This window comes from Streptopelia decaocto (genome assembly GCF_964273445.1).
Source record: "Streptopelia decaocto genome assembly, chromosome: 3".
Lineage (NCBI taxonomy): Eukaryota > Metazoa > Chordata > Aves > Columbiformes > Columbidae > Streptopelia > Streptopelia decaocto.
Window position 1 is genome coordinate 19,171,809 of NC_138656.1, and position 143,021 is coordinate 19,314,829.

General features: G+C 42.1%; 5 protein-coding genes across 12 annotated transcripts; 2 read left to right on the forward strand and 3 right to left on the reverse strand.

The window, feature by feature from the left end:
* The first annotated feature begins 4,511 nt into the window (after window positions 1–4,511).
* Window positions 4,512–16,280, forward strand: SDE2 (SDE2 telomere maintenance homolog). The gene is made up of 7 exons (XM_082049973.1): window positions 4,512–4,687; window positions 5,591–5,708; window positions 7,837–7,948; window positions 8,516–8,685; window positions 9,398–9,509; window positions 12,017–12,425; window positions 15,084–16,280. Exons 1-7 carry the CDS (start codon window positions 4,577–4,579, stop codon window positions 15,297–15,299), a joined length of 1,248 nt encoding a protein of 415 aa, XP_081906099.1. The 5' UTR covers window positions 4,512–4,576; the 3' UTR covers window positions 15,300–16,280.
* A 9,028-nt stretch (window positions 16,281–25,308) lies between these two features.
* On the reverse strand, window positions 25,309–28,841 carry LOC309437576 (left-right determination factor 2-like; the record flags this gene model as incomplete). Its single annotated transcript, XM_082048119.1, has 4 exons — window positions 25,309–25,648; window positions 26,359–26,598; window positions 27,445–27,691; window positions 28,577–28,841. The coding sequence occupies 4 exons, from the start codon at window positions 28,839–28,841 to the stop codon at window positions 25,309–25,311; spliced, it is 1,092 nt and encodes a 363-aa protein (XP_081904245.1).
* Window positions 28,842–44,020: 15,179 nt separating this feature from the next.
* TMEM63A (transmembrane protein 63A) lies at window positions 44,021–78,580 on the forward strand. 6 transcript variants are annotated; one of them, XR_014183568.1, is made up of 24 exons: window positions 44,311–44,378; window positions 46,339–46,535; window positions 48,811–48,890; window positions 50,417–50,480; window positions 51,858–51,895; window positions 53,065–53,207; window positions 56,456–56,507; window positions 57,648–57,756; window positions 58,153–58,223; window positions 58,667–58,747; window positions 59,333–59,456; window positions 59,816–59,949; window positions 62,314–62,451; window positions 64,357–64,510; window positions 65,247–65,353; window positions 67,067–67,153; window positions 67,719–67,781; window positions 68,857–69,019; window positions 70,122–70,227; window positions 71,891–72,058; window positions 75,432–75,547; window positions 75,900–75,962; window positions 76,540–78,124; window positions 78,305–78,580. XR_014183568.1 is itself a non-coding variant. In XM_082048033.1 (23 exons), exons 2-23 carry the CDS (start codon window positions 46,350–46,352, stop codon window positions 76,705–76,707), a joined length of 2,415 nt encoding a protein of 804 aa, XP_081904159.1. In that variant the 5' UTR covers window positions 44,021–44,127; window positions 46,339–46,349; the 3' UTR covers window positions 76,708–78,580. The 6 variants fall into 6 exon arrangements, 4 of the variants coding, with proteins under 4 accessions (XP_081904159.1, XP_081904158.1, XP_081904161.1 ...); XR_014183569.1 differs by having other exon boundaries at window positions 78,315–78,580; XM_082048033.1 differs by lacking the exon at window positions 44,311–44,378 and adding an exon at window positions 44,021–44,127 and having other exon boundaries at window positions 76,540–78,580.
* An 11,076-nt stretch (window positions 78,581–89,656) lies between these two features.
* EPHX1 (epoxide hydrolase 1) lies at window positions 89,657–113,352 on the reverse strand. Of its 3 annotated transcripts, none has more exons than XM_082047944.1 (9): window positions 113,197–113,352; window positions 102,162–102,346; window positions 100,176–100,356; window positions 97,865–98,092; window positions 96,576–96,705; window positions 95,887–96,101; window positions 93,383–93,491; window positions 92,280–92,405; window positions 89,657–90,771 (listed from the first exon to the last, which is right to left on the reverse strand). In XM_082047944.1, the coding sequence occupies exons 2-9, from the start codon at window positions 102,339–102,341 to the stop codon at window positions 90,546–90,548; spliced, it is 1,395 nt and encodes a 464-aa protein (XP_081904070.1). In that variant the 5' UTR covers window positions 102,342–102,346; window positions 113,197–113,352; the 3' UTR covers window positions 89,657–90,545. The 3 variants fall into 3 exon arrangements, with proteins under 3 accessions (XP_081904070.1, XP_081904068.1, XP_081904069.1); XM_082047942.1 differs by lacking the exon at window positions 113,197–113,352 and adding an exon at window positions 103,247–103,355; XM_082047943.1 differs by lacking the exon at window positions 113,197–113,352 and having other exon boundaries at window positions 100,205–100,356; window positions 102,162–102,301.
* An 8,063-nt stretch (window positions 113,353–121,415) lies between these two features.
* On the reverse strand, window positions 121,416–128,657 carry SRP9 (signal recognition particle 9). Its single transcript, XM_082049413.1, has 3 exons — window positions 128,499–128,657; window positions 125,971–126,039; window positions 121,416–123,955 (listed from the first exon to the last, which is right to left on the reverse strand). Exons 1-3 carry the CDS (start codon window positions 128,568–128,570, stop codon window positions 123,836–123,838), a joined length of 261 nt encoding a protein of 86 aa, XP_081905539.1. The 5' UTR covers window positions 128,571–128,657; the 3' UTR covers window positions 121,416–123,835.
* Between the last annotated feature and the right edge of the window lie 14,364 nt (window positions 128,658–143,021).

The window sequence follows — 143,021 nt, forward strand, 5'->3', positions numbered from 1 at the left end:
AAGTAACTTCAAGAATTTGAAAACATGTCTTTTAAGAGTGGGTTTTCCATCTGCTAGACAGTTGTTCATGTACTATCATATATATGGAGACTGGCTCATCTGGAAATATTTTCTTTTACATCTTAATAGTATCTCAACGTGTAAGTTGCAGATAAAGGACTCATAGTTCATCCATCCATAGAATGAAGACAAAGATATTAAGCACAACAAAGGGATTAATGTGAGGGCAAAACCAGTTTTACAGCATTTTAAAATCTTGATTATGTCTAAGTATCTGCATTATTGCCAACAGTTGGCTATAAGAAGAATAAAATACATTTATTCATCACAGACTTGTTAGGAGATTGATATCTATCCATTCACTGTGAGACAATAAGTATATTTAACAGTAGCTAGGGTATTAATACAAGGGTAATATAAGTAACGTAACATTTGTATTTCCGCTCCCCCTGCTCCCAGCCCAGTATCGGGTATCTTACCACACTGCCTCTACTCATTGCACTGATGACACAGAAACTGAAGCAGATGACTATTGACATTTGGCAGGAAGCTGCACTTGCAAATATCAACTTAGATTCATTACGGCTAATTACATTTTTGTCAAACAGTATGATGTCATAGTCTCTGAAGTAAAAAATGTTCCCTCATGTCATACAATATCTTAATTATTCTCCTAAAAACATACACACAAAGGTTTCTTTTCATCTTCTCCTGATCCTCCACGCAAAAATAATATGAAAGTGTGCAATACATTTAAGTCTTGCAAATATATTATCTACAACTTACACGTTGGGATACCATTAAGATGCAAAAGAAAACATTTCCAGATGAGCCAGTCTCCATATCTATGACAGCACATGAATGACTGTCTAGCAGACAGAAAAGCCACTCTTAAAAGACATGTTTCCAAATTCTTGAAGTTACTTCAGTGGACAAAATTTACCTTTGTTAATATCTCTACACACTTTGAATATGCTAAAAGGAACATACACAACTGTTTCATATTTTAAGTGGTATCTTTCATCCCTTCTCTTGCCTATGTCTAGGAAGATTTTTAGAAGTGAGGAACATTGAATTTTTATCGGAGCAACTTTTGACCCATCCTTTGTTAACCTGGGTACCTTGTGAACAGCTGGGTTTGTGTTCCTCACTCCCAGAGGCATCTTTCATGTGCAGATTAGAACTCCAGGGCCAATGAGTATCTTACGCCTCCTCTCAGTACAGAGTCTTGCATAATGTGATCTTGCTCTTGACAGACCGTTATTGAGCACTGTAAAGCACTCCTACTAGTATTAAAACGGAATATACTGGAGGAAACAATAAGGATGAATGAATGAATGAATGAATGAGTGAATTAACAAATAACAGCATTATGACAGTTACACATCTGATTGTTCCAGATATTGTAAAAACTCTGTTCTATGTTAAATCAAATAACAGATTTTAAGCAGAAAATAGTCTAGTCTGACACACTGCATATTATAGGCCACAGAACCACACCCAATAACTCAGGCATCACATGCACGGATATCATAATGAAATAATAAAAGAATGGTTAGTCTCTTCTCTTAAATTACGTCAAGATACCAAGAAGTTTTAAATTCCAGTCTTGGTCCTTCCAAAAGTGGTATAACCAGTTTGCCCGAGTGTCACTATTTAAAAAGTCAGAGTACTTACTTATCCCGCAAGGATGCGGTCAGGTCTAATTATGTCCTTAAAATAATTTCTAAATGAAAAGTGGCAATCATGATTTATTAATTAAGCCTAAAACACCACTGCAGAATCAGCGACTGATCATTGTTTTATCAAGAGAATAATATTTCTAATAGAACAAATTTCAAATGGCAAATTATAATAGCCTTTTTGACTTTAGAGTTTTTTGTGAGGGGCAAGGCAGTAGACTTTTGATGAGTTCTAGGAAGAGAAATGTAACCAAGAACAAGGGACAGAGGAACGCTCACCCACTGACATTAACGTGGCACCAGCTAAACAGCATTGCATAAATCATGAGGATGGGGACTATCTATCTAGCACTGCTGCAGGACCAAGCTGAAAGAAAACTACTCCTCTAGGCTATTAGGTGTCACCTGCTTGTAGCCTGACTATGCACAAGGATCTGCATAAGTCACCTAGATACAGCCACCCAGATACGGCCACCCAGAACCGGACAGAGTGTGGCATTCGTAGTCCAAAACTAAGGTGGCAATGTATGATCTGCAAAGGGCCTGATTTATGTCAGAATGACTCCACTGCTCTCAGCTCTCCTCCTCAGAGGTGTATCGCAGCTTTGGCCTGTATGTGCAGGCAGAATCCAGGTGTCAGAGTCATGACAGGGGACACACCTCCTCTCAGGGTGCACTGCGCCCTCTTTTTTGGTCCACTTTCCCTGTGATGTGTTAGCTAAGATACTCCCCACTGGGAAATTTTAATTCCATTGGTGCTCACCAGGGCCAGGAATTCATCAGCGCAGATATAAGAGTAGTTCAAAACATTCGGAAAATAATTACACTGACTCAGGCCATTCACTGGACAGTCCTGCGGCCCAACTCTTCCCTGGACAACTCCGCCCGTACTGACAAGCTCCACACCCTCAGTGCCAATGGCAGGAGCTTCAGAGGAGGAAATGAATCATGCCCTCAGAATGCAACTGAAATCCCACAAACCTAAGAAAATACTCATTCATCTGCATATGTATATGTGCATGCTTCGTATATTCCAATTACGTTTCGATCAGATACTGCAGATGAATAAAAATACCCCAAATCTAGTGGAATTTAACAGCAGGTAGCATTCCGCAGATACGGCATGTGATTATAAATTAAACAAGCAGTACCACGTGACTTAAAATACAACCGAATTTGGGCCTGATCCAGCACAAAATAACCACAGCTTTTCCAAGCTACACAGACATCAATCAGGTTTGAATGGTTGCACTGCAGCATCATGATACATAATTCAGAAACATCAACTTGTTATAGAAAGTAAAGTCAATAAGGGACTGTCTAAACTGGGTCAAAATGTTTTGTGAAAATATTTTAGCTAAAATTAATATAGCACAAGAAAGGGTGAGCAAAGTTTGATTTGTGAGTTGGCCAAGACAAGCCCATGGGGAGATCCCCGTAATTAAATTATTACTAATTTGTTTACATTTGCAAGTGAAGTCCGCACTTCTGGGTCAAGTCACCTCTATGCCCCTTTGTTTCCCTGCTTCCTTCTTGTTTACCACATTGACTTAAGATGGCCAGGCATGAGGGCTACTGCTCCATGCTCACACCGGCCTGGCCAAGCAGCACAGCAATTCTGCAAGCAAAAAGGGTGGAACAGCCACAGCACCAAACTTTCCAGAACAGTCAAGCAGCTAAGACATGAGCCCCATCTTTTTAAAGCAGCGTTGATACCTAAGGCCTGAATTTAGCCACATGCTCTGATATATGTGTCTATCTCGCTTGCTAACGTGGTATTTTCAGGGTGCCACGGGCCACCCTGGCAGGGGAGCTCCCCTTGGGTGGGGGCAGATTATGCCATGAGCAACAGATCTCGTCCATGCTGCTGCTAAACAAAAAGGCACCACAGGTAACACTGTGATTTGGAAATACAGTGACGGGTGTATTGCACCGCAGATCTCAGGGAGGGTGCAGCCCAACCATGTCTTCACTGGTGTTTGCAGAAGTTCCCAGCAGAGACAGCTGGTAGCGACCCACAGAATCACAGAATTTTAGGGACTGGAATGAACCTGGAAAGATCATCCAGTCCAATCCCCCTGCTGGAGCAGGAACACCCAGATGACGTTACACAGGAAGGTGTCCAGGCGGGTTTTGAATGTCTGCAGAGAAGGAGACTCCACAACCCCCCTGGGCAGCCTGTTCCAGTGCTCTGTCATCCTCACTGTGAAGAAGTTTCTTCTCATATTTAAGTGGAACCTCCTGTGTTACAGTTTATAGCCATTACCCCTTGTCCTATCATTGGTTGTCACTGAGAAGAGCCTGGCTCCATCCTTGTGACACTCAACCTTTGCACCCTTTCAATGCCCTCAGCTGGATGGTTATGTTGAAGACATGGAGGGGATTTGAAGCCACCGCTATTGAATGCAATAGTTACAGTGTCTGGGTCACCACCAAACCTCTGTGTGTGCCCTTTTCTGGAGAGGCAGAGGTGTACGTTTTCTCCTAACCAGTGCTCCAGTCCCTGAAGAAAATCTTTCCTTTGAGGGTGCCAGAGCCCTGGAACAGGCTGCCCAGAGAGGTTGTGGAGTCTCCTTCTCTGGAGACATTCAAAACCAGCCTGGACAAGTTCCTGTGTGATCTGCTCTGGGTGAACCTGCTTTAGCAGGTGGGTTGGACTGTATGATCTCCAGAGGTCCTTACAGGAAAATGGCGCCATGTTTGATCGGACAATTTAACAGCCGCACGTTTCCGGGGGGGCGGAGGGCGGGGGGGAGGCCGCTGCGGCCTTCGGCCTCAGCGGCCTCCCCCCCGCCCTCCGCCCCCTGCTCCTCCTCCCCCCTCCCGGCCGTTATTGGCTCGCTGTCGTCACAGGCGCGTGCGCGGCGGCCATTGGCAGCGTCTGAGGGGAGACGATGGCGCTGCTGGTGCGCGACCCGCTGGATTCCCGGGCGCGGCTCTTGCCGCTCCCCTCCGGCGGCGACGGCTCGGTGCGCGGCCTTCTCCGCGATCGCGCCCGGGCGCTGGTGAGTGGAGGGTGAGAGGGGGGGAAGCGGTTGCGGGGCTGCGGTGGCCGGGTGAGGTTGCCGGTACCGACTGGCAGGCCGCGGGGCTGCCCGGGCCCGCTCCCCGGCCTCCCCGCGGTGCTGAGGCGGCTGGCGGGATGTCGCGACGGCGGGCCTGCTTCTTCGCATTGCGGTCGCTTAGCTGAGCAGGAGGGTTTGTCCTGAGTGTCCTATAGTCTCTCAGATATACGTATAAATACGTAAAGGGTGAGTGTCGTGAGGATGGAGCCAGGCTCTTCTCAGCGGCAGCCCAGTGACAGTGCAAGGGGCAATGGGTGCCAACTGGAACACAGGAGGTTCCACTTAAATATGAGAAGAAACTTCTTCTCAGTGAGGGTGCCAGAGCACTGGAACAGGCTGCCCAGGGAGGTTGTGGAGTCTCCTTCTCTGCAGACATTCAAAACCTGCCTGAACACCTTCCTGTGTAACGTCATCTGGGTGTTCGTGCTCCAGCAGGGGGATTGGACTGGATGATCTTTCTGGGTCCATTCCAATCCTTAACATTCTGTGATTCTGTGATATATATTGAAGAGATCAATCTTGAATTCTTTACAGTCCAAAAATGTGGGTTTGTTTTTGCTCTTTTTTATTTTTTTTTAACTTAGAGTGTTTGAACACCTAGTGTAGATTTTCTCGCAGCACGGCTTTTCCCCATTCGTGTTTACCAACTGGTTTTAGTCTGTGTTTAATCCTTCACTAAACAAGAATTTAAGTACCACAGAGAATGCTTATGCTTTTAACATCATCTGGTTTGCTTCTCCTCTGTCCCTACAGTAAGGAAGGAAACGCTGCTCCTTAATGATTTGTTCTGTCAGAATGCTGCTTTTTCAGTGAATCATATGATTCAATTTTGCTGTTTTTTAGAATATTCCTGAAGAGAGTTTGTATGTGAAATGTAATGGACGACTGGTTAATGATGAAGATGTATTGCAGAATGGAGCTGTTTATAGTCTGGAACCAAGGCTTTGTGGTGGAAAAGGAGGTTTGTTGCTTAACTGCTTGTTATTGATTAGATTCTTAGATTAAAAAACTTTTAATATACCATAGTCTATACTGATAGCAGCAGTGCTAATCTATTAGCAGATCTCTTGTAATGTGGATGGCTGTGATATAATGTCTGAGAGCTGAAACCAAAGTTTATGTGCAAAGGTAAGAATTGGCTAGGGAAGCAGCAGTTCAGGTAACAGCTTTGCTGTCAGAGCCCTTCTGTGCATCCTTGGTCAGCTTAGTTCTACTAGTAGAAATCTATATCATGCATCAAAGTGACTTCAGAGTTGAAATTGTGTTTAAAAGCACCAAGCTTCAAGGCCTCCTCAGTTTCATTCATGGTCATGTAGGACAAATATTCCAGGTACAAATAGTCTGCTATTTGAGTGTGTTATATGACCTAATTGATTTTGTCTTGTCTTACTTGAAAAAGCATATAAATGCCACAACCTCAGTGGCCTAAGAACTAAATAATTTGATTTAAACTAGACTCCTTATGTTGACAAAATATTTTAACCATGTTATGGAAGATGTATATTAACTATATAAAGCGATACAGCCACTGCCAACGTGGGCATTCCCTAAAATGGCACGTAATGGATGAAGCAAGTTCAGCAGGGTGTTTGAGTGTAATTGGAGTCAGTATATTTGCTTTTTGAATCCAGTTCTCAGAATTTTCCAGCTGTTGAGCTGAAGTGCTGAATAATTGTGCAGCCTTGTGTCAGACTGCAGCAACTTACTTTGCCTTTTTCAGTTGTAGACACAACTGGAAATAATTACTGTTGCTATGGCTTATGAGGTATTGAGGTTTTTTCTGGTGTCCTATAAGTAGTGTATATGGTGTAAATTCATAGTATAGGATGCTTCTTTCTCAGCTATTGTCTATCAGCTTCAGTTATCCTGGGATGACACAGGTTGTGTGTTCTGTGACTGAGTTACTGATGTGCTATTGGGGTCAGTTTAAAATTGTTCTTTAGCAGTTCTGTCTGCTTTCTAAAGTCTGGCTTTTGTTTTGACTTTATAACTTTGTTTGCCTGTTTTTATCATGCATTTAACACAGGTCAGAACTATTAAGACATACTGTATGATCTTGAAGGGATGCAGACTTACAAGAGACTTGAACATTTTATTATCAGACCTAATTCAGCATCTGCGACCTTAGTGAACCTATTGCTGTTAATTTTGGGGACTGTGCCTGGCTAGGTGTAGCAGCAAGGTCTGCATTTTTCAGAAAGTAAAATTCAGTAGCATGTTTCACGAGCTACAGAAATTCTCCTCTCCAATGGGAGCAATTGGTTTTATTAGTTGAACATAGTATGTGTTCTGCCTCATGTTATAGCAGGCTGTCTGGATTTGTTACTGTTTGTATCATTCCTTAAAGATTTGTTCAGCTTCCAGTTAAAAACCAGTGTTTGGCACTTTCAAATTGCTTGAAGGATTATATTAATATTAAATCACATTGTGTTTCTTTGAGGTAGTTAAAAAGTCTCTTTTCTCTGTAGACAACACAAGGTAGGACTGAATGAAAGAAATTAGTGGTCTTGCCTATGACTAATTAGTGCTGAGTATATAGAAATCTGTTTTGGGGTGCTTTCCAGCATAACCTTATACATCATTATCATCTTGGTGAGGTGGCTAAGGCTGTCTCCTAAAAAAATTATTTTCTTTGTCTTGTCAGATTTTTAAAAGGGGATTTGAGTTTGGTAGGGGCTTAAGGGGGAGGTGTATATATCTTGGCTAAATTAGAAAGGACCCAAAGTGTTATCTTGAGATGAAAAAGGTTTCAAACCATTTTGCTGAGGAATCCAGAAACAGACTTCCATGTGAGAAGCACTGTGCAATTTCTAGTAAATTGAGTCCATCTGGTGTGATATCAGGAGTACAAAAATGAGATGAGTGGTAAACACTGAATACCTTTTTTTCACTCAGTGTTTCAGCATTTCACTCCATTACAGTTCTCCGACATGTTGCAACTTTTAACTTGCCCTTTATTTCAGTTGCATTGAGGGAGAAGAAAGTGTTGAATTAACCATATTAATTTTCCCTAACTGATTCTTTTGTTGTGTATTAGCTCATCTCCATTTGTTTCTGTTTAGCTAATTCCCTATTACTTTTTTTCTCAGGGTTTGGCTCTATGCTGCGAGCACTTGGTGCTCAGATTGAAAAGACGACAAACAGAGAGGCCTGCCGAGATCTCAGTGGAAGGAGACTTCGAGATGTCAATCATGAAAAAGCGTAAAGCATTTTCTTCAAAGCTAGAATTACAAAATAAACTGACTGTGTAGTTTACTGTTAACAAAAGAGGTCAAATGACAGGCAGTTGTACCAATGAAATTTTATTTTGCATACTAGAAAGAGCAAAAGTGAGATCTTAAGCACAGACTGGAGGTCTTCTGACTATAATTATGTTACTGCAAAATAGATGTGATTGTGTTTCTGCCTACTTCTGAGAGACTGTTCAGCACATCTTGGTTTTCTAATCTGAAATTATTGGGGATGTGCAATCTCACTGCTGTTCCTGGCTTCCAAACCAAACTTTACTCTCTTTGCTCTAGCAGAATCTCTGTGTATTCCTTCAGTAATTCCCCTGTGTGTTATGCTTCCAAACCAAACTTAACTCTCCTTGCTCTGGCAGAATCTCTGTATATTCCTTCAGTAATTCCCCTGTGTGTTATTAGTTGTCTTTTCCCATTGTCTCCTATCCGAACAGGTGGTAGAAGCATTCAGTAGTTGCAAAGCAGCAAACTGATATTACGTGAAATGCTGGCAGTGCTCTCATTTTCATGGTTCTGTCACCTGCAGGATGGCTGAATGGGTGAAGCAGCAAGCAGAACGGGAAGCAGAAAAAGAGCAGAGGCGCTTGGAAAGGCTACAGCGGAAACTTGCGGAGCCAAAGCACAGTTTCACAAATCCAGACTACCTGCAGCAGTGTCATGAAATGGCTGAGCGAGTAGAGGATTCAGTCCTTAAAGGTATTGCAGTTTAACCTAACTTTCTGTCCTCCAAAAATAAGGCAAACTATAAGTCCCTTTAGCCTCACTCCAGTAGGAAAATATAAATTAAAAAAAAAAATGCTGACAGGAACTTAGTTGAATGAAATTCTGAATTCTGGTAATATTTGTTGGACTTAATTTTTCCTCTTTGGCTGCTGTTTCTCTTAAATTCTATTGAACAGCGTAACCCAGATAACTTCATCTTTCTGTGCTATAGTGTCATCTCATAATAAAAGCAAAATTCTGTGAAGATAGTGTTGCTAGTTCAGCTATAAGAATAGAATTACATAATTTTCAGTGAAATAATAAAATATGAACAGGTCTTATGTAAAAACTAGAAATTTAAGCCAACTACAAAATACTCACTGTTCTTTGTAGTTATTTTATTTATCCACAGATTGTTTCCTTGCTGGCAGCTTGGTGGTGAAACTTGAAGCTGGGTGGGATGTAGAATCTGAGAGTTCAGTTTAGGAATCCAATTTTTATTAACTCTGTGCCTTATTAAAGCAGTGTAGGAGAGCTTTTGCTGCTTCTGAGTTTATTTTGAAACTTTGAGTTTACATAAATGTGCAACAATAGTAACTATTTTCAGTTAGTGTTTTAAATTGCATCTGAAATTAAAAGATAAGTAGAATTTACAACATGTATGAATTATGTACTGATGAAGTAGACTTCTAACTTTGTTTTGAAGGATTGCAGGCTACTTCAAGCAAAATAGTGTCACCAGAAAGTGACGATAGTCGGAAGCGTCCAGGTGAATCTGGAAAGAATGGAACAAAACCTCGAAAAAGAAAGTGTTTTTGGTAAGCATTATGCCTTGTTTTTATACTCAAGTATTAAGCCTTGAACAGGATGAAATGTTAAGTACATACAAGTAATCAACATCTTATCTGTGATGTAGACTTAAATAGGAATAAGTACATGGAACTGAATAAATTGGAGAACTGGAAGTAAATGTTGCTGTGTCACACAGTATCACAGTATGTTTGGGATTGGAAGGGACCTCAAAAGATCATCTAGTCCAATCCCCCTGCCGGAGCAGGAACGCCTAGGTGAGGTTGCGCAGGAACATGTCCAGGCGGGTTTTGAATGTCTCCAGAGAAGGAGACTCCACAACCTCCCTGGGCAGCCTGTTCCAGTGTTCTGTCACCCTCACTGAGAAGAAGTTTCTTCTCATATTTAAGTGGAACCTCTTGTGTTCCAGCTTGATCCCATTACCCCTTGTCCTATCATTGTTTGCCACCGAGAAGAGCCTGGCTCCATCCTCGTGGCACTCACCCTTTATATATTTATAAGCATTAATAAGGTCACCCCTCAGTCTCCTCCAAACTAAAGAGACCCAGCTCCCTCAGCCTTTCCTCGTAAGGGAGGTGCTCCACTCCCTTAATCATCTTTGTTGCCCTACGCTGGACCCTCTCCAGCAGTCCTTCTGGAACTGAGGGGCCCAGAACTGGACACAATATTCCGGATGTGGTCTCACCAGGGCGGAGTAGAGGGGAAGGAGGACCTCTCTCGATCTACTAACCACCCCCCTTCTAATACACCCCAGGATGCCATTGGCCTTCCTGGCCACAAGGGCACAGTGCTGGCTCATGGTCATCCTCTTGTCCACCAGGACCCCCAGGTCCCTTTCCCCTACACTGCTCTCTAATATGTAATTTCCCAACCTATACTGGAACCTGGGGTTATTCCTGCCCAGATGCAGGACTCTACACTTTCCCTTGTTAAATTTCATCAGGTTATTCCCCGTCCAACTCTCCAGCCTCTCCAGGTCCCGCTGGATGGCAGCACAGCCTTCTGGCGTGTCAGCCACTCCTCCCAGCTTAGTGTCATCAGCGAACTTGCTGATAGTACACTCAATTCCCTTGTCCAAATCGTTAATGAATATATTGAATAGTATTGGCCCCAGTACTGACCCCTGAGGCACTCCACTAGATACTGGCCTCCAACTAGACTCCGCACCATTGACTACCACTCTCTGGCTTCTCTCCCTAAGCCAGTTTGCAACCCACCTCACTACTCTATTGTCTAGACCACACCTCCTCAACTTAGCTGTGAGGATGCTGTGGGAGACTGTGTCAAAGGCTTTACTGAAGTCAAGGTAGACCACATCCACCTCTCTGCCATCACGCCATTGTTACATTCTCATAAAAGGCTATGAGGTTGGTCAAGCGTGACTTACCCTTGGTAAAGCCATGCTGACTGCCCCTAATAACCCTCTTATCCTTGATATGCCTTGAGATGGCACCAAGGATAAGCTGTTCCATTACTTTCCCAGGGACAGAGGTGAGGCTGACCTCCGGGTCCTCCTTCTTGCCCTTTTTGAAGGCTGGAGTGACATTTGCTTTCCTCCAATCCTTGGGCACCTCTCCTGTTTCCCAAGACTTGGCAAAGATGATGGAGAGCGGTCCAGCAATGACTTCAGCCAGCTTCCTCAGCATCCACAGATGCATCCCATCTGGACCCATGGATTTATGGATGTCCAGACTATGTAATTGCTCCCTAACCCAGTCCTCATCGACTAAAGCAAACTCTTCCATTGACCTGGCTTCATCCGGGTTCTCAGGGGTACAGGGCTCCCCAGGACAGCCTCTAGCAGAGTAAACAGAGACAAAGAAGGCATTCAGTAATTCTGCCTTCTCTGTATCTTCTACCACCAGGGCACCCACTCCATTCATCAGTGGCCCTACATTGCCTCTGGTATTAGTTTTATCTGCTATGTATTTGAAAACGTTCTTTTTGCTGTCCTTGACCCCTCTTGCCAGCTGTAATTCTAAGGAGGCCTTGGCTATCCTAGCTGCCTTCCTACATCCTCTAACAGCAGCCTTATATTCCTCCCAAGTGGCCAGGAATATATCTGTCCCAGCTGGAGCAGATATACTTTATTTACAGAACTAGGTACTGTCCCACCCTGAACTTTCTAATATGGTTATATTCTATTATCTCTCATTGTCCTTTTTTTGTTAATGATTTAAACCTACATTGAACTTTAAAAAAAAAAAAAATCCTGGCATTTTTCAGCTAACGTAACATGAAATAGAAGCCTTAATGATTCCAGTGGTGTTTGGAGTAGCAATAGGTAGCACACATTCCGGTACTGGGAATGCTTCAGAAAGATACCTGTTTGGGGCAGAATGTTCAATATTACCAGCTTTTCCATGTACTAAACTATCCTAAATAGCTGCTATAGTGGTTCACTGCAGCTCTCTGAAGTGAGTTTTGGAAAGAGAAGTGTGATAATAAAAATATATATTTTTTTTTTTAAGTGAAAGTATATGAATATTCATTAGTAATGTACTGATTGTGCCAGGCTGGGACTGGAAGGATTGGATGATCGTGACAGTTCCGATTGTGAGGATGACAGTGAAAATGACTCCCCTCATAAAACTGATGGAAGTTGTCCATCAGGCAGCAAATCTAATGAAAATGCTGGAAATCCAAATGAATGCTCAAGTAGCTCTGTGGATTCCGTAGAGGATGGTCCAGCTACCAGTGCAAATGAGAAACCACCAGAGCAGCCAGAAGGTACTGGAAGAAATGTGCAAGGAGAAACACACGCAGGTGGGAAAACTGAAATATCAGCTGATGAAAACAGTGAAGTGACAAAGCCCTTGAAGGAAGAGGCCCAAGGAAAGAGTGAGGTAACCCAGGCTCTGAAAGAAGAGGAACAAGAAAGTGTTTCTTCTAAAGCACAAGAAACAAACCAGTTACAAAGCACAGTAAGTATGAAGCAGTACAAAATGTGATATATCTTTTCTGCTGCTTTTACTCAATCACTTTTGCCTTTGTGGATTGCAGAAAAGAGGAGGGGATTTATATCCTATGACTTCAATGCATTAGATGTAAATGCTTGAATTAGAATCATAGTCTCCATAACAAGCTAATAGAATCTCTGGAGTTTGATTCAGAGCACAAAAAATCCCAAGGTTAAAAGGAAAAGCAGCTTAACTAAAGATGCATTGTACAACTTAGGAAAATGGAATGTAGCAAGTTAATAGAAACTGCAGCCAAAGAAGGCTCTTGGTTGACAGTGTCTCCATGCAGAAAGTTGAATTATGGTACAGTAGCATTGTCTTGAAAGGTGCTAAGTAGAATGGGTCAAGGAAAAACTTTAGAAGGTTAAGATTTTAATAGTGCAGAGTTTCTAATAAGATGCAGTTGCCCTTCTCTGTCTTTCCTGAGATCCATGGTTCCCCTTGGGGTTTTTTGGTTGTGGGTTTGGTTTGGTTTTTTTCCCCCCTTGTACATAAATAGATACATTCTGGATCCAAAATTCTTTACTGGGGGGGTGAGGGGAAGGAAAATAAAACCCTTTTGTAGAAAGATGCTTCCCAATACTTTTAGAGACATTACCAAACACTGTCTGATTTTTACTAATCTTATTTATAACATAATTTGACCGTAATATTTATAATTGATGTCAACATTTAAATTATAAAAGTTGTTCCAAGTAGACGTCCCCTAAGCCATTCAGCTGCTTTGTCTTTCTTAGTCTCTATTATAAAAAGACTTGAGTCTAATTCACAGAGAGCCCTCTGTGCAGTAGTCAGGTGCAAACTCCAGTTCTTCTCCCACTGAAGTGATGAAAGCCTAACTAATATTTGACAGTAAAAGGTGCCAATACTTGTGCTTCATTGCCCCTTGTATAATATTACTTTTAAATTTGGGGGGCTTTAATGGATCTAGGCTTAATTCTAGCAGTGAAACAAAATGTGGAGCTTTTTTGGGGCCAGGGAGTTGCTTGGCTTTTTCTGTCTTGTTTCAGCTTGAGCAGAAAGTCTACCATCGGTTGCCACTGCCAATGACTGAATTCTTATCAAAAAGTTTAATACAGTCAAATGGAAAAAAGACCAAGGATGTAATCTGATAAACTAGAACTTTTTCATCTACTATACTATTAGAGCTGGCAAATTTTAAACAGGATGTTTACCATTCTTCACTGTTTACCTTTTGCTCTATTCCTAGAACAGGAAACTCCACCAATGCTGTGGCAGATTGTTATTGCAGGTGGAAATATTTTTATATTAATAATAGTCCTTCATGGATTTTTTTTTTTTAAGTAGGATGAGAATAATGAAGCAACCGGTCTGTTTTTATATGCTTAGTGGGACAAAGGTTATAATTCTGCTAGCATTAATTGTATTTGCGGAGTTCATAATGAAGCCGTCTCATTCCTAGTGGTGGTTATTACTTGCTCTGAAGTCCCTTTAACTCCAGCATGATACAACTGATGTGTGTGTTAAGTATTGAATGAAACAGGCTTGGATTTTTGTGTCCTTTTTAGTGTGTTAATGTTTGATGTTAGTGTTTAGTGTGTTAGTAAATTCCAGCGTTTGAATTATCCAGTCTTTGTCCATGTTCTTTTGTGGACAAGACCCTGGGCTTGGACTAGACAATATATAGAGGTCCCTTTCATGCTCAGTTATGCTCCAAATGTACTAATTTCCTTTTAAGATGAAATTTTAATCCATTTTCTTGTGACAGGATGAGATGTGAACTTGTTTTTTTTGTTAATCTTACTAAAAGACAGTGCTTTTATATCTGTTTCTGTAATTACAGTGTAACTACCTTAGAAATAACTATTCATGCGCCTTCCTGCTCCCGCTGGGGGCATATTGGCTATATTCTACATTTGGCTAAAAAGGGGCTGTTAGATTTGCTGTGCCTCTGGAAGCAAAGGCTAAGCTACTGAACTGCTAGGTGAGATGATGGGCTGTTGTTTTTAATTTCACTTTCTTGAAAGTACTTAACTTCCCCGGGGCTGAAACAAATGCCGTCTGTTTTGTTTCTAGAGGAATAGGATTAAGTACTTCTTTTTTTTTTTTTAACTTTATTGGCATTCGTCTATTGCAAGTAGAATGTGTTCATTCTAGTGGAATGATTTTTAAAGTTCAGCAGTGTTTATATCATTTAAAATGACCGGTGCTTCTGTCTTGGGGGCTGTGTACATTGCAAGTCTAAGCACATCTGCAGCTTGTCTGGACATGTTAGAGCAAGCCTTTAACTAGCAGAGGCACTGCAAGGAGTAGAATTGTGGTGGCAGAGTTGGACACTGGGTACAAAGCTCACCTGGGCATGCACACCCCACTCTTGGATGTGTTATATCTGCTAAGATTTGCATGTTTTACAATTAGGCTGCCAGCTAGCTTCAATTTGCTTGTACATGATGCAATAATACTTTACCTGGGTAGCATAAGTACTGCTAATAATGAGAATATCCAACATATACACAGACATTTATTAACTTTATTAAGTAATTAGGAGTTTAAGATAATCCTAATTAAAGGTCTTCTGTAAAGTGAAACATTCTGTCTATACTTGTTCCTCCCCAGTCAGGAAGCAAATAATAGTCTGATGGGATGTTTTTCTCTTTGCAGGAGGTGGAACCAATAGACCTGCTGGCATTCAACTCTGCTGCTGAAATGGAAGCCCTGGGTTTAGACAGGCTGAAGATGGAATTGATGTCATTAGGACTGAAATGTGGAGGAACTTTGAAGGAAAGAGCAGCAAGGCTTTTTTCAGTGAGAGGTCTATCTAAAGACCAGATTGATCCTGCCTTATTTGCTAAGCCTGCTAAAGGAAAAAAAAAGTGACATTTTAAACAGAATTTTTTAATCTGTTTCAATTTTTCTTATTCTGTTGTTATTCTGTACAGCCACATAGAGTTCTTTGGCACCTCTGGATGGTCTCTTGTTTCTGTTTTAAGGAAGTTTGATTAACATAGCACAGAGTAAGTCACTAGATAGCGAGTTAGTTACGTATTCAATATTAAAGGAATGAAACTGCTATTTTGATAAACTTTACAAATAGTTATAACTCTTGATACAATGGGTAGAAGAAACTTCCTGTTTATGAAAAGAAATAGCCTGAATGTTTTCTGGAAAATGGTTGTGACACTGTCATGTTTTTTAAGAAAAATAGCAATCCTTTCTCAGTTTTATGTTGAATCTCCTTAATTGTGTGTTCCAGTTAGCACAGTTACAACTGTCAAATGAGAAACACTGAACTATGATCCAGGCTTAAAAGCTGTGAGTTTCTGTGAGATGTCAGGTGTCAGTATGATACAAATTATGAATGTGTGTAAGTATTTCTTTTAGAAGAAATTAAATAGGGATATTTACTTATTTGACTCTGGAAAATTATCTGAGGGAAAAGACAAATCAAATCTTTAAGAAATTAAGAATGAAGTATGCTTGCTGGTTCCTGAAGGCTAGTAAGATACAGAGTGGTCATCTGAAGCTGAATGGGAAACTTAGGATTTTTTGTTGTTGTTTTTTCCATGGTAAAAGTAATGACTTTAAATATCTGCAGTGCTGGTGCTTTATGCTAGCACAGTGTTTGTAGCTTCTGTGCCAGGTGTTACCCCTGTGGGGTGCTGAGGGCACCTTGCTGGAAGGGCAGCCTGTTTGCTTGACTGCAGGCGCAGCTGCCACGTCTCTGGTCTGAGAGGCTTTTAAAAAGTGTGTTGGACTTCAGATTTTACCACTGTATGCTGGAGAATATTATGTTTATGGTCTGCTTATCATTTTTTCTTGGAGAGATGCTTGAAAAATTAAAAATCACATCTCCTGTTCTGACGTGGTACCAGCAATTTTTTAAAATTGTCTCAGAAAGTAAAGTTTTGCACTGCAATATGATAGGAAATGTGCTTCAAATGCTAGGAAATAAGTTCATTCCTGTAGTAGCTAATGTTTCTGACATGAGCAGTTTGTTCTGGTCATATCAGTCAGTTTTGCAGTCTTATAGCCTCTCTGAGAAGCTGTTTTGTTTCTGCTTGGAGGTTTGGGGTTGAGAGAGGGTGTTAAATCTTAGGGATTTATTCTTGACAAGCTGTGAAATCAGGTGTGCTGGTGCAGCTGCTCCCAAGTGCTGGTTCACCTGACAGCTTGCCCTTCTCTTGCCCACCCGACCTTCCCAGGCTTGCTTTATTATCAAATGAGGTTGAATGCTCACTGCCCCCCAGGTTTTTGTGTCTGTCCATCCATCCCCACGTCCCTGTGTGGGGGTGGTGGGAGCCCCTTGCCAGCAGGTGTCGCTGCGGACCTGGGCTTCGACCCATCCCCCATCCCTCCCACCACCACCCAAAGTGTATTGGATGTGGTTAAATAGAAGTCCTAGGTATCTTTTCAGCTGCGTGTCCCCAACTTATAAAATCACAGCTGCAAGATAAGCCTCATTAGCATCCCAAGGCATTATGAAAAGGATAGGCAGGTATTTGCAGTGGTGGTAATTACACCATGAAGCAGCACTTATTGGTCTGTTTGACATAGTGTTCTGAAAACATAAGTCATGGCACTTGAGGGCTAAATTGTTAAAGCACGTTTAAGCCATTCTTTGTTTACCTACATATGGGATCTAAAAGTAATGAACTTGATATTTTGCAGCTTATCATTAGTGAAATCTGGTTTATATGATAAGCAGTGACTTAAATGCAGCATATGATACAGTAGGTAAGAAGATGTTTGGTGGCAGTAAAGCACTTGACATGTCTAACATTTTAATCTGTAAGGGAGACTTGGAAAATCTGGAGAGGGGAAAAAAGAGGAGGAGCTGAGAGGAGAGAGATGTTGAGGCTCTGCAAATCACATCTCATGGGGGTTGTGACATGACAAGTGGACCTTGCGTAGAGAGGAAATGGCTTTTACTGATTATGTTTCATTAGGAAACTGGAATGGAAGAAACCTGGAAGGTCACTTCAGCATAATGAAGCTTTGCTGGTGTAAATGTTGTCTGAGAATGTTGCAAACCAGCAACTTGAGTGGCAAGCCTTGGGTGTGCTGACAGCTGGCTCTCATCAACACCTTTGGATCAGTTGGGACAGGAGAGCCTTTGGCTTTATGGATGCACTTGAGCTCCTCTGTAGTACAGCAAGGATGGCATGGGCCAAAAGTGAATGGGCCAGTTTAATTATGTGTTTTGGCAACAACTCTTACCTAGTTTATTTCCCCTCACTGCAATTGCACGCTTGCTTCAGTTGTGCTGATGCAGCCATTTCCAAGTCTACCCCATGTGTCACCTGTTTGCCGTTGTTGTTGTGAGTTCCTTGTTAAACCAAATCAGTTCTGTGATGGGGGGTATGATGTGGCTGTAACAAATCTGTGCCAGCACAACTGATGTAGCATTACATAGGGTAGGGAATAACCACTGCTTGGTGAAAGGGAACTGGAATATTTGAAACCAGCAGTGGTGCCAAACACTTCATTGATCAACTGTGGCTTCAGTAGTGCTGGAATTAAAAGAAATACCCTACATCTCTGTTAGAGGACAATAGCTTATGTGTAGCTTGAACCAGCTCTGTGCTTTGGCACATTTATTTGGGAATTGTTCAACTCCTGCTGATGAGCTAAACAGGAACAAACACTTGCTCTGGGATATGTCCATGTAATAGGTTAGCCTAGAGCAATACTGTGTGTGGAGAGCTGTATCTATGGGCACTCACTGGCAATGCTGGGTAACAAACAGGACTTAGAATGATCCTTCAACATAACACAGACAAATAGGTGAAGTGCTTGAAGCTTTCTTAAAAAAATTGGGCAAGAAAACAAAGAAGTCAACAAGTATCAATGAAAAAAGAATCTAAATTGAAAACGTTCCCGTGTACGGTGGGCCATTTCCATGGGACATAATGGCCTCAGAATAGAGGTGATCTTTCTAGTCCAGGACCAGAGGATAATGCAGGCTTTGCCTTACCCTGCCTGCATATTTCTTTTCCTGAGGATTAATGCAGCTTTAGATTTCTCAAGTGCTTCTGGTTGTAAATTCACCAGAACTGTGAACATCTTTCCAGAGAAAAGGTTCATGCTCCCACACAAACACTTCCCCAACAAGCAAGTGGTGTGACTTGCAGAATTCTTCTGAAGTGTCATTTTAAATGCATTTAATTAAAACATCTAGAAGATCTAGAGCACTGCCTTTTGTTTCTCTTGCATTTCAGAGTTACTGACTGAAAAAAAAAAAATAATTAGCGAAAACACTGTCACAAACCTGAGGGAGGGCTTTTCTTTACCTCATACAGATTTGTCTACACCCTGGAAAAGAAGTACGTTTAGTACACAGAAAATGGCAAGGAATAGGGCAGGTTAGCACCCAGGCAAAATATTGAAATTTTTCTAAGAAATTGCTTCTGGCTGGCAAGTTCAGAATTAGAACATACTGTTTCTTTCTGTGCTGCTTTGTAATAGGCCTTTGGTCAACCGTTTGCTCAGTGCATCAGTGCCAAAAAGCAGCACTCTGGATCATCCAGCATCACCAAACAGGAGCATTCATAGCCAAACCTGAGCAATTTTTTTCTGGCTTCTTTCTGTGACACAAAGGACCAGAAACTTGCTGCTGTTTAGTGAAAATTGAAACTTTCATCCCAGACCAGGAGAAAAAAAACCTTTAGAGAAATCAAATATCACAAAAGCCCACCTGGCTTGGCTTTACAGTGGTTTGGATTTCCACTAATGAATTGCATCTGGTGATCTCCCTGCAGTGTAAGAAGGACTGAAGGGTTCATATTCATGAGTGCAGTGTAAGATTAGGACTAATTGCCTGTTTTCTGTACTGAGCTACAGAGAAGTGACTTGTTGAATGTTAGCAAGACCACCACCAGCAGACACAGCAACAGCTGCCAGCATTCTACCAAAAGGCTCCTTTTGCAGTTTCTTTGCCTATGCAGTCCTCTGCAACATGGACAAAGAAATGAGTTATTAATAATAAAAAGCCACTTCAATCATTTGACCTAAACAGCACTTTGCTGGATCCTGGCAGGAATTTCTTCCTTGGGCTTTCTGAGTGTGACCAACTTCCACGCTTGCTGCTCTAGGTGGCACTGAACTAAGGGCAGAGGGAGCATGTGTCCAGGTCCAGTAGCAGATGGAACTCTCAGCGCTTTGAACAAAATACCTGACCCGAAGCCCTGTCTCGCCTGTGGTGCACACGCATACGGTGCTGCTGCAGAGTGGGGATATTAGGTCATGTTTATGTCATTCTCCCTGTTCCAGAAACAACCCAAATTAATCATTTTGATCCACCTGAAATTCATTCTTATCCAAGATTTTGCTTCCTGGAGAGCATTCACATTTTAAAGGTTTGTTTGTAGTGATGTCTTTTCTCAGGAAGATGCTATATTTGAATCTTAAATGTTTCTCCAAAACATTTAACCGGAGTTGTTAACACAGCCACCTCACAGCCAGCTTTGCTTTCAATTATAGCTGAGCGATTTGGGTGGCTTTGCGGATTAACACACCTGATGGCACCTGAATGTAGGGAGGTGACAACTGCCCTGACCTCCTCCAGCTGCCGAGGAGGGGCTGGGCAGGCACCCCTGCTCTCCAGCGCTGCTAGAGCCTGGGTAGGGCCTGACTCTTGAAAGGCCTGCGATGTATGGAGAGAAGAGTGGCGTTTATAAGGAGCCAGCCAGCTGGTGAAACATCTGGAAATACAACACAGTGAAAACATCCCTGGATGTCTGGTGCTTGTAGATGATACCTATGGCATGTGTGATTGTATCCAGCAAAAGTAACTAGCTGAGACCTAAGGGTGACAAAGTCTCGTTGATCACTGGGTTGGAAGTTGGCAGTCATCTTCAAAGTAGCGATTATGAAGAGATTGCGTTAATTTTCAGCAAACGGAAAACAAACTTTTTAAGAGGATACAGGTACTTGGACTTTCAAAGGAACAGATTTATTATTGAGAACAGTAAAAGCAGGAAAAGTGTAAGCAGAAAAACACAAACATTAGGGCTACCTTTAAAACAAAATGACTAAATAACTAAAAATAAAAGCCCCTGATTAAGCAATTGTCAAAAAGGATACGCAGAGCTGTGGACTGATGACAAGACTTTGCAGTGACTGGTACCACCAGATAACTTAATTCCTGCCATGGTTAAAAGCTTTCTTGGCTGTTCTGGACTAGCTGGTTTAGCTGTTGGAAATCCCAGCACCCATGCAGCTCTGGTGGGCCCGTGTACCCCTGCAGGCCAGAAGGCGACACTTTTGAATAGCTTTTTATTCTGTTTTCTTCTGAAACGTGCTGAGGTTGCACATGCTGCTCTCCTGCACCTGCTCCAGGAATGGACAGAGGAGCTTGGTCCTGGCTGTGAATCCAGCACTTTGCACAGGAGTGAATTTCACATTAATGGCGAAAACTAGGAGATGTTGAGACTGTTCAAGAGGCTCCTCTAAAAATATCAAAGCCCTGTGGGATCTCCGCCTCCCTCCCCTTGTGTTTGTCCCGGGTTCCCCTTTCCCAGACTCCAGCTGTTCCCAGCCAAAGCCAAGGAGCTCCCCTGATTATCACCTTTGCCGGGATGTGGATTGGGCATCTGACTTTCCACTGACACCGGCAATTAGAAGGCTGCCCCAAAGGCAAAGTGCCAGACGCTCTCGGCAGGAGTTTGTGAAATGCAAAGGGAAAAAAAAGAGAGGGAGAGGAAATAAGGTCTCACCAGCAGGGTAAGGCTGCAACTTTCGGATTTTGAAAGAAAACTGGAGAGCAGCCTTGGTTCAAATGAAACTGTAGAAGGATCAGACAAGGCAGCAATGGCATTTAGTATGGCTTGAAACTTTTGTTATCGCACCTAAAATGTGATGATAATGCAGAGAGGAAGTGCTGCTGTCCTGCCCAAGGCTCTGGTAAGAATAGCTTTTGGGAGATCAACAGATTTCCCTGGGTCTGGCACCACTAAATATTGCAGGACCTGACTGATCATCTTGCGAGCAGCACCGTGAAGGCAGGTCAGAGCTCACAATAAGCTTTGACCCAGACGTGCTGCCGCTGTGAACACTTAAACCAGAGCTTAGCTTTAAGCATGGGACTGCCAGGGCTGTTGAAGCCCTTAATGTGAACAGCACACATCTCCTCCTTGAGCACCACCCCGGTGCTTTGTGCTTTCAGCCTTTGTGCAGGAGGATGCCCGATGTTTTAAAGCTTTGCTTTAAAATGCCTTTACATTTTTGGAAATAGTTTCTGCTTATATTGGATTCATTATGCTGCTGCACTGCTCGTTTGGTGTTTGTTTTGGTTTATGTGGGAGCTTTTTGTTGTTTTTTTTACAGCACAGCATAAATGTTAATACTGAACCACACTCCTACCAGGCACTTAAGATGTTCTGCCTTTCCTCAGAGACTGTGGTGCCACTCAGACGGAAAGGATAACATGACAGCTTGACAGCCTTTGTACGTGTTACAAGTTGTACCGATATAAAAGCAGGGAGGTAGCACGCAGAAGGTATCACAAGAAATGCAGCCAGGATTGAAGATGACAAGCCAGGAGATAATTTCCCACAGCACGGGAGGATGACTGGAAAAGCCCCAGGTGTAGCCATATTTCATCCACAGCCTGCCGTCTAGGAGTCTACGCTGCAGAGATCTCTGGAGCCTTCCCCACACCAGCCTGAACTCCAAGCCTGCTGCTTTTTCACTGCAAAGCCAGCTGGAGTTTGAGGAGTAATGTAGTCTCCCCAAAAGCAAAGACTTTCAATCCAAATGTGGCTTAAAAACCAGCCACAGCATCCATCATACTGATAAAATAGCACAACTGGTTCATTTTTAATTAAGAAGCTTAAGTTTTCAGCCATTTTAACAGCTGATGGTCGTGCTGTATACAGAGTGAGGGTAGGGGGGTCTGAGTAGTGCTGGAGGTGCCCAGGAGGCCCCACATGCAGCTGCTGGGATGGGAGGTGGGTACAGACCATGGGCCTGAAGAGATGGGGACACGAGGTGCCAGACATGGGTGTCAGCGATGCCACCAGGCTCTCTGCACTTACAGCCTTCTATAAATCAGCTCTTCCCCAGGCCTCTGCTCTGTGCTGTGTCCCTGGATGGGACCACACACTGGGTGTGAGGGCTGTGGGGGCAGAGGGGTGGTGGGACTGAGGAGGGAGATGCTGTGGCATCTGTGCAGCTCCCATAGCCATAAATAAGTACCCATGGAGGTGGCAGGGCTGGCATGGCTTGATTGCTCATGGATTCATGCCCTTTCCCTGCACTGTGGTACCCACAGTTCTCCGCACAGCAACACCAGGTCTTCCCAGCCACCGCCTCCCCATCTCCCCCAGCTGTCACACACGTCCACAGACCCCCCACTTGCTGTTATTAATATGTACCTTGTGTCCTCAGGAAACAAGAGCAAGAGGAGCTGGACACGGTATGGGATCCTGGCAGAGGGGAGCAGAAGAGGGGTCGGCCCTTGTCCACCCTGCTGGTCGCAGCCCTCCATCCCTGCTGTGATGCTCTGCTCACCGCTTCCCACAGCCCCGCTTGCATGGGACAGGATTTCTCCCAAGCCTGGGGGATGATGTCCAGTGTCCAAGGGCTGGGGCTGGAGGGAAGGCAGGGTTAATGCTCTTCATTCTCAGGCAGGAACCAGTTCAGCTTTCTTCCCCAGGAGTGTGTGGATAAATCACCCGGCTTTGTTCTTCCTGGTGGTGGCTGAGCTCATGGCCTTGAGGCTATGGGTGGAGAGGAACTGGGGCTGAAGGCCAATGCCATTGAGACAGATGCTGCATAGTCATGAGAAGGAAATGGCCAGAGATCAGTCTGGCTCATCCAATTCTGATTCCAGTAATCCATGCTGCTGTAGCCCAGCGCTGGTGACTGCTGAGTCTGTGTGTCTGCCTTTTTTTCTCCCCTGAAGTCTCTTCTTTTGCCACACAAATGAAAGGTGCCAGCCAAGGTGACAGCAGGGGTGCCTGGGTGACCTCAGTCCTGGGGTCCTGCAGAGTCGCAGGGACACCTGACGTCTCAGCCTTCTGGATGAATGATCCAAAGCCACCACAGAGCCCAATGGGTCCCTCTTTTCACCTAGCCCACAGCCCATGGCCAACCTGGCTAGCCAGACAAAGTAATTTCAGAGTCCTCTCACCTCCAGCGGGTTCAGCCAGGGCCTCGGAGATTGACAGCAGTGACCACCTCATCCCCAGAGCCAGCAGTATCTCAGTAAATTATGAACCGAGGAGTCTGACACGAAGCGTGGAAATCATCATGGGGGACACCCTGGCCAACAGTTCACTACAGTTTAAAAAGGGATTAAACCACATCATCCTTGTGTTTCTCTGAGGGATGTCTTGATCAGGTGTCCATAAGGAAGGGTCAGGGTTAAAACACTTCACCTGGGAAGGGTGGGAAGCAGCTCATCTCTTTTCCCCACACAGCACCAGTTGATTCCCTGCAAGTCTTGTCACTGCACTGCTGTGGCACACGCAGAGCATCCCCTGTGGCCTCTCAGACATGTTTCTAGGTTTTCTCTTTAAGAAAGTGCTGGCTTAAGCTCCACAGCAGCTCAGGGAGCCGATTCGGCCCAGCCCCAGTCCCCGCCTGAGTAGATAAGCTCTACCAGAAGCAGGCAGGATCGCACAGGTAGCTGGGAAGAGCTGTTACTGTGTGTGTGTTCACTGGAGCTGAGCACTGGGGTACATTCAGAAATATGACAGATTTTTTTTCCCTCCACTTTTAGACCTAAAAATAAATATAAGCAAACACATGGTTACTATAATAATAATATTTTATTGTTTCCTTGAGTTTGAAAGCACGTAAGCTGAGGAAAATATCTCTAAATTGGAATAACTGTAATAGACAACCAGAAAAATAAGGGCCTGATTCTACAAAGCGCTACTCATGTGAGCAAACCTAAGTCCTAATATTCACATTTACTTCAGGACTCTAAATTCTTCCTAAAACTGTGTCAAACCCATGGTGCAGGGGCCAAAAATACAAACCTTTGAGTTCCAGATTCTATTTTATGTACATGTGTATGTATATATGCATATGATACATATGCACATATATATGTTTCTTCGAGCTCTAGAAAATATTTTCTGTACATATATGTATGTAGACAATATGTATATACCCAATATGTACATATACAATACATACATATATTCATATACTATATAGATGTTCATGTGTGTGTGTGTGTGTGTGTATACAATATATACATGTAAGTGCTTCTGCTCTACATTTCCCCATAAACATGACTTGGGTAGACAAAGATCGAAACTTAAGAAATGCCAGGAGTCTAAGGATGAAAAGCTGAACCCACACATCACTCCTTCCTCTGGCCACAATCCCTCCTCCTTTGCCTGTAGCTCTTTGCAATACTCTGGGCTGGGAACTGAAATAAATTTGCTGCAGCTGCATCAAATTCAATGAGATTTGACCACCGTCAAAGGGGCCCTAAGAAGCATTAGGCTCCATAGGTACCCCTCACATAGGGTTCCAGAGCACTGGAACAGGCTGCTCAGAGTGGTTGTGGAGTCTCCTTCTCTGGAGATATTCAAGACTCGCCTGGACACATTCCTGTGTGATCTGCTCTGGGTGAACCTGCTGTAGCAGGTGGGTTGGACTGGATGATCACCAGAGGTGCCTTCCAACCCAAACCATTCTGTGATTCTGTGAGATGTGAAGATGGATGCTCCCCTGAGCCCACCTTTAAGTGCACCCTCTCTGCAGGTAGTGGGGTGTATGGGAGAGCTGCAACCCCTGCTGCTGTGGACCCTTGCTGTCAGGCATCTGGGGGTCCCCACAGACCTTCATCACTGTTCCCAGGGCTGGAGACCAAGGTGGCTCTGAGCAGGGCTGTGGGACTGGGTGACATCCCCATCTGGCCACCCACATCTCACACCAGTGCCATGCCATCCGTGACGCAGCTGCATTTCTCGACGATCATGTTGGGAAACTCAGCAGCTTCGATCTCGGTGCGGTTGCCCCTCTGGACAAGGTACATCATGGGGAGCGGGGAGCTCTCTGCCACGGCGCAGGTGCGCTCCCCATAGCCGAAGTGCCGCAGCGGGTTGGGGGGCTGCAGGCACCCCCCTGAGCAGCGGTAAGCCTGGTACCCTGCTGGCTCGATGATCCAGTACTGTGCCCAGGAGAGCTCGCGGAAGTTGACATAGTGTTTCTGCCGACAGCAGGTGGACTTCCCCGTCACCGCCTCCTTCTTGCAGTCCCCAGGGCCCCTGCACGCCAAGGGAGAAACAAGAACTGATGCCATAACTGGGAACTGTGAAGGTGGGAGAAATAATATATGAGGAGCAACTAAGGGAACTGGGGCTCTGTAGCCTGGAGTAAAGGAGGCTGAGGGGAGACCTTATCGCTGTCTACAGCTACCTGAAAGGAGGTTGTAGCATGGAGGAGCTTGGTCTCCCCAGTAGCAAGTGATAGGACAAGAGGAAATGGCTTCAAGTTGTGCCAGTGCAGGTTCAGGTTGGATATTAGGAAAAAAAACCCAGAAAGGGTTGTGAAGCACTAGAACAGGCTGCCCAGAGAAGTGGTGGAGTCACCATCTCTGGAGGTGTTTAAAAGGTGTTTAGATGAGGTTCCTAGGGACATCGCTTAGTGCTAGAGTTAGGTTATGGTTGGATTAAATGACCTCGAGGGTGTCTTTCAACCAAAATGATTCTATGATTCTATAATCCCCCCTCTTAATAGCACAGGTAGCTCCCAAGACACGAAATTTGGGCCACACTTGAGTTTTCTTTGAATATTCGGGCAACAAATACAGGAAAAGAGAGATGTGATTCAGCAGCAACTTTCGAACTCCTCCATTCACAGTGGTTTCTTGCGAGGACAAGAGCTGCACGCCCTGGGTTGGCACACACAGTGCAATAATTCAGGGGCAAAGCTACACCAGAGACAGCACAGATCTATTAATAGGTGTCATACATACTCATAGTCTTCCAAGTCGAGGGTGTAAAGCACCAGTTCAGGTTTGCCAAGGGCTTTATCCTTGGGGTCCTGTGAGGTGAAACGCACAGCTTTGGCCATTTCCGAGGCATGGCTGCCAACCCGCTCTCCTTCAATCCACACCTCCAGGAACATCGGCTCGTGCCTCTTGTTTCGCAGCCAGTAATGCACGGCCTGTGTCACGTCAAAGTTCTTCCAGCCCGACTCACGTATGGGAACCAGCCTGTGAGACAGTGGCTCGGTGTTAGAGAAAAGCCCATCAGATAAAGCCTGGGCTTGCAGCCCTGTTATTGCAGCAGCAAAGTTTCCTTCCTGTAGATTGCCATGTGCCTTGATTACATGATAATTTTGGTAAGCGCTGTGGGCAAGCACCCACGGCAATTAACTCACGCCTCAAAAAGAAGCATGCAGATCTAACAGACACTGAAGCGCTAAATAAAACCCTTTGTGCATGCTCATGTCAAGGTATTCATTCATGCTCATACAGAAATATGGTGGTGCAGGGTTATATGCAGCCTCAGTGTTCATTACAACTGCCTGGTGAACACCTCTGCTCCCACCTGCTCCTGTCCCAGTGGCATTAGGACCAGAAGTTTCTACCCACCCAGCAAATTTGGTTTGATGTCTAATTCTGCCTCCAAGGGTTCTGAAACTCCCACAGAGCTCAAGGCTATAGAATCAGGATGCTTTTAGCATATTTTACTTATTTAAATGAGCTAATGAAATGGCCAATAGAAAGAATACCAGCAGTCAGTAACCCATGCGAGTTAGAGAGTGAGAGAGGAGTGAACCAGGTGGAAGGTTTTAGAAGGGAACACCCAGCAGCACGTGGCATCAGCACATGACACAGAAATAGTTTATTTCAATTAATCATCATATATTGTAGTCTTGATGTATTATCTACTCTGACACACTCATTCTGGGTTGAGAGGCTATATAGCCTGATTCTACAGACGTGACCTCACCAGACTGACGGGAGGCACAAACACATGACACCCAAACCCATCCCAGAGGACGCACACCCAGCCCGTAACTAGAGCCCTGCCTTGAGGAGAGGTCCCTTTCTTACCGGGAGTCTACCAGGGAGGTCCTGTTGGTACCATCGTGCTGCCGTTGCACCCAGTACACGCTGACCCTGGCATTGGAGACGGGCCGGTGCGGATGCTTGGCAGGCAGGTTTGCTCTGTCCAGAGGCTTCTTGAAGAGTTTCAGCTCAGCCATTGTCACTTCACTGTTTTTAGGTATTCTGCCCTCCATGTCAAAGATCAGGTTCTGACGTGTGGTGGTGTCGGAGCGGAGGAATTCTCCCGCTGTGCCTGTGTACATTGGGAAAAAAACAGACAGCCTGTCATTGCCAGACTGGTGAGCAAAGCCCCCACACTTTGTCCACAATTATCATCACAACACGGTCCTTCCACGCTCCCACATCCAGCCCTTGTGGCAGGGACAGCCACTAAACACACCTTTTCTAATGCATACTTGAATCAGTGTCTTGCAAATGCCCTGATTCTTATCCTATGTCTGAGACTCTGCAACCTGGAGGCAATAGAAAGAAATCTCCTATATCAGTTGCCCCCAAATTGAGTGGACATCTCTCTGTGCCAGGGCTGGGCACCAAAGCAGGAAACTGCACCACTTGCAATGAAAACGTGTTTTCATTTGCTGCCCAGGGTGTTGTGTACATCTTTTGAAAGCGAAACAAGCTCTAAATGTCCTTGCACAGACACCATTGTGCCTGTACAGCTGATTTCCTCCTTTGTGTTTTTCCCAGACAAAAAAAACAAAAAAAAAGACCAGGGACAGTGAAACATCCTCAAAGGTGTGTGATTCCTATTAGAGGACTTATTTCTGGAGTTTTGACCCAATACCTGCAGAATCTGGACTTTCTACTGATTTTTTTCTTTACAGTGTTTTTCCACCTGCCCAAATTGGTGCCTGGCTATCAAGGCTTTTCCATCAAGCTCCAGCAGCAACCTGCCCTTTGCGAGGACCGTGGGACCCCCCCTAGGTGCAAGGAGTTATAAGCGCATCTTAATCTTTTAAGATGCTGTTACATGCACCTCTCCTACCCGCCTGAGGTTTGGGGGCAGACCCAAACCTCGTTCCCCCAATGGGTTTGCCTCTGCCGGGCGAGCGTGGGCAGCTGCCCCTGTGTGCACCCAGCGCTGCGTGAGCTCCCGACCGTGACGGGTAAACGTTACCTGCGTTGCCAGGGATGCCCCTGAGGATGCCGCCCAGGCTGGGCAAAGCTCGGCGCTTCACCCTCTGGCGCTTCAGCATGGAGACGTATTTGTTCTTGACGTGGTCTGGGATAACCAGATCCGCCAAATCTCTCTTAGGAAGTTTAGGGACCTCAGAGAGCCCCATCTGCTTCAGCAACACCTCCTTGAACCCTTCCTGGGTAACCGCTCGGACTGCGATGACCAGGCAGAGCATGCAGAGCATCTGGGTGAACCTCGCGTCCATCCTCCCCCGTGGGCAAAGCAGCCCCCGACCCGGCAGAGGTGAAGGGGGGGATGTGGGGCTAGTCTCAGCAGAGACGTGGTGGCAGGCTGCCTGAGTGGGACAGAGTCCCCTGCGCCGGGGTTTTATAGCCAGCTTTGTCCCACTGGCACAACAAATTCCACAAGTGGGGACGAAGGAGAGGACTTAAAAGGATCACTCCCCTGTTGGTAGACACATGCCAGTTTAACACCTTCATCTACCGCAAAGTTAATACAAGGAGGTTTAGGGGAGCTTCCAGATTCCTTCACGGGGAAGAAGTTGCCATTCTTTTTTCATTCCCTGTAAACTTTTGCCCAGAAAAGGCCTGGGTGATGAGTGTCTCATGTTCAGCATAGGTCAGGGAGGAAACACATTTGCAAAGTGCACTGCTTTATGTACCACACCACACGATTCTTAAAGCAAGCGTCAATCTTTACCATGGGGGACTTGCTACCTAAAACAGCCAATATCAATCAGGAGAATAATGCCTTACCTGGAAGTCGATCTTTATGGCAAGCATTAAAAAATCGTTTAAAACCTTTTGGGGGGGTAGTTATTGCTTGGATCTCTGAATATTTGTACCAAGCGTGTGAACCAGGGCAGTGAATCACAGCAGTTGAATGGTTTATGGCCTTTTATGCTGCTTCTGAATCACAGAAGTGGAAGATGTACAGGCCTGACATTTTAGAAAAAATGTCCCATCACTCTTTATGGATTCCTGTGGGTTTATTAATACTTGTGCTTAAAAGAAAGCTTTATATAAAGGCAGATCACCTTCTGTGAACATGAGAAACCACTCTGCTTTTCCACAGCATGGATGAAGAATATTGGTATTTCTAACATTATCAACAACCACAATAGAGAACTGTCTCTGGAGAGCAAAGCTGACCTGGAGGCTGAGGTGGGGGGGGGGGCTGCTTGTTTGCCTTGAAGTCAACCTTTAAACTTGAATCTCACATCCTTGGCTTCCCTGGCCTTTGCTGGCATGAGGTGCGAAAGTCTATTTTTGAAACCAATCCTGGGAGAAGTGAATTGGAAAAATAAATTGTGATCGATGAAAGTGTGAAGGAGCATGGCACTTGGGGCAGATTCTCATCCTCTCCAGCAGTAATAGAAGGGCCTGAGCATACATACAAATGTCTTCAGCGTCAAAAGATCTTTGGATTTTATATGTGTCTGTCAACATGTCAAAACTGGTCCAGTTTCCTCTAATGTCCAGGCTGAATGATGTGCCCTGAGAAAAGTGTGGCTGAAAGGACCCGATGGAATGAGCTTGTACAAAAGCACTCTGTTGTGGTTCATCCCTCATTAAAACAAGTGTCAGCCAAGGCAGCTTGTTTTGTACACAGAGGAAAGCAACAAAGACTTCTGAAACGGCCTAACTAAACACCTCTGTTACTGCTCATTTTGTCTTTATAACCTTTGAAGTAACTTGTCTCCTTAAACATGATAAAGTCTCCATTAGATGTTAAAGGGGCACCTTATTTAGTTGAATTGAATTTTAAGGCTAAAATGGAAAATGGATTATAAACTAAGAGCTTGTGCATGGCCCAGGGCCATACATTCTTTAATCTTTCTCTTCATGTAGCATCTTTCTCCGGACGAATCAATATTTTCTGTTATATTAATTCCCAAGACACAAATAGCAGAGAAAAATACCTACATCATTTGACTACCTCAACTTCAGCTCATACCAAAAACTCTTGCTCTTGCAAATAAGAGGAGGTGAGGGTTTTTTTCTGAAATCTCTGTGCCTCTCTCAGCCACATAGAAAGGCTCTGTATGCCCGGCTGTTCCCTCCAGGCTGCCTCCCGAGCTAAGTTACTGATTCTCATGGGATCGTGGGATACAGTCACACGATTAATCACTTTGGAGGCTTCAGTCACAACCTGCATCTAAGCAATGCTGGGGGGCTGACAAAGTTTCCTTCAGATACGCTCTGTACATGTTGGATAACTCAGTTCCAGCAGTGAAATTTGTTATGTTTGTATAGTGAGAGTCACCTGGATAAAACTGCAGTTCACACTTTTGTAATAGTCTCTCTTTAAACATGTCAGAAGAGTTGATCCTGCAAACCTTTATCCATCCAATTTGTTGTCGCTCTGGACAGTTGTCCTACCGTGTAGTGAGGGGTCTTCAAAAAAACATAACTGCATGAAATGAATGTGCTGGATCTCTCCAGCAGCACCCGGCTTTCCTGGATAGAGATGAGACTTCTCCTGTGGCTGATGTCTAATCTACCAGGACTCTTCACTGTCCAGTGTGTATTGGAGGGTGATTTATGGGCTTCACACATAAAATAAAATTATTGACCAAACAGAGTTGAAGCTCAGCTAAGAAGAAAACAGAGGATGTGGATTGTAGGCTTTTCACAGGAGAGTGATTATCTGGTCCAATTGGAGGATTTGCCATTCCCCCTTTGTCATGCAAACAAGAAAAACTCAGGAATTTTATAATAGCTCTTTTTGTGTAATGTGTATTAGAAGCGGAATGGCACATTCAAAACCCTCAAACAGAGGATTTAAAGAAGCTGCAAGGGTTGAAGTATAAGCAACTCACAGGTTTAATAAAAGCCAGTACTCAGTGAAGAGAGAATCTCTATATTTAAGCTTTTAATTTAGTTACAAACAGCTCTCTAAGATATTTGCTGGGCATACCTATGGAATGATTTTTGGTAAATAAATCCAATGGGTTCAAAGAGAAAGTGTGAAAGGCTTAGCCTAATTATTTAGTTATTATCCTGGGAAACAAGAATGTTTCAAATGTATTTGCAGTATGTCATTGAGGACCTGAATATTTAATTTTTCAAGATCTGAATTTCCATGGAGGTAATTATTTTGTATTACAATCGGGAGCATATTAGAACAGCCTTTGCTTGGGTGATATGAAAGGCAACAATTTTCGTGTGCTTCAAGAAATGCTCTGATTTGTTCAACAGGTTCTTTGTACAGAGATGGGAGCACATGTCTGTGTAGATTTTGTTCTGGTTTTGGTCAAGGGTCTTTGGAATCTGGGAATGTGGATGTAAAAATAGTAGTAGTTAAGATGCAGGTGTAAGCTTGGCAAGGTAAAAAATAATTCACGTAGAAGTTCTGTTTCATATTCTTTTTCAGTCGTAAGCACACCAAGTTTTACATAGCTAACAAAGAGCCGCAGAATAGGCTGGTCCCGTGAAGTGCTGGGTTAGAGGTTTCAAAAGTGGAAATAAACTGCAGGCTGTGGGTGCAAGCTATGGATGAAGGCATGTCCTCTTGGGCTGTCTCACCACCCCACCAGCCACAAGACAGCACTTCAAACTTCACTGTCCCACCAGCATTTCAAACCCAGCCTACACACCTCTAAGTGGGATTTCACAGGCATCTTTGGCTTCCTTCTTGACAGGCACAGTCTGTGCTGGTGGCAGGAACCCTTGTTTCTCTGCTGAGACCCGTTCCTGTGCCAAACAGGTACAGACAGCGAGCCTGGAGCTCACCAAGCCCACCGCTGGACAGCCGTGCTGCTGCCAGCAGACAGCAGCTACCTTTCGCTCTAATCTGGGTTTTTATGCTGAATTTCTAGTGACCAAGGCAAAAAATACTTCCCATCTCTCAGGCTGTGCAGCATCTGCAGCACAGGACCAGGCGAGGTGTCAGCAGGAGCGGGAGGCAGCCTTGGCCGGGCTCCTGGCTGAGCCTGCCCTTGCTGCAGGCATAGCTTGGGGTGCAGCATGGTGAAACGCTCACCCCCCTTGGAAAGGCAGCCCCGTGTGTGGATTCTGCACTTATGCAAGGAGAGAAGGGCAATGTAAGCCTCACTCCATCCAACCTGTGCACCTCCGGGGATGATGCAAAATGATGAGTGGTAGTTCTTCAATAAGACTCTGTTGTTCCACAGGGGCAAGGCCTTTGGGAAGTTTGAGAAATTCCTCTGGCACAAGAGCATGTAAGAAGTCCACAGGGTTATTATCACATTTCTTTGCCACTTTATCTCCAAACACCACCAGCCATCAGCCTGGACTAGAAATGCTCTGACTTGTACCTTGTTTCTTGACAATGGCAAATGCCTGCCGAAAGGTACTGGGAAACTCCCTTATCAGGGCACCGGCTTTCTGTCCTGCTCTACCTCTAGAGATGGCTGCTCTTTCATTAGGGCATAAGTAACTCGCTCAGTGTACAAAGCCAGAACAACAGCACCCAGGACTTCTGTGGGCCAGTATAGCTCATTGGTGTTTGCATGTGTGCTCCCCACAGCCTCAGTCTCAGCTTCAGACTGCTGTGCAAGAACCTGGCATTGAAAAGTTTCATAAGATATGGCCTGACACAAGACACCCAGCTTTTATCTGGCTGCCAGGGCCAGACTGGAAACAGCAGAGCCAATGCAGAGAGTTAATCTGCCCTAAATCCTTTCTGCTGGTTTTGATTTGTTAAAAAAATTTGGCCCTGTTAATTTTTGTGCCTAAATGTTTTTTACTCAAACAGGTATTGCCTGACTTACCTGTCTTTACATATGTATGTCCATGCATTCTCCCCCAGTAAGCATAAAATCATAAAATGGACTTTATACCCATATTGTGAACTCTGGCTTATACAACTCTGGGAAATACAACTTTGCGCCCCATGTCTGAGCCAAACCGTGTTTATTTTGACCTGAGAGCACACAGATCTCATACCAAAGGCACTGCAGCCACAGCCTCCGTCCCTAATATTTGCTCTGCCTGCCAGCTGAGGAGCCAGTTTCAGCAGCAAGTTTTGTGGTACAACCACCTGCTTCAGCTATATAGAAATTATCCAACTCATTTAATCCAGGCAAGGACACGAGCCTGCTTTTCCCCATCACCCGTCTAGGCCAGACTGAACTGGCCATGTCCAGTTAAAGTATCTTACAGATCACATGTCTTGTTGGGTTCCTCCCTCAAATGCTGGTGGTGAAGCCACCAGGCAGCAGTGGGAATAATGTTCCCATATGCATTTATCCCACAACATATCCAGTATAGTAAAACCACCATTTTATTTGAGAGAGACATTGCAAACTTGTCTGATCTTGAGCTCAGTTCTACAATTCATGTAACTTAGGCGCTGTGTGTCTTAGATTCCAGTGAATTAAGCACACCTTCCATAGACAGGCTTCTGCTTTATGGGCTTGCTTTGTTCGAATGGCCCAGACAAAAGGCTGCCTGTTTGAAGATAATGGACAAAATGTGCACAGAACCATCATGTCCTTGGTCAGCAGACGTCAGCTGCCTCACTCGCAGGGTTTGCGTTGGCAGCAATGGCAAAGTGGCAGTGCTCTCGCTGAAAAGAGATCTCCAAGATTTTTTTTTTTTTTTTCCACAGACGAGCAAACACAACTGTTTAAATACAGCTTTTTCTGTCCTGTCAGCAGTCTCCTCCCCAGTGCCCTAGTGTGGGCCTTGTTTGTAGCTGGGGAAGCAGGATTTGTTACCACCCCAAATCTGCCTAGTTAAAATGCTTTTTTTTAATTATTATTATTTTTTTCCCTCTGGCTGTGTGTTTACACTGTAAAAGTTCATATCAGTTTTTCTTAGGAGTGTGTTTTTCCTGCTGTAGTGATGCAGGTAAAAACCCACCTCCTGGCCAGGCCCCAAGGGGCTGCACAGGCCCTGTCTGCCCTTGGTGATGCTTAATGGTGACCTGGGCTTCAACCAACGTGCTCCGCCAAATGTCACCGTGAGGGCTCAGTGTGTGACCCCCTCAGCTCCCTGTCTCTGAGCACGTCCCTCTGGCAGAAGGGAATGTGAGTGCAAGGGAGGCATCAGCCACACTGGAGCAAAATGTGGCAGCTGAGGGTTTTAATGCATGTGGTGCTGTTGGGCTCCATGTTGACACAGCTTTTGGGCTGAACTTCTGAAAGTTTGGTGCATGTCTTCTGCCCCACCCAGATTCTGTGCCAGGTTTGTGTAGCAAGTGGCCTTCCAATAATTGAAAAATGCCCCCATTTTCCTGTCATGCTAATACACTTGGAATACTATTCATATTGCATCTGTGGCAGTGAGCAGCCTGGCTTAATTATGGATTGTATTTCCTCCAGTTAAACTATAATAACTTTTGCTTCACTGAACAGACTTTCCCCTTTTGCTACGAAAAGAGAAAATGAATCACTTTTTCCCAATTCAGATAGACAAAGAGTAACACTATATTCTAGTAGTTGTAATTTATTTCTATTACCAGGAGAAGCTGCAAAGACAGAAAGATTATGAACTACAAGATAATGAAAGTTGAATAATTTGCATTACTAACTTCGCTGGAAGATTATTTTTTTTCTGTGGACCAAAAAGAAAGATGAAAGGCCAAGATCAGTGACACCTAAAAGGAACCTCTTCTGCTAATCATTGTGAGCTGTCACGTGAAATAGTAATTTGTTAGTTTAGTGCAAAAAAAGAAAAAGGGCTGTTGCTTGCACAGCAAATGACAAAAAACAGTGCAAGGTTGTAGAAGACAAAATTAGGTCGTAACATGCACAGAGAAGACAAGATAGTATCAATAAATATTTTAGACTTCTCTAATTTGGTACATCTGATAGAGTAGCTGCCCAAAGGCTTCAATTATCCTCACTGAGATATTTTAAATTAACTTGGGCAGTGCCTTAGCAAATATATTGACTGAAAAAAAAGATACCTGCAACAGCAGGAAAATGATCTCAACTGTTTATGTAGTTGTTTTCCATCTGTAACATCTGCTGCTGAAGCAACTTTGGGGCTATTGCATGTCAGTAGGTTTTACATTGTGGAACCCAGATGTATTCAGTTTCAAAATAATTACTTGCATGTGGCTTTTTGTCTTGATGTTCATGGCGCTCTAGTGCCATGATCAAAAGGATGATGAAGTGGAATTCTGAACAGGTCCAGCAACACCATGGGACCTGCCTGCCTGAGCTCTGGGTGGGCTGGGTTGATATTGGGGGTGGATGTCTGGGAGAGGGATAGGAGGTTCAAGAGGTACAAAACAATCTTGGAAACAGAAGTCTGGATCAGACTATAATCCCTCATATTGATGCTTAATGTTCATTCTTTCTAAACACAAAGAGCCAGGCTTAACTGGCTGGAAATGTTGCACTGAACTTTGACGGCATCTTTTCTTTGTCTTCAGAGTTCTGCCGTCTCTTCTGAGAATGGTCTTAAAGGGCTATAGAGTATTTGAAATGTGTTTTAAAAGATTTAAAATCTGTTCATAAAATGATCAAATCATTAACATTAACTCATTTTTGAAAACTTAGTGAGCTGTTTACTATTTATGCTGGTTTATTACTTAGCCTGTTCATTCCATTCCCTCTCTGTCTAGTTTGGGTACCTTGTTACACCTTTGAGAATTGCATAATAACAAATATCAGAATAGCCCCCCAATTTACTTTTGCCTTCAAACAATGCTGTGAGGTTCAGAAAGGAGAGTGTGTGGATAGACTGCTTCTACTCAAACTGTCACCACAAAGCTGTTTTCACTTAAATATTTATATTATTGTTGTATTGCTTTGGTAACTTTTGTGGTATGTTATTACTTTTTAATGAAAAAGACTTCAGTAGGAAAGAACTGCAGAAAATACAGTTCCTTGTGTATCTGATGCCAAAACAGAACACAAAGGGGTATTTTACTTCACGGCACCAGTTAAATTATGTAATTTCCTGCCATGTACCCATATCTATGTAAACAAAGGGTATAAAGTCTCAGATTTAACATGGCCCTTGTAAAGAGTAAAATAAAGCTGTGTGACCTAAGCAGTTTTAATCCTTTTAGCATTCATACTACAGGACCCTGGGAGATGCATCATGGTCATTTGATTTTAAAAGGGAAGCTAGCCACACTTGGCCAGGTCATGTGAAGTGTGAAACACAAACTTCTGTTGGTTTTGTGTGTGTGGTTTTTTTTCTTACCTAGCCATTTGCTTTCTTAAAAGCATTAATCCAGGAATGGCCAACATTTCCACATAGCAAACAATGCATTTCCGAACCTTAATTTTGGATTCAACACCAGATTCTACAGGAAATGCCATGCATTTGAAGCTGGTATCTGTCAGATTTCTGGGTGGAATAACTATAGTAAAGACATGGTGACTAAAATTTGCTTTATTTATGTAGCATGGCTGTTAGCTTCAGCAGTTGGCAGTACAGAATCCAGGATATTTTGACAAATCATACGCACAGAGATGATTTTCAAAGGCAAAAAATAATTGAGAGTCCATTTTTTAATTTATTTGAGAAAAACTTGGGTGCCTAGTCCCTCTTCTCTGCATTGATTCTAAAACAGAGTGAGGAGTATTTTACCCCTGTGACAGCAAAACTAGAAATAAATTACCACAATCACAGCAGAGACATAGATGACCCAGGAATTAATTTGAGATACTTACTCAATTTGACCAGATCTATTAGAGCACCTCAAAGGCAGACTACAGGAAAATGGTGTTCGCAATAAAGTTCAGGTTCTGCAAATCCAGTGGAAGGGATTTGAAAATCACGATGTGCAGCAGACTTGGGAGACCGGCTCTCTAAACTCTTCAGAGGCTGCACTGCTTGTTTTTTTCACAGTCCCTTGTGGTAGGAAAGCTTACCTCAGGACTTCACTGTGTTCCCAGGCTGGTAAACTCTTAAATGCATGCTGTCCTAAATAAGAAAAACATGAAAACGCACTATTGCCTGGGCTTGCCTTCAAACTGATCCAGAAACCGCAGCAATACAGAACACACTTGTCTTGTTTCCTAAGGGAAGAGGATGGGAACCGGTTTCTTAACATATTTTCATGTTCTCTAAGGACTGCTCTCACTGTGACAATTTGAATAATAAGCTCAAGGTCTTACACTGACATGTGAAACCCTTCTAATCTTCACAGGAACTGTGGTGCAAAGCAGCTATGATCAACCTGGCTCGCTGTTCCCCAGAGCGGTTGGTAATTTGGGGCCTTAAACCTCAGGTCTGCTCATCTCAGGGCTCCACATGCAGCAATGCCAGCTCACACCTGCTCTCTCAGCCATCTATACAGTCCCAGGAATTCATCCAGAAACAGAAAAATAAAAGGTGCACCGTGCTGTGAAGGCAACAGTGGTTTGCCCCTGTGCTGCCATGCAAAAATGGACCCTTTCTCCTGCCCTGGCTCTGTCTCACTGCAGAAACTCCCACAAAGTGGCCATGCCACTTTACAGGACCTGCTTTTAACTCCTCCCAAATTAATTCTGATCACTCACCTTATTATATTCTGCCACATACTCTGACTGCATAAACGTCTGCTTTACTGAAACTGCACGGAATATCAATAGGAAGGGAGAGCTGAAAAGATTTGGGCTCTCATCCCAGTTCAATCCCTGAGTCAGCGTAACAACCTTGAGCAAACTGCCTTGGCCAAAATTTTCCAGTCCATACTTAGACACCTAAATAAATAACCTAATTTTCAGAGGCACCAGCCAACCACAGCTTCTATCAACAAAACTCTTATCACCAATAGAGTCTAACAATTGCTGTACATAAAATATCTTAGTGAAACAAGAGATATCCCTCTTGCCATCTGTTACTGCTTATTTAGAGGGATGAAAGTTCTCCATTCATCCATAGATCACCCACATATTTAACCTCAGCTTGCAGTGACTACCTTACTTTCCCTTTTTAGACAGATCAAGCCACACTCTTACTCATGAGGCAAAGTCAAACTTGCGGAGTACCACTGGAAGAGATACAGGAGAATATCTTTATACCCTTGGCATACGTTTGAAAGGAGAAAGATGGAACAGGAAGAAAGTGATTCAGAGAAAATAAAAGGATCACAACAAAAGGAGATATGGAAAAGGATGAATGGGAGGAGGAAACAAACTACTACAGAAAGAGGAAAGAAAGTGGAATGAGAACAGGAAGGTCAGAAGGTGTGGTGAAAGTACATCCAACAGGTGACCAGTATTTGGGCAATTCTTCTGCTTCCCTAAAGCGGAGGTGCCAGAAAGCACACAGCGATGGCCCCCACACCCGCAGCATGCCTCCAGTGGCCATCATGCCCTTGGCACGGGTTGGACCCCGCTGCACCCCACCATTTCCAGTGACGCCCAGGCCCTGGGCACAGGCTCCTTCTCGATGGAGAAAGCCGCGCTGCCCTTGGTCACGGCTGTTTGCCGTGGCGATAGCTCTTCACGACAGCTCTCCGTGACTTCCTGCTTAAGCCACTTTGCATCCTGCCACCAATTCACCTGGACACTTGCGCCTGGTGCAGCCGGCACCTGACCCCCTGCTTCGGCTCACCAGGGTCACCCTGCTGGCACCGCTGGTCCCCGCACTCACCCGCCATGGCGTGTGGTGGCAGAGGAGACAAGTCGCTGCTGCGGCGGGAAATGTAACAGCCTCATCTCTTTGCAAAGCCAAAAGCTGAATTTAACAGATGAAGCCTAATTCTAAAGGCTGAGACACAAACCTAGAGAGATTATTATTGGTGCAAGCTCCTAGCTAGAACACAGAAGCTAATAAAGTGTAACACTTAATTCTGCTGCTTCTGGTTTGCTTTGAGTTAACCTGAGACTAAAATGAAATCAAAGCTCTTTGAAATCCTCACAGTCTATACTCTGGGTTTTTTTCATCTGTAAACCTGGGAATGGGAAGGGGGAATTCTTGCCCAAGGGAAAAAAAAAGATCATTCATTTAAAAGGTCCTTTAAAAATTATTTAATCCAGATTTCTATTAAAATATATTCCTATTTTTAAAAATATATTTATTTAAATTATAACCACCTATATTAAGGCTTAAGCTTTTGACACTTTAAAAATACCATAAATTATATTCATAAATGTTCAAGCAGTGCATTTGATGCTGACATTTTAAGGGGAGTCAAGCCAGTGAAGCAGGAAGGGTCATGACCAAGGCCTTGGAACACAGTTGTTAAGTCTAGAAGTCTAAAAGCTCCCTGGTGTCTTTGCAGATAGAGAGTGGATCAAGCAGATTAACCAGTTTAATGACTAAGTTGCTCAAAGTTGGCAAACTGAGTAGTATTTGGGGGAAAAAAAAAAAAAAAAAAAAAAAAAGGAAAAACTAATTAACTAATTTTCCCATTCTGATCTAATCTTATTAAAACACAGATTTGAGACGCTGGTTAACAAAAAATTACTTTCAATCCATCCTGGTGATGCAGGTTCCAGCAAACCCTGCTGACTTCACCCTCCAGTGGTTCAGACTGCAAGATCTCCTGGAGCGTTTTGTGGGTCCTGCACAAGCATCACCCAGCTTTCTGCTCCAGGGAAAGCAGAACCTGAGGCAAGGATGCTCTTGTCTGTCCAGGTCTCACCCCAGAACTGTTGCAACAAGTGTTAGTATCTACGGTCAGGACAGCTGTGGAGCACAAAGGCTCTTGAAGACACTAGAGCTCTTCATTAAAGCTAATGTATATTGTACCCAAGCAGAGGAAAACATTACAAGCTGTAAGTGGTTTGATATTTTACACTGGTGACAAATGCACCTGCTCCCTGGTTCACCTAAATCAAATGGGTCCTGTGGCCAGGTGCTGTCCTCTTCAGTGGGAGACACCAGGCTGTGACAGATGGTTTCTCCATCCCACTCTCTCTCTGAGGGACCTGCCTTAATTATAGTTAGTGCTATGCCACCTATGCATTAACTCCCTCCAGCTTTTATACACACAGGGTTAACGTGTGGATAGGCATTAAGATAATATATATATTCATAAAACAATGACGTCATCCATGTTTCAGGTCACCTTGTCCTAGTTTTGTACCAAAGTGTGTCACATCAACAGCAGTTGCATTTCAACAAGCTAGTAATAAACCTAAAAATCTTATGTATCAATCAGAGATTCTCCATGGCTGCAATTATCCACAAAACAGAGGGTTAAAACCTCTTGATAATGAGGAATTCCATGCACTGCCCCGGGGTAAGGCACAGGCCTGTCTCAGGCCAGGCAGGCCTATGGCAAGGCTCGTCAGTCATGGCCAAAATGTAAAAGAAAAGCATGGCAAATTTCTGTCATATATCACTAGCTACATTTGGTTAAATATTTTGTAAAATAGCCAATCCTCTTGATCAATTGAAATCCATTCTAACTTTAATGCAAGGCTATTTCTACCTTGAAAATCAACAGATTATCTGTGAATGAGAAGCAGCACTACAAAAATAATTTAAAAGTATAGAGAGAAACCAAGTGCAAATTGTTAATTTAAATCAACACTTGCTGCTTGTGTATTTGTATTATGATTAAGAGTTCATTTAAATCTATCTATCTAGATTTTTCTATTAGTTTGGTTTTATTATACACATATTAGTGCTCGGGCCTTTCAAAGGAAGACTCCATAATGCCCATGCTAAGTCTTTGGTATACTGAGGCTTGTAAACACATTGCTAGATGAAGGCAAGGATTAAAAGATAGCAAAGGGCTGTGAGGCTCGAAGCCTGAATTAAATCCATTAAGATAGACTTGACTAGGCAGATAAGCAGGGAGCAGCAAGCTGGGCTGATGGGTTTCTTCAGAGAGAGGGAACCACGGCGAGAGTTGCCACACATGGTAAAGCATCAGGCCACCTGCTCCTCACCTCCAGGGACTATTGATGTCCTGTTGGGAGCTCACCCATCAAGGGAAGTCCTGCTGTGATAAATCAAACTAAAGTGACAGGGCAGTTCTCCAGCCATAAGGTCATTTAGTAAAGTAAGGGAAGAGTCACACATGTAGGTGTGAACACCCCGCACGCTTGTTCGGCTTGGTGCTAAGGAGCTGTTGAAGTGGGTATGGAGCATGCAAAACACAAGAAAGATGGAAGAATTTTCAATTCTGTTGACCTGCTCCCTAGGTCCTGAGGCTGGATTTCCATCTGCTCTGGCAACATAATTAAACGTTTGCTAACTAATGACAGTATGTGGCTTTTGTCACCAAAAGAGCAGACAGTGGTAAACAAAACCCTATTTACAAGAGGTAGGGAGGAGGGAAATGTGACTCTGCTGTTGAAATTAGAGATAAACAAAATCACACCACTTAGCTAAAGAGCCTGTCTAGACAGAGGAAGGAAAAAAAAACAAAACAACAACAAATTACAAAAGCTTGATGTTATTCTTGTGAGAAAGAGAGGGAAAAATTATTCTGCAGCTGGCCAAAAGTCTTCAGAACCAAGAATGTCAAGACTACAATGTCAAGATCACTGAACATCACCTATTTTACACTACAGAATAAGATTGTCTAGCCAGAGCAAGGCCTTCTTAATTTTGAAAAGCAAGCCAAGAATCGAAAGTACAAACAGCTTAGGAAATCAGTGAGAAAGTAAACCAAACAGATTTTGGTCCTAGAAGTGTAAGAGCTGCAGGTATACACTGAGGCCTCACCTACATGGTAGGTCTACTTCGCTGTAGCTACATCAGTAAAATTTAATTTAAAAGAAACCGATCACAAGTATTCCATTTTGAATTCCTATTTTGAAATAAGCTGTCCACATGTAGAGTTGTTCCAGAAAAGCCAGAAAAGAGTATTTACTCTAGTATAACCTGCCAACTTAGCCCTAAGAGAGTGCATTTTAAAGCTAAAATCATTAACATCATACAATGATGGTGGAATTTCTTTATTCCAGCTGTGAACCTGAACTACTCTGCTTTGAGATGAGAACTTCTATGCCATTTTCTAACTAACATAACTGCTTACGGCCAATTTAAAATCCCATATTATCTATAATGCAGCCACATGATGAATTATGAAATTGTATCCTGAAGTGTCTCTCTTGGTTACTGCAGATAAATTGGACTTTTACCCCTTTTGCAGGATGGAGTGGGGGAAGGTACATCGCACATGTACGGCCACACGCCTCTCTCTGGTGCACAAGCATTCCTGAAAAGAGAGGCAAGGATTTGATAGAGCAAAGCAATTCTTCCCGCAGGGGTTAATAAAATGGCAGGGATCAGGGCAGCAGGTGTGCATGCAGGGCCCTAAGTAGTACACATGGTTTGAAAACACGGGGACATCAGGAGTTGAAGGGGGAGAGGCAGGAGCAGGACTGTCAGCTGGAGGAGATGGGGGCTTTGTGGCGGCTCGGATGCTCATTTCTTTCACATCTGAAAATCAACAGATAACAGACATTTTTATGATTGTAACATCAGATTGAACCCTGCAATGCCCAGGTGATTTGGTTGTTTTTACAGTGGACTGCTGTTCTGAAACATCACTGCTTCTTCATCTACAAGACCGAAGGTAGGGTGCTAATCTTCGAAGGCAAGCAGACTCCCTGCTTCCCTCTGAACAGTTATATCTTCATCATTATCATCATCATCATCATCTTCCTCAGATGCTTGCTGCTTGTTGAAGTCAATCACATCAATCAAAGCCAAAGGACGAAGACACAGGAGGATGATGATAGCTGGCAACGCTGGGTATCAAATGGTTGTTGAGGGAGCATTAAATAAAGGGTAAAGGTGGATGGCAGGGCCTTACTGTATCACATTTCTGGCCTCTTGGCTGGAAGGAATTAACTCCTGTAAAGGAGAGGACATACCTGTGCATGGCCTGGAAGCAGTCTCACCCCAGCCCTGCCATAGACACGGTAAGTTAAACTCCCTAGGTCTCATTTTTTCCAATATACAACATTTGAATGCTATTTCTTTATAGGTATGCAGAGAGAAGGGGCTTTGAATATTTCATGTAACATTTATATCACATTCATATTACTACTATTATTCAATTTATTTCAGAGTTACCTATGCATATGGCCTGCATGCTTGCCCACTTTATCAAACTGTGAAATCTCCCTTGGAATCTCACATATCTTCTTCCTTTTCTGCTATAAAAGCTCATTTTTTCACATCTGTTTTTTTAGGAGGTTAATGGCTAGTGCGAGTCGTAGAGCCACAGAAGGATTTCCTCCAAAACAGAGCACTGTGGTACATATTAAAATTTAGAAATCAGGAGGTAATCACGAGGCCCTTCATTCTTCAACCAGAGGTTTTGTCTTTAGGATCCAGCATACAATTTTCATAGATAAGCCACGAACTCCTAATGTAACTGTTGTAAACCATTGTAGACATATTTTCAACATGGAAAACTTGACTTTAGATGCTTTAAAGGCAGCTCTGGCATACACAGGCCTCTGCCTCAGCAGCTCTTGCTGACCCGGCCAGGCAGGGCTGACACCAGCTCCCAGCACAGCCCCCAGTGCCTCCTGTGCTGAAACTGAATAAACCCGGGTGACTGCACCTCCCGGCCGCCATGTCATATCGGCCAAACAGGCGCAGTAGTGCGGGGGAAATGACAGGAGTTTTGTCCAGTTATTTTACCCCGGGTTGCCTCCCCTGAGGGAAGCACTTCAGGGTGTGGAAAAGAAGACTGGAGAGGTAAGGGGCAGCAATGTCCCCTCTGAAAAAGCCGCCTGTGGGGCTGCGCTTCCCGGTGAGGGACAGAAGGAGGCGGAGGACCTACAGCCACCCCCTCAGCCTGCGATCGCTGGGCACAGCCGGGTACGGCCCGGCACAGCCCGGCCCGGCCACGCATGCGCGGCTGCCGGGGCTTGTTGCCGGGGCTTGTAACTTGTGGGCCGGGTCCCGCGTGGTGACGGGACGAGACGGGGGAGGCCGTCCTGGTGCAGGTGAGGGAGGGCGGGAGCGGCGCTGCCGGTGTGAGCAGCAGCTGCAGTCCTGGTCGGAGGTGCCGTGTGGGGACGGGACGGGGCTGCGTGAGGCGGCCTCGGGGCAGGTCCGGCCGCGGGGAGGGGAGAGGGCGAGGTGAGTCCGTTCGCCTCCAGCTCCCACTGCCCGGCCCTCCTGAGGGGCAGCAGCCGTTTCCTCTGGGCCTCCTCCCCGCTCGCCCGTCAGCGGCTGCAGCGGGAGCCCGGCGGGCTCGGGGCGGGTAGCGGGCGGCCGGGGCAGCCCTGGGGGGCGTCCCCTCCTCGCCGAGAGGCGCCTCAGGGCGGGGGGGCACGGGTAACCCCCTGACGCCCTCCTTGCCCCGAGCAAAGGGGCCGGCTGCCTGCGGGAGTTACGAGCCTTGGGGTTTGCTGTGCCGCTGGGGAAGCCGGCCGGCCCGCCCCATTTCACGGCCCTCCCAGGGCCGGGGCCGCTGTCGGGGTCCCAGACAAAATAAGGAGAGAGTTTTGTCGTTTCCAGAGCCCGTCCCGGGGCTCAGTCCCTGGAAAGGTGGCGTTGCTGCAGCGCGACTGCCCCGCCGGAGGTCCGGCCGGTCGCTTATCTCCTGACAGCCGCCTCGTTTGAAAACGATAGTTTTCGAAAGCTGGAAACCCTGCCTGATAAGATCCAGTGTGCTGTTTCGAATTTAGTATGAGGTCTCTGCAGTTGCTGTGAGGAAGGTTTTCCATGTGTGTTCAAAAATACTCTGTCAGTGCTAATTTTAAATCCTTAGAAAGCAGGGGCAGATTCACTGCACAAATTTTGCTTGTGTGAATTGTGTTTTACTTTTGCTTTTTTTTTTTCTTTTTTTTTTCCTGTGATGGAAGCTATCAGCTGGGACAAAATTTCTTCCCCACCACGTCACACAGTACAACATGTAGTAAATGCTCTTTTGAGAGGAGTATTCTCCATGCCATTTATCTGCTGTTTAAAGGGAGAGCTTGTAGTTGTTCATATTCTTGTTGTGGTTTCATTTTCTTTTCAGCATCCAGAATAGTGCTGTCGTCACAGACATGTGCAGCCCTTGTTTAGAGACATCTCAAAAGTAGTGTCTCTGGACCTGTATGATGAGGATCTACAATATTGGTTTTCAAAGGATAGAGTTTTTGGGGGTATGCTTGCTTTATGAATTTATCAATCAGAAGTATTTTCTGCATGAAGCATGCTTTTATCCCAAGTAGGTGGGAACCATCAAGTTAATAATATCCAAGAACAGAAATATTTGAATTGGAAAGCCCCAAAATAAGTGAGCAATTGTCTGCCTGATAAAAATACCTTTGTATCAACAGCCAAACAGGTCAGTTGACTAAAATGAGGTAGATGGCTGTTCTCCTAGAAAATTAGAAATAGTCTTTGTTCTTTCTTGTTCATGATATACCATAATTACTTTACTCTTCTTTCAGTTGAATTATTTTATTAAAAAAGGAAAATAACACAGAATTAGTGGTGAATTTGTAAATAATCTCAAGGTCTTGACATTTGAATACAAAGTTCACAATCCAGTAGGTTCACACATGTTCATCAACTGCGAGCAAAATCTTCAAACTGCTGTTGTTGGAATATTTAATGCCCTGTGTTGCTCCTAGAATCAGAATCCAGGCTGGAATAAGTAGTTTAATGTTATAGGTTAGAAAATAGAGACATCTGTTTTGTGGGGATTTTCTGTTGTCTTCCTCAGATGTCTGTAGAGGACATGGTTGGTTGGGTGTCTTGAACTCTTGCACTGCTACTAACTAAGCCTGTTGGTTATTGTGAAATATTTTACAGGGAAAGATTGTCAAGTATGACTTCACTTCTGAAGTAGTTTCCTTGTTGAATCTTCCCTGCACTTTTTGTTCTTGCAAATGTTAGTACATCTCACAAATACCAGGCAGGCTTTTCACATGGTTGTTTCACTTTTTCTTTTCTTTGTTTTTTTTTAAGGGAAAGACAAAATGAACCCTTTCTTTTTTCTGAGTTTTGGACGTTCTCATCTAGTCTACTTCTGGAATAGAACTCTACCTTTCAACTCAACAAATGAGACATATTGCTACAGCACTGCCCAGGGCAGCACGGTGCTCCAAGGAGTAACTTTTGGTGGAATCCCAACTGTCCTGCTGCTTGATGTAGCCTCCTTTTTTGTAAGTTCAGCTTCTGTTTATTGTATTGAAAATCCTTCTGACCTTCTCAAAGGTTAGACTGTTCAGAATTTTCTTATTTATCAGGTAGGAATTTGTTTCTGAGAATCTTCAGTATAGTAAATGTGCTAAGGCCATCATGGGAACATCGAAGCACTTTTCAAGTGTTGATAAAAGATCACATTCATGTGGGATGACAGCATCACTGAATATTGGGTGTGTAGATGTAGAGAGAGTGCAAATCATGGGGTCTGCATGTGGAGTCATGGTGGACTTTGTAGTGGTAACTCAAATTTCTGTGATATGTCTTAACTGCAAGAACATTTTTTCCTTACTCTGGGTTTAAGTACTGGATATCTTTTCAGGAAGGGAACTGGGTTGCTAATTTGATTATTTTTCAAAAAGAAATAAAATTCAGAAAACTGTAATTTCACAAACTTAAAATTAAATTCCATGAAGCTGCTGAGAAATAATGTACTGATCAGCTCAGTCCTGACAAACAGGATTAGTTTCTGGTCTGGAGGCTCCAGGACAGGCCTGAAACTCCAATAAAACTTACAGTTGTTCCTATAAGTTTGGTCTAAGTGGTCTTAACCCACTGGAAAAAAGAGCTTTAGACCTACAAATGGGCCTGATAAGTGAGGTTTGTGTTAGTAAAATGAGACTTACGGGATAGCGTATTTCCTGAGTTCTGTAAAGCCACTGTGGAGAAACTTAAAATTACCTGTGTAATCTCTGAGCTGGTATTCTGTAGGAACTAGGAGGATGTTCCTAAAAGTTTTGTAGTGGCATTCTTTGCTATCAGTTTGGTGTGTGAACCATGCTGCCCTGTTTCCTCGAAAATAAACCCTAGCATGATTTTTCAGGATTGCTCGAAATATAAGCCTTACTCCAAAAATAACCCTAGTTACAGTTCATTAAAAACTCAATTAAAATATTGTCCAGTCGGCTGTACATGTAAAAAAGTAAGCAACTTTTGGAGCAAAAGTTGTGTAAGACCCTGTCTTATTTTCAGGGAAACAGGATACCATAAATCTATTTTCTACAAGTGTGCAGTATTTACTCCTCTGTGCAACACCTGGCACAGCATGTAATAAGATTTAGTTGGGGTGTTTGGGGAAACCTCTTTTTTTAAAGCTGTGGTTGAATTTTAAGTCTCTGCATGTGAGTTCCTTGCTGTGGAACCCTCTTCTGAAACAGCTTTAGGTAGGTAGATAGAGGCAATGTAGAAGGCTTGTCTCTTCTTCAGGTACTGAGTAATGCAATTTATTTAGCAATTCCTGTATTCCTGTGTTCACGACATATTTACTGCAGATCCCTTTAGTAACCGTCAGTTGATGGGTTTCCGAATATTACTTCTAGACTGGTTTACTAAGGAAGTAAGGTTTATATATTGCATTGCCTTCCCATTTTTGTCTGGCAGTTCATCCTAATAGCCATAGAATACATTAGCCAGTTTCAGCCAAAGTTGTCAGAGAGTCTAGAGAACTTGATACCTTGAAATTCCTGCTTTTATGAAGTTTAATGTCTAGATGAAGCAGCAAGATCTAAAGTAAATTTCCCTGTTGGGAGGAAGGCTCTTTCTTAGAAAGTTTTATTCATTGTGAAATGTGGAAATGAGCTGTATAATCTTGAAATGTAGATGATCTTGACATGTATCCTGGCTGGCCAGCTGGAGTTTGCATAGATCCAAATAAGTTACATCAGTAACACCACTTTCTAGCCAAACAGGTATAAGGTGTGGGAGAGGTGAGGGTGTATGCTACATATGCATAGAAAACAGGCTTTGTTACTTCTGCTTCATTGCTTTGTACAGAGAAACTTATTTCTTAAAAAAAAAAAAACAAAACACCTATGAAATAGCATGTTTTTTTTCCCTGTTTTCTTAGCCTCTTTCAAAAAGTGGAAATACAGGGAGGAGATAAAAGATACATTGCAGAGATCAAATATAAGCATCTGGGTTTTCTGAGTTATCATAAAATATTACTTTTATTGAGGATAAAAGTAATTAGCATACTTGAGAAAGTACTTTTTGCCTCCTCTGAAGTGCTACTTTTCCTGTCGCAAACCTTCATGGACTTGCAGTTTGGAAGTATTTTTGCACGCAGTTCTCCTTCCCAATGAATTAAAACAGGAAAGTAGATGTTTTGGTACTTTGGTCCCAGGCAGGTTGGCTTAGGAGCTAGGACAGCATTTTTTGACAGTTTCTGTACACTTAAGAATAATTCTTATGAAATTGAAAAATAAATATTCAAATATCTTTGTTTTTATTTTCTAGATTTTAATATTAGTGTTTTCCTTTATAAGAAAGAGATTCTGGGACTACGGTCGTGTTGCTCTGGTGTCAGAAGCTGAAAGGTAAAAAAGATACACAATCAGACTGATTTCTTAAAACCATCTGGGGAATGTGGAAGTAGGTACAGTAAATAGGGTTTAAATTAAGTGCATTTATATCAATTAGATATGTTTGTAATCGCATGCACGTATTTGTTGAAAATGTCCTTGTGCTGCTCTGTGTGATGTACATCCCACTCACAGAGTTACTGTTCGTGGTTTCAGTAATAAAGTTGTGTGTTGGGCGCTGTCATGAATTTCATTCTACAGTTGCGGGTTAAGGAAGTGGAGGTAAGAAAATAGGCTGCTTGTCTGCTAACGTGTCACATATGTACACTTTCTGTGATAGAAGGGTATTAACTCTTTCATTTATCTTGGCTCAAGCCCAGGATCTTCCCAGAGCTCCCTATGCAGCCTGTGCTGTAATATTTCTTAAGGATTTAAAAGTAAAAAAAGAAATGTATCATTGTAGATTTATGAAATTCTTCACTGATTTTTAGTAATCCTACAATTGAGCTTTTAATTTTTAACATTATTTCTACAGGATGATATCTTGGGATGTTTGAAAGCCAGCTGTGTATTTATGAAGTGGGTAAACTTTAACAGCGGGCCTCTTGGTAGTGTTAGTGGTGTAAATTCACAACTAAGTAGCAGGAAAGGGCTCAATGTGTTTTTTGAAGTGTAATCCTCATACAATTGTGAAAAGTAGACAGAAAAAAAAAGAAAGATGGGTAGTAACTGAGACAGCTAGCTCAGGCAGCAGAATGAAGATGCTCTGGTACAGGCTTCCATATGGGCTGTATGGGCCTACATGAGACAAACACGTCCTTGAGCAGTTGGACACCTGGGAGCCTCTGGTGTTGTCCCTACAGGCCTGTGGCCTGAGCCAGCCAGGTCAAAATTATCATAGATACACCTATAAGCATGCCCTATTTTAACGTGTGTTGGCCTGTAATTATGGGATCATCACCATTGCAAAATCTCTTTCTAGCAATTAACTAAAACCAGGTAGTTTGTTATATGTGAGGGCTACAGAGTCACTAACTGTTTCTAGCCTTGCTACAGGGCTGAACTTGTGTGGGGAGGTGGCCCTGCAGGTAAAGGATTAAACTGGGCAGAGAAATTCTGAGTAGAGGCTGTAAGATGAAAGAAGAGAGGTGGAGGGAAAAGAGGTGATGTATTGTAGTGAGGAATATCTGGACAGGAAGCTACCTTGCAAATCTGATCCTTGCTAGGCTTCCAAACATGTCTTGCGTGCATTCTCCTATGTTTCTGTGGTTTAATATCCCAATAAAACATTGTTTTCTTTCTAGTTCACTTAAATGCTCTGACATCAGGAATTCACATCCTCCTTTTTCAACATGAGACACAGCAAAAGTTTCAGTAACTAAGCATATGCTACAAGAAGCATATGCCGCAGCTTTCATAAGTGAAAAAGTGATTAAGGGAAGTAGTACAAAAGCACTTCAGGACTGTTAAAGTTGAAATAATTCTGTGGAATTCCATAATGTTATTCAAGATACTTAGAAGTGTCATTTAATGTATTTTAGTGAATCAAGATACAACCGATTGTCAACATCTTCATCAGTACCTGAAGATCCTGAATATGATAGTGTAAGTACTTCAGAGTTTTGATATTTATTTTAATGTAAACTATTTAATGGAATCTGTTGTAATTTACCATTCCACCTAGCCCAATGAACCAGTCATTAAACTGGAAGACCATCTGTATGCAAAAATTAGTGATGTGCTTTGTTTTTATAGAACCATACATAATCTTTCTCAGTTTCCTGACAAACTATTGCCATATCGCAAACCAGTTTTTTTTAGTTAGGAGGGGGACTACAATTTAGAGTTTCAAAGAGGTGGTGGGGAAGAAAAAAGACTACTAAATAATTTGTGCTTAAATAACAGTTCAAAAAGTTACATTATTTTCATATTGCAAGTCATACCCAGGTGGTCTTTATAGTACATTCTCTTCCTCACGAAAATGAGAAAACTGAATGCAAGTGTGAAGCTAGTAATAATGCCATGTGCTCTTAATATTGAAATTGGTTTGGAGCAGAAGATAATTTTTTGGCTGAACTTTTTAATGGGTTCCATCCATGGTCTTTCTAGAGTCTTCAATTTCACACTTGTCTATCTTTCGTGTTGCAGCTTCAGAACGAAGCACACAAGATTTGTCCAATAGTGGCAGCCTACATTTTAATGTTTGTGTCAACTTAATATCTAGCCTTGCAACTAAATAATTGTGTGAGCATCAAAAGCCTACTGGTGTTTGATGAGGGTTGCTCTGCTATTTGTGTACTTTCCTTCATCTTTTTAAAAGCCCTAAAGCAACTTCATAGCTGAAACTGTTGAATAAAAATGTTTCTTTAGCTTAATACTATTCACTTGAAAGAAGAGGTCTTTTGAGAGACAAGATTTTTTTGAACCATGCTGGAACATTCAGTAAGAGAAGATTTCTAGATCCTAGAAGCCTTTCTGTTAACGTAATCACAGCGTTGTTTTTAACTACCATTTAACTGATTGGCTTGTATTAGACTCTCGTGGAACTTATCCTTGAAATCGGAGAATCTCTGGAAACGGCTTTGGTTCTGCTCTGAAACAACCTTTTAAAAAAAAATTCCTTAGAAGCCTCAAACTTGACTTCTGTTCGTTGGGGATGGGATTAGGACACACTTGTATAAATTGAAGAAGCCCAAGCACTAAATGTGCAAGTAATAAAAAACAAACAAGAACAAAAAAACACACACACAAAAACCAAAACCTTAAATATTCTCTGAAGACAGACACATGAAGTACCTTGTAAAAAGTATGTAGACTAGGAGGTATTTTTCTGTATGTTTCTAAATTATGATTTCAGAGCAACAACTGACAGCTTTTTACCTAGGAGTTTGGCTTAATAGGAACACTTATCTTAACTGTACAGATTAGAGACTGGTTTTTTTTTGGATGTTAGCTCCTAAAAACTTTCTTCTTTATTTGTAGGGATTTTGTTCTTGGATGGCAGCTGCTTTTCGGATGCAGTAAGTATACGAAACAGAAATAATGAGCTGTGGTTTGCTTTGCTCTTTTTTAATTAAAAAGGTGCGTTGTGTTCAATTTTTTTTTTTTTTTTTCTCCTTGAGTTGATAGCATTTAATACAAACAGTGATACAGGTGCCTCTGGTGGGGTGGAAAAAGAATATGAAAACAAGGCCAGCTTGTGGGAATGCTTCTTCAGGGTACAGTCGTCCTTCTGCTGGCAGCCCAGGAGCTTGTTGATCTTGGGACAGTGTGTGAACCTAAGTGAATCTATGGCATTTATATGGATTCTGAGCTAATAACTAGGCTCTAGGCTTTTACCCTTCAAAGAGTCCTGTGTGGGTGTTCCCCTGTTTGAAGCCAGTAGGGCCCCAGGCAGAAAACAGGGTTTCCCTGCAGGGGTTTCTGTGGAGAACTGGTGGTGTAGTTGGGGATGGAACTGACTAACTAGGAGAAGCCCATCCCACTGCTTCCCAGAAACTGCGTGTTAGACATGTGATGTTCATTCTTTGTATCTCTTGGGGCTTAGGAAATTATGATTTTTTAAAAATAGATTTCCAGCTTGAGTATGTTGAAGCAAAAAAGGGGTGGGGATTGAGCTTGTCTTTCTCCATTTTTTGCTAGTTCCTTCCTTTTCCAAGAACTCCTATTTTAATGACCTGTCTTGCTGACAATAGATAGATGATGGGGGTTCATTCCAAAACTTATTAATTGGATGTCATAAGTGTAAGGTGATTCTGTTGTCATTTTCCTCATGGGGAGTCTCTATGGAGATGAGTGAATACTGTCACAGTGCGATCCTAAGGTCTGAGAGCTAGATTTGACACCTTGTGCCTGTCATAAAGCAGGAGGTCCCAACAAATAACTTTGCCCTCTTTTCAGGCTGATAAAAAAGAACTTGGATTTGTATTTGCTCTTCAGATTACTTGTTCCTGTCTTAAGTTCCATCATGTTAATTTTTGTATATTGATACTACACAAGAAAAAGACACTTTGGGAACTTATCTATAAATTTATGGATGAAAGAACACAACTGTGGTGTAAATGGGTAGGGATTAAGGAAGATGTCACTGGGTAGACTGAGAAATTAGTGTATGTTCAAAAAACACCCCCCCCAAAACACCAGGGATATTAAATAGACTGGCCATGTGCTTCTTCTGTCTGTGATGCAGGAATGATGAGATTCACGAGAAATGTGGTGAAGATGCCATACATTATCTTGCCTTCCAGCGTCACATCATCTGCTTGTTGATTACTGTCAGCATTTTGTCTGTGTGTGTCATATTGCCTGTCAACCTATCAGGTGATCTACTTGGTAAGAAATTTTTTTGTATTCTGAGAAGAATTTTGTGTTTTATATAACTGCAAAAGCTTTTAGAATTTTTTTTTTTTAATTTTTATAAACTTTGTAAGATTTGGTTCCCCCCCTCCGCAGTCTGATATGTGTGTAATTTTGTGTGAAATTTATATGAGTGTAGAGGTTCTTTAAATGTCTGTCAAAGGCTGTTATTGGAAACAAGGTGGTAGATAATATGCAGGCATAGATGGCTAAACCCAGAAGGCTCAAGGCAAGATTAACTTGAGCTGTGCCCTCTTAGCTGGTGTTTATCTAGGCACTCTTTGTGATTTTTTTTTTTTTTTTTTTTTGATTGGGGGCATTGCTAACGGAAACTGTCTTTACAGTTGAGAAATCTTTTTCTGGTGTCCAGTCTGAATCTCTTTTGCTTCTATTTAAGATGACTGGGGAGAACAGATTCTTTTCCTTTTTGCAGTATCCCTTTAGTTGCTTGGCATGAATTATTTATTATGATTATCAATTCATCTGTGCTTTTTCCTCTTTTTTAACAAGCTAGACCCGTTAATTCAGTCATTAATGAGGGGTGTTTTCCATTTGGCTGATAACAAAATCATCAGCCGTCTTCTGAACTTTTTTTATCTAGCTAGACTGTCTGCCTTTGTTCCCTTCTGTCTTGGTTTGCAGCTCAAAACTGGACCAATCTTCCTGTGGAGACTTTGTCAGTGCTGACTAGACAAAGAATTATTTCATGTTTCTTGCAGTCTAGTCCTGCTTATGGAATCGTAGAATGTCCTGAGTTGGAAGGGACCCACAAAGATCATCGAGTCCAACTCCTGTCCCTGCATATGACAACCCCACAGTTCACACCATGTGTCTGAGGGTGTTGTCCAGTCTCTTCTTGAACACTGTCAGGCCTGGGGCTGTGACACCTCCCTGGGGAGCCTGTTCCAGTGCTCCAGCACCCTCTGGGTGAAGAACCTTTTCCTAATGTCCAACCTAAACCTCCCCTGGCACATCTTCCTGCCATTCCCTTGGGTTCTGTCATTGGTCACCAGAGAGAAGAGATCAGTGCCTGCCCCTCCTTCTCCCCATTAATGTACACAGTAACGTTTTCATATAATGTACACATGAAAGTTTTTATGCACATAGACCCTTCTTCAGGCAGTCACAGATTTGCATGTCTGGAGGAAACCTTCAGTACTGATGGCCAGAGAATTACTGAATAAATAGTTCTCTCCTAACAGTAAATTGAAACTTTCAGGGCCCTCTGATTTCTTGCTGAAAATGAAAATACAATGAGGGGAGAACTGCTCTTCAGCAGGCAGAAAAGAAAAATCTTGGGACATGCTATATGAAATACAGAGGATCTATTTGATACAGTCTTTTTTGATAAAAAGGGGGGGGGGGGAGGAAAAAACAAACAACAAAACTGTGTCAGAGTAAGTGAGCAGAAGTCCCCAATAAATGAATCGATGAAATGTGTTACTCAGATGGAGGAGTCTTACTTCTCTGGCCTTCTTAATAACACCGTTTAGGCGAACAGGAGAAAACATTCTTTCCATTGAGTTATCTTAATTTCCCGGTGCTGCCAGTGTGACATCTACCTATTTTCATTATTAACTCACACTCAACAAATACAATAAGTGTGTCCTCTAGTCTGCCATTCAGGTTGCTAATGAGAATACTGGTGGACAGAACTGTGTTAAATCCCATTTAAACATTCTTCCATGTTTGATAATGAGACTTTATAAGCTCATTTTATACCTGACTTTGCATCAGTCTTGTCAAGATCATGTTTACAGAGTTGTTCACTGTTGATCGTCTTGGTGAATAGTGAACTTGCATTTGTTTTGTTTGTTCTTATGCCACAACAATTGCATCTTATTTTGTGTACTGACCTTGCTGATCTTTGTCCCTATAATTTATCCTTTTCTATTGTCTTTAATAATGTGGCCTAGTTTTGGTTTTCAGTTTACTACTACCTGCGTTTTAAAAAGCCCTGTGATGAGCCCTTGTCTCTAATGGTATACATGTTATACATTGTACCTGTGCCTTCAGGACTGTTTCTTTGTGGAACTGCCATCTCTGACCTCCCATTTATCAGCTCTTTCTTATAAATTCTCTGTTTATATTAATATCTGCTTTCTTAAAGACCATTGCTGTTCTTTTTTCCTTCTTTGCACTTCTTTTTTTGTTCTTTTGAAGGACCCTTTATCACCTCACAGTCACTTCTTTCTTGCTTTCCATCTGTGTGTTCTCAGCCAGCATCACTCATTTTACAGACTTGAATCCAACACAACAAGTGCCCTAGTTGCTGTCTTCATCTCCTTCATAAAGTAAAGAGAGATGCTGGTGCCTTCAAAGAACTTAGAGAATGTAGTTCCCTCTTTTGGTGTAGTTACTATCTGTGTATTTATACCAAAATGGATTTTGTAATGCGCATCCATCTGTCTGCACTGTCCTTCTCTAACTATAATTTTATAAAAGTCCTATACAGCTTCTTTTTTCCTACATGAATTTATGTGATGTTAGGAAATAACCTTCATATTTGTTTTTCAGCTTTTAGTGTTTCTCCCCTTCTTCCTTCCACCATATGTTGATTTTGTGCCTTTGCAGTTCTTTCTGTTATGATGACTTAACTTGCAATGTGGTTTAACAGTCTATGCTGGAAGACTGTTTGGTTTTCCAGATACACTTAGCTCTTTTTTTCTTTGTGAACATATACTCAATTTTCACTCACTTGTGTTACCATTTTTAAAAATACTTGACAGTCTAGAGAAACAATGTCATAGAAACTTTCTCATTTTTGACCTCAGTAATGTTATCAGTACTGTTTTGTCAACACTGAATTAATGTGTTTTTTTTTTTAACTGAGATAAGAAATCAGTGAAGGTGGAATAAAAATGTGAAGGAAATGTGTTCAAATCCCTAAACAATGTTATTAGTGGATGTGAAGGGAGATTGGAGGGAGAAAGGGAACTGTTGTAAAGATCTAGTATTCAGATTTTTTAAAATTATCTATTACTTCTTTTAATGTATTGGATGTGGTATAATCCTGTTGGGATTTTTTTTTTGTCCAATTTTAAAATGCAATATAGTGTAAACCAGCATTGATTATGAATCTAATTCTTTCAAACAATGAACATACTCAAGATTAAAAAAAGTACACCAACATTTAAAAAAAATAGAATAAAAGCTGACTTTTTGATAGTTTGCATGTGAATGTCACATGAGTTAATTATGCTACTTGTTTTTGTTCTTCTTAGATAAAGATCCCTATAGTTTTGGAAGAACTACTATAGTAAACTTAGCAACTGGGTAAGTAAATCTTGCAGAGTACTTTTATGCTCATGTCTCTTTTCTGCTGTAGTCTCTAAACACATGAATTAATATTTGCCGCGTGGTAGGAATTACTTATTCACGCTTCATCAACTGAAACTGGCGTATGTTCTGCTTCAGGCTATGCAGTTACAGTGCTGATAAGAAATCTGGAGGCTTGGCTTCTACTCTCTCAGCTTTTACTTCTTACACCACATGCTTCTCTTGTCCGCACATTTAGTGATGTTATTTTCAGAAATTTCCACATTAAAAGAAGCCATACCTCAGAAGGAAAATAAAGCTGACATCTCTACTAGAATGTGTAACTTGGATGACTTAAATTCTCTTACATCAGGTTTATGTGTGCGTGTATCTCTCCCATCCGAGATCATGATTAAAATTACCTCAATGTGCTTTAAAAACAGTCTGTAAAATTGTTGAGATACAAAGCTGTGCGATTTTTCTGTTTTATTACTTGATCAATCCATATCTATCCATGCTACTATAGAATTGTTGAAAGGGACCTTAAAAGGTAGTTTAGTCCATGTCCAATAGAGTTTCTGCCAATGCGTTTTGGGTTTTTAACAACGTTATGAATCCTATAACTAGTGGGAAATTTTTGTTTGTTTGCATTTTCTAATCTGTAAAATAGGTTCCTCTGGTTTAAGTTGACTGTAGTTATTAATGCTGTTTGCAAAACTGAAGAACTGTTCCCAGAACTTCTCTAAGCTTTGAGGAAGGAGTTATCAGAGAAGCAGAATTCACTCCCTGTGTTAGGCTGTTTTCAGTTTGAGCAAGGGTTGTGTTCAAGCAGAGTTCAATGTTGTACTCGGCACAGTAAATAATAAGGCAAATAAAAAACATTTTGGCAAATAGCATAGTGTAGGCTATTGGCTATTCTATATCATAGAATATCTGTTTTCTTTGTAGGCCTGTTTCCCATAGAATTTTACGATAAGCAAGTAACCCTAATTGCTGTCCAAGGCATCTGTGTAGGCATGACTGACTACCAGTAACTACCTTTTTTTCCTTGTTTTTTGTTCAGTAGGAGGTTCTGATCTACTTAACATTTTGATGGCTACTTGTACCAGTTGAACAATTAGTTCTTCCTGTTCTTATTCATAACGTTTTTTCCAACAGTAATAATCTTCTTTGGCTGCACACGTTTTTTGCTGTTATTTACCTGATTCTGACTGTTGTCTTCATGAGACATCACATGAAGTATGTAACATACAAAGAAGAAAACACGGTAAGTTTCTGTATTGTGGTGAAGAAAAAATATAGCATGTTTGCAAGTGGATAATAGTAAAAAGGTAAATTACTAAGATGCCTCCTGCTTGCTAGAATGTGACATGAGTGTGAAGGAATTCACTGAAAGCAAAGCTCCACTGAGTGACCTGTGGAAATGAATTGAGAGAAGTGGGTTGGTGATGGATTTGTGAAATCTTGGTGTAACGTACTACCAATGTGGAAGGTGAATGTGGTGCTGTCTTGAATAGATGCAGCTCCAATAAAAATCAAAATTTCCTACCTTTTTTCCCCTCTACAACACAGCTGCTTGTGCTGTGTCACTACCTTCCTCATATTCTTATTTTCTCTTTCATGGTGTGGTTTCTCAGAGTTGGAGTTGCATTTTCTCTTGCAGGTTAAGTGCACATTGTTTATAACTGGCATTCCAAAAAATGCAAAAGAAGAGACAGTACAAGGACATTTCACGTAAGTTCCATGTTTGAGTAGTATCATTAGGAATGGGAGATTTAAAATTGTCCTAGTACTTTTACCTGCCCAAGCGGAAATGTTTTTAAAATTCGTATTATGGTATCTGTCTAATAAAAGCATAATTCCTTAGACAGAATTGAGAAGAGACTATATTTCTATAAAGTTAGTTAGCTGATCTTAAAATTAGCATCTAAGAAAGTAGCTGTGTATCCACACTTTCCATTCGTGCTCTCATGTGGTCTTTACCTGGGAATAATGGTGCACATCTCAGATTCAAGTAACTTTCAGCACCTGTCTGTCTGAAAATATCCACTTTAGGATACCTCATTCAGAAATTAAAGGGGTGATTGAGATGTCAGTTAGATGTCAGGGATGCTTTTTGGAACAGTTTCTTCACTGAACTTTGTTCTTACTGTTCTGCTCTGCCGCTCCCTTTTCAGTGCCGCCTACCCAACCTGCACTGTGCTGGAGGTCCAGCTGTGTTATGATGTAGCCAAGCTTATTAATCTCTTCAGAAAAAGGTACTTGTTTCTGTAATCTACTCCATTTTAGCTTAATTTTATGAATGTTTTGCCAGTTCTTATTGGACATATGCGAGTAGTACTAAGCTTGCACATACTACAAATGAATTCTGCTCTAAAAGTTCTGGTTGGACTTTCTTAGATTCAGCTGTGTTTTAAGATGAGTTGTGGACTTCAGCCCATTTCTTGTAGGTGTGATGTGCGGTGCGTTGCATAAGATAAGCTTTGACTTGCTGATTATTTATGTATGTATTTAAATATCATTAGGTAGTGCAAAGTGGAAAACTCAACTATTGAATTAATAACTCTGGGATCTTACTTCTTTGGCTGGAGGTGCTGGTCACAGGAGGAAAAAAGTGTTATCTTCTAGGCTATGTACCTTGTTTTTTTTCTGTGGAATCTCACAACAGTTGTAGGCTGTGTAATGCTATTACAGACTTGAAAGTAAATTATACTACGTAGCCAAAATAAGGTGTATGAATAGCTTTGGTGGCATAACTTTTTCTCTTGGGGATTATATTCTTCTTAAGCTTGATGTTGAAACTGTTTTCTTGCAAAGTGTTATGGGTGTGTTTTTCTGTCCAGAAAACAGGCAGAAAAAAGCCTGACTTACTATGAACACCTGGATCAGAAGTATGGCCAGCGGGTCAAAATCAGCCCTAAGCCTTGTGGTCAGTTCTGCTGTTGTGAAGTCAGAGGATGTGAAAAGGTAAGAGATTGTGTTCACTTTTAGTTATGGCCAGGTAGACTGTTAGAACAGTAGAGAATAGTTTTTGTGTGACATCTTGTTGAGCCTCAGAAATTTATTATTCACTTATTGCAGTTACCTCATCCTTCATTTTTCTTGCACTGTGCAGAAATGGAGTTCCCCAAAACTTTTCGAATGTAATCTCAGTGCAAAAATTGAAGTATGAGGAACACTTCCTGTTTGTTTGTCTTTGTATTGTGACATGATTTGTAATTTGTGGAAGTAGTATGAAGAAGAGACTGCGGTTTGTGTAAGCTGTATGTTAATGAAGATATTAGCCATCTGGTACTTGGATGTAACAGTCATCAATTTCCCGACAGGAGGATGCTGTAGATTATTATACCAAAGTTAGAAATGAACTGATGGAAGAGTATTCAAAAGAGGAACAAGCTGTTTATAATAACCCACTGGGAATGGCTTTTGTAACATTTCAAGAGAAATCCATGGCAACCTAGTAAGTTTTGTCTGCTGTCTTGTTTGTTCTCTTTTAACTATAGTAGTACAAGTGATCTCCTGTTTGTGTCACTTGTTTGCTTATGTTGGTTCTTCTTCCTTTCTTCTTCTTCACCATCCTGTGGATTTGGTCTGCTTTGCTTTCCGGTAAGTTTTCCCCTAAGTGTGCATTTAGCTCCTATGTGTTGAGTAAAGAAAATATCTAAGGAACTAAATGGCTTAGATATTTATTGAGATAAGGAGCCTTTCTCTTCTGTGTGGGCTCTGGGCCATCAGTGGAGGTTAATAGCAGGCCGGACTAATTGGCTCTTGAATACGAGTTACTGATTTCTCCATTTTCTACTGTGCAAGTGGTCCAATTACCAGACTGTCCCAGTGGGTGCAAATTACACTGCTAGTTAGTCATTTCAGCAAAGTAGAGTCATTGACTGACCTGGCCATAGGCGACAAGTACACGTTATGTATCTCTTACCTGTTATTAGAGATACATGTGTAGGCATAATATCAGAATTTGTTCAGCACTTTTTACTCAGTCATTTTTAAAGAAAATGCATGTAGCTTCTTGTTTTCTGTTGGTGGTTTCTGGTTGTCTTTTACTAACACAAAGTGGGTAGAGGGAAGCAAAATATTTTTGTTAGAAAAATGACACATCATGCTTTTTTTATTCTTCTTAGCCTCTCCAATTTAAATTGTCTGCAATTCTGCAATACTTTGACCTTGAAGTTGTGTTAGAGAGATGGTATTTTGTGATTTTTTTTTTTTTAATTTTTTTTTTTTTTTCAAGGAAGTCCAGGCTATAGAATTCCTTGCAAGAATTTGAGATGATAGAGAAAGTTTTGCTTGCTGCTCTTTAACTGAGTAGTGATTGTGTGGTGAAATCTGCCCCCCTCTTAATTTTCTAGTGTTACACACCATATTTAGAAAATCTAGAGCATGGAATAACATTTTAAAACATGGAACTGAAAGAAGAAATAAGCACTGAAGTTCCTTCTCTAGCTGCTGATTTGTCACACACAATTTTGACGGGATAGTCTCTCCTTGGGCATGTGAGTTGCACTGTGGGCATCTCAGAGTTGAATTATCAAGAACTGAAAAGACTTTAGTTTGTTTAGCTTGGAATTGATGCAGTGTACTCCGTTCTCTGGAAAAATAGGTTAGATTACATGTGAAGCTGAGGCTACCATCAAATTAGAAAGTTGGTTGGCACCTTTAGTAGGTTCTGTTCTGCAGAGCCCTGAAATAGGATGAGAAAAGCAGGAAGGCTTTGTGGAGGCAGGTGGTTGTAGAAGCTTGGTTAGTGATGTGGCTCAGTAGTGTGGCTGTTAGTGCTAAAGCTTGCTGTGTATGTATTTTTAAAAATAAACTGTCAAAGCATAATTAACTTTCTTAAATACTTGCTGCTGCAAGATGCTGGGAATTTAACATCACTACTTGAATTCTGGTAAGGTAAAGATCTGGGGTCTGAGGGTTATTTTTGTTTGTTTGGTGTTTGTGTGCATGGTTCTCTGTTTTCTTTATGTTAAGAGCACAACTGAGAAACAAGCATGTTCAAGACTTTTAGAGTTTAACTGTTTAAATGTTAAATATACTGTTTCCATGCTTGTGTAATAGAGCTTATCTGGAGTGAAACTTCTTTGACACAGTAATGCACAAATAGTTGCAGTGTCTCTGAATATGTGCCTGGTGCTTCTATTACTGTGTTCTGAGAAATTTTTGAAAGCATTTATTCTGGATATGCTTCAATTTTGTTTAAATACATTGATTGTCATTGTCCATCAGCTCATAATATTAGAAGATAAAATTAAGTATTGTGATGATATTAGGAGTGGGTGAAAGAAGGTAGTGTTTTGAATTGTGAGAATACTGGCATGACAAAAAATGTTCTGAGAATTGGCACTCAAGGCAAAATTGGCTAGTTTTGAGACTAGTGTAATGAAAAGAGAGTACAGACTAATCCTCTAGTCTGCTTTGATCTGAAAACATCTATAGTTACCTAAAGAGGTGTTTGGGGAACTGGTTGTATTTCTTTTTACTTTTTCCAATGCTCTCAGTCTTTGATTTATTTCTTTTTTTAATATTTTTTTAATGAGTCATTGCTGCTGTTTGTGTTGGTAGAAGCACTGAACAGTTCAAACCAAAACTGATTTTTGTTTCTGACTTTGTCAGATCTCAAAGATCTGTGAGTAACTATTTATGAGATGGTCATTACCTGCATAATATAATCTTATGTTGTTGTCTAAGTACTATCTTAATCTCTGATTATTAAAAGCAAAAAACCTTCTATCGCTATTCAGTCTTTCTTTTTACATATACGGCATTTTCAGGTGTAAAAATTTGGAAAAATCCTCCTTTTTCTTCCTTACAGTGTCCTTAGAGACTTCAATGCCTGCAAATGTCAGAGCATTATGTGTATAGGAGAACCCCAGACATCGTCCTACAGCAGGGAGCTGCGTGTATCCAACTGGGAGGTCAGATACGCTCCTTATCCTGAGAATATTTGTTGGTGAGATTCCTGTCTTCCATTTATTTATTATAATGTAGGTTATAGAATGGGGACAGGAGAAGGGGGCTGAGTACATTTTCTTTAATCCTAAACTAAGACTTGATGTAGCATTTGGATGTGGCTGATGTGCGTCTTTATTTCCATTCCTGGTGCTCTTCATTGACTTTAGGGAAGCCTCTCAGAGGCTGATGAGGGTTTTACCACCCCAAAGTTCCCGTTAACTAAAAAATGAAAAAAAAATCAGCTCATTAATGTCTGTGCCTCAATATTTACATTTTTTTAGGTTAATGCATGTCTACTTTTGAGATCTGAAGAAAGCAACTTGTTGTTAGTGCTGAGTATTCTCCAAGTATGGGGTTGGGGTTTTTTTGAGTTTCTGCATGATGAGTGTAAATGGCTCCGCTCTGTGAGCCATGGACTATCTTCAAACACCTTTTTATTGATTCAGTAAATTTCCCAGAATTTACCCACTGCTTACAGGAGAGTGTCAGGGAATAGATAAATGCTTTTTGAATTAAACTGTTCCTGTGCTACCTTCTGTCCTGCTTACAGGCTAAAAATGACTACACATTTTCCAGCTCCTTTGCAAATAATTTAAGGTTGGGTCAATATAATCACCTGTTCAAAGAACAGTAAATTTGTTGTGACATTTCCATTGCCCAAAACAAAACCGCAAGTGAGACACAAACACGCAGAAGTTACTGTGTTTCACATGCATGAAATTATTTTTTTTAGGTACAGTTTTTTTCCTAATGATGTTAATAGAAAATTACTTTCAGGGTGACTATACCATCTACTTCTAAAAATTGAGTTTTTCTCTAGAACTACAATTCTACAGTTGGGAATAAAGTGCAGAATTTTTAACCATAAAGCAAACAACCATGATTCTTAGCTGTGTCTTTTGCAGCCCTGTCGTTCTGAGACATGAATTAGAAGTCTTGCGCAAGCTGCTTTCAGAGTAGGGTCAGTTTAACCTGCCTTTTTCATGAAAAGGTGTGTGTGCTTCATTTCCTCTTCCTTTCTTCAAGTGCAGTCTTGTGGACATGGGAAATGATGGTTGAGACCCAGAGGGCTGAAGCACTTGCAAAGCTTTTCTAAACATCTCTGAGAAGAGAAGATGGTGTGGTTTTATTGCTGTTGGTTTTTTGGTTTTTGTTTTGTTTGTGTGGGGGTTTGTTTGTTTTTGGTTTATTACTCTTGGATATTTTTTTTTTCTGTTCTTTGTCCTTTCTCTGCTCTTCCTTGAAGATGAGAAGGCGCGGGGATTTGCCAAGTTGCTTACACTTACCTAGGTTCACAAAAAGAGTGCTCATGACTGGGGATGTTATTGAGCCTCTGTTGCTCTGTTTTGTCTGTTCTAATACTTGGCTTCGGCTGAGCTTCAAATTGTTCCAGTCCTTTTGGAAACCATTTCAGACAACATTTAAGAACTTAACCTGTTGAAGACCTATAGTTGCTGTTTTAATATGGCAGGAAGGGATACAAGGTTTTTTAACTGTGTTTTTTAAATCACAGTCTCTTGGTACATTCTGCCTCTGGTAGCTATTATTCTTGGAGAAACTCTCTGTATCATCTTCTGTCTGTCTTTTCTTGTTCTACTTTGGTTTAGTACTTCTGTGGAAGTGTTTCATCCCAAATCATAACTACATTAGACATGGTGTTTGCATTATGAAACACTAGATGTGTTCTTCTGCAAGCACAATTTATCATTCAAGAAAGGTTGCACGTTTTTCTATAGTTCTATAATAATAGCAACTGGAACTTGTGTAGTGCTTTGTTATATAACTTTGAGACTATGAAACTCAGTTTAGAAAACACAGTGCCACCTGTTACTTGCCGCATAGTATTATGTATATTCCTTTAGCAGCAAATGCTTACTGCTTGTTTTTATGTCCTTTTTTCCAGGAAGAATCTTTCAGTGCGTGGATTGAAATGGTGGTTTAGATGTGCTTCCATTAATTTGCTTCTTTTTATTGTGCTGTTTTTTCTTACTACTCCTTCCATAATCATCTCAACTATGGACAAGTTCAATGTCACTAAACCTATTCACTATCTTAATGTGAGTATCACCATGTTTGGATATAGTTGTGTATTAGACCAAAACGTTGATTAAACTGATAGGTATATAGTAAGACAATTGAACAATGTCTATAAGCTAAAGTCAGTTGAAATTATCAGTATTGTTTTACGTAGCTGCTGATTAGAAAGTGTATGTCCAGACTCATGTCTTTAGTCCTCTTTTGGTCCTTGACAGTAGGCTGCAGTAATTTCATCTGAGACTTTGTATTATTATAAATGTATTGTTTGTAGTAAAAAATTGTATTCTAAATTTACATAATACTAAAGTTTACAATCAAAAACCTTTGCCAAAAATGGAAATTCAAGTCCAACTTGTATTTTTGCTTTTATGATGGGAAAGGGGGAATTCAGATTTAAACTCTGGAGTAAAATGCCACGATTTTATTTTGCTTATTGGATTCAAAACAGGATGACATCTATATCTGATCCCAGTTTGACTGCAGCTAAGGTCTCTGGCAAACTGTTCATTTTAAATACTTCCCTAAGCTAGCATAAACTACATAAAAACTGCTTGTGACACTCTCAAGGAACTTAATTCCCAGTCCTACTCTTCCTTTTTGTCTTGCATGTCAGTGCTGAGCACTCACTCCTTTTAAGACTGTATCTGAATAAAATTTCCACAGTCCAACCTGCTATAATTTACAAAGAGCAAAATATTGCAACCTCTGTTCTACCACAGCTGTTTTAATACCTCTTTTTTTTTTTTTCCTCACTAGAATCCCATTGTCAGTCAATTTTTCCCAACGCTCCTGCTCTGGTCCTTCTCAGCGTTGCTACCAACAGTTGTCTATTACTCAACTTTGCTGGAGTTGCACTGGACGAAGTAAGCAAGATTTTTTTTTTTTTTTTCCCCTCTGTTTTGGCCTTATCAGCTGAATTACTAAAATAAATGGACAAATTGCTTATCTTTCATGGAACTCTTGAGTCAGCACATCTCCTGTGGCAGGGAATGTCATGTTCTCATATCTTTCTGATGTTATAACCAACATTTTGTAGTTAAGTCATTTGTAATTGACAGAGCAAGCATAATCTGACCGCAGGATTTCAGGATTTGCTTATACTTCATCCCTACTCCCCTTCATGCCTCCATGTGTTTAAGTAGCTTGAGAGAATTGCCTCTGATCCTATAACAAGCTTGCTCTCTGGGAGGGTAGGAGGTGGGGGTTTGGATCTCCTTCAGAGTGAGAACATCACGGGACCCCAGAATCCCACTTCAACAGAAAATGCTCCAAGTGCTGGCGTGGTACTTATAACTAAGGCATCAATCTTTTTGTTGTTTTGCTTGAAAAAATGGTCTGGATGTGACTCTTGGTGCACAACTGAGTTGCTGCTGGATATTGTTAGCTGTGATCTGAGAACAGCTATGGGACCAAGGCCCAGCAGATATGGTGATGTGAGAACACCTATGGGACCAGGGCTCAGCAGATGTGTTGTTGCAAGAATTTTTAGATATGACGGGTGCACTCCGGAGATGTCAAGCATGCTGCTGGCTTGCAGAACTTGGCACAGCTTGGTTTTGACATACCAAATTTCATCCCCAGTTTTCCTACAGTCAGATAAAAGCATGATGCTGCATGCTGAATCCCAGCTTCACTCCACTTCCCTCAATCTTTTTGCATAATGCCTGCAGCCATTTTTTGTTTGGTTTTATATTTGAAGGTCAACTTTTTTTGACTTTTTATTTTTTTGTACTGTTCCCTTGTAAGACATCACGTCCAGAATCTGCTGTTTATTCGTCAAAGTTCTGTGCTTTTAGTCAACTTTTTTTTTTTGGTAGTTGCACTGGGCGCATGAACTCGGAGCCCTTTTCAATCAGTTGAAATAGTTTTCTAAAGTCACTGGTGATCACAGATCTGATTTCAAGCCTCAGTATAGTTGTACTGATACGTCCCACAGTGCCCAAGGGCTGTGTGATCCTATAATAAAACCTCTGTGGTTTTCATGCCATATCAGATACCACCAACAGTCTGAATTGTTTATAGCGATCGCTGCACTTTTCTGGCAACAGCGTGTCAGTAGATCGATGTTCCTGCTACTGTAGTAGGGGAATAGCATTAGCAGTGTCATGTTCTTCCCAAGGACTTGACACTTGGCAAGGACAGTCCAGTAGCTTGTCTGAGTATCTGGTTTCTTGGCAGTAGTGCCCTTTTACAAACTGCCAAATCTCTCTTTGCATGACACTTGAAGAGCGGTTTGTTTACAAGCTGTTGCAAAACGTGAGTCTCGTTGGATGAGAGACCAGCTGTGATTGTCACACATCCCCGTGCTTGTGTGGCAGACCTGTAGTGATGCTAATCCAGAGTCTGGATTAACTTTCAGAAGTGTTTTCTTTGCCCAAGAAGATACTGAGAGCCAGATGGCTTGGTCCAAATTAGTGAATATCTCAAAGATGTTTGTTTTGTGAGTATCTTGTAGCAATGTGATATGGTAGGGAAAGCTGGAAATCTGATGCGTGCTGACATACTCTGGGCAAGATCCCTCATGTGTGAAAGTGTTTTGTATGAGTTTCTTACTCAGTGACTTTTTGTGTTGGTAGATCTACAGAGAACAGAATAATGATGCATAAAGTCTACATATTTTTGATCTTCATGGTATTGATTCTGCCCTCCCTTGGTCTGACCAGGTAAAGAATCATAGTTTAATGGAGCGATGTTGGAGTATTTTTATCATGTAAGACAGCTTATTTTTGTCTTGTAGTTGCTAGTTGAAGTGTTGTTGATGTCATTATGCATTAGATTTCAATGTTCATCTTTCATCTGAGGACCTCATAGCCCTTTAAGTTTCCAAAGGCTGACTTTTCTTTTAGCAAGGAAATTTAAGACCTTGTAAGACTGACTAACTGAAAGTTGCTCCTGACTATGTCTTACACTTCAGTTATAGTTGTTCTTTTCTTTCTACCTTTACAGTATTTTACTGTTTCCCTGGCTAACTGGGTAACACGTATTTGTCCTATCTATGTAACATCTGCTAAAAATGAATCATTAAAACTTTAGTATGAAGTTGACATTTCTGTTTTGTTTGATTCTCTTTTTTCCTATTTCTGACTATCAGTAACTGTGAAAAGGCTGAAGTAGTGTAGAGATTATTTGATGAAAGTCTCTCTATGCACTATCCTAATCTGAACAAGAAGCATTTTACACAGTACTAAGCTGCTGAAGACTGAATTATGTTAACTGTCTGTCTTTCAGCCTTGACTTTTTTTTCCGTTGGCTGTTTGACAGAGAATCATCTGATTCTGCAGTTAGGCTGGAGTAAGTATTAACAATTCTTCGGTAAAGGAATACTTACAACTTTTTTTTTGGCTGCTGACTAACTTTAGTTAGTGTTTATTAAAATTTACTTGGAGATGGTACCCTGTGGGATGATGTTGAGCTTCTGAATAAGGGGAGGAAAATGCAAGTCATTTCCTATGACAAAATCCATACTTTTTTCCTGCTAACTAATGTATGCAAACATTCAATAAAGAGACAGTTATTTTTCCCAAAACCTTACAAATTTTGTAGAATACAGGAAAGGACAGGATGAACTGATGCAGGTAAGAGAGGACCAGAAAATGTACTGAGGATTGTTGCGTGTCACAGACAGGGGATCTTTCCAAGGATTACAGTGAGACCAAATACTACAGCAGTTTTCTTTCTGAAATCCATTGACTCTTGATTTTAAGAAATGTGTTGGGCTCTGTAAGCCCCTTTCGGGCTCCTTCGGTCACTGTTGCAATCTGTCAGGCTCTGTTGGTCTTTGTCAGGCTCTGTTGGACTCTGTAGGGCTCTGTCCATCCCTGTCAGGCCTATAAAACCAATGCTGGTTTTATACCAGCATTGCACATTTGCAGATACTGGTTGTTATAAGCTCTTCAGAGATTGTGGCTGGAGGAAAAGAATATAATGCAATTATTAGGACATAGTTAGGTTTCCAAATGCTGTTTCAAAATCAGTAACAAGAAGACGATTAGGAGTTATTAAGCTCGGAGAGTCAATTATTCTATTGCAGTCTTATCTGATCTTGTCTGGGGTTGCTCTTGCAGACATCAAATGATGCTGTTGTCTGCAATCAGCCACCCATCAGACTGCTGTATCCTTTTGTGAACAGTTTATTCCTCATCTGGACTGGAACTCAGCCAGGCTCTTACGTGTACTGCCCTTACTGTATAACTATGGAGTGCTCGTTTTGTTTTGAACAAGACTATCAGAAGTCTTTAAGCAATTCTTATGGTGTCCAGTGCTTATCCTTATGGTTAAAGATTTCCAAAGGTGGTAGGGATCCACTGTAGCTATGCTATATTTGCTTGTCAGCTTTCCAGCCGGTGTCTGATGTCTTTCCTTGCAGATGTGTTTTTTTGCCTGACCAGGGAGCCTTCTTTGTGAACTATGTGATTGCCTCTGCTTTCATTGGCAACGGGATGGAGCTGCTGCGCCTGCCTGGCCTCATCCTTTATACCATACGCATGATAATGGCCAAGTCCACAGCAGAAAGGAAAAATATTAAACAGGTATTAGAACCCCTCCTTAGCAAGAGGAAATTATAAATGACTGATCTTTCCCAGGAACAGTGGGAGCCCCCATCCTCCACAACATTAACTAGCATATCATGTAATTTTTTTTGGCCTTTGTTTCACTCATGCATGACAGTTCATATTCCCTTCATTTGCTGCACAGATAATGGGGAGGTATTTATTCAAGTCAGAGATGGTAAAAAAATCAAAACCTGAGCTCTGAACTTCAGGTATTATTCTCTTTATGACTCCAAGTCAGAGTTTTATGATTTGGATTTTGTAGGATAATTCTTGTAGTCTAAACTTCAGGGTTTCTTTAAATTCAATCCCTTTATAGTTAGATTCTTCTGTCAGCCCACAGGTGTATACAACTTATTTTAATCTGAACATACGCTTAGCAAAATATGTATTTATTGTCTAGATTTGATTTTATGTGGTGCACTTCCAGATGATCTTGCAGCTTGAAATTCCAGGTGTTACAATGGGAACTTAAGCCTGTATACAGCTGCTCCTGTGTTTGTTTGGGTTTTTTTTTTTCTTTTTTTCTTTTTATTATTTATGAGTGAGCGGGTTCCCTTTTTAAAAGATTCTTTTAAACATTCACTTCTGTTAACTGTTCTGTATTACCCATTGCTCTGGTTGAAATTATTTATATTGCTTTCCTCATCCCAAGAGGAAAAAGTGGGAATACTGGCCACACCAAAGCTTAGATATCTTGAGCTTGCCCTACTGGGAAAGCCAACACAAGGAACAGTAGAGAATCAATGGAATCTGCTGTGAGATGAAGGTTCCAAGTTTGGCACAGTTATTTTCTGCCTTTTGGTTTTAGGTTGTCGCTTCTTTTAGATTAAAGTAGATTCCCTGAGGAGTTAGTTTGAGGCTATGAAAGAAGCAGCATGTTTTCTGGAAGTGCAGATGCTTAAAATGCACAATACTTCATCTATCTAATTACGTCATTTATGCTTCTTAGGAAAATAACTGATCTCTCATTGGTAGAGAATAAGAGAAGGTGAATTGTTACTTTAGTGAATCTGTTCTTAACTCCTGACACACTGATAGAGTGAGATGAGAGTTTTGGGTGTTTCGGGTTTGTTCCTAGCAACAAGCATTTGAATATGAGTTTGGAGCGATGTACGCCTGGATGTTGTGTGTGTTCACAGTCATCATGGCCTACAGCATTACGTGTCCCATCATTGTCCCGTTCGGTAAGTATTGCGATGAGCTCTGGGCGCTGTGTGAGCGAGGTGGGGGCATGTGGGAGGTTTGGAAGGCCCGGTTCTGTGTTCTTACTCCAGTTGAAATGCTGATAATCCTTAGTACTTGGATACAAGTTTCCTTCCCTTCTTCTGGAAAAAAAGGGGCAGAAGTTGGGGAATTACTTAGCTCTTATACTGCCTTGAGAAGTTCAAAGTGTATTTAGTGTCTTCTAGGTGCATATTTTATTTCTCAAGTTTGAGTGTATTAGCTCTGGTGGTTCTTAATAGTTAAGCATAGGAGTTTAGGTAGGTTTAGGGATGAGGGGATTATTTTTTAATGTCTGGGTACTTGAGCTCTGGGAGAGGCAAACTGTAGGGGCTACCCAGCCTGGACGGCCACCTTAAGCCACCAAACTTGAGACATTCTGATCCCCGAATCCTTTAGGCACATTTGAAATAACTTTAGGACAGAAGTTTGACTGAAGTATGTAAAATGAAGCACAAAAATAAACGTGTTGATTCACTAGCAAGAGGCTGAAAAACTACCCATCCTTTTCACTACTGCAGCTCTTCTGCACTGCAAACCATTTTATCTAAAATTCCCCATCCTGAATGAGAATGATGGAAGGGGCTGTTGTCATCACTGTGCTGTGGGCAGCTGTGTTATGCTCCGTGGTCCTGGCTGCAGGGATGTAACCTAACGATGTGCTGACTGCTTTGCTGGGACAAACCATATGTTAAACACTATAGCTTCCCCTTGGCTGGAAAAGGAGATGCTGGATCCTCTGGTAGATTTGGGGGCTTAGAAATCTGGTTACCTGGGAGTTCAGGGCGTGTGGGTGAAGCACAGCTGGCCTGTGGTGCAGATGGAGCTCCGACAGAACCCTGAGAAGGTCTTCAGATCTTTTTCTAGGATGTTTCTCTTATTCAGTTGACTTATCTCTGTCCCATGAACAAAACATTTCTGCCTTACATTGCCTGTGTATCTGGCTTTGACTACTTTTTTCTTCCCGTACCAGCCATTAATCCTGTATGGGAATGCAAGAAACTTCAAATCTGTCTAGAACTCATGGACAGTTGTCCATCTTCAGTGGCTGTGACATGATCTATATCTTAATTTATTGCATCTTTGTTCACAGAGGTTCTGGACTGTCATAAGAATTATGTATAAAAAATCGGTTTAGCAGCTACAGATATTCCCATTTTGGGAACCTGTTTATCAGGCATAAGTAGTACTAAATCATTTTATATAGTTGATGTTTTCCTTTTGTAATCCAGATTCTTAGAGAGCTAGATCCAATTTAATTAGCTAAATTAGATACAATTCAGAACTGGTTTTAATCAACAACTTTATTATTGGAAGAATGTGGCCAATTTTTTTTGTAACAATGTGCTTGATATTTATTTACATTTTGTTTTGCATGTGGTTGTAAATATCTCAGTGTGCTGCTGCACACCGGAGCTGCTGTAATTCATAGCCCTTACAGCAGTAACTGGCCTTTTTTGGGGATAAGAAATTGGCGCGGGCTTCTGTCCTGCAGCTGTACCTTGTTCCTCTTTGGGCTGTATCTAGATTTTCAGTCACTTGTTTAGTGTAGATATTCTCACAGAACTGCTGATTTTTATCAAGTCTCCAACAGCCTCTCCTTGGCTCTCCCTTTTTCCCTTCCAGGTTTAATATACATGCTCCTGAAGCACATGGTTGACCGTTACAACCTTTACTATGCTTATCTCCCTGCCAAGCTGGAGAAGAAGATGCACTTTGCAGCTGTGAATCAGGCCCTTGCAGCTCCGATTCTCTGCCTTTTCTGGCTCTTCTTTTTCTCGTTTCTGCGGCTAGGTAAGTATCACCTTTGTCCATTTAGAAGCTGGTCCTACCTCTCTTGCCAACTTACCCAAATTACATGTGAAGTTTCGTAGGCTTTGTGGGCTTTCCTTTTTGCTTGCATAAATGGGAATTCACGGTGGTTACTTGTGGTACTGAACTATACAAAATTGGCAGCTTATGCAAGTTTGCACAAGATGATCTGATGGAGATGGCTCATATGTTAACTTAAAACTAATAACATGGAGCTTCATATTTCTTCGTTTTACAGGAGATCGTGTGTTCCCTAGATCTGTAGAGTTTGAATTGGCCAGCTGAGCTGTGGAGTGGCAGACAATAAAAATCATTAAATAAAACAAAAATCTATTCAGAATTAGCTCTTTCTAGTAAGGCAGTCTCTGGCTTCGCTACTTGAATTTGTGTAGTCCGTGCATGAGTTTAATTTGCCTGGATGAACTGGCTACTGCCTCTGTTGTACTGCTCTCATTTAGAAAAAAAAAATGTTAAAATGTTGGTTAATGCTAGTAAGACCTGTGTTCTGCGTCGTCAGTCATTTTACATGGAAGACTGCAGTGAGATGGTGCCTCTCCTTCATATCATACTTTAAAACTTCATGTTTTGTGTGTAATTTATTTTAAAAATGGGGACATGCTTTATTTTGCAAGTATTTGGCCTTGATAGTATTGGCTGTGGTGTAGGAACAGCTCTAATGTCAGAAAAGGTAGGCTATAGCTTATGGCTTTTTATCCATTATATAGGAGGAAGCATTTGGTGCGGAACAGGGATGCCAGTGACGCTGGAAGGAGTTGAGCTTCCCTTCTTGGGAAGGAGGCCCTTTATATCTAAGTGTATTTTGCCCTCTTCTCTGCTTTCACAGCACTGGTGACAAATGACTGTGCTTGCGTTGTGTTTTTCTCGCACACCAGTAGTAAAAAAGATGCTGCTGGCAGATTGTCATCTAACTTCAGAAACAGCTCCCTGTGGATGCAAGAGGCACTCAGAACAATTGCTTCAGGCTGTCCATGGATTTCAGCAGATGTCCCTGCGTTACTTGCATGTTTGAGAGGTGTTTTTTATTTCTTCTCGTTTTGAGTGCCATCTTTGCAACCAGGAAGACCAACAAATCCATGTCCTCTAAAATAACAGCAGAATTTCTAGAGCATGCTTTAGAAAAATCAACTCCAAACACACAGCAATTCATGTGCCTCTTTAATTGTTATGAAGGAAAATCCTGGTGTAATAACAAATCTTTATAATGATGTTTTCTGGTTCTGCATTTGTGGTGAAACCATCATTTGTCATGAAACTGTAATGGAAAACACAGACTGGATTACCATGCTTGGCTTGGTCAGTAGAGAGGATCCTGTTTGCAGGATGTTGTTCAGTGGTTTGTTGGTGCATGGGGCAGTCTAGCCAAGCAGTGTGAGTCTGAGAGGTAGGAACTTGAGGTTTTGATTTCATTAGCATTGATTTAATTTCTGTTTCTTGTGCCAAAGAGAAGGAAGGAGGGGGAAGAGTGCCCTGCTTCCTTATCTGCTAAATAAATCGGTTGATGGGTGTGTAAAGCTTAATTGCTTGGTCATTGATTGGTGTAGTTTGCCTGGTATGGATATTTGTCTGGTTGCAGAGTGCGGTGTTTTCTCACTCATTATTATTAATGTAAGGCTGGATCAAATATCGCTTGACTACATCCAGAGGTGACAGCCTGTACTGGTGTCAGTTGTTTCCTTCTCAGTTGCTCTTCTCTTCCTCAGCTCTTGTGCCCTCCATCCACTGTACACCAAAAGCACTACTGGGCCCCTCACCACCCCTGTCTCCTGGGACAGTTGCTGGTGTCCCATGTTCTTCAGAGCTGGTGGCAGGGAGCAGCACTGAGGACACAGGGCAGGGAAAACTGAGCTTTGGAGATTACTTCTTCCCTCATCTCTGCTATTTGCCTTGTGGTTCACACCAGACATTGGCTTTGGTGTGGACATGCCTCATCAGCGGGTAAATACTGATGTAACCTGCACATGTGAAAACCACCTCTTCTCCAGGACATTCCAGAATACCCATAGGGAGGGTTTTTCACTTCCCTTTTTGGTTTGAACAGTGATGTGTTTCTGGGGTTTGGTTTTGTGTGTGTGGTGTTCTTTTTTTTCCCCTCATGAACAAATCTGCACGGGACTTCTATCACCAGCTAAAAAGTAAAACTTTCCTGTGCCACTGTGTATGCTGGGCTTACCACAAAAATATCTGAAGGGTTGGGGTTGCTTCTTTTGACTAAAGAAGCTTGGAAACAGCTAGGTGTTTTGTTGTTGTTGTTTGTTTGTGGAGGCTTTGGTTCTTTGTGTTTGTTTGTTTTTTTTCCTCCTAATATAATATTTAAGTCCTCTTTGCTGCAAAATGAGAATTTTTTCAGAATATTTCCCCAGTGGATCTGAGGAATTATAAGTCACTGTAATCATTGTAACTTTTTCCATACTAGGTGCTGCTGCCACATTGTTTCCTGTAGTCTCTCTATCTCTCCTCCTGTCTCTGAAGAAAAACTTACTGTTCAGCTTAGTTCATGTTTATGCAGTTTCTTCACTTGTTCATTTTCCTTGGCTTTCAGTTGTGTCCATATTTTATCATGATGTCCAACACAGACAAGGCTGCTCAAGTTGAAGGTTCAATATCACCAAATTGTTTTGTATAGGTACCAGTGTCTTGCTTCTTTTTCCCATGTTTTGTGATAGCATCACACTATTGACTGCTTTTCAGCTTGTAGTCGTCAGTTGTATTCTGCAGTGCTACTGGCTTGTTATCTCTCGTACCTAAATTTCATTTTTCCTTCCATATTATCACTATTTACAGTTTTCTGCATACAGTTTCATCTCGCTTTTTATTTTTAGTCAAGTTGTTTTTTCTTTTCCCCTTGAAAGAACATGGAGTTGTTTAGTCTATCAAGGTCATTTTGGTTTTGTTTGGTTTTTTTCCTATTATGTCTTTTTCCTTTGGGTTGTTTGCAGGCCATCTAGTTTAGTGCCATCATTATATTTCGTAAACAGACTCTATGTATATACATTTCACAGATCATTAATGAAAGTATTTTAGAAGTGGGTCCAGAATAGATGGCTGAGGGAGGAAGAGTTGCTCTGAGTCTTGTTTATCATTTGAGTATTGCAGCTGCCTTTTTTGGCCTTTAAGGAAGCTGGGAAAACAGCTTGCGCAGCAATTTGTACATAACAAGGTTCTCCTGTTTGTGACTAGAAGTGGTGTGTCCACTGCTTTAAGAAAAAACAAAAACAAAAAAACAAAACACAACAAAACAAACACAAGGCTTCTGAAAATAGGGATGATAAAGTAAAAGTTTTTGTTATTTTCCTGCTATGTATTTTTATATTATATTCTCTGAATATTTTTCTAGGCTTTAAAGCACCTACAACCATGTTTACCTTCGTAGTCGTCAACATCACAATTTTTATTTGCTTGGCGTATACTATTTTTGGCTGTTTTAAGTACCTGAGCCCACTGAATTATAAGGTAAGTGATGGACACCTCACACCTTTCAGCGCCTACCTGTGTGCTTGGGGTAGCACCAGCTATTCCTGCTGGGTTGTTTTGTGCCATCTTGCTGGAAGTGTCTGCCCACAAAGGTTCGTTCCTCCAAGATGGCTAAAGAGGGGTGATAGTAGCTGTCTGCGTTTACGGGAACTGAATTTGGGAGGAAAGAGCAGTATGGGAGAATTATGCAAGAAGATTGGAGGAGAGAGTAGCAGCACTGCACAGAGATCTCTCTGTGCAGGTTTTGGGGCACTTAAAATCTTTCTATACTGTTTTGACTTACCATTTTGATATTGTCTCTCTTCTTTTCCCCATTTGTTGCTGGTTACAGATAGAAGAAGTGCATGGTGAAAGGGCAAGCAGCACAGATGCACCAACCATCCCAACATCTTCTGTAAGAACTTGAGAGTTTCTATTATTATCTTAACGCTTCCTAGAAAAACTTACTTTCTCACCCTGCTTACCAAAGAGCTCGGGTAGCACGTATTAGTCTGAATGAACTGTGGGACTTCCCATATGCATGTGGGACCAGAGAGCTGTGCAGCTGGGCTCCGTGGCTGTTCCAGAAGTACCTTTGTCTGACCCATTAGGAGTAGTTGAGACACGCTGCTTTCAGCAGCTCTGTATGCTGTGTTCTGGGCCTTACACCAGGCAGATCCTCACATCTGGACAACTGCCAAGTGCAGACAGTTGGTGCGGCTTTATGATCTTGAAAGTTGTGATGCATAGCAGGTCTTACCTGCCGTGTCACTAAAAAGGACGTAGGACTGAAGTACAAGTAGAGGCTTTGTGCCAGTCTACATGTGTTGCACCGGGAAGCATCCATTAGGGTGCAAAAAGCCTTGGGTGTTAAGGTGAAGAATGGGAAATGGATGAAAAGAAGAGTGGCGAGGGGAAAAACTATCCTGGGTGAATCATCCCAATGTTATACTTTGAGAAACTAGTAAAATCCTTAACGCTTGTGCTTTCAGATGTACGTCCCCCGAGTTTTGCATGCTGATTCTACAGAAAGGACGATGCTTGCCTCTGAGGAGCAGCAGTCATACGGCACCATGGCCAACACTAGTTCCAAGGCAGAAGGAATCATAAGCTGTTCTGCTGGACCTGCAATTGAGCCGGCATCGAAAAGTTCGATTTGAATGCCAGGGACTAACACGAGGTGGAGCACTTGGTCCAGGTTTAGGAGAACTAATTCCCCACCGCCACCTACTAAGTATTCTGTTTAATTTACATATTCTTGCCTACAGAAGAGGTACAGAAATAATTCTTTGTGTGGTCTGCAGCTGTGTTTGGAGATGAAAAAGCAGCTGCATTGGGCCTGATTGTTTTCCACGCTGTCGACACACACAGTGTGGAACAAACATGTGGAGCACAGAGATGCTGATCCTCAGGGACTTCACTTACGCTATCTCACCACTTGCCTTATGAAGATAACTTATGCTGCCTATAGACAACTGGTCACCAAAGTAAATGCAGCTATTAAAAGCTGTCTTGTATTTATTCAAAATAACTCTAGCTTTAAAAAAAAAAAAAATTAAAAAACCCCTGTTAGTATTTATAAACCTCTCAGGATATGTTAAATCCTGGGGTGATGTCACTTTTGATGAAAATGCTATTTCATGGGCGCTGAGGATGGTGCGTGGGTCTCTCCTCTTGTCACCCAAAGTAGCCAGTGTAGACTTGACCACATTACTTTTTTTCCTTTAAAGAGATGAGGAAGTTACTGTGCACTTGAGTACTAAAAGTACCAAAGCAAAGAGACTGGTTTAAAGAAGGGAGTAATTTATCTGATACTGGTTTTATATATATATTTTTGAAGGACGTTTAGTTTGTTTCTGTTCACTATTTTTAAGGGCCTTCCACAATGCAAGTTCACCTGCCAGCAATAAAGGATGTAAACTTTTTATCTTTCTTTTAATCTTGGGTCAAAATGACGGATCTCTGGGTTTTCTCTATAGTGCCAAATATATGAACTGTAAGATATTAAGTTTTTAAATTATGCAGTAGGTGCCAATTTATTCCAAAGTACATTTTGTCAAAGTGTAACAATCACAAAGCAATAAAACACTGAGTTCAGAGAAATTTCGGGCTGTCTCGATTGACTTATTTATTTTTCTTTGTGTATTGAAACAGCTCTTTTGGTAGCTGCCTCACAGCATGATCAGCGTCATGAACTGTTCCTAAGAGCACTGTCATGAGGCTTAGAATGACAGTGTGTCCCATGAGAGATTTGAATACTTTAAAATCTCTCTAGGGAATGAAACTCGGTGACCTTCGGGTAGCAGAATGTTTTTGCCCTCTGCTTGTCTGCTCATTGTTAAACTGTTAGTTCCTGAACTTGACCTTTTCTAGCATGTCTATGAAGCAGCATCATCTTGAGATTGGAGTAGAATTTGTGCCATAAACAAGTGCGTGCAGATGTTCAGTGTCTTGCAGAGCTGCCCCCAGCTTCCCCAGCCCAGCGCTCTGGACAGATGCTGAGCAGGAGACCTGCCCTGCTGCAAGAAGGACCCTGCAGAGTGCTGATAACCCTGACGAAGAGCCCGTCCTGTTAAGGTACATCTAATAATCTAAAGTGGTACCCTCTTGTACAAAATTTGCAATAACCACCATTTAAATAGTGTACCTGCAAAACAGTATTCACAACCCACCTTATAATTTATGTACAGACAAGCACAAGAAACTGGACATCCGTGAGTTAACATTTTTATGTTGGTTGTACATTTATCCAACTAGCTGCAAGAAGTCTCCTAGCTCTGTAAATTTACAAGATCTTCTGGTTCAGCACGCAGGCTTGCTGCCCGTATCGCTAACTCTTGGATTCTTCACTTGCTTCAGTAAACCTCACGTGAAGGTTGAGCGGCATCCAACTGCTGATATTCTTGATAAAAGTATCGACACTTAAAAAAAGAGCCCTTAAAACACACAAAAGAAATTCCTTGAGTCAAAACTGAATGAAATAAAAAAGTTGTGGAGAAAAACAACTATTTTAATAAAGCTTTTATATTCAAAGTCCGTTTTCCCTTGCTATGTCTTTTACAGAGTGCTACTACTTCGAGTTATTTATATACTTTTCTTTTGAGAGGGACTGAGTTTCCTCATTCCTCTTACCCGAGTTAGCAGCTCTTCAATGAATTCCTCTTGGTTCTTAAAAGGCAAGTGAGGAGCCTTTTCTAGAGGGTTTGTGTCAGACTTCTTTATCACTTTGGTGTTGCAGTTTAGTGAGGGGGGTTTGTGTGTGTGTGTGTGTGTGTGTGTGTGTGTGTGTGTGTGTGTGTGTGTGTGTGTTCGAGCCAAGAAAAAAGAAAACCAACAGGCTTCACTTTTGTTTCTTTTACTTATCCCCGAGTCTCTCATACAGATGTGCAGACAGAAGGAGGAGACAGAGCCTGTTGTATTAATCAGATGAGGAGTCCGTGGTTGTTCTGACTCATTTCTAGCTGCAGCACTCCATCTCATACAGGGTCTGCAGAAGCAGTGGTCACTTGATGTATATACTAATTGAAGAATCCGATAAATGATTCAGCTACCACACCTGATCTGTTTATAATGCTGACCCTGTGGGATTTTTATGCTCTCTGGTGTAACCTTTTTGAACAAGTGACCTTTGATATTCATTGTGAGATTCTATATGTCCTATTAAGGACACAAACTTTTGATAGTCGGATTTCCTTTTTGCGCTTGGAAGGATGCTGAACCTCGGTAGTGAAGCTCCTGGTGGCTGGCACAGGTTCAGCGCAGACAGGGCCAGCTCTCCTGTGAACTTGCATAAACCCACCTCCAGTCACGCTAACGTAATTCTGATATAGTGTATGGAAAACCTGCTGGGTAATGGGAAGTTGTATCTTGCTAAAGAGTCATTGCTGGCATTTGGGGAACCGGTTCATGTGCCCAATGGGGAAATCACCTGCATATTTCATTTTTCATGGAGCAGCTGTTCTTGTTTGCCACTGTACTCTGTTGCAGTCAAACTCCTAGAAATGTTTACGGTATTAGGACATGCGCTAGTTTAAGTAAAGGCTGGAATCACTTATTAGTAAATTACCACAAGACCTCCATGTATAGCAACACACAAATTAAAGGCTGGTTTATCAGCTTTGGTATGTTGTGCTTGCTTTCCTAGTATCTTTTATGTCTTTATCTGAGAGCTGGAAGTAATTAGGAAACTGCACTGACTCTAATTCATTCCTTCATGCTGGTGGATGTCTCGGAGAGGATAAAATTAGATCAGCAGGAGAAAGTCCTTGCATTCCTTGCTGAGCCTTAGAGAAAAGCTGAGGGATGGAAGTCTCAACAAATGTGGATATTGGCTGCACTGGATTTGAAATTCATATTTAAACCCATTGCACATTCTTTACTGTTCTTTTTATAAATCTTTTGGCAGGAAGCCTAAGCAAATGGCCCAGCTGGAGTTACTGATCGTAGCTCCCAGAAGCCATATTTGCCGAGATCCCGCGCCTGCTGCTCGCCTCGCATTGCTCAGTTGGAACAGCTCCTCCCCCTCCTCGCTCCTCACAAAGTCCTTCCTCGGCTTCTGGCAGCTGCCACCAGCAGTGCTCCTGCGGAACCTCAATCCTGGACAAGTCTGACACTCACACATGCGTAAGTCCTACAGCGTGGTCTGTGATGGCATCGCTGTGATGCACCTGAGGGGACAAACTCTCAAAGTTGAAGAACGGAGCCCGTTTGATATTTTTACAATTCAGTTTACTTCTGCAAAGACTTCACTATAGATGACTTTCTTCTATAGTGAAGAAAACACCATGTGGTGTGCTGAGACTCTCAAAAAAAACTTGGCTTGTGTAGGTACAGCTACCTCTGTGCCAGTTCCAGCTTATTCTGTTTGTGTGCACGGTCTGGTTCACCTCCAGCCCTGTCACAACACATCCCCAGCACCCAAGTGATTGCAATTTCTCATTTGCATCAGGTGTACACACTCGTCCTTTGTTTTCCTTTGGGCTTTCCCCACGTTTCAAGCCAAAGGCCAGACCTCTGTGCTAAGCTTTTAAATGCTTCAGTATAGCACTAGGCCACGTTCTTTCTGTCTCTTTGGAGAAATCCAGTTCCCAGCTCTACTCACCCGCAGGTGTCAGCAGAAGAGCTGAAACTTTTCTCAGGTCTGATCTACAGGTAGTTCATTTATTAGCATTTGGATGCCTTTTACTTTCATACATTACAAGCAGGTTGTCCCAGGAGCAGCAGACCACAGAGTTGTTCTCCTGGCTCTTAGCGAAAGTGAGGTGAGAGGCACAAGAAGATTTGGGAAGATGGGGTCTTTGTCTGTCACTAACACAAACACAAGTTCATTGAGTACAAAGAAAAAGATGCACTTTATTGTCTCTGAACTGCAGCAATACAAGGAAATACTTTTATGATTCTGGGCATTATTTAGAATTAACTCTCAGAGACGACACGTCTTCTTAAACTGGCCTTGCAAATTCCTTCTCTGTCTAATCGGAGGACTTCTCAAATGATTCTGCTTGTCACCTGTCTGTAACAGCTGCAAGTGCTGGTTTCAGATACTTCAGAGGTACCGAAGTTGTTCTTTCTGAGGACAGCTGTCTGACACATCAAAAGAGAAAGGAATTGACCAAAAGCAGAGACGTTGCAAATTGCACAATTATAACAGAACACTCTTCCCTCTAATTTTTGGTTCTTGGGTTAACTCCTGGCTCTTTCTGTACCCTCATCCTACTGGTCAGGCCATCGCATCTCAGCTGCAGCAAGTGCAACTTCCCTGTGCCCAGACACAGAACTCCTGGATTATCTTCACTTGTTTGTTATCAGCAGAGCCTGTAAGCATTTGTTGTTAGCAGAGAGTGTGTCTCGAGATCAGCTGTCTTTCTATCACATGTACCGTAATTAGCTTTTAATTCTTTTGATGAAACGATGAATGTGGCCCCATGAATTAACTGGTGTAGTATACAAAGCTGCTCATCCCTATTCAATGTACCTCTGTTACTAACCCCTTTCAAACAGGAGCCTGCAGCAGAGGGTGACTCTGGATTCCTGGTTGAAAACAAACGTTGCATTCCTGGAGAAGAATTTGGTCCCATCTGTAGCAGCTTATTTCCTGCCTTCCTAGGTAAGTTCTGATGTAAAACGTATCTGATCTTCTCACTTTCAAATGGATTGAAAGTCCCATCTCAACCAACTTTTATGGCTAATGGAAAGTAATACTATGTGGTGTTAAATAAGGTTTTCACTAACTTAAGGAACTAACTATATTTCTAACTTCTATTCTGGATGGAATACTCTTTCCACTAAAGTTCTGGTTTGGAAATGTCCATAATGATTAGATTTCCTCAAGTTGGGTTAGATTAAGAGTGTGTATTTTAAAAAGACCACTTCTTGCTACTGTATTTGACTTCCTGCTCAAAAGCTTCTGTTTGTTTTGTGCATGCTTTTTTTGTCCCACTCCCTTCCCTCCCTGCCAAATAAATAGGTAGAGATGGTATTGTCTGTTAGGGAGAAATTATATTAATTCTGCTGTAACCCTCCTCAGACCTTGAGTTACCTCCTGCTGGATATATGTTCAGAAGGTTCAGTATATTGTATTTGTGTCTAAAACGACCCAAATTCTTGGATTCTTAGTTGTCATCTCTCTCAAATTGGTTTGTCAACATCTATTGATATAAAGTTTGTGGTCACCAGCAGTCCAGAGCTTCATCCCATCTCGTTTCCCTATGATGTGATAGATGTGCGATACATATATTATAACACAGATATGATAGTGTCATTTTAGGGCCTTAAAACACTTTTATCTTCCAGACTCTAAACTCATGTTTATGTTTAGGTCTTAAAGTAAAACAGCTTTTTCTGAGAAGTCACAGGACAGTGGTTGCAAGATCTGATAGCCTTGAATGAACGCTCTGTACTAGGCCTGTGCGTGGTATTCAGGTGGGAATGGGTGGGACTGTAAATAGCCCAGAAGAGACGGAACATTTCACGTCTGTTTCTAGACTCAGTGGTTAATTAAGTGCTGGTTAATAGTTAACGAAGATGCTATTCTCAAAAGTGATGTTTAAAATAGAGTTCTGGAAATAAAATATTTGGTATGTCATAAGGTACCCCTAAATAAAATGGGAGCCAGAATTCATTACCTGCTGTGTGGTTGTGAACCTCCAGTTTTTATGTAGTGACGCCAAATAGTGTAAGTTTGTGACGGAAGTCAGGGACTGGTTTAGAAAGGTATTTATCTGTTGTGCTTCTCAGATGCTTATTAAAAAATGAAAAGTTGCAGTACAGGAGGAAGACTGAGAGCAGAGGGAATGCAAGACAGATGCATTTTTGTGCACAGCTCACTTTCCTTCTGTATGAAAATCTTTCATGCATTTAGTGCTGTTTTATACTTGTCTTTTCAGATCGATTTGCTTTGTTACAGCCTGCTCTCTTGAAATGTAAAGTACCAAGTTGCTGCTTTCAAGTGAAGATGTTCCACAACAAAACTTATTTTGAATTCGATTTTTTTTTTTCCTGAGGCAAGTTATCATTATATTTTTCCCCTTCACCTATAGACATAGAAAAATAAAACCAGCATCTATCTCTACATAGGAAAATGGAGAAGGAAGTGATTTAAAGAATTGTTAAGTACCGTAATTTGGATTCAAACATTTAATTTTTTTATGACAGGGTTCTAGCTTCAGTGCATGGAGTAGGCTTTTCTTATTATCCTATATTTGATGTCAGTAACTTCGAAATTGTTCCTTACAATAGGGAGAATTTGTTCCTTACTGAGACCAGAAATCTGAATCTGCTGGGAAGACAAGGGCAAAAATTGAGAAGTAAATCAGTTGTGCACTTTTTAAGAGGAATCATTTAGGCAATTATTTCTGTTATTTAGGTTCAAAATGGAAAAGAGAGAGTGGCAAAGGGAGGAGAATTAATTATATTTGTGTTCTGCAGTGGGTTTTTCTGCTCAGTTTGTGTGAGATGTTACTTCATTCCTCTTTGGTTTCTCAGGAAGATTGAGAATGTATTCTGATCACTGCAAAAATCTTTATCAGCCACAAAAGACTGGGAGTAATATAAAAAAAAAAAAATCCATTGAGACAACAAGGGCTGCCAAATTGGTGAAGGGTTTGGAGAAGAAGCCATATGAGGAGCAGCTAAAGTCACTTGGTTTGTTCAACCTGGAGGAAACTGAGAGGAGACCTCATGGCGGCTACAGCTTCCTCACAAGGGGAGGAGGAGGGGCAGGTGCCGAACTCTTCTCTCTGGTGACCAATGACAGAACCCAAGGGAATGGCAGGAAGATGTGCCAGGGGAGGTTCAGGTTGGACATTAGGAAAAGGTTCTTCCCCCAGAGGGTGCTGGAGCACTGGAACAGGCTCCCCAGGGAGGTGTCACGGCCCCAAGCCTGACAGTGTTCAAGAAGAGACTGGACAACACCCTCAGACACATGGTGTGAACTGTGGGGTTGTCATATGCAGGGACAGGAGTTGGACTCGAGGATCCTTGTGGGTCCCTTCCAACTCAGGACATTCTGTGATTCTGTGAAAAATGCAGGGGTGGACCTTAGTTCCCTTGAGACTGTACAAGGATTTGTAGAACTGAAGAGATACAAGTGTATTTACATACAAACTCACCCTAACAATTCAGGCTTGGTTTCAGAAGACCTTAAGAAGTGCTAGAAGATAAAGCTCCTCTTAGAATTCTTCCATTTGGGGAAAATGAAAGGTTAGGAGATGTGCGCTGAACAGAGATGAGATCCTACAAGGCAGTGATGTCTGTAGCCCAAAAGTGAGAGGAACCACTTAGGTTCAGATGGAGTAGAGCTGCATCCCAATCTTATGAAGTCGTGCTGAGGGCTGCCAGGCAGACAACGGGAAAAACGTGAGCTGGGCTGGGCCTTTTTGTGCTGCAGAGGAAGGTGCTGACATCACTTGTCTGACTGCCTCATAGGATCATAGAACAGATTGTGTTGGAAGGGACCTTCAAAGCTCATCCAGTCCAACCCCCTGCAATGAGCAGGGACATCTTCAACCAGATCAGGTTGCTCAGAGCCCCGTCCAGCCTGGCCTGGAATGTCTCCAGGGATGGGGCATCTACCACCTCTCTGGGCAACTTGGGCCAGTGTTTCACCGCCCTCATTGTAACAAATTTCTTCTTCTCATCTAGCCTGAATCTCCAGTCCTTTAGTTTAAAACCATCACCCCTTGTCCTGTCAAAGAGACCCTGCTAAAAATTCTGTCCCCATCTTTCTTATAGGCCCCTTTTAAGTACGGAAAAGCCGCAATAAGGTCTCCCCAGAGCCTTCTCTTCTCCAGGCTGAACAACCCCAACTCTCTCAGCCCTGTATCTGGGGTGGGACACATCCACATAGTCCTGTGCAGTGGACAGCCATGGACTAAGCAGCAGTAGGTGGATCGCATTAGGAAGGAAGGATAGATGGGGTATTTATCAGGAAAACAGTATCAGCAGGACAGGCAAAAGTTGGTTTTGCATTGGATGTGGAGCAGATACCAGTGGGGGGGCAAGTCAGGGACCGGGAGGAATTTCAGAGCTGAGTGGGGTTTCTTTTGTCACCTGTCCCCCGGGCTGGGCCCTCGCTGGGCACAAAGCCGCCTGCAGCTGCTGCCACTGCCAGGGCCACACAGAGCCCATCGCTCAGCCCTGGGGGCAGGCGGCTTCGCAAACAGGACATGGGCCCCTTGCAGCTGCTGGGGCAGGCAGTGCAGGCAAGGTGAAGCCATCGGTTTCCCTCCTTGCACATCTTCAGTGCTGTTGAAAGAGTCGTGAGTCAGCCTTCACATATAGTTGAGTTTGTCATGTTGGTACCTTTGACTCGCTGGGCAGTTGAGTGTAGTCTTGTCGTCTTGTGTTTCTGTTCACCTCTGTGCTGCGCTCCCTCTGCGCTGCTCATCTGCAGTGGTTTGAACCATTGCTGAAAAGGGGGGTTATCTTTCTTTTTAGAAGGTAGAAACTCATCACTTAAATCTCACTTATCCTTAATCCTATCTGCAAAACTGCAGATACTCAGTTACAAAACACAAGGGAGAGCATGAGTGTCCTTCTGAACATCTTAAAATCCAGTCAGGAAGGTATTTTGAAGACCAAAGTTTGGACTGTGTCTATCAAGGGGAAAGAGCTGTCACTCAGTGCAGATCTGTTTATAAATACTGCTCTCCAGAAGACAATTGTAATGGGGCTAATTCTTCTGGCAGCATTGGCATAACACCATCAGGGATGTCTGGCACTGCACAGGATATTTCTTCCATGAAAGAAAACTAATCCCGAGCAAGACTGTTTTAGTGTGAGTTATGTTCCTTAAAGTGCTATTACAGCAAGTAAAACAAGTGGCATCATTTCTCAGTGTTTTAAAATAAGCTTTCCTGAAATCAATATGGATTTATTCCTTGTGTCTTCCCACGGCATCCAGAAGGATCTCTCCATTCCCCTTTCAGACAAAAATGTATCTTCATTTAACGCATATTATGTATTGCACCTGCTGTAAAACAGAATGTACATTTGATTGACTGTCTTGAACTGATCAGGCCCTGTCCCCAAGCAATTCTTGCTGACTCAGTGGTGATGAATAGTGCCCCACATGGATCTAGATCTAACTGTGATGCCAGACTTCACACATTCCATTTTTCGCTAAACGATGATTTAACTTCCTTTTTCATATGAAAGTGTGATTTCTATTCATTTTTTTCATTCATCTTCTGAGTAATGCCTGAGTTTTTTTGCTTAATGTACGTGAAGTCTTGTCTTAGTTGCATGAAATGTCCAAAGGCTGCAGGTAGTGGGTTTTCCATCTCAGAAGCAGATACTTTCCAAAGCACTTCAGCTGGGGAGCAGAGTGTACGTTGTTTTTTTCAGTGGCATCTCTGTGATTCTGGACCTCTTTTATCCAGCCTCTTTGTTGGCTGTAACAGGCTAATTAAAAAGCAGGTTTTTTTAGGTCAGCTACTTCTGGTTTCAGAGTGGGATAAATGCATGTTTTGGAGCAACTTATGGAGGAATGGATGTTAGGACAGCAGTTCATTTGAGCAGGGACTTTGGGGCAGCTTTGGTCTAGAAATGGAAGCTTCACCAAGATAGGGCTCTGGAGCAAAACAGAATGTTTTGAGCATCAAAAAAAAACGCCCTGGTGAGGCTGCATCTGCAGTATAGTTCTGGGCCTCCCAGTTTAAGAAGGACAGAGGATTACTGGAGAGAGTCCAGTGGTGGGCTATGAAGATGATGAGGAGCCTAGAGCATCTTTCTTATGAAGAGAGACTGAGAGAGCTGGGTCTGTTCAGCCTGGAGAAGAGAAGGCGGAGAGGGGATCTCATCAATGTTTATAAATATCTCAAGGGGGGGTGTCAAGAGGATGGGACCAGACTCCTTTCAGTGGTGCCCAACGATAGGATGAAGGACAATGGACACAAACAGAAGCACAGGAGCTTCCATCTGAGTATGAGGAGAAACTTATTTCCTTTGAGGGTGCCAGAGCCCTGGAACAGGCTGCCCAGAGAGGTTGTGGAGTCGTCTTCTCTGGAGACATTCAAAACCTGCCTGGACACCTTCCTGTGTGATCTGCTCTGGGTGAACCTGCTGTAGCAGGTGGGTTGGATGAGATGATCTCCAGAGGTCCCTTCCAACACCAACCGTTCTGAGATTCTGTGATCAAAGTGTCACCCAATTCTGGGTTCTTCTGAAGGCTGTAGTTATTATTTCAAAGAGCCTAATTCCCAAGAAACAGCTTAGCCAGCCCAAGAGCAGCACATTAACAGTTGGACTTGATGATCTGAAAGTTCTTTTCCAACCAAAATGACTCTATGATTTGGCCTTGTTAAAGGAAACTCACTGTCTGAATGGCAGGTACTCAGCTGGCTCACTTAAATAAGAACAAGCATAACAGAGCAGAGAGTCCTTTCTTACTGCTTTTTACTATTGCAATAATCTGATATGCAGTTACTTGCTAACAGGAATGTTAAAACTATTTTTGATTATCTGGCTGGCTTTTGCACTACTGCCTGTTGTCCTGTAGCAAATAACTGCCCATTAGCCAATACCAGAGTGTATCAGGAGTGAGTCTGGATTCACTCAAGGTGGTTGTCAAATCCAAATCTGGGGCTCGTGGGAGAGTTGACCCTGCAGAAAGAGACAGAGGTGGTTATCAGTAGCCCACAAACACTTCATTAGTATTAAACCTCACAGGCAGTGGGATGGGCTGTGGTTTGCTAAAAACAGATTATTATTTTGAAAAACGGGAAGGGTAACTGATGGCAGGCTTTACAGCTGGCACACAGCTGAATTTTATAGTCTTTCACACTGTCGTATTTCACGGAATCTTTGTATCTAAGTGCAGGTGATGAACACAACAACTTCTGACAGCTGTGAGCTTAAGATTTGAGAAGTGTGACATCAGGATTCAGAACAGCCTTTGCTATCTAACAGGTGTTTAATTTTTAAGCTTCTACATTCTATGCCTTTTTTGTCCAGATTTTTTTTTTTCTTTCAGACAGTAGCTAATCAAACTGGTCGTTGTGCTGGATTTAGTATCTCAGTACCTGTTTTCTATGCTCAGTAAAGCTGTTAGTGTAGACAGCTCGTGTTTGTAGTTGGCTGAAGTGCACGTACCTGGTCTGCAGAGCGGGGCAAGGACGTGCTCGCTTGCTATCTCTGTTCATTATCATTGTCTCAGATTGCCGAGCGCTGTGAGGCACTTTTAAAAACAGAAAGGTTCTACAGGCACTTGTTTTTTTTGTCCATCTCTCACTGGTGACTGAGCCTGGATGAGCTGCTGTAACAGGGTAGCACAACGCAGAGTCCTAATGTGCTTCCTTCCATCGAGGCTGGGCCCCTTCGAGCTGATCTGCTCCAGAGGGGAGAAAATGTTTTGAGCCTTCCACTAGCATCTGAAAATGTGTTTGGCAGGTATTGTCTAGCAAACTTCCTTCCACTTACTTAATCTGCATTGTGACAGAGCAGTCCCTGGGGAAGCATTCGGTTGTAGGGGGATACGGCAGCGCTCCGCGCACCACAGCACATGTCTGCGTGTGCGTTAAAGATGAGAGAGGATGATCACCTGCTCTGAAACATAAGGCCACACAGGGGACAGAGGTAAAGCAGAAACAAATGGTCAGAGATGGAGACTTGTGCAAGAGGGAGCACAGTGATGCCTGTAAACAGCTGTCCTTGAAGAGGTGAGCAGATTCCACCTGAATAAGCAACCATTTTTCAGTATATTGCAGGTGAAACAAATTTGGGGAATGGTCTTCTCTGAGAAGAGTCTATTTTAGACAGAGTGAATGATTCTGTATTTTCTTCCTGTCTATCCAAAACAGACCAGCCTGAACCACACAACATTTTGCAAATGAGAACACAAATTTTGACTAATGAAAGCATTTACAAGTACCTGTAGAATTAGTGCTCACTACTAATCTGGAAGCAGTTAGCTGCCTTAACCAATTCAAGTACAGCTTTGAAGGTCTAAGGCAGCGCTGCAGTCAAATTGTGCAGCGAGACCTGAGAGCTGCTCTGTCTTTCTCCACCAGCACCAGGTGTAGATGCACAGAAGGTGGAGGAGGAAAGGTAGTGAGAGGTCTCATCTCTGCTCAGAAAGTTGACCCAAGCTGGTCCACAACCAGTCTGTGCCAATGATTTTCCACCCTGGCATATCAGGTGGCTTTGAGCACTGAGATTCAAATGTGCCCAGCAGGAGCGTTGGCTTGGTATTCTTGAGTCTAAAGCCCTGTGGGACAGCGCAGGGCTCTGCTGGAGTGACTGTTATTTAACAGCTTCCATTTCAGTTAATATTGTGAAATAATACTAATCCATCCAAGTGTTATTGGTGGATTATAGTTCCTTGTGCTTGCAGGGATAGGGAAGAATATCAGAAGTGACTGGAGAACAAAACCATACTGAAATCAGTCATCTGGATACAGTTTAAGAGTGTTTGAAGCTCAACTGCACACACTAGGGACTGTTGCTGGCAAAAACATACAGCCCTTCAAATTCAGGTTTCTTTGAGCAGTTTGCCTTCAATCTGACCTTTGTAACAGATGCAGTACAGAATCCATAGGTTCTGAATTGACACTTCTTTGCTGTCACCAAGCAAAATCTCAGTTATTAAAAAATTTAAAAGAAACACACAGGTATTATTCAAAGCTTTAATGCAAGTTTCTTTTGATTTTGAATTAATTAAATTTTTATTCTTTAGTAAGAGGTAATACCAATACCTTGCAGAAGCAGTGCAAAGCCACAATGTCTTGAGCCTGTCCAAGGCTATGATTTTAGCTATGAGTATAAATTCAGTGCAGGGGGAGCTTGGTCTATAATTACACCTACCCAGCCTCTCCTGGCCCAAGCTCCAGGAGAGGAGCTCCCGTGTGTTTCAGCTGCTCCTCATGTGTTGCTGTCCCAGGAGCGCTGAGCCTCCTCACAGCCAGGGCGCTGCTTCCCAGCCCGGGCTGGGAGAGAAGGGCAGCCAGCAGTAGCCAGCTGGCTAGTTAGAGGTGCTGTAGATCATTGGTGCAGCCCATGCACTCATGCAAGTTAAGTCTTGCTAGGCTGCTCCCTGTTCTTTCCATGAGGAACCTCACAGCTACACCAACTCAAGTTTTACTGCTGCCATGAAAGAAAAAAAAGCCTTTCATAACAATTAAACTGTTATTACTTATGTTATTACTTGTAAAGGTGTATTTTTCAATTTCAAAGCAAGAGTCGGCAATATTACTGAAGTCTGTGCTTGGGGGAGAAGATAACCAAGTAACCTTTGTGTTCTTTTCTCAGCCTAGCTGAGCAAAAACAACCCAACCCAAAATGTGTAGGTCCCTGCAGCAGTATCTCTTGAGGTAAACTGTGTTTTTCTTGCTGTCCTCTCTCACATCTGGGCAAGAATAGCATCAAATTACATGGATTACAGTCAACTTCGTAAGGCCTGTACGTGTGCTAAGCTATAAGCAACCGGAGTTGGACTCGATCCTTGTAGGTTGCTTCCAACTCAGGGCATTCTATGATTCTACCCTGCTGTCTGGTAGGGAAGTTACTCTCCTTTCTTTCTCCAAAGTTGCTCTTTCTCTACTTTCCCAACAAATTGCAGAATATCTTCAGCAAGAAGTTGAGGTTCCTCCAAAGCTGCAAAGTGGCCACCTCGGGGCATGAAATGGAAGGACACGATGTTGGTGTATTTCTTCTGCGCCCAAGCCTGGGGTGTGTGTATCGCTTCATTAGGGAAGGAGGCAATGCCAGTAGGTACTTGGACTGTGAGCCTGAGAGAGGAGAGAGAATAATTTTAACCTTTCAAACACTTAACTCTGCAAGAAATGGGAAATCCTACTGATATGTTGTTCTTAAACAGTTGGGCACACTGTTGTCAGGCAATTAATATTTGATTTCCAGATCCCAAATTTGAAGACACTCCCATTCCTGGAAAAAAAATATAATTTTTGCATACATTTATATTAAGGTGGTTTTGCAAGGGATTCGGGGCATGACAGAAGTACGGAAACTGAGAAAAAAGCCCTAGGAGATGGTGGCTATCAGTTTTCTTCAATGCTGCATTCAGGGCTCAAGAGTCATGTATTGAGGGGAAAGCACACAATTTGACATGGGCCAGAGAGAGATTTACAGTGAAGATAACAACTAGAACAGGTTGAGCCTGGCAGGACAACTGGAGGGTAGGCAGGGGAAGAATTATCTTGAACTGCTGCAGAGGAGGCAGAGAGGGGAAGAATAATAGAAAATCTGGACTAGTTCAGAGGAAACATTTCTGAATGTGAGACTTCTTGCTTGTAACTGGCACAAATGCACTCTACAGAACATTTTGCACATTAGTAAGAGTAGGGAAGCAACTGAATTTGAAGGGAAAAGTACCTTAGAAATTGGAGTGCTTGTTATAAATGGAGCAACATTTTCTAGGTTTAAATACCCCATACACATAAGCTGCATTGTCAGAAGTGACAGATTTTAAAATGTAGATATGAAAATCATTTGGCACATAACCACAGGAAGCCCAAAACCAGGGTTCCTAATTTTACACAGGACTTTGAGACTCCTTCCTCTAGGCACAAAAAAGCTCATATAGCTCATCTCGTGTAGGCAGAATGGGAGCAGGATACTGCCCACAGCGTAGCCACAACAGCGTCAAGAACTGAGTCAGCTTCCTGGAAGCATCATTTCACAGCTACATAAATACCACAGCAGTGAGCTGTGGTTGCAAATACCTCAGGGCAGGTTTAAGCCTTCACTGATAGTCAAACTAACACAAGTATATGCAACCAAACTGCTGTCTTAAGTGTCTGCGCAGCCCGAACATCAGCCGTACCAACTTCCAAATTCTGCAGTTTGTCATTATACTGAAGGTAGGACTTAAATCTTTTGCAGAAATAGGCAAACTGTGTCCAGGAAAGTACTAGAGCTATAAACAAATAAACTATAAACAAAACCAACTGCATGACTCAGTCACAGGCTAATTTAGTAACTGAGGTAAAATCTGGAAATACTTGCATGTGCTTTTCCCTGCTTGGATACACGGTGAATGGGAGGTGCTCAAGCAGTGCCTCCAGTCAGATCTCCTCACTGATGGCTTAGGATTCTTACCTAAGTAACAAACATGTTTTCCAAGCACAACGACAGACCCATCCTGCAGAGGAGCACTGTGATACAGCACTGCTTTTCCTCAACATTCAGAAACTTGCAGGAGCTATACATAAGCAACCTGTCTGCAACCATAAAATAAAGTTCAGGGCAAAATACTGAAAGAAAAACCACCACTTACCTTTCATGTTTCTGTGTGCCTACCCCCTTCTGAAAATTTTCTTTGTAGAAACGCATTGAGGAGACTATACAGCCCGACACCCAGTAGATCATGATATTGGTGAGCAGGTCATCCAGATTAAACTTCCTGAATAGGTAAGCCCAGAGATTGCTTAGTTAGAACAAATACACTTTTCCATTACTTCAGTGGGAACTTGACTTGGTTTGGTTGTAAGAAAAAAAAAAAAAGTTACAGGAAAAAAATAGTTAACTTGGTTGAGAAGAGAGTGAAGTGTACTACTCCCCCTCTGTCTGTCAGTGACCAGGTAAGTATGTTACAGGCTTGCAGACACAAACTGGGAAGTGGATTTTTAACTCCTACAGGGAAGGCAGACTCCAACAGGCACCTTACGCTCCAGCATAGCTGTCTCTACTGTCCATGCACTGGGAGAGTAGGAGCAGAACAACACATGGAACAGCTTGTGCCATTTATTATTTATAATAATAAATGCTACCATGAGTCTTCAATAGAGCCATCACACCAACATATGCTGTAAACAGTGCATGTTCCATATCACATTAGCTGTACGCAGCACAAACATTCTATTCAAATCCCTTGTCACTGGACCTGCTCATAACATGCCCCTTCACTCCATTCCTGCCAGGTACCTCTGCAGTTTTCAAAGGGAACTTCATCTCAGATTTCTGCTGTGCACTAAGAATGATCCTTTATTAATGAACAGTGAGTAGATGAAGTAATATTGATCAATCTAAAGCAAATTCATAGATAGTTAATTGTTAGCATTAAAATGAATCATGAGTTTTGTTTCCCAGCATCTTAATGTAGGTTAAACTTTTGTTTTTGTGTCCTTATTAGATTCTTCCATCTAAGTGAGTTTATAGTACCCAGAAATTGCAGGTTCTGTGTCCTTTCTAGGAGATCAAAGTGGGAAGGAGTCCATCAGCCTTCATGGTCTGTTTGCTTCTTTGCACGCTGCAGTACAGCACTGCACCATTTGTGGTCACTCCGTATGAGATGTGAGGCCATCAATTTGACAGACTTCTTCAGCTATGACTCTGGGCTTAGCCACCTCATCTAAAATAGTACTAAGAGGAAACACTTACCTGTCTAGTCCCCCATCTTCTAAATTACGGAATTCCAGATCAGTCCACGTAGAAAACTTCTCCAGGATGTATGCTGCCAGTCCTACAGGAGAGTCATTCAAGCCACAGCCTGAAACAGAGGAGGAAAACGTAACTAAAATTGTGATATCTGACTACTGAACTCAGACTGTTACAGAAGCAGCCCATTATAATACAGGGTAGATAACTTCACAGAGCTGTTCCAACAGCTCTGCTCTTAAGTAAATAAATACAACAGTAGAACATGGTAGAGCCATTTCTTGTTGAATTATAAACTGATAGTATCTGCAAACCAACAGGCTCTGCATTAGCTCACACTGTTAACTTTTATGAACTGAGGTAAAAGTATTGGATTTCTGCTTTTTTTTTTTTTAATCCTTGTAAACTCAAAAGATTAAGCTCTATGTGCCAAGTAGGGTTTGCTTCCATTAATCTGGAAGTTGCCATGTATTAAACAGCATTACAGGGCCAAAGCCCACATGCCTACACATGACTGGGAGAATCTGCACCATTACCTAACAGCAAAAACATTGTAAGGATTATTAGAAAGTCATTAAAGGAGAGCAAAGCTTTACTAAAAGGTCCATCTTCTGAATTAGCTATAGCCAACCGTCTTCACACATAGGACAAAGCTTAACATACTTTTTAGAGTTTGTTTTGCTTGGACAGAAAAAATGCACATGCACCTGGAACTTTGTTCATACATCCAAGTGCTGTGAAATACAGGGATCATTAACTTTCCCAGCTGCTCAGAAAAACCTTAGAAAAAAGCTTTGCCTGATGAACAGCAGCATATTTGAAGTTCCACCTCTATCAACCTAACCTTTCTGAAAGATGCCTAACACTACAGCTATCACAATTTCATCAGTAATTGCTATTTAAATATGATAGTTGAGTTTCAGTTATCGAACAACTAATACTGATAACAGACATACCAAGTGTTTAAAAAAGTTATACTGAGTATGCTGTCCAGATCTGCAGAACAAGACAAGCAATAGCGTGTTCTCGTATATTTAGTGTGTATGAGGAAGAGTACACCAGTTTGCATATAGGAAAAATTGACATGGATCCTAGCAGTACTTCAAATACAGGCACTGCCTGTTTCAGTCAGTGGAAAATGAACCCACACTCCATGCAGGTTTCCCAAAACAAAAAGTGTAAAATCAAATCAATGCAAGCCAGTTGGATCAAAAGCCAGCTCTGAAACAATCAAGAGTACAGTATCAGCAAGCATAGTACATATGTATCAAGAGCCAGAGACAACTTCCTCACTTAGGACAGCTTGCAAGGTTGCCCTGCACCACCTGCGGTCTCAGAAAGATTGTGGCAGCCTCCAAGCTACCTGCTTGGGGTTTTTTCCCCAGTGGGAACCTGCCATCCTCTGCTCTGCTTTGTCCTCCAAATTGCAGGAATGTTCCTGCTCCAGCTCCCAAAACATGAACTGGCTGCTGGTTCCCAGTCTGCACAGACCACGCATTGCTGGTAGGAAGAAGAAGCAGCCAGAAATCCCCAGCAGCAGGAGCATGGCTGGGCCTCATTCAGCTACCAGCTTCCCCATCTTTTCTTAAAGCACAGAAGGGATTAGAGACTAGTAATTTTTAGAAACCAAAACTCAAACGAAGCAAAATTGGTTTAAATCCATCAAATTATATTTTGCCTACGCATTTTAAGATTATACCTGCTTCTGTAGGTAAGCTTATGGAAAACCATTAAGAAATAGTTTCCATAGCTATGTTTTCAATAAAATCCATGAGTGAATTTCTGCTGCACTAAACTAAAATATATTCAGTATTCTTGACGTGGTTGTCCAATTCAGTTGAAAAAGATGTTTTTAAAATAGAAACACTTAATAGTCAGATACTTAGAGCAGTTAAACAATCTGAGTGACTAGCTCATCTGGGAAGAACATTCATAGGTACACCCTTTTTTATATTTTTTTCCCTTGAAAGTCTGCAAGTGATTCAGAACAATGAGTGAAAACAAAATTGGACTTTACTTTTCAGGTATTACTTATCCCTATAAATAAGCTACATTACGTGCTGAGACAGCTAAGAGCTTGTTGTAGGTTGCATCATTTGAATGTGATCCATTCTCTGTGAAGAAACTACCTTTTGTTGTCAGCAAAGCTACATTTGAAATAGAATTACAGTCCCCAGTGATAAAAGAATTGGAAAAGTATTAAATAAACTATTTTCTTTATGAAAACTGAAAATTAGGTCAGTGGCACTTAGAGGTTGCTCAGTTTTGATGTTACAGATTTACCGCTTCTGCATGTAAAAGTGAGTATAATGCTGCATACCCATATGTAACTGTTCTGACTTGGATACAGAAAGGGAGCCCACGTTTTAAAACCTCTAACCTTCCTACTTCAGTTTCCCTGATAAAAACCTGATTTTCAGCATATTTTAAAAAGTACATTTTGTTTCTACAAAAGTACAACTAAAACAGATTAAGTATTCTGAGCTGAAAGGGTTGGTTTGTTTTACCAACAGTATCAGGCTTTGTAGCCTGTATGTGAGCGTAGCCAGACTCCACCAAGATCCTGTAGAGCCCTTTTTCCAAGAAGGGAAACATCCGCCTGACATCTTCCTCCTGAAACCCGAAGAGCCCTGGCAGGTAGCGGCCCAGCAGGATGGAGAGCAGGTGAGTGAACCCCATGTTTGTAACTGTGGCTAGATTTAAATGGAGACCTTTCACATGGCTAAAAATAAAAAGAAGAAAAAGCGATTCAAAGTTGTTACATTTAAAATGTTATTAACAAAATTTGACATAGTTAAATTCCAACCTGCTACTTACATCATGACCTTAGCTGTACTTTGTAGTGCAGCTTTCCACACAAAAATGACAAGCCAAAGAGGCAACTGTCAGTAATCAGCACACACTCCTGAGCACCAAGCCACAAGTCCTCCTTTTGTTACAAGTACTTATCCCACTCCAGATCCCAGTGGGGCCAGTACAAAACAATTGCACAACCATTTGAAAGAACAGGTATTTAGTATAAATTAAGGTATGAAATTTTGGATCACTGTTTAACACTGAGCACTGAAGAGAGAAACTACACAGTGCTCATATGAGGACTTTGACAGGAACTTTCAAGCGCACAAGAAGTAACTATTGAAAGAATCAAACAGTTTTGCATGCCGGTCACACGGCACTGTACCAAAGGGGTACTCACTTGGGAGCTATCTGGGCTAGATTGGTGCAGATCAGCCAGCCCCAGTCACCACCTTGTGTGTAGAACTCGTTGAATCCCAGTCTGAGCATCAATTCATAAAAAACAGAAGCAGCGCTTACAGAATTGAAGCCTGCATTAAAAACAAACAAACCAACCAACCATACATATATATACCACCACACACTGTTGCATAAATTCCAGCTACACTTCTGACTGTGCAGCATTCTCCCCGTAAAGGCAATATTCAAGTTCCTAAAAAGCTACAAGTCCATTTTTCCTTGCCTGTCTCACAGACTATATGGAAGCCCTTATCATATCATCCAGGCAATATAGAGAGCAAGCAGAAAGCGTGAGGAGAAAGTCCAGCATTTGCTTCAGACTGGTGTTCTCCTAACTGCACAAGCTGCCCATGCACTTGCCTCACTAAGGGGTTGCCAGACTCCCCATTAAACTGTCATCACACTCCAGCTGAGTCCTGTCAGAGGCACTGAGCATTGCCTGGGGAATGTGTTTCCATTTTCACAGAATCATAGAATAGTTTGGGTTTGAAGGGACATTCAAAGGTCATCTAGTCCAACTCCCCTGCAATGAGCAGGGACACCTTCAACCAGATCAGGTTGTCTACTGGGAGCACAGTCTCATCCTAATGATAGTTGGAAACTTTTACGTTTCCACTAATAATGTACTTCTCCACTTCACTAAATACTGATTGCATAAATCATAACCAGAGAAGCAGCGAAAAGCAAAACTAACCTTCCCCACATCACTCACCTGCACATGTAATTAAATACTAAAGTTCAGTATCACTTTAAATACCACCTTGCTCCAATTTGTTTCAGCTTGTGTTTGTGTAATTCAGAGCACAAGCTGAACAAGCAGGTGTCGGCTGCAATCTACCATGTAGATATATCAATTGATTTGTTTCAGCTCTTCTCACCTACCTGTATAATGTTGTTGAATACGGATTCAAAACACCCAAAAGGAACAGTAACAAATCCAGTTTACTCTTCCTGGTCACCCCCACACAATTCATTGCCTCAATTACAATTTATAAGTTGTTACTTCATAACTTTTTATAGTACTTTGTAAATTATCTGTACATTGCTCCTGAAACTAATTAATGGTGTCACTTCAAGTCACACTCTTATCTCTTTCCCACATGGCACACAGAATCTTTTGTTTCCAGACTGGGAAAACAAGAAGAGCCAGGAGTTACTGTTCTGCTCACAGGAGCTGTCTCACTGTGAGACTAAACTTGTGTTAGTTCAGTTTCTTCTTATACATCATACCTTGTTTGTGGGGTGCTTCTGAGAAACCATAACCAGGGATGGATGGACAAACGACTTCAAAAATGTGTTCATCACTGAGGCCATGGCTTGCAGGATCCGTCAGGAGAGGGATAATTTTGTAAAACTCGTAAAATGAGCCAGGCCAACCATGAACCATTAGTAATGGCTTTGCAGACTGGCCTTCAGGCAAATGAGGAGGCTTTATGTGAACAAAATGGATATCAATGCCTGTAAAAATAAAATAATTAATTAACATGTCCAAATCTACCATGACACTAAAACTAATCACAGAACAGATTATTAATAAATCTTTTCTCAAGTCCTTTTTTTGGTGAGTGTGCAAGCACACGGCACTTCTCTGGATCCTTTTACCCACGGACCCTGAAGTACTTCATAATGGGCAATTAAGCATCACAACAGCCAAATGAGGTCGGCATATTTATGTTTTAAAATAAACTGGAAAATTAAGACATAGAAGTGAAGCAATCTACTAACGGTAACAAAGTGACTCACACAGCTTAAAGGCAGAAGAGAGGATTACATCAGTTAGTTCAAGTGCCCTTAAATTTTCCCTAAATGTCCCTATATGGCACCAGAGGCTTTAGCCAAGCACAGGTTTTTATTCCTGAAAGAAACACAACTGCAACTTGAAGGCATCGAGAGATAGGGAATCATTCATAACTAGCAGCTATTTGTTTGGGGGTGTTAATCACCTTCCTTGTTTTGTGCATGCCTTACTTTCCATTTGAATGTGTCTGGCTTCTGTTTCCAGCCATTGATCCTAATGTTACGGCAAAAGGAATTTAAAAAGCCTCCACTAAGTATCCCCCCCCCGCCTGTAGAGGCCTCCTGTAATCAAGTCGCACATCCTAACTGCTGATAAACCAATCACGCTGAATCCAGGATTTGAAAAAATGCCTTGCTAAAATAAAGCGTTCAGTTTTGTAGTTCTTTTCCACCTTTTGTCCAAAGCTTTCAGTATCTCCGAGTAAACCAAAACAGGAAACTATGTTCTAGTACCAGTCTCCTTATTGTTAAGCAAAAAGGTAAAAATTGCAGTTGTTTCCTTTGTGATCCTTACAGTACATAAGCAGTAGGCTTCACACAGCGTTGCACTAGTTGCTTCAGGTGAGCTGCTTTTCCTCAAACCCATTCAGGGCTTTGCTTTCCAGGAAACGATGATTTGCTCTCAGTAGAGCCTGAATGCCTCATCTCTTGATGTATTTAGGCACATTTTACTCCAGCTCACCAGCAATCCCACCCTCTTTCACTGACTGAGATTTCCCCATCCTTGACAATTCTGTATTCTCTGAAAAACTTAAAAGTGATGACAGAAGCTGGGAATCTGATAAACGGCATGTTTGATCTTGTCTCTTCATGGCTCATCTCTGTAATCATTCCTAACCGTTGAAATTTCTCTTCCTATTGCTGTACATAGTGCATTGTCCCTCTCTTATTTTCCCTTTCTTGTCTCAGATTATACATATTTTTTCTTTTTGATGGGAAGACTTTTTGCTTTTATCTTTTCAGCACTGACCATGTTGTATACATTTAAATAAAATCTTTACATTCTAACCACTATGTAACAACCATTTATTGTCCCAAATCCATTTTAAATATTATGGTGAACTGCCCCATTTGAAATAACTCACAATTATGGGTGCAAGTAAAAAAAAAAAAAAAAAAGCATAATCTCAAGCTTGAATTTTGCCATCATGTGACACAACTGCCTGCTCAACTGTACCGCGAAATGACCCAAGCACAACTCTAATTCAAGTATTTAAAACATCCAGTGTGACTGAAGCTCCTGTGCTTTGAATGACAAGACACCTAGCAGCACATCAACCCCAAGGGAAAGGGATTCTACATTTTTAGGCCCAAGAATACTCAAAATGGTGCAGCAGAGCACATCTGCCACGCAGCGACAACCTGAGCAGCCAGTGTGCACCACTGTGACAGCAGCAGCTGGGAAACTACATGGAGCAAGAGGTGGCATCTGTGGGTATTTCTGCATGATTACATGCGAGTCAGGGAACACGTGCACATCTGAAGATCCGGTTCTGTTTCCAAATGCCTGTGCTTGGCTCTTGTTAACACCAGCTGACAACCCATCCATGCACGAGGGAATTCCATTTGTCATTCCTTGTCCTAAAGGCTTCAGTTTCTTGCTGCCTCAGCAGCAGTGCCAGTGATCCACACCATGGCAGCCAGGGAGGGAAGGCACATGAATCGCAGCCATAGAATTCTTAACACTGAGATCCCTTGTAGAAAAGATTATGCATTACTGTTTAAGGGAAAAAAAACCACACACCTTGAATCTTAGTTTTGAATTGTGGGTACCTGTTGAGGACTTCAACTTGTTTCTTCCAATTGAACTGGTTTTTCCAGTAGGAGACAACCTTCTTGAGATACACTGAGTTAGTCCCATAATGGAAGCAACTATTCTCCAGTGGCTCAGTGAATCGAGCCTGGTCAAGTCTCCTAAATAAGTCCTGTAGGGAAGAAGAAAGAAGAGACATTACAAGCGCTTTTGTCTGCCATCTTGTGCTCCACTGTGCTGGTTTCTAGTTATTCTCAAGTGAAATGAAAACAACGAAAATAACATGTCTCATGACACCCGTGCATTTTGCTGATGCTCCATCAGCTGTTCCAATTCTTTTTGTCCCCCTGATGGCCTCCTTCCTCTGCCATTCACACCTGTTCTTAGCATTCTTTGTTTTGCAGGGCTGACTAACCTGTTTGCCAGGCTGATAACCACAGAGGACAATATACTTTTCTGAGAGCACTGTGGCTTCACAGTCTTGTTGCCTTTCCATGGTATTTTGTTCCCCAGGTTACCTGTGAGCCCAACCCCACAATCAATGCGTGGATCTGGCCCAAAGCGCTTGTTCTCCTTCCCAAACCAAGGGGCTGGGTGTCTTCACTGGGAAGCACTCTGAGGGATTTCATATGGCCACAAAGTTTGTTTAAACTAGACTGGAGTAAAGGTTTCCCAATCTAGAATAACGAAGTGACCTTCCTACTGCACTTCACGGTCATGTGGGATGCTGACGATACTGCAAAAATCAATCAAAAAAATCAGTCAGCAGGGAAGAACAGCTAAGAGCCCCTTCCTACTGCAAGCAGAACCACAGAATAGCTGAGGGTAGAAGGCAGGTCTAGAAATCTAATCCTGCTCAAACCTCTGTGGGGTTTAAACCCGAACGACATCTTCTAATAACAGCGATAGAGGTAACTCTAATTCTGAGGTGTTGTTTTTTTGTTTTTGTTTTTTATGTTGGTATGTAGATTCATTGCTTTTGGCATTTAACACATGTACAGAAAGCATGGATTTTTAGATGAAGTCTTTAACACATCTTTACATACATGTTTTTTGTCCATGCTCAACACCTTTATGAATGTTCTATTTATGTATGCTACCATAATTCTAACTCCTAGTTTATGTAATAATTTATTTAGAAACAGTTTTCTACTGATGGATTATGTTGCAATAGCTGTCATAATACAGAATTGTGTGTTTCAAAGACACACAATTATCTAGCTTTGTGTCTGCAGTGTAAGAGGAAAACATTGGACATCAGTGTCCACTGATATTACTGAGGAGAGCAAACAAAGTGTTAAAAAAAAAACCCAGGCCTTACCAAGAAAATAGGAATCCATTATAAATGAAAAATATGAGCAATCCCATGAATATTGTTTTGAACCACTACTCCACACAAATCTGTGAAATTGTGCTATCCCCAACTTAAACACACACAATCAAAATCTTGCTAACAAATTCTGCAATTTATGTGTTTACTGTAATTACCACTCTGGTATTAGCGTTGAACCAAGATGATCATTAATTACACAAGAATCAGCATCCAACACAGCTGCAAATATAAAGCAGTAAAGAAAATGAGATATTCATAATTGCTTTTGAAAGACCAAAAAAAAAGATGACATTGTTCTTACTCTGGCCTACACAATCAAACTGATGAAGGTGCACAAACAGGAACACAACACTGAGTAATCTCTAGTATGATTTTTATGTTTATTAGGCTTTACAGAGGAGGTTTATTTACTAGCAATCTTGTAACAGCCAGCTGAGAACAAAATTGTACAGCAGGACATGAAATCTGCCTATCCATACCTATCTTCTGAAGTACTTGAAAAATCCCTTCCACCAAGTCATGGATATCATTGCTTATTCCCATAAATATAAGTACTGGTTCAATTTAAAAATTACTTCTGAACAAGTTCTGCATTTATTCAGCCATTTCATACTTCTCTCTCCCCAGTACAGATATTTGCTTACACTCAGCTCTTCTTCTGTAGTTTCCACCTTAAACGGCCTAATAGTTGTATCTTCTTCAGTGTCAGGCTTTTGTCCCTTGCCCCACCATCCTTCCTTGAACGGTAATGTCTCTTCTTTCTTCTTGGTGAATAAGAAGTAGATGATGACTGTCCCCAGAACCAGGAATACTTCAAGCAGCATAATGCCTGCAACAGAAGAACAGAACTCATAGTTCAGAGACAAGTGATGTACTTTGTAAAGACTACAGAGGTTTACTTGCTTCTTAAGATAGGATTTGATCTGCACAATGTTCTGTCACTCACAGGACATCAACACTTCTGTAAAAGTTTCAGAAAAATGATGTCTTAACCTACACAACTCAAATTGTGTTTTACAAAAAAGTGTTTACAAAATAGTGTTTTACATAAAGGTCATTTAGTCAAAACAGAACTCAAAGCAAGTCAATGGCTTGGTAAACAGTCCTCTGATTAAACACACCATGTTGGTTTCCTCAGTGGCTGCTGACTGCTGCCAAACTTCAACAGTAATGGAATTGACTGTGGATATAACTCAAGTTTAATACTTTCTCTTCTTCTGAAGCTCTAGATTTTCCACAAATTCCAAAGCAGATAATCTCTTCAGTAAGGCTCACATATCAATTATTATACATTTGGATGGAAAACAAGCTAAGACATATAGAGAATAAAAAGTGAAGAGCATGAGGGCAGCCACCTTGTACCTCCCAATCAGTCTGGGGGAGTGGGGCAGGGACATATTTACATAAGCTTTGAGCAGCAGCACAAAGGGTAGAAGCACCTTCCCTTTCTTTCTCCCTCTGAACTGTTAAAGAGAAACCAAATGACCACATGCGTGCTCTCCTGGTTCTAAAACAGCCTTCCCCAAGTGATAAAATTCTGTCAATGCGAAGAACAACCTGATTTCACAGCGTATCTACATAACCCAACTGCAGGGCTGTTGTGCTTTAGTCACACAGAACACCGTAACAAAAAAGAATCCATTTTGAATATATTTTAACTGTTTCATGGTGCAAGTAGAAAGAACACTCAAGACTCTTTAATAATTAATGTTTTCAGGTATCCCCTTACATATGAGAAATGTTTGTAAGATGGTTTGAGGAAGAGCACTGTCATCATTTTAATGCATAATTTTAAACAATGTCATGTTTCAAATGCTCATTTGCTGGGGAATTGATGAGACATGAAGTATGTCAAATCTTCTGTAGGGCAAGCGTTGTTTATGACACAGAACAGTCTTCATTCTTTCCAGAGCTAGAAGGTTTGGTTGGTTTTGCTGCTGCAATTTGTTGCTCTGAAATTGCCCAAAGAGTCAACAGAATTGACCAGATGTATTCCTGGATCAAAACAAGAATTGTAACACAAGTCAATGGGAGTTCACCTCATTATAACAGGAGTAAAACTGATCTGTCTTGTAAGTGTTATAATGTGACAGGACACATTTTAGTCAGTCTCTTGAGTTTAATTTTCTAATGGCTGACAATAAATAAATAAAGCTGACAAAATAAGTATCCACTGAAACATTTGTAGAGAAGTCAGACACTGTGCAGATAGGACACCAAGCTACAAAAATATATTATTTACATATGCTAGCACTACAGCCTTGAAAAGTAACCTGAAATTACTTAGTCCTCCAAAGCTAGAGAAATGGAAACGATAGGCACTGCAAGAACTTGATCTGTTTATTAATTTCACTTGTCCTTCCATAATTTCTGTTGTTTGAGGAGGTGCTATCTTTTCTTCACCATGTTTTCTGGAGCACGAGACAACAATATTCTCCCACCTCCAGCACACTCAGGCCAGAACTTACCCCAGAATTGAAAAGTTTGGCCAATTTCAGCTTGCCTCAACATATAAACCAATGCAGCCTATAAGCCTCCAGAGCACAATTAAATTTACTGCAAAGCAGAACTGGAAGGGCTTTTAGAAACCTCAAAGCACTTTACACAGAAATAATACCCACCATAGTATTTAATAGCACTTCTATTACTAAGTCTTCAATGAGAGGAACAGCAGCTTCCCTCAAATCACAGCACAACTCAGGCCATGTCTAGACTACAAAGGTTCAGCAGCAGAACTGTGTAAACACCACATACGAAAAATTCAAGCTGTTGGCCAACTTCAGTATGTTTACAAAGCCGCACAACAAACAGCCATGCCAAGAGAAAAGAGCTGCTGCCAGTGCCAGCCCCATTGCTCAGGCAGGACGGCCGGGGTACCTCAAGAAATAGAGCGCTCTTTGTCCTGGCTTGTGCTGTATCAGCACCATGGCTTCTGCCAACACGGTGACTGAGGCACAGCACTTAACACAGAACCACGTTCCCCAGGAACAGAATCCCAGCCTAGTCTCTAGCAAGAAACTTGTATGTCCTAAGTCACTGGAGTACCCCAGAGCTACAAAAATATTTCTGCTTCCCCCATCTGCTCTCAAGGAGACTTGAGAAATCAGAATTTTTGCAGCAGAAGACACGGGAGGGATTGTGTGCAAACAGGCATATTTTGCATTCACCCTCAGGTGCGTGCACAAAGAATTTGCTAACTGAAAAGATATCAATTTTTGCAATTAATTCCAAACAGACTTTAGGATGAGCTTGTTTACAATCCAGCAATAAGTGACAAAATCAATTTCAGGTTTCACAAAAGTTCTATCTTCTATTGCAGAGAATTGGGGCCAGTGACAAATTGATTTGCATGAGATGTCATTTTGACTCTGATACTGGTGGGATTATTTTTGCTAACAGAGAGAGATCCCAAGTTCCTCTCTGTATTCAATCTCTCTCAGTTCCCTTGAAAGTGCCTGTAAAATTCCTAATTACAATGAGCACAGGGGCCTAGAACTCTAACTATGCTACATTTTTTTCTGAGCACGCAGGAGGAATAGAAAGGGCAAAGTGCATTAGCAGCATTTTAACTTGCATCAGTTCATAGCACACTCAAAGGGATTGTTTTGCTAGTGATGAGTTAGTGGAACGCAGCACGTTCCTACCAACCTCTCCAGCCTTTGCTGAGAGGAGACTACATAGAGCAAATGCACTCTATGATTTCCCAAGTTTGCTATTCAAGCTAGTTCTCTAAAACTCCTGTGTGTTATTTGAACAGCATAAAGCAGCCTCAGTCGTGATGCATCCACACCAGAATTTCCTTTGCTAATCACTATGGAGCTGTTGGGAGATGGAAGTTATTAGCCCCTTACACTTGTTCCACGATACACCAATACAGTATCATCAATGTGGAAGGAGAAACAGGTACAACAAAACTTTTCTATACTTGCAGTTTCCAGAGATGTAAACAACAAAGTGCTGGTGTGTTTATTCTCTGGATTCTTTTAATCCAACCATGCTGGCATGTTGCCTTTAAAAATGACTAATTCAAAGGGAGTTCATGGTTTGGTTTGGCTTTTTCCTCTTTTTATGTGACCAAAGGCAAGACCTTAGAAGGAAATATTTCCATTTATTCCAAAGTCAAGTACTTAGGCTCTAAGACTTTGCTGTGCCTCAGGGTGGATACTGTTTGTAGACAGTACTTAAATACCTTAGACAGTATTTTCATCCTAAAGAGTCCAAAAAATAATGTTTTTGTTTTGCTACTTTAAAAACATGTTTTGAAAGAAAAATGTTAAGTGTGATGGACCTAGTGAATAGCCCCAAAATTAGCTCCTCTTGTAAAAGACCAAGTGCATATCAGGAAATATATTGTTTGCAAGAAAACCCCAAAGCTTTCTAACAGTATCTTACTGCTCCTTGCTGAAAACACTTTTTTTCAGCATTGTTTGCATTTTGATTTGCATTAACAGCATTAACATAATTTCATGCATTAACAGCAGAGCCAATAGCTTCACAGGAGCAGAGCAAATATTATTTACATCAAAGCTGTGTCCTGTCTCATGCCCTGTCTTCATCAGTATCCAGTACCAGATGCCCCAGAGAACAGTGGTGTTTAGTTTTCAGGGGAGCCATCTATGAAATAGCTTAGCGGCAAAACCCCATCTTGTTCTACTAGTAATCACTCACCTTTACCTTGCAGCATTAGAATCCATCTGAAACATGTTAAGGGAGAAATAAATACCTGGTAAGACTTTCAGTGTAACATTTGGAAACCTGTTTTGGCCCAAACACTACACAACCCAGCTTCTATGGCTTGAACGACACACAATACACCCACAACTCCGAGTGGTAGTATTAAACCATATCGGTGCAAACTGGCTAGTGCACGGGTGAGGCAAAAGCTCTTAAGAGACCATGCTGCTTTCAGACACATGCTAGAGGTGATCGTGGTTGAGAGTTAATAAACATTTTAAGGTTGGTTTACTAGCAGACTGCAAGGTAGTTCAGAGCACTTAGCACACTCTGATAGAAGGTTTATTGATTAATAATTACCCTGAGAAATAACAGCTCAATTTAGAAGTGATGTTTCTATTTATTTCTGTTCTATTACATAAACACCCCTGTTAGGCTTTACTGAAAAGGCACCCTCTTCTGCAGCGGCTGTGTTTACAGATCGGTTTGCAGCAATTGCAGGTTCCTCTTCTCAACAGATCTGAAGAAAAAACAACTCACGGACTTGCTTCAAAAACTCATGGCACCTGTAACAGGGTCCCCAAGCACTAACAGCCTGAAAGGGACGAAGACAATGCACAGTCCTAGAAGCCTCACGCTCAGCCTATGCCCTATCATCTCCAGGCATCACATTTTTGTCATTTTGTAAGACCAGAAACAGACAGAAATCCATGAGGTGAAGGCATTTGTATAAGAAAAGCTTCCTATTTATGTAGTTTATGGAGCATTATGACAAGCTTCCAAGTAGCTTAGCAACACAGGAACTGCTTCACCCATAACTGATAACATCTCCCAGGTGAGCATAAAATGATACATTAACGTTGCAGGAAAGGAGGAGAAGTAGGCATCGGGTGAAATAAAGCGTCCTACGCAGGGAAGCAAATCAAAGACAGGAAATACAAATCCAACAGAGTTTCTGGCTTGTCTCGATAAGAAATTTAGCATTTACATTTTTTTATTGCCATAGGGAGGTGGCACACAATGCTATCTCCAAAACAGCAGGAAGAGATGGTATCATTCTGTTCCACAATCTTTTTCTAGACTGTTCACAATCAGGAATAAGCCAGTGCAGCAGGGAACCTAGTCAGAAGGCTACAACCAAGGAAAGAGGCCACCTCCCCAAAGAAGGAGAAGTCACACTCCCTCTCCCAAAGGACAGCAAGGCTTCTCCCAGGACAGGGTGGGGTACACCTCCACCACCTCAGAGGAACACTGCTCACCTGGGGCAGTGAGGCACCGCTCCCTTGCAGCCGCTCACCTGCTTTGTCCCTTGGACACCAGTAACAATCAGCAGAGAGACCATTTAAGGCTCTGGGGGGTACCTGCAGGCATCACCCAGCACTTGTACTTACAGCTATTGTTCCCTGGTGCACTTCATGCCAGGGGAGTAGTTAGGCACCTTATACAGTATGTTCCCACCTGATTTCTCCTACAATCCTATTACAGTTAAGTTGCGTAATCTCTTCAGTACTACGCTGAAAGCTAACAGGCACCAAAACCCAAGGCTAGCTAAGCATAAAAGTAGTATGAGACCAAGTTCACTGTTATTCACTTTGCCTTACCCAGAAGCTGCATGTTTGTGCAACCCCTGGCCAGTCAAAACTCATCTCACAATCATGATTTAAAGTACTGCATGGCACATTTTTAAGAGTAAGATATTCCATTTACAAGAACACATATTTAGGCACCATTATTTGCTCTTTCAAATCCATGCCCAACACATTCTTATATGCTGCTTAAAAACATGTCTTGTTTATCTCAATTTTCCTTATTTTGCTTCTATTATGCTTGAACTACCCCGGTTCCTTCAAAGTCTCTTAAAAAAGCCCTTTGGACTACATAAATGCAAACTGGCAGAATCTGACCTAGGATCTGTGGGATGCCTGTTCTTGTGACTTAATGACTATGGGCAGGGTTGAGGGGGAAAGGAGATCTACCCTTCATCTGCAATCATTTCTGTTCAGGACTCTACAGACAGAAAAGGTGCTAAAGGATTCTTAAATCGTCACTGTTCGGTCACGATAATTAAGAGTGAAAGAACTGTTTAAACTTTCATAATAATGCACCCGACAGCTACAACATTAAGGTTAGATCACGCAAAGATTTTATCCTATTTTATCCAGCCTTTACCCTCAAATTCGACCAACAACAGAGTGTTTTTGCATGCATGCAGAGAAGCGACACAAACCTGGCATACAGATTGGGTGGGAACACGGCTGAAAGCTGGGCCTCCTAGACAGCCCTCTCAAACCACCTCTTACAGTTAAAAAATTGAAAGATACCATGCCAGTAAAAAGTTTTAAAAAGTTCTTAGCCACTGTCCAGCCAACTAAATCACACACTCCAATAAAATAGGTTCCAAAAAACATCTTGAGCTTTACTTCAACATTTAACTTCTAATGTCTGAAAATAAATTATGAATAGCACATTGTTGTGTTTTGCCTCCCACCAGAGTTTCTAGAAATAATGAGGTTAACCTCCTCACCCTGTGCCAGTATCTGCATTTTACAGAGAGGGTGGAAAAAAGTGCAGATGAACCAACAGAGTGAGATATTACAGATAAAGGAATGAGACAGAGGTAATTGTTCCTCAGGCCTTAGTGGAAATTCAGGCTCTATTTTTAGCTTCACCAAATCCTTCAATACTTAAGACTATAAAAGGTTGCTTTCCTCCCCTGCCATGGTATTATTGCCAATGTTTTGCCTGCTCTGATCTAGACGGGACTTGGATTCACCCCACACTGCTTGGCAGTATGTGTCCAGCATGTGTCTTGTTTACTGTGGGGTTTTCCATTAGTCTAATTCTCTTAAGGTTCTTCCATGAAATCAGAGAGGGAAAGACCTTCTTTAACCAGCAGCTTTACAAGCTTTTCGTATTAGCACTGTCAGAAAACTGTGTTACTAAAACCTTTCATTATTAACACATGCAGAACTGATGTGTACATGGTGCCTTAGAGGGGAATAAAAAAGTGCAAACAGTTGGAAATCTTCAACTCCAAAGTATGTAAGAACAAAGCAGATGACATTCTTTCAGTTAAAAGAAGGTGTAGAGATGGAAATGCTGAATATAAAGACTGCCAGAGGAAATTTTTGGCAATCTGTAAGATACTAAGATGAGGTGCAAACTGTAAATTTAAATTAGGATCATGACTTCAAGTAGTAAGTGCAGCATGAACAAAAACGTGTATGAGAGTGTAAAAAGGAGAAAAAGTATTTTTTAATAAATTGTGACTGTGGAAATAGGGAGAGAGAGAAACTTGTTATCTCTCTATGAAGACTTCATTCTCAAAAAGAAAAGAAACTTAGAATGATGGGAAAGGAAGGGAACAGATGGTAGTCATCATTTTCTGTCAAATAACTGCAACACCAAAAGGATGTGCCAGAGTAAACATGTAACAAGAACAATTCTTGCTACTTCATCTCTCTCTTAATAACAACTAAATATTTAAGTTCTCTTTGGATTTAAGGGCTTAATCTAGAAAGTGCACTACCTGTACCCACCAGACTAGACAACTAACGCTCATGATGAAGCAGCCAAGAGGACTAGGTCCTTCAACAGAGCATTCTTTTTGATTCCTAACACATATCCATTTAATCTCAGAGACACATCTTCTATTAGACAGCAATGCATACCCAGGGTACAGATGTGGTGGGCACCCAGGGCATACAGAACAAACTAGTAGAGCAATAGCTAATATGTCTATGTGTCTTCATTGCAGAGTTCAAAAGAAGAAGAAAAAAAAAAAATCTACTGCTGGGTGCAAGAAATATGAGAAGAATTGCTTGAGGTAGAGAAAGAACGAAAAAAAAAGTTTGCTGAGTCTTAAATTGTCTTGTGGATTACACCTAATCATCTTCAACAGAAATATTTCAAAAAAAAAATTGGAGAAATGTTGGAGAACAGCTCACTTTTCGAAGAAACCTGGAAAACAGCTCCTGTTCTTTACCCCAGTAGGATCCCTCCATAAACACGATCACAGATAATTTCCTCATTCTGGCAAATGCATTAGAAGGCACTCAGCATCACACACTGTTGAAAAAAGAGGCTAACATAGCATGGCTACCACAACTCCCACAAAAATACTCCCAGCCCTGCCAATCAGAAAGCATTTAATCAACAACAATATGCTTAAATATATATCAAAGCTGATAGTGCCACTTAAAGAAAAAAAAAACACAAAAAAACCACACAACCTTAACAAACATAAAACTCAGAGTATATTCAGATGATTGTGTTAGCCATCCCGCTATGTCTAGCACAATCAGGATATCAAAGCAAATGCCATTTTAGAAGTAGATTTTTGTGCTTTATTATTTACATAAATACCAATTTATACACACAATTTTGCTTTTAATTAAAAATAATATGTTCGGAGGAAGAATCCAGGACTTTTTTTCAGTAGTAGTATTCAGAAGGGGGAAAATATTTTCAGCATTAATTACGAGCAGAACAAAGCTCTTCAGAGACAAGCAAAACGTTCCACTTTCCAAGTGACTTTTCTTTAGGGACTTACACAGTAATTAGAGATCTATTCACCACATTTGGAACTTGCACATTAAAGATGACTGCCCTGGTTCTGGGACTGAGTGTTGCACAAAGAAAATACTCTTTTTCAAGCTCAACGAAGCAGTGCACACTCTACCACAAAGTGCAAGGCTTTACCTCTCTTTCTCTGGCCACAAAATTTGAATACTCCAACTATAATACAACAAATGTGCATAGGAATACGTAAGATAATCAATTCATTTTGCCTACAGCTATAAGCCATACTTCACCTACCACCTCCATCCCTGCTTTGTTCCTTCTCCACTGACAAATTACTTGACAAACTGTTACTGAAGAAACAAGAATTTCTGGGAGTATTACCATTCCAGAATTATTACCCCAAACCTTTTTATTTACCTCTTGCAATTACTTCGAACAAATTGGCCATGTATATTCTACTAAGAAGCTTGAACTTGTTTCACAGTGCTTACCATACTAAACATTGAAGTTCTATGTCTAAAAATACCAGGTAAGTCTGAAATCTTTGCTGAAACCCTTGATAGACAAACAGGCTGAAAACATGGTATTACCCTATGGAATGACCAAATACAAGAAGTGCAGATCAACAGGAGGGAAAAAGGGCCTTTTAAAACACCTAGTAATCCCAAACCTATTTTGGCAATTCATACAGACAAATTGCATGTGGATTATGGCTGAACTGGTTATTACCAACTGTGCTCTATTTCAAATTATTTACTTCAACACCATGATTGCCACTGTGAAAAAAATAATAAAATTCAGAAGAAATAAACAATCAGAGTTTAAGCAAATCATACCCAAGTTTTTATGTATGAATTAAGACTGGAAAAGATGTAGAACAAAGAGACGCAAACTTGACACTGTGCCAGGACCTTCCCCGCAAAGACTTCAGCTCTCACAAAGATCTAATCCTTGTCCTTGGACAACTTCAACTGTGGATTGATTTTTTCAAAGCTGCCTAATTGCTTTTGGTGCCTATCTCCCATCGATTTTCAGTACACATTAGCAATTTGTGCACTCAAGTCTCAGTGTTAGCTTACTTCAGACAGGACTAATATCCGTTTCAGAGGAGACGCACAGCATCTCAAAAGAGCAGTGCCAATCAAAACATCAACCCTGCATTTGTGGCTGTGTATGTGAATTTGAGAGACTGGCTTCTAAGACTGATCCTATCCCATAGGTTCACCTAAAATAACTAGGCAAGTTTTTTGATTTTAAATAAAGCTACACTGTGAAAATAAGAGAAAGCAGCTTAATTCAACAGAATTTGAAAATTAAGCAACACATGTGATTATGACATGTTTTAACTGCAGGGCAAAGCCAAAATCCCAGCTGAATTCTCACAAACTGACCTGAAGTTGAGGAGCGAGTGCATCATTTGCTTACTCTTTGCAGATTGCCCAGTTATGCAACAGAAGATGGCCATCAAACTCAGAAGTCTTTCTTCTCATCCCTAAAATGCTTGTTCAGCAAAGGGAACTATGTATATTGTCCTCATTCATTTTCACATTTGGCAAATGACCCATAAACCAAAACAAAACAAAGCAAAAAAAAAAGTTCAATTTCATATCCCTATTTAGAGATGAGCAAAAAAACACAAACCAAAACCAGACTACACCATTTCTATGTCAATAGTTAAAGCCACTTACTCTAACTAAACCAGGAAACCTGGCCGGAGTCCCAAGGAACACTTAATAAAATTGTTGCTTCCATAAGTATTGTCAGCAGTAAGGCCAGCTTATCAGGAACCTTAAGCTGGACAAATAGCTCTGGCTCAAGCAAGCTGTCGGGGAATGTTCCATCTACTCTCCCCTCAGGAAAACCGATTAGGGCCTTCCTGAAATCAACCCAAAACATCCCCACCCGGGCCACTGCTATTATTCAGACTCTCTATTGTTGATAACATTTTGATACCACCGGCTGGCAGAGGGGCATACACTCTTTAAAATAACGGTACTTAAGGCACGTAGGTGCAGACCTCACTTTTACCAATCCCCATTCCCTCTCTCTCGCCCTTCAATGTCCGCAGGCCTCGTCAGGACACGCCGCACGCCGAACAACCTGCAAAAGCCGTTTCATTGACTGGACGGAAAGTCGGGGAGCAGCGCCCTCGCTTCGCCCCCTCTTCCCTCAGCTGCGCGGCGGCTGCGGGGACTGAGGCGCCGTGTCATTAGCAGAGCCCTGAACTGCTCCCCCGCTATGCCCGGGCAGGGAACGCCACGAACACCCCGCCACCGGACCAGGACCTCGCCCGCCGAGGCTACACGAGCGAGGGGAAAGGCGAAGGGCCCGTTAAGCGCTGGGGCTGTGTCTCCGGACGGCGGCGGGGCGGCTGCGGTACCGGCAGCACCCAGCGCTGAGCGCTTTCCCGCCGCTCCCCTCAGGCGAAGCGCGAGCCCGCGGGCTGCCCCCGCACCCCGCCCGGCACCCACCCGCCCTTACCTGACGCGGCCGGAGCCGGGACCGCGCACACCTCGCCGCGCTCGCTGCCGGGGCCGCACACCGGTCCGCCCGGAGGGGGGCACGGTACCGGCCGGGCCCTCCGGCCAGGCCCTCCGTCCGCAGCCCGCTGGGAGATGTAGTTCCTGCCGCGGGGGCGTGGAGCGCCGGGCCGCAGCGGGGACCCACCCCGGGTGCTTCAAGCGGAGCCCGCGGCCACCACAGCTGAAGGCGAACAAGCCGTCGCCCGCGGAGGCTTTACCGCTGGCCATAAACACGGGGCATTAGCACCTACTGCCCCAGGCGCTGGCGGGGCCGGTGCTGCCCGCCCGCAGCGCTCTGGCGTCAGCACCGACCCACGGCCGGGCCGGGGGAGCGACGGGGCTCCCGTGGGCTCTGAGGTCACAGGCTTCAGCCCCGCCAACACTAATTCACCGCTGTAATGCCAGATTTAGGGCACACTAACTATGGAGTGGCACAGCCTACAAGAATTACAGAATGTCAGGGATTGGAAGGGACCTCAAAAGATCATCCAGTCCAATCCCCCTGCCAGAGCAGGAACACCCAGATGAGGTTACACAGGAAGGTGTCCAGGTGGGTTTTCAATGTCTCCAGAGTAGGAGACTCCACAACCTCCCTGGGCAGCCTGTTCCAGTGTTCTGTTACCCTTACTGAGAAGAAGTTTCTTCTCAAATTTAAATGGAACCTCCTGTGTTCCAGTTTATACCCATTGCCCCTTGTCCTATCATTGGTTGTCACCGAGAAGAGCCTGGCTCCATCCTCATGACACTCATCCTTTATATATTTATAAACATTAATGAGGTTGCCCCTCAGTCTCCTCCAAGCTAAAGAGATCCAGCTCCCTCAGCCTTTCCTCATAAGGGAGATGCTCCACTCCCTTAAACATCTTCATGAGCTTCCTAAAGGGCTGCTCAGCCAGTCTCACCAGCACTCAGGGCACTGTAGTGGGGCTGACTGAAGAAACACACATTCAGCCTGCTCCACCTCCTCAGCTACTGTCCTGTGCAGCATAACTATGCTCCTAAGCAGAAGAAACACTCTAAAAATGCGTGTAATGGGTGCCTCTTCCCTGAACCTGTGTTCTCCAAGGTCTGTCTTCCAAATGTGGTCAGAGGGATCAGTGCAAGCCTCAGAAGGTCGAGCTGTAACAACTAATCCCATCAGTAAGAACGTAAGAAGCAACTTAAATTCTTTATTTGCTCTTTGAGGTTTTTCCATTCAAACTCAGTTTTCAACTACCACTTCACTCCCAGGTTCCAATGTTACTTTTTTTTTTTTTTTTTTGGTCACAACCACACCATCTCATTTCTCATGTTTTGGACTGTTGAAGAGAAGTCTTAACAAACAGACCTGTGATGGCAGATGACAATTCCTTTCACATCTTCCAACTTCTTCTATCCAGTCATCCCAGTCTACTCAAGCACTCCAGTGCCCAAAGAGTATTTGGTGCAGCTTTCATGCTGTTTTGCTATAAGCAGCAATAGTTCTAAATTTAAAAACGAAACTGTTTTAAAGCAACATGTGTCTGAACTGTTCTGTAAGTAAGGCTTGTCTTTTTTTTGTTTTTTTCTTCTTCCGCACAAAACACGCTGGCTGTAAATCCTGCCCCTTCTGGGGTATCTGTTTCACTAACAGCTCCACACTAATTTTTTTGAGATGGCAGAGGCATTAGTAGCAACCCATCTTTCTTCTGTAGGACTACAGGGATTTCACAAACATAAAAATCAAACTGTGTTGAATTTCATAGTAAAACATAACAACTTTTGTAAGATGATAGATAAAAATGCCACTGTATTATGTCTCACGCTGTCATAGTACTTCATTACAGCTATTGAATAGATATTGTATTTGCCTGTTTTAGTTAAAGAAAAATTGTATTTCTTCTATCCCCTATTTGTTGTAAAATTCCAACTCCAGCCTCTAGGTTACCAGTAACTCCAGCCTCTATAACTTGTTAAAGAAATAGTTCCATACCTTATCCAGGCTGTCTCATATTCTTAAAACAGGTGTATTCAGTCATCCAGGAACCACCTTCTTACCTCCTTAGTGCCTTCCAGTTCTTTCTTTCATGCAGCAGACAAGGTGGTTCAAAGTTCCTACCCTGGAGATATCACTCTTGCGTGTGTTCTTCCTGTGGATGTTAACCCTCTTAAATTGCCCAGTTCATGAAATCTTAATTTTTCTCTGTGCTTTAACAGTGCTAGACACATGACGCTTCTGGTTCACAAGTGGGACTCTTAAGCCCTATGGTAGTAGCAGTAGTAAACAGCAATAAGCAGTTACCTCAAATATACAGAGAACAGAGAAACATTACATCAGGTTTAGTTCTTTACATGCATTCTTCCTAACTGGAACTGTTTTGGATATTTATTGTGAAAATTGTTCAACTCCCACAGCCTATCAAAACAAGAGATGCAAATACCCCTAAAGCCAAAAGGGCCAATGGTGCCCTGAGATGCACCAAGCACAGCATTGCCGGCCAGTCAAGCAAGGTGACTGTCCCACTCTACACTGCACAGCTGTAACCCCCACCGAGTACCAGGTGCAGTTTTAGGCACTTAAATATGAGGACATCAGACTATTGGCGTGTGTCCAGAGGAGCGCCAAAGGCCTCAAGGGCAAGAGATCTGAAAAGCAGCTGAGGTCACTTGGCTTCTTCACCTTGGAGAAGGCTGAGGGGTGACCTCACCACAGTCCACAACTGTGGTCCTTGGGGAGTACAGGGGGAGGTGCTGATCTCCTCTCTCTGGTGGCCAATGAGGACACAAGGAGATGGAATGAAGCTGTGTCAAGTGGAGTTCAGACTGGACATTAGGAAAAGGTTCTTCACTGAGACGGTGGTCAGTCACTGTAACAGGCTCCCCAGGGCAGTGGTCACAGCCCTAAACCTCTCAGAGTTCAAGCAGTGTCTGGATGATGCTCTTAATCATATGGTTTAGTTTTAGATTTCTACAAGGAGCAGAGAGTTGGACTTGATCCTTATGGGTCCCTTCCAAGCCGAGATATTCTGTGATTCTAAATAAGAGAAATGGAAAACACGAGCAACTCCACTGTCCGGCAATCCTTCAAGTTATTTTCTGAGGTAGAGGAACATTGTGCAACATCACATGCACCTTTAAAGCAGCTGAAGTTTGTTACAGCAAACAGAAATTAAGGGGAAGATATGGCCATGGTAGAAACTTAGGGGACTATTGGTATAAGGGGAACTGCAGAGAGTTCTGACGGAGAATCATATAAACACAGAGAAAGTGACAACGACAGATGTGTTTGGAGAACAGTTTTTGTCTTACAATATAAGGAATGATTTATTTAAAAGACACGGATGACAAATTACTATGGAGAATGGCTGATATCTAACCATTATCAGTTGTAAACTGGTAGGCAGTCATCAGCCAAATAAAATAATGCCAACTTATGCAACTTGTATTTCAGGAAAGTAAATGAAAGGCTACAATCTAGGTAGATATTGCAACAGTTTGAACTGAAGGATCTTCTCATTCACTAAGTCCTAAATGCTCTTTTTGATATCCAGGAAAAACTATTTTCTTGTACTATTATTGGATAAGGAAGTTGGAGATGCAGTTTATTAATGTTTCTGTGACACCTACACACATATTCTTCGCAAGTGTGACAATGCAGAATCTCCCTCTACTGAAGCTCAGATTTGAGAATGACATCCTCTATTAACACCTACAAGTAGAAGAAAGTAAAGATGCAACTGTATAATAATCCTCTTCCCCCAAGCCAACCAAAAAGTCACCATGATCAACTATATAAAGGAAAATAAGAGGAACACATCTTGAAGATTTAAAGGGAAACAATAAGTTTAAAACAAATTAAAAAGAAGAAAGGCCTGAAGAGTTGGAAAAGAAGGAAGCTTAATACAGAAGTCAAAAGAATGAGGAAGGAAAACACTCTTCTTGGACTGTGAAATCAAAATAGTCCATTCTCACCAGCAGTGAAATCATGACCAGTAGGTGTTTCAGTATTTGTAAGTTTTTTGAGGGTTGGCCACCTGGATGTATTCTGGAGGCACCTTAAGAATTTATAGATTTGGAGCTTCTGTACACTGAACAGCTACTACTGCAGCCACATATGCCTTTCAGTGTGCTGATCCCTTCTTAAACCCCCGCCTCAACATCAGCACTTTAAGAATATTCAGAATTACAACACAGTTTTATAAATCCGTAATAGAATCTTTACCTTTTAGTGTGTGATCAGTTCTGGTTATTCCATTTGAGAGGCTACCAGAGTGTTACAGGCCTTTAGGGAGAATATAACCTACTCTCTTCAATTCCACACTTTCCATATTAACTAGAATAATACAGAAACAAATTCAGACATTTCTAGGTAAATAATGTATGGCATGTACGTTACAGTGCATTTAATGGGACAGACAGGAGGTTTTTAAAAGCAAGTAAGGGAAATGACAAGGTGCAAGTTATTTTGGCTGTGGTTCCTTGGCATCCTAAGCCAATCTAACTGCTGGCTTTTTTGCTCCTGTTGTTCTCCTCACCCCTCCTGGGGGCTCTTAACCTCTCCATTTCATCCCCTCTAGCACTCATTTGCCCTTTTGTGAAGCCATCTCAGCACACTAACCAGGCAGAAACACCAAAACAGCAGGTCTCCAGTATATTGAGGAGTTTTCTGATGCACCAGTGAATTGAAATGGTTTAGAAGCAGCTCTGAGACACATGAACTGGTGCCGCAGGGATCCGCAGCCAGCTGGTACGTTGACCAAGGCTGGTGTGGAATCCCGGTCTCTGCACATTTATTAAGTAATCATCAGGGAATATTGCTGCAGTGGTTAAAAAGCTATTTGCAAAGCGGCTGTTTGCTCTGTTAAAAAGATGGTTGGTTGTTTGCATGTTTGAATACAGTCCTGTGTTAGGTGAGTCTGCTGCGTGAACAACACAGAGGTTGCCCCTGGTAAATCTTGCTTTTTTTGGTTACTGCCCTCAGCCATATGGTAGCACTGCAACAGCAAACGTGCTTATAAAGAATTAAATAACACACCCCCCTAACCTTCAATCACTCCCTCAAAAGCTGTCTCCCTCCTGCCCCCAAATGTAAAAGGTATCTTTTAAGGCAATTTGAAGTAAGACATTGACTTTCACGCGGACGTGTCTGAGGCATTAGTTCATCCTCCTGGCTGACTCCCTCCAGCAGCAGATGCCTTTGGGAGGTAACATCTTTAAGGCATACACACAGTTTGCCAGAGCTCATTTGTCAGTGCCCTGAGGCAAGCCTTTCATCTTTTAGCCGCATAATGATAGCAGAGCTGTATTATAAATGCCTGTATTTACACGCATGAGCAATCCAGTTAAAATATGTATTCTTGTTAGCCAGTGCAAGCAGCAAATTCTCATTTGCTCCCTACCAGCCAGCAAAGGCATTCAGTAGATGTCCAGAAAACTCAGCCCACTCTCCAAGAAACCGGTGTTTGGAATCCTGCTGTAAACACATGCTGAAACTCACAAAGATTCTGCCCACTAGAAGCCAAACAATGCAGATTAGTCCTTTTATGAACAGATACCACTTTTTCTAGACAAAAAATGAACCCAACACGCAAACACAACTTCAAAGGAAATAAAAAACTCAATCTCAGACCTTTTGGTATGACTGATGTTTTAACAAAATGACTAAGAATCACCACAAAAGGCTGATGGAAGAATGCGAGCACAAAATCAAAATTTGCTACAAAAGCAAAGCAAAATATCCTCAGAGCTGGTCTTGATTTAAATAGAAGACACTTCCATAAATACCAACATTACAGTTTAAGAGAAACACTATCCTCTTAGTGTTATAACACCACCTAGGAACTGTCTGTCTGAGGAGTACTAATAATGGGTTGAGCACACTGGTTCTTGCTAGAAAGACTGGGCATTTTCATATGAGAGGACTCAGGGATGGCACTAGTGACTTAAGGTGTTTTTAAAATGGTAGAAAGTAATTGTGTTCCCATTACAAGAGTCCTGAGAACACACACCTCTAATTACCTTTGGCACAATATAAGAAAATAAACATGTACCTTGACCAGAAACAAAGACAAGGTTCAACATTAGGGCCTGAACTTGCATAAAGGCAATTTACACTTTACCCTGCTATTGCACTGTGACTGTGTTTTTATTAGCGAGGTTCCCACAGACTTTAGAGTTTTACAGGGTCCAATTTAAGCCCAAGTTCTCCTGAGAGCATTTAGTCTGTTGTAACAGTTACAGGACCTACACAAACTTGCATAATAAGCAGGGGTTAGCAAACTACCATCCTTTGTATTCTGCTGAGTAACCTGCTTCTAAAATACTGTGGCATCATTCTCATCTCAAAAATAGCATTTCTACAGATTAAAAAGCCCACATCTGCCTTCAGTACACAGTAATTCAAATGAGATAATTCAGCCCAGCATAAATGTAGAGAGGTTTACCTGAAAGTCAGTCTAAGGAGTCTACTTATTGTAAAAGTTATAAGAGATGAAAGGCATGTTTCTATGTCATGCCCAGCAACAAAGACAGTTTAAACTCTTGCCTGTATTTAGATACCAGTCCTTGAACTCTCAAACTTTGTAAAAGATAAAATCTTTATAAACAAACAGTTGTGTTATCTTGAGTCATGCAGCGTATACCTTTAAAGTGGTATCAGCTTTTCAGAAGACGCTCCCATGTCTTGAAAAGCAAATCAGTATTAAGCAAAAGCTATTCTAGATGTAGCTCTTCATGGACTAGTTTCCTTTCAAAAAAAGTTAGCAGACACCCTCCTTAGAGGATCTGCACAAGAAGGCTCCTTAGACACACTTGACCAAAACAGCTTTGTTTCTGTCAATTAGATTTAAAAGTTACCTCAGCACGGAGCACTGTACAAAGAAGATATTGTTTTCAGCTAAGCTCCTACTCCCAAAAGTCACCCACTAATGCTCACAGACTCTTGGCGGAAATTTGACTTGTACAGAATCTGCAGTCTAGGTAAGTCATACAAAAACCCCCAAACTTATATGCTGTATGTTCATTTTTCCACTTTAGATCTTGAACTTAATTTAAAATGTGGTTACAGTATCATTTCTGTGCTATAATTTTATCTTCCCCTGAACCAGGATCAGAAGTGAAAAAAAGCACAGGTGCACTGGGGCCCAACAGTGTGTTCCCATCCTTACTTCAGATGAATGAAGTGAGAGGATTTGTTCTGCCTGTCTCAAGAGGGTTAACGCACCTTCCAGATGATGTAATTGTTTAAGATCAACCTATGGTAATAAGTGATCATCCAAGTCCTACTGACCACATCTGGCAGAAATCAGAGTTTCTTCACATTTATTACAGCAAAATGTTGCCTATTACTCACTCTTATACTGCAGGAAGGAACTTACTGAGATGAAATATAATTATTTTGACAAGTTAAAACATTTTTTAAAAGCACCTGCTTGGCTTCAGTTCCCTTTCCCAATTTGACAGACTCAGGCACAAAAGCATCCAATTTTCCAGAATGTATCTGTCACTCTTAAAAGTGTTAGGTCAGGACTTGAATGGAAACAAAGGCCTCTTGCATAAGGATCTCTAAAAGAAAGACCTGTTAATCGAAATTCTCACTTCTACAGATAATTTAAGGATCACCCTGTAATCCAGAATACACCTACAGAATGGACTACATATAGAGAAGCTCAGGGTTAAAACCCCTAACGGAAAAGAGAAGTGATGCAGTTCACATGAGAGAGCTCACAGAGTCAGCTTAAGTGCTGTGAACAAAGGAAGAATTGAAATCGAGACACTTGGAGAATCCAGGAAGTGGGAACACCAGAAAACCAGAATAAATTCCATGGGTAACCTAATCCCATTTCTTTGTGCAATAACAAGACCCATGTTCTTTATTAAACTGTTCTCACAAAACAGAACAATTACTGAAGATAAATAACACGCAGCAACAAAATTAGCTGTAGTAAGGGAAAACATCCTTTTTTTTTCTAAATCATTCCACTCCTCCTGCAAAGGTTACCTGTCTCTAACTGCACAGGTTGCCTACCTGCACCTTCACTGCCTGTTTGCAGCTTGTACTTGGCACAAACTCCTACCTAGTGATCAGGAGCATTTGCTAATGTGCTGGGCTGCCCAATTCACTGCTTCCCATGCAATGCATTCCAGTTCCCCTTTGGAGCGGCCATATGAAGCTGAATTTTTCATCACATACCAGTGGACACAGTCAAGCAGTTGGCAATATGATGGACTAACTCATTAAAGTTTATTTGGAAAATGATCAGCATACACACTCTCTGAAAAAGAGTATAAGCATGAAAAAGCAGAGCTTTGAGGTCACAGCTTTGCTACCATCCCAAGAACACAGTATTAAAGTTGCTGAAAACTCCAGTGCAAAGTCAAGAAGCACCTGTTTCTTTCCAAAGAAGTTTCCAAAAGGTTTACTTTTGTTAAGCAGTACTTTATCACTGTTTTTGTGTATTATGACTGCACAGAACCCCCTAGTTTTTCTGTGAGTATATGGAGAACAAGCTTAACAATACATACTCTTTACGAAAGTAACATTACTATTTATAGTTTTACAGAAATTATTTTTGAATTTAGAAAACTAGAAATCTGCCTCTTTTCCTTGACAACCACTACTCTAATATACAGTACTGTAATTGCACCCCTCTAAAACCTCCTCAAGCCATTTGATACATCAAGTCTGTCTACACTCTCCTCTCTCTCTCCTTTTATTGTCTCCATGCTCAAGCAAATACCACTCAAGCCTTTCTGTACCTCAGCTCACAGAAGACATCTACATGTCAAGCCAATTTATGAGATGTCTAAAAATGACACTAAAATAGCTGTAGCCTTTTCACCTGCCAATTTAACAGCTTCAATCTTCACTTGTTTGACTTCTGTGTAGCAACCACTCATACTGCACAACACTGCTTCAGACAAAAAAAAATGTTTAAATACCTAATGTTATATTGCAATTATTAAGAAAATAATTTGGAGCATCGAGGAACATTTTCAGCATTACAGTGTCTTATTGAAGTTTAACTGTGAACAAAGTTTAGCCTTCTTTCTGGATTTATTTGTATTTCAAAAGCCAATCCAAGAAGAAAAATGTTACATATGTACCAGTCACTCCTGTAAACTAGAATTTGAGCAGCCACTTGGAATTTAGTACTGCAGTATTTCCAACAATAAGGAACATTATATGTTGAGCTGAAAGAGTACTCTAATGTAATATTAAAGCCTGGGTTTGTTTGTTTGGTTTTTTTTTTTGAGCTCCTGGCAAATGCTGGAACTCCACTGCTTCCGAGCAGCTCAATTATTTTTATGCAAGTGACAGCAGGTAGCTATTTAAGTAGATTGTTTTGTTATATATAAATGCCACTACAGACAAGTCTTTGTATGGCTCTGCTATACTTTTGTGGCCTAACACAAAACATTAGTCCTAGTTATACCAATAGCATAATTACATTTTAAAAAATCCATCTGGTTTTAACTATGCAAGATCTAGTCAAAGCAAGTATCAATTTCAGCTACCGGGCTTTCCAACAAAAAGCCTTTGCAAAAGATAATTAAGGCTTCCATCACCCTACCAGAGGTAACAATGAGAAACAAGTCTAAGCCACAGGAGCACTGGTCTGTTTTTGACAGTGGTATTTAAGTATTTATTAAGCTGGTTTTCATCCATTTATTCAGTTGGCTGGCATCCATCTGCCACATGTAACATTTAAAAATGCACAGTTAGCAAGCTGCTAAAATAAAGAATCTGGATAGTATTTCGTTGCATTTCTCTATTAACATTAATAGGCAACAGCTTCTAGAATTTGTCTTGCTGATACACTTAAACTCTGCCTAAAGCAAGGATGGAAAAAGGTCCCCCTGCTAGTATAAAATAGTTCAAGTACTGGAAAAAAGCCCCATACATTTTTTAATATCATTATTTGCATAAGTAGAAAAGAAACTCCCAGTTTCTTACTGACCTCTATCAATATTCAAACAAAGTTTTACTTTCAGTTTTAAAATACAGATGTTTAACTATTCAGCCAATATAACAGTCTACAAACTGCAGCACAGATAATGTTGGACAGCTGATGATCAAGATCAATCCTAAAAGCTAAAATCTTGCTAGGGACAGTGCTAGTACAAATTGGCAATTTTTAACATTTCAGTTCAGAAAACATCCATTCTTCTAAACCCCACTGATACATATCATTTATGTAAATATTTATTTATTAGATCCAGTCATCATGCTACAGTACTAGGTCAATAAGCCTTCTGACTGTGAGAATACACCAGCATAAGGTAGGAACACAATGAAATCTATAAGAAATTTTATAGCAACTTTCCAGAAATATGCTTGTGGCCTATCTAATTCAACTAAAGTACTGCAGATTTAAAATATTTACTTGTCTTCTTAGCATACCTAATGTCTAAGAATAGTTTCTTGTTTGATTCCCAAAAATAAATATAAGCTTTCAACTGAAAGCATTAATTTTGCTAGTTTTCCAAAGTGGAGTCTGGGGCGGGGGGCAAAATGCTTCAGACTTGTCATCAGTCATCTTCGGTACATAAAAGCTTCTCCTGTCCCAGTATTCATCACATCCAAGAGATATTTTCTTCCAGTGAAATATGACCAGAGCACTCATTTTATTTTCAGCAATTCAGTCTGTTTCCATGGCAGCACTGCGGGATTCCTTAGCCACCATGAGTCGCATTAGCTGACTCTGGAATTTCTCGATCTTCTTTACGTCTTGCGCCTGGTCTGTTCTATACAGCAAACACTGTAAGAGAAAGTTGATTAATATCAGATTTCATTTGAACTGTTTTTATCCTGTTTATAGTTGCAAGACATTTGTGCTCGAAACATACAAAACAAGGCAAGTACTCAAATGCTCATTTGTGGCATGTTGTTACCGTGAGGCAGCACCAACACACATCTAACCTGGTTTAAAAGACACATGTATCTATGTTTACATTGAAGTTTCTCTGAATGGCTCATGCCTTCCATTTTGAAAATAACAGAGCTCATGATTTATCCTAGTACTTTCTCTCTCAAAAAACGTGCTAAAACTTGGATTTTAAAGCTGTCTTTAAAAGACACCTTTACTTGTGCTGTGTAAAAACAGAAGCAGATTTTAAACCTGAAATTATTTTTCTATTCTCTATATTCTGAAAGCAAGTTTATTTTGCCTTTCACAGTCCTTAATGTTACACTGCCAGTGACAAAAAAAAAAAAACAAACAAAACAGTATTTCCAACTGAAGAGGATCCCTTCGCCAAGCAAAATGTGTTTCTAAGACAGTCCTACATAGGGAACTTAAAATCTGATTTAAGATAAAAACTCCTTCACCTGACAAGCCTGTAAATACAAAAGGAACAAGAGTAATATACCAGTAATTTATCATAGTAAAACTGCTTTATTTTTGCAGACTAAATAACTTCTTACACCTGTATGGCATGAGTATGACTGCCCAGGCTGATTTAGCAATGAATAAGCCCCAGAATACTCCATTCTTCTAGTGCTGTCAACACAACATCTTTTGCCAGCACCAAATTCCTATTTTAATTCAGAGACAAACAGCAGAAAAAACAGTTTATTTTTTCCTTCAGCTATATTAGTTCTACAGAGTTAGCAGCAAAGAAAAATTGCCCTTCCTGCCTTCAGAAAACAACCGAAAAAAAAAACCCCACCAAACCAACCCCATCCTCCCACCAGTGTAACAGCTTTTCATGACTGGAAGCGGGTAAGAAGGCCTATAACTGAAAACAGTCCAAGTTCATGGATCACCTGATTCCAACCTTCCCCTATGGAATATTTCAATTTAGTTGCCCTTCACTTCCCCATTATCTATGCCTCATACTCCGTATCTCACCCAAACTTTAGCCCTATTACTCTGTCAAGAAGTGTCACTGCTGGAGTTTCACATCTCTCCCAGGTATTAGAGATACCAATGCCAGACTACTTCTCCTGGAAAGAAAAAAATCTGATTTTTCCAAATCTGAAGACAGAAGGGCAGACTACTGTTGCTTACTCTGGACTGCAGAAAAATAACTTGGCTATAATGTCCCTAGTACCAAGAACCTGTCACTAGCATGCACATCAGTATGCATACACTGACCCATTTCTACCTGCTGCCCACCATCTCACATCCCAGCTCCACACACGCTTCACCTCGTACAGCAGCCCTTGGAAGGACACTGCAGAAGTCCATGCTGCGTTATGTACCACAACTTTTACTGAATGCATAATTGACACCCTAACAGTATTCAGAAAATGTGATTTCTTAACTGCAAATGAATGTTGTCATTCAGTCTGATATCACTCCACTGTCTCCTAATCACAAAGGAGGAGCTGAACCTATGGCTGGAAGCTGTCACCACTCCGAGCAAATGAGAAGGACCACACTCATGCCAGTAAACACATCTGTGCGAAGATGCTCCTGAAACACTACAGTGGGAGCTACCAATGTAGTTCCATAAAGCATACTCAGATAGAGAGAAGGTCCAAGATATTTGTAGTGCTTGTTTTCTTTGTTGTCATATAATCCTAAAATAATTATATTGAGACCCATAAAGAACGCTGAAGTGTTAGAACTTTTCATTGACTGTGCCAAGTTGAACCACACCTCAATGTCAGTCCATAGAGCTATTAGGGAAGTCTGAGCAAAACATGCTTTTAGGAAACTGTCAGGCACTCTCAAGGCAATGGCTAAGAGCTCCCAAGTTGACTGACAACAAAACATAAGTCCCTGAGAGGTGCAATAAGCCCTGAAAGGGGAACATGTTCTGTACTTACAGCTACATCGTCCGTTACTTTGATACAGAGGTTCCCATCACAATGTCGATACTTGAGAACAACCCGCACCTGGAACAACAAATATTTTAAGAATTAACACCTATAACTAACAATTCTCAGAAAATATCTGAAGGAACTCTACACAATTTCAGACTACCTTTTATTATAAGTATTTACTGTTTTGCATTTTTACCACCTCTGTGGTGGTCCTCAGCTCTGCTGGCTGCTAATCCCACAGTCATGATGGTCTGGAAGTTGAACCATCCCACTTCCCTGCTTAGAGTTTTAAACTGGTATTACAGTAGCACCCAGAAGCTTAACATTGGGCATGTTCAAAACCACTGTAACCACAGCAACCGTATATCACACTTCAGAAAAACCAAATGGAAACGTGTTTATATCCATGAAACACTTAAAAGAAACAGTTCTACACAAAGAAAGGGATTAACTGAGTGGGGTACGATCACCAATACTTTTTTTCTTCTAAACTATTATGTAGAAGTCATATTTCCAGTCACTACAGTTAATTCAACAGCTGAACTGAAGCCTACACACAGATTTGAAGTGTTCTGATATTTTTGCAAGTGAAAAAGGAGGGTACAAGAATAGTAACTTTAGAGTAATTAAAAATCAGAGGACTAAAGAGAGTTCTTCTAAATTAGATTACTTTCAAGACTCAATAAGGCTAAATTCGAAGTCTGAAAGCAAGCATGCAATTACTCACTAAAACAGCTGCTACTGTAGTTACCTGCCCTGTGTTTGAACCTGTCCACAGTCCCTCCGGACTCTCTAATCACCAAAGTTCTGAAAACCACAGTGATAAAAACAAACATGCTCCGCAACTGACTGAGCATTAAATGCTTCCTCCTGAATGCAGAACTGGCCGCAGAGACTTCATATCTATTGTTTCCAGTCTCAGCTAGCACCAGTAACTAGAAACAAAGTCAGGTGTCCTTTTGAGAACATTCCGAACTCAAACTATAAATAGGTCTGGTGAACCTACTTGACTACAAAACATATTTTGAGATTCCTGCTCTGAGATGGATCTCATCACAGATTTATCCTTGTTGTTTAAGAAACTGTCCACAGCAGTTGTGTAACACAGCAGCTCTCTGGACCAAACAGGCCCAAAAGCACAGCAGGCTGCCACAAGCTGCAGGCATGGACTTGCCAGATAACCTGCTCCTGCAAAAGGCAAGACCCCTCCTTACCTGGACCTCTCCAGCCCAGGACAAGCACACACAATTATCTCCCACCATTCTTCATCCTTTGTTTTCCTGACCAGCCCCTGTTATATACAAAGGCTCCGCAGGGTAGTTCTCTGGAAAAATAAAAGGGTCCTTGTGTTGTGACCCCGGGGCCTACATAAACTATTTCATAAATAGAGAAGTTTATTGCCATGGATGGGAAGAGATCACATTTGGAGGCCCCTTAAGAAAAGGGGAAGTGCTACTCCTGGCTGCAGTGACCTCCCTCCTTTCTAACTTAATTGACTATCACAGCGTAAAGGAAGGTAAAACAGGACAATTTTATTATCAGTAGATAGATGGCAATTGTATATGAAGTGATCACCTATGCTAATTAAAGACAGATGTTAAATACTACTTCTGAAGGTTTCCCTGTCCTCATTTTTGGGGAAGAAAACCAGGCCTTTCTTACTGAAGTCTTCTTGTGCACGAGTTTCACATTACCTTTTGTGCTGTTTTTTGGCTAAAATGCAATGCTGATTCTGAAGACTGAAGCTGCTTTTAATGTTTGCACAAACTATACTCCTGGAAAAGTTGCCAGAAACAAAAAAGCAGTCACATGCCAATAAGTTAATTCCTAGAGCAAATACCCTTTAGGAAGCTAACACCTTCCAGTCTGAAGTGACATTGCAGGCAACAATGCAAGGTAAGTGCTAATGAATGCCTTCTTTTAATTTTTTAGGAAGACAAATTCAAATGATACAGTCTTAAATGTTGTAAGCTCATAAAACAAACCAATTCTTGATACATTCTTCGTTCAACACTTCATTCCACAGAAGTGTTCTAATCCCGGTTTCTAACACACGGGTACACCGCAAATGAGCACGTTGTGCTCTCTGATAACACCTGAACACCATCCCCTGTGTGCGCTTTTGGGGTGTTAAACATGAACTTCCTCTCGTTTTGTGGAAAAGGTCGGTCAGGTGCGACACCAGCCAGTACCCCCCATCCTCGCTGCTACCTCTCGCCTCCCCCGCGCAGCCACCCGAACCGCATCGCCCCTGCGAGAGGCCGCAGCGACCCACGGCCCGGCGGGGACCCGCATCCTCCCCGGCAAGCCGCCGCGCCCGGCTCGGCAGAGGGCTCCACGACCCGGCCAGAGAACCGCCTGCCTCCCCGGGCGGCCAGAGGACACAACACGAGAGCGCCGGAGCAACCAAGCCGCCCACCACCTCACCCCAAAGCCGCACCTCATCGCGGCCTACTGCGGGCGGCGGAGGCCCGCTCGTCCCGCTGCCCGCCCGCGAGGCCTCTGGGCCCGGCGCCCGGCCCCCGCCCCACCTTCATGGGGTCGGCGAGGTAGAGCTTCTCGGCAGCTCGCGTGAACTCCTCCCAGGTCTGGTAGTGCGGCATGGCGGGGCCGCGACGGCACCCAGCTCCGCTACCCCCGCCGCCGGCAAGATGGCGCCGTAGGCGGACGCTGCCTCGCCGCAAAGCCGCCGCCTCCCATTGGTCATCGGGGAACAGCCGCCCAATCGCGAAGAGCGTGACTCAGAGATTCCGGCCCCGCCGGCGGAGCGTGGGAGGCGCGGGCAGAGAGGAGAGCCCGGCGGGCGGGGCCGTTGCCACAGCGACACCAGCAGGCGCGGCGGGACGCCGGCAGGCGCCTCCCCGCCCACCCCGGAGGTGAGCGCTCCCATCGGTGGCTGCGCCGCTGCGCGGGAGCGGCGCGGGCTGGCCGCCTGCCGGGCCTGGGATCGCGGGTTCGAGCCCCGCCGCCGGCGGAGGGGCAGCCGGTCACAGAATCACAGAATGTCAGGGACTGGAAGGGACCTCGAAAGATCGTCCAGTCCAGTCCCCCCGCCGGAGCAGGAACACCCAGATGAGGTTACACAGGAAGGCATCCAGGCGGCTTTTGAATGTCTCCAGAGAAGGAGACTCCCCAACCTCCTTGGGCAGCCTGTTCCAGTGCTCTGTTACCCTCACTGGAAAGAAGTTTCTTCTCAAATTTAAATGGAACCTCCTGTGTTCCAGTTTGTATCCGGGGCTCGGCGCTGTGCGGAGACGGCACCCACGGGGCTCTGGCAGGCCCGGTGCGGGCTGTCTGCGCCTCAGCCGCCCGGGCCCAGAGCGAGGGTTCGCTGGGCTGGTTTCTACAACTGCAGCTAGTCCGGGTGTGCCCAGGCTGGAAGGGCCTTTGTTACGCTGGACATTGGTTCCATGTTGAAGAAAAGGGATACTTAGGAGCAGCTCGCTGGCTTCTCTGAGTGGCCACAGCCATTTCAGAGGGTGCAGAGGCTCAGCTCGCCACTGGAAATAAAGCTGCTGGTTTCAGAAAGAGACTTGAAGTTATAAAATTATAAAAATAAGGTAGAATCCTGCTTTTCAAATATATATACATGTGTGTAAAGTATTTACATAAAACTGACTAAAATTCATTTCAAAAGTGAAATTAAGGAGGAAGAAAGTCCCGCAATTTCTTCTATTACATTTTCAAATCCCATTTCTTTTAATGACTGGTGATTTTTGTTCCTTAATTGCGCAAAGCGTGTAACCACAGCGCTAAGCTCTCTGCCTTTGTTACATGGCTTGTGTAACCACTGCACTTACAATAAACACTTAAAAATTGCATTCCTGTATTTTCCGTTTCATAGGGATGCACTGAAAACCTAGAAGCTCCTGATAATGACTCACAGCTTCAAGTTCATTTTACCAAACTGAGCAGACCTCAACAGTGTGGCCAGACAATTAAACTGGAAAGTTTAGGGCAGATCTGCATGGAAGGGGACGAATTATGCAGGCTGTTCCAGTTTCTCCTAGCAACGTGGGGAAATACCAGCTGTAGGGTTTTTGACCACAAAAAGCTCGATAGGCACAAGGGAGAATGAAAAAAAACATGGCATAGAAATAGAAGGGTGTATGGGAGGTAAGAGGAGAAAAACTAGAATGAATTTCCCTGAGTCAGTAAAGCAGAAAATAATTGTTACTGTGGGGATCAACTCTGAAAAAAGTCTGCAGCGATCAGACTGCCAAACTTTAATAAATTGGGACTTGTGGGTGTTATGTGGTCTAAACAATTCTGCTAAAGGGCTTTGTACCAATGAGTGAGGGCTATGAATAGTGGAAAGACTTAAGACTTTTTTTTTTCTTTCCCAGATCTGCTCACCGAGTTTGGATGCTGCTGTGTCTGAGAACTCAGCTTCAGAACTGTCTTTCAGAGAGACTGGTAATAATCAACAGCTTTGATTAAAGGTGATAGATATATTGACAGGAATTATCCCAAACACAGAACCTAACCTGGAGGGAGTGCTTCTTTACTATCTTGGGTTTTGGGTAGCCATTTGTAAGAGCAGAGTAGGAATTGCTTTTGGTAGTATTTTACAGACACAAAGGGGATGTAAATACATGAAAATGAAAGGTGTGGGGAGTGGAAATCCTGTAACATGCATCATGTTTCACAGAACCACTGCTCACCAAATTTGGATCCAGGTTTTCAAGTGGGACGCAGATATTTTCTTTCAGAAGGAGGAGTCCCAGTTTTGGGCTGTCCATTCAGAAGGACCTTAGGGTTGCTTTTCAGAGGATTTTGATTCAAATGTTTGTAATCCTTTATGTGGTTTTTTTTTTTTTTTTTTACACAACAGTTGTCTTAGGAGATCGGCAACATCCAGTCATTAGCCTTGTAATTCACAATTTCTGCAGTTAAGCTAATTCAACAGAACAAGATTAGAAAGCAAACCCATTTTGGTATTTCTTTTTCCTTAACACAGATGATTTCTGTGATCCAGTTTAGGAGGCAGCTTTTAAAGCTATTGTATATGCACAACTTTGGAGGTGACACACTGCAGCAGCCAGGGCAGGAAGCAGCGACAGGGATTTCATAATTTGCCTCACCTCAGAAGAAAATGTGATGTGTCACTGTGACAGTTACATACAGCCTGATACAGAATTCCACGTAGCCTGTTCCTGGCTGCAGATCGTAAGGATTTCCTCTTCCCTGCCACCACCAGCACCTATGGCCCCGTGGTTGTGCTGCCACAGCTGTTTGTAACCCTGCACCGCGGATCAAACGAGTGCTTGAATTTAAAGCAGCGCTGTTTTTAGTAACACATTTTTTGACTGAGATCAGTTAATTTTTCCAGTTTACTGTGTGGCCTTACCTACTGTTGTGCTGACACAGCTGTTGAAAATTTACCTTTTTTGGTGGTGAGACAGGATATGGGAATTCCTACTGTTTTTGCTGGCTTGCCACCAAAAATGGGGGGTGTATGTGAAACCACCCCCTGAAAGCAAGGCCAGTTGCTGAAATCTCGGCAATTAAAAAGAGAAGCTATTTCTGAGCCTCAGGGAATGTCTGATACCTATAGTTAGTGTGCTGCTTCGCGCTGTTGTTCTCCTCTTGCTTGGAGAACAGAACATTTTTTTGACATCTTTGAAAAGTAACTTAGACCGCTGCAGCTATTCAGCTGTAAGTTGTATTTGATATATGTCCAAAACTGTATTTTTCAAGTGAGTTCCAGTGAATGCGGTAATAGTAAAAAGCTTTCAATGAGCTTTTTGTTTAGTGAAATAAAATGAACAGTTGTTTATCACTGTGTGGAGTGTTTGGTATGCAGCCAATAATAATTTAGTAGTTAGTAAGAATTCTGCTAAAACATACATACTTATCTTGCTTTCTTTTCTTGAGTTCCTGCTTTCTTTCATGCAAGAAATCATTCCAGCGGTCTTGACAGCCATTCCATCACTTGTAAGTGAACTTTAGAATGCTACAAAACCTCATTTGCCCTTTTCCCAGTGTCTCCTTGTATACTCTTGCTATATTCCCTAGACCACCTTAGCACCTTAGCTAATGTCTTTTTTAGCTTGGTTTTAAGGCCATGAAAAGCTATGAAGCAATAATATAAGTACTTGTGGGATGGAGATTTTTCATGCGGTTTTTCCTCAGGCCTTTCCCCCTCATCCAACCTGTGTGTACATGATTAATGATCTCTCTTTGATCAAGCTTCTACACGCATCGCCACTGCAAGTTCTGCTTCGTGTAGTTATGCTCAGGCATCTGGATCCCACATGGTAATTTCTTTAGGTTTTTATCTAGTGTCTTCCTTTGCATAAATGACAAACTGCATTATATCTTTAAATACCATCCATGGCGATCTCGAGTTCTTGCAACTCCTACAAACTTCATGGAAGTTGCAGCTGCTCAGCATCACTCTGCGTTAGATATTTGGTTTCCTGTTCCTCACATCAATGCTTTTATTCAATACAAAGCAGGTGCCATATTCTTATTTGCAAATGTAGTTTTCTTCCCTGGATAAGGGATTCAGATAAGAGTATTAAATTCATTAGGATAGTTATCTGTCACCATGACATTCTACTGGTGGGTAAAACAAGTTGGTCTTTCCAGCCAAAAGAAGCTTTGTATAGAACACCGTGTGGTATCTTGCTAAATTATGAATTTGACGGGAAATAATAGGACAAACTCTGATCTCAGTTATGCTGTTGTAAATCCAGAAGAATTCCGTTTATTTCAGTGGATTTTTTCTTGTATCTGTAACAGTTTAATTAAGAGCAGACTTTGGTGCTGAGATGATAATCCTGTTCTTGGACCAGGAGCAACATAAAGTCAGCACAGTTATACAGGTCTAAAAGGGTGCTAATGAGGAGTTAGTTACAAGGCAATTATTGCTGCCAGGAATGCTTAATGCTTAAAGAAGGAGATACAGTAACTGCTTTCAAAATAGCTTCAACCCAGCCCTCAGTGAAGCTAAGGAGAAAGCATGGGCACGGTGATTATACATTCCATTCTTGTGCGTGTATGGTCTAAACCAGCTTGGGATTTGTACTGATGCAAACTTTAATTACATGGTGGTTTTTTTTTGAAAGGACATTTATGTGCGTAAGGATGCAGGTAGATCTTGAGTACAGTGTGACCTGATGTCTTTGACATCTCACTGGCTTCTGGATCTCAGTACCCATGAGAACCAGGGCTGCAGTCAGAGGCTGCTCCTGCTCCTGGATGGGTTATAACATGCCAAACCCAGCCACAGGTTTTCCCTCCACAGCTTGTGAAGGAGCACACAACATGCTGCTCCTTTCTATGGGTTTTATGTTTTAAACAGCTTGGCTAATGATTTTGCCAGGCTTAGCCACATGTACTTAATTACACCAATGCTAATTTTCTACTTCTTTTGCACACAAGCATCTTATCAAGTGATTCAGACTCATAATTACAGGGTAATTAAATATTGGTGTGACTTGATAGTCAAAATATAGTTCATGACAATTAAGACTATATGTGGACAGCAAGATTTAGGGCCCTGTCCCGGTGCCCATCCCAGCCAAGTCACAACTTCCAGGCAGGATGAGACCCGGTGCACACTGCTGTCCCCCCTCCTTTTCCCCAGTGTCCTTGTTCCTGTGAAAGGAAACACGTCCCAGATCGGGGCCAGGCGGGAGCCACGGGCACACTGTGATCCATGCGTCCTTGACGTTTTGGCCATAGCCTTCCCCAAGGCAGCATTGTTTCCTAGTTTACTTTAACCATTAGAAAAAAAAATCCTGTCATTTAATAGGGTCTTCTCTAATCTTACTGTACATTAGGGAGTTTCTATATGTGCATGTCAATAGCTGTTGCACTAACAAGAGAGCTGTCCCTATGTACGGCTCTATTGCCAGCCTGGCCTTAACAGAAACTGCCCTTTCATTTTTGGATGCTGTCCTGACAGTGGTCTTGTTAAGCTGTTTGCTTTTTGTAGCTAGAAAGATGCATTCCTTCTTGTTAAGTGGTCAGTTTAATCCCTTCAGCATAATAACGTGTTCAAATTAATGTGCTGTAATGCAAGAGACATATGTTAGAGAGCAGCCTCTATTCTGTCACAACACTGACAACTGAGATTTGAGAACAAAACAGCAGTCCTCATGATGGCCTTTGGGGAAAAGAAGAACACATCTGGTAGCCAGCTCATGGACCGGCATTTGGAGCACTCTGGAAGCAGACAGATGCTCTCAGCATTAACTGCTCATAGATTTTGTGTCACTATTAAGTGAAGTTTCTGACCATGCTTAAGATGGGGTTAGATCATCTACTGGCACACACTGGAGGCGCATTGATTTCTTACATTAATCTTTAAATAGAAAAGCTTTTTCTTTGATAGGCATGACTCAAGACTGGTTTACCTGTGCTATTCATGCTGTCATGGCTGACGTAACTGAAGAGTACAAGCCACCAGAATGGGCAAGTGAGATCAGATGCCGATAGCGATATCTGCCCCGGTCTCCTGGAGCTGTGTAACTGCATCTGGGGAAGAAAGACTTTCAGTACCTATAACTATATTGACTCCTAATTCTCAACTACATGTCTCAGCCCAGATTAGATGGAAATTACCTCCTTCTCAGTTCAGCCTGTGGAAAGGAAGGCACAAGCACTTCTTAGTTTGCTGCGCTGTACCAGCCGGTGAATCCCAGCAACTTCTTACTGTAGTGATAGAGTCTCGCGCTTCCCCTTCCCCTCGGGCTGCTGTGACAGCAGCAACATGCAGCTGGTGGGAAACTGTGATTTCTGCTGTTCGCAAAGTAAATTCATGCACATCCCCAAATCTGCGCCATGTTATTCGAGTGGACTCTTGGTTTAGCTGTGTCAGCAGAAGAGGCTGGTAGTCCCAGCCACTTGTCATTGCCTTTTCCCAGGAATTAATGCCCCCTCATGATCTGTTTGCAGAGATGCTTGTGCGAGTGCCCCTTAACCCACTTCAATCAAACTGGGTTAGCAAAAACCTCCTACTTAATCCATTTAAGCTAAGTCTGGCTCGGGTTGACCAAAGTAGGTTAGGGGTGCCCACACGAGCTGCTCTGCAGGCAGATCTGAAGAGGTGGTAATTTCCACAAGAAGAAGTAGGACGGGCTGAGCAGGGGGAGCGAATCTGAATCAGCAGCTTCTCCCATCCCCTTGGCTGCAGGCAGGAGAGGACGGCGGCCACTGCCCTGCGCTGCGCAGACGCACGGACATGCTGGGCAGCTCAGCTGGCAGCCACGGCTCGGGAAGCCACGGCAGCGCAGCTGTTTTCCCATATACTCCTTCCCGTAGTTACAACAGTAGAAAAACTTTGCGCGGAGCAGCTGTTGCCAAGAATGCCCAGCTGACTGCAGCCTCTACAGGCTCCTCATGCTCTCCTCCTCAAGTGTTTGTCCTTGGTCAAGAGTTGCTGCAGGCAGAGGTCCAAATTATGGGCAAATTAGTGTCAGAGTGGATTCTTGGCATTTGCATGGCCAATTCCTGAAACAACTGCAAGCATGCATGTTCCTTTGGCGCTTTACTTCATGGATTGATCTGAAAGGTTAATGTGGGTATTGGCCTCTTCTTCCAAGTAACAAGTGATAGGATGAGAGGAAAGAGCCTCAAGTTGTGCCAGGGAGGTTCAGACTGGATATTAGGAAAAATTTCTTCCCGGAAAGGGCTGTCAGGCATTGGAACAGGCTGCCCAGGGAAGTGGTTGGGTCACCATCCCTGGAGGTGTTTAAAATATGCGTAGATGAGGTGCTTAGGGACGTGGTTTAGAGGTGGACTTCACTGTGCTAGGTTAAAGGTTGGACTCAATGATCTTAAAGGTCTTTTCCAACCTAAATAATTCTGTGATTCTATGATATAGTATGGCAGTTTTCTATAAAAGACATCTGATACAGAGCTGGTGTAGCTATCAGGCTCACAGGCCCACGTAACACATGCATGAGAGCTGGGTTCTGTGCTGGGATCTGGGCTTCCTCACTTCCAACGTGGTGCTGCTGTTATGATCCTTATCACAGAGGTTGCAAGTATTTACCTGGCCCTTTGGTGACGTCAAGGAAGTTCAACAAGGTAAGGCAGTCTATCCCCTAACAATGGTCTTGAGCCTACACAGAAATTTTAACCTCAAATCTGTATGTTTAGCTTTTAATGAGATTTGAAGTATGTTAAAAATATGAAAGGAGATGTAGGTAGTGTTTAGGAGTGGGGGCAGGGCTGTGACTTTATGTTGAAGGGATAACTACCAACAAGATTTGAAATGTGTCCGAACAACTGCATTCTTGCTGAGGTGTTTTTCTCTCTTCATTAGCAACTTTTCTGATTTTGTTATTTTATTTTATGCATACAAAGCAAGCCAAAGGTTGAAGTGATTTTGCTGCTTCAGGAATAAATGACAAGAGTTACCCCTTCTTTCAGATGAGGCTGAAGTTTAGAGGTCACACAGACACCAGAAACACATATGCAAGGGATGCAGACAAAGGAGGAAATATTTACCTCTCTCATCATTTTAAAGCCTGGAGAAAGATGCAGGGCCTTCAATCAATTCCCAGCCTGATGCCCACCCTCCTTCCTTCTCTCCCTGCCTCTTACCCGCTCATGGCTGGGAGGGAGAGGAATTTGGAACGGGATCTGTAGATCTGTATGTTTTCTGAGGAGTCTCTGTACCAGATCTCTATAAGGATTCAGCCAATCTGTGTCCCCCTTATGCAGCACAAAGAGATGAGGCAGGGCAGTGTGTCTGCTCATACATATTTCAAATACCTTTTAAAAAAAATAGGGTTGTTTTCACTTTTATTTGAAAACAGGCTAAATCTGGCTGCCCTAAAGCTATCTCCTCTTCTATGTAGTTTAGTCTTGTTGATTTAAAACAAGAATCATGAGAAAGATTTGCCAGTGTAGCGTTTGCTATGCAAAATTTACATGCAGCTGCTTTGAACTGAATTCCCAGCAGAAGTGAAAGGATTTTGAGGCTTCCAGATCTTAGCAGACTGCTGTTTTTTTGCAGACAGAAATCTGTATGATATGTACTTCTCCAGAGATCCCTCCCAGCCAGCTAGGACTGTACTATCGTTCTACACTGCCGAGACATATTATCAGCTTTTGGGAGGGGATCCTTCTGGACCTAGAAAGTTAATTAGCTTTGCTTGCGATGTCTGCCACTGAAGTGACTGATTACTTTTTGGAGGGAACGGAAACTCTTGTCTCTAGAGTTGAAAACAGCAAAAACATGCAAATTTGTGTAAATCTTGATGCTTATTTATCTCTTGTGGGGAAACACTCTTCTCCATATGTGGGGAAACTTTTCCAGCAGTTCTATTTCAGTTTCTGGAATTGTAGGTTGAATCATAAATCTAGTCTTATAGATGGAGATCAGGAGTGTTTGAAGGCTGTTTGCAAATCGAATGCTGGTAATGTCGATTAAGACAGTCTTGCCTTGCTTGACTCCAGCCTGACCAGTTTCACAGAAGCTGAGAATCTGTTGACACTGATAGGTTTTTTTTGGGTAATGAAACCATGATCTAATCGAGGACCAGAGCAGTAAACAAGTGGTTTGCTGTTTAGACGTGTAACTAACACAATGAAGTTAATGCAGGCCACTTATGGGTGAGGTAAAGATGTCTCCTGTGCTGACGCAGAAACCTCCTCACTCCCTGGTGGCAATGCTAACTTCAGTGTGTGGATGCTTTTCTCTTTAGGAGCAGGATCAATTTGATGCCCCATAAATCTTACAAGGTATTCTGTTCGTTCCTCAGAGAAGTATCATGAGGGTTAATTATTTCTCTGCTCTGACTCAGGCAGTGATTTTGTGCCAGAGGATTCTGGCAGTGCGTATAATCCTGGTGATACCCTCAGTGAGGAAACCATTGTTAACGGTGTTGATGAGGAAGCGCTAATGGAAGCTGAACCAGAGCCTGATATAGAATTTGAGAGACCTAAGGCAAACAAAGGAAAGAGGTTGGAAACTTCACTGTTTGCTGCCTTCAGAAGCACATCTTATGGAAAATAACTCTTTGTCTTCTTCCCCTTTCCTCCCCATGCAAACGCAGGCTGCGGAGTGGCTCTCCTGAGGCCGAGCTGTGCTGGAGGGAGGGAGGGGATGCACTGCTGAAGTGCTGGTGTCGATCGTTGTTCCCCTGGGAAGCCGTGCAGCAAGGAGCAGGTTTCAAACAGAGTAAGTGTCTCTTCAACAGCAGAACGAGGCTGCCAGATGGGGGGCTGAGGCCCTCGCTCTGCCCAGGCTCCAGTGAGGCATCGCTCCAGGGCCAGTCAGCACTGTGGATTACAAATACATTGGCCCTGTTACTCTGTTTGGGACCGGTGCTGTGGAGTGAAGATGTTGCATGAATAAACTATATTTTCCATACTGTTTTCCTCTATTGGTATTTTATAAGCTCATGGGGAGAGAACAGTGATATCTACCTGCTGTGTAACTGTGCTGTGAGGGGCCGAGGGGCTCCCTGTGCCAGAACACAGAGCTCATCACAACTTAGCCCTTAAAAAGTTTCCCTTGTCCCAAAAAGATTATTTTCCTCTCCTAGTCCCATATGGTTTCCAAGGCCCAGTTTAAACACATACAATGACATAGGATAGATAGCTATTTTCCATACATGGCATTGGTTGTTCAGCAGGAAGCATTCTTTGCTGTTAGACAGTACTGAAAGGGATTCTGTTCTGCACTCCAAAAGTGAAGCAGGCAGGATTATCTTGGGTCACATCCTTCTTCTATTAGTCAAATGGTGAAACCAAACATCTGAGTTGTTTCAGTCTGTGACCTTACCCCGTGCTTCCTGACAGATCTCACAGCTTTTCAGTTGTCCCTAGTTTGTATGCAGGATTCTTCAGTCCCCCTGGCAATCTGCATTCTTTCTTGAGGTTTTTCCTGGTGTCTCGGGCCCTTGGGAGATCACAGCCTCACCTTGGTTTCTATGTGGCTGCATAGCTAACCACTCCAGTAATTCACTGCCTTCATCTGGATCCCTCCGCTGAACAGGCTGAAAGGTTTTCATGGCCTTCTCCAATGTTTCTTGATGCTATTCAACCTATACAGTGTTCTTTCAATTCGCATTCTTCCTGGATACCTCCAGAAGCAGAACAGCAGGCTCCAACATTTCCTGACACTGTGGCCCTTTATAGCAACCAGCAGTTTACACATTTGTCATTCAGCTCACAATCTGCTTCCCCGTTTCTGGCATCTTACAGTCGCTCTCTCATTCCCTAATGTGCTATATCCCTCTTTAGGCTCAGCAGCTGCTCCAAGAAGGTTCCTAAGGCTGGGGAGCCTTTTGCTGAAAACATTTTTGATTCTCCCTCATGCTCTCTAGCAATGATTTTTTTTTTTTTTTATTTCATGAAATAATATGTTTTTCCTTGACATATTTCTGATTGCTTCTTCGTTTACCTTTGTCGGCCCCTGATACCAGTAGTCTGTGTTATTCCGCATAACATCTGGACACTGTGATTTTATAATTTCAAACATCCTTGTAGCTACACTCAGCAGTTGTAGCCCTTCTTGATGCGACTGATTCAGTAACATTCCCTTGTGTTAGCTGACTGTCTTTTGTATCCCCAGCAATTCTCAGCTTTCTCTGGTTTTCATCGTTATCCCGAGGCTTGCATCTCATAGCATTGTGAGGCTTTCTCAGACAGCTCTGTCATGACAATGTCTCCGCTGGTTTTCTGTGTCACCCTGGGACCTTGCTCAACAAACGTATCTTATTCAATTTCCCTCATGTCCCACAGCACTACACAGGCTTTTCCTACATCCTCAGCAACTTCCATGGTACTCTGATGTCCCCTGGCTGTTATCAGGCTCTCTTTGATCTTTCCCAGCTGAACTGCAGCCCTCTTAATATCCCTCTCTATATCCTCTATGATCTTCACAGGCACCTCTGGCTCACTAATGGTTATTTCCACATTCTTTTTTGACTCAAAACATTTTTGCTCCACTACAAACGTTCACAATCATGCAGCCAAAAAAGACTTTCTGGTAAAGTAGAAGTTCAAGCATTCATGCTTTTTCTCTGACAACATTTTTTAAAAGAAAATACGTGGCTGTCTTAATGAATTATGAGAACAGGAGGTTGTTACAGCATTTGCAGAAATGTGTATGAGCAGTCCAAGGCTCTTTCTCCAAGTGACTAAAGTAAGGTAAGGATTATACCACAGTGAGCTTGCTCCATATGTAAAGACCCTGCAGAAAATACGATTGGAAATGCTCTTGAAAATTTGATCCATAATAGCAGTGGCTTTGCTTCTCTTTAATAAGATGCATATCACTGTTCAATGCAAATTCACCTAGCAATATTCGTAAAGTACTTGAAATATTTGGGTGATGGGTACTGTGGAAGTTTAGACTGTTGTTATTCTTACATTAGACACGTTTACCCATAGTGATTAATAAAAAAATCCTAAGTTGGACATGATAAAGCAAATTTTACTTGCCTGCTAGTTGGCCTCAAAACCTGTTGGAGGTTCAAAGTTTTCAAAAAGAAAAAAGAAACAGATGCTGAAGTTTACGAAGCTGTAGAATTGGCTTAATTCTGATATCAAGTCTTTTGAAAGTATATGAGCATGAAATAGTAAAAGTTACATTTCTTATTAGCTATTCGTGTTGTAGCGTCATCATCATCAGACTCATGCCTGCTGGTGTAATGTAAGCAAACCGCATCCATTCTATGTGGATATCATTACAGACTGAATATTTCTTCTTCATAAAAATTCCGGCTCTCAAACATGTTTGTATACTTTGACTCTCTCCTTGTCCCCAGTGCTTTGATTGCAGTAAGAATCCTAAAATAAATTTGTTTCTGTCGTTTGTCTTGTGCAAACATGCACACCCGTTCCTGGTTTCCACTTACAAAGATAACAAAAAAATCCACATGATATAAATCATACAATAGTGCATTACAGTTTTATTTAGTTCCTCAGTCAACCATGCTTTTAGTTATACCCGGCAGCAGACGCCATGTTTAACCACGCAAGGGCTACGTGCTTATGTGCTTACTTTATTTCCTTTCCTGCTGAAGTTTTAAAGCAGTCAACAGCACTTTAAATACAGATTTATTACTGCTTACGTACCACTGCACTGCAGGGGAGGGAGGATAAAAATGTTACTGAGTACAGTGGGGTCAGTTTCTTTTTTCATGAAAGGACTGTTGAACAGAAGAGGAAGGAGCTGGACTTTGTGCCAGCTATTTTTGCACAAGCCAGGTCCTGCCATCAAAACTGCTGTGCAGAGGGGTAAGGTTAGCTGAAGCTCCCAGGTATACTTTTCCACAGACCCGCGCTCCTTCCCTTCCTCTCTCTTCACTTCCCTTCCTCTCTCTTCACTTCCCTCCCCACAGCCCCTTCTGGGACAAGTGCAGGAGCCAGCTCATCCAGGTGGACATCGTCAGGTAGAAGTCTGTGATGGTTGTGTCTGCTCTGGAGAACCTAATTCAGCAAGTGATCCAAGTTCAGTCACAGCCTAACTGGGTGTAAATTACTTTTTTAACATGAAAGCTGAGCTTGACCTGGCAGCTTTTAAAACCCGGAAGATTTGAGGGGCAAGGCAAGACAAAAAATACTGAATATATTACTCTTGCATCAGATAGAAGCTTCTTTTATTGTTTTTTCTCAGTAGGAATTTCCCTGGTGTGAAGAATTCCTCTGTGTGTGCAGACTGGACACGACCACCTTCTTACCCTGTGTAGGTTGCCATCATGGAGGCTGGAGCGTAACCACAGAATAATTTAGGCTCAAGTGGACCTCCAGAGGTTATTTGGTCCAACCTCCTTTCCAAACAGGGCCAAGCAGGTGAGACTGCTTGCTGATCATCCTCCTATGATAGACGAACCATGGTGAAAATAAAGCCTTTAAGTTTAGATTAGAAAAGCATTTCTTAAACTTCTTGTGAGCCCCCTCCAGAATGATTTGTCTTCCCAAGATTTTCCTGAGTGCAGCATTTCTGCCCAGACTAGGGAACAGCTAACATCTGCTGACTGATAGCAACAGCTCAAATTCCTCCAAGGTGAGGGAGTGGGAATTGATTATAATTCACTCGCTTAAAGTGTGAAGATCCATTTCTTTGCCTTGGAAAAACTGCACTTCAGTGAGCAGCGAGATGAGCTTGTGTAAGTACATGCTGCCAGTTCTTATGCCCAGGCCCTGCAGGAAATCAGCAGCATCTACTAAGTAGATTAATTGCTGTTCTCTATCTTGGTTTTATCCTATATTTTTTCCTCTCTGTAGTTTACCTATATTTATGGTTCATGCTTCTTAATTAAGAAGGAAAAGATATTTTCTCTCTCTTAAATGTTTCAGATTCCTTGTGATTCAATTTGAAAGTTTTTTCATTGCTGTCTTTGGCCTAGCACTGGGTAAGTACCAGAATTGGAGAACTGCTGCTTAGCAAGCAGGTTGAACATGGGCATTGCAAAATTAAGTTTTCTATTGCTCTTGCTTTGTAGTTTGCCTCAAGATTGATGAGGTGGCATTACCTCTAGCAATGCTCGTTCTCTCTTTAGCCTCTGTATTGATATTTCTCCCAATAAGTGAGAAATCTATTTTTGTGAGCATCTTGTGACAACTGGCTCAAGTGACATAAGCCACTGAACAGCTATTGAACGAATCTAGGCCAGATTCAGAATAGTAAATTAGAGGCAGAACTTTCCACATTCGAATAGTAACAACAGATTGATCTGAACCAAACTTTTGTCCTTCAGCTTCTACTTTGTGTGACAACTGTTCACTTAAAATAGTGTTCAAATGACAAAGAAGGGCAGCTGTGTCAGTACTTCCAGTCCCCCTGCAGAAGGTGTTGGTTCACCCCAATACATAATGCACAGCCTCTCCAAAATACATGTCCCATCTGTTCTCAGCATCCACGATGTGATGAAGCAGTTCGGAAAAGAAAGGGGAGAATAACTCCTCCAAATGCAGCTGGAGGGGAGAAGTTTGAGAGAGCCCTGGATATAATTACCTGAGCTGGAGTCCAGCCAGGAGAATGCTGAGCTAAGGAACAGTAAAGTCCTGACTCTGCAGAAGGGATCCAGACAAATTTAAAAGAAACTGCAATAGCAGAAGCGGGATTTGAGCATCTGGGA

Excerpts from the sequence above, each read along its gene's own strand:
- TMEM63A (XM_082048033.1), top strand. The coding sequence starts at position 46,350 with ATGAACCCTTTCTTTTTTCTGAGTTTTGGACGTTCTCATCTAGTCTAC. Across the intron at positions 57,757-58,152 it reads CATACAAAGAAGAAAACACG|GTTAAGTGCACATTGTTTAT; the intron begins GTAAGTTTCTGT and ends TTTCTCTTGCAG. Across the intron at positions 72,059-75,431 it reads TTTCTCGTTTCTGCGGCTAG|GCTTTAAAGCACCTACAACC; the intron begins GTAAGTATCACC and ends ATATTTTTCTAG.
- SRP9 (XM_082049413.1), bottom strand. The coding sequence starts at position 128,570 with ATGCCGCACTACCAGACCTGGGAGGAGTTCACGCGAGCTGCCGAGAAG. Across the intron at positions 126,040-128,498 it reads ACCTCGCCGACCCCATGAAG|GTGCGGGTTGTTCTCAAGTA; the intron begins GTGGGGCGGGGG and ends TTGTTGTTCCAG. Across the intron at positions 123,956-125,970 it reads AAGTAACGGACGATGTAGCT|TGTTTGCTGTATAGAACAGA; the intron begins GTAAGTACAGAA and ends TTTCTCTTACAG.
- EPHX1 (XM_082047944.1), bottom strand. The coding sequence starts at position 102,341 with ATGCTGCTTGAAGTATTCCTGGTTCTGGGGACAGTCATCATCTACTTC. Across the intron at positions 98,093-100,175 it reads ATTCAAAACTAAGATTCAAG|GCATTGATATCCATTTTGTT; the intron begins GTGTGTGGTTTT and ends TTATTTTTACAG. Across the intron at positions 93,492-95,886 it reads TACAAAGCCTGATACTGTTG|GCTGTGGCTTGAATGACTCT; the intron begins GTAAAACAAACC and ends CCTCTGTTTCAG.
- SDE2 (XM_082049973.1), top strand. The coding sequence starts at position 4,577 with ATGGCGCTGCTGGTGCGCGACCCGCTGGATTCCCGGGCGCGGCTCTTG. Across the intron at positions 7,949-8,515 it reads GATGTCAATCATGAAAAAGC|GATGGCTGAATGGGTGAAGC; the intron begins GTAAAGCATTTT and ends TGTCACCTGCAG. Across the intron at positions 8,686-9,397 it reads AGAGGATTCAGTCCTTAAAG|GATTGCAGGCTACTTCAAGC; the intron begins GTATTGCAGTTT and ends TTTGTTTTGAAG.